Here is a 144,179-nt window from a genome sequence, read left to right on the forward strand (position 1 = left end):
ATTAGCAGACTAGTCAGTTTGTCTCTTCTACCCGTCGTTGCTTCGCTGAAATTTACTTTAGTCGTATTGCTTCCAGATTCTTGTGTTCCTATTGGTGTAGAATAACACACAATATGCAGGAAGCAAGTCAAGTCTTCACTCGGTTTCTCTCATTTTCCACACCTTTTTATTTTTTTGGTTAAATCCATTTTTTCTTCTTCTTTCTAATTCCATGACTTTTCTTTGCGTTACGATAGATTCTCAGGTCAATGCATGAAGCAAGTCAAAGTCTTCACTCGTTTGCATAATTACGCCGGTGTCTCTCTTTCACCTTGCAGCGGAGAGCAAACTAATTTCCTTCGTTTCTTCTAAGTTCTGATCCATCTGTTTTCCCTTCCTTCCACAAATCCCACATGGCGGCTTCCGTAACTCTGTTCTTGCTCTTCGCAGTGCTTTCTGCAAACCAAGTTATAGCTGAAACCAATGATACCACCGTCATCCGTTTGGGTTCTTGGCTCTCCCCAAAATCAAATTCCACTTCATGGGCGTCACCTTCTGGTCATTTCGCCTTCGGCTTTTATCCGCAAGGTAAAGGCTTTGTTGTTGGAATATGGCTGAGCCATGAACCTGAGAATATCACTGTATGGACGGCTTATCGCAACAGGCCACCATTATCATCAGATTCTGTGATCGAGTTAACTAAAGACGGCCTAGTTCTGCTTAAAGACACAGGGATAAAAGGATCCATTACTAATGCGTCATTTGCAGGGCGTGCACATTCAGCGTCTATGCTTGATTCGGGCAATTTCGTGATTTATCATAAGAATCGAAGTGTTATCTGGCAAAGCTTCGATCTCCCCACTGACACCATATTAGGAGGTCAAACTTTATCTCCTCAACAAAATCTGGTCTCTTCTTTGTCCAAATCCGACCACTCGAGTGGAAACTTCATTCTCATCGTGCAGGATGATGGGAATCCTGTGGCCCACCCTGTGAACAATCGAAGGAGAGATGATGCTTACTATGCCCCCATGGCTTCTGTGTATGTCTCGCTTACTCTTAATCTTACAGGCTTTCTTTGCTTGGTTGATGGAAGAAATACTACTTTAAGGGTTCTGGGGCATAGTAACATTACTGGGTATAACACAAGCCTAGTCTACCGTGCAACACTTGATGTGGATGGGATATTTAGATTGTATGTGCACAGACTTGAGAGGAATGCCAAATCAACTGTCTATATTGTGGCGCGTAATCTTCTTGATCAATGTGATTTCAAAAGTTTTTGTGGCTTCAACAGTTATTGTTCCTCCATCTCTGGCAAAGGTGTTTGTCATTGTTATCCTGGATTCACACCCATCAATAATGTGAATGAAAGCATGTTTTTGGACTGTGAACCAACCAGCAAATATGACTGTAAAACTAGTAAAGATACAAAGATGGTATACAATGTTAGTAATCCATTCAAACATATGGAATGGGGTCTTATTCCTTATTTGGCCATGTCCATGGAAATAGAAGCTTGTGGGAAGTCTTGCAATGAAGACTGTGATTGTGGGGCAGCGTTATATGATGAAGGAATCTGCAAAATGTTTAGCCTTCCGCTTAGATTTGGCAGAATTAATCATAATGTATCAACGACAGCCTTCTTCAAGTTGCCTTCAACGAATAAGATTCCTCTACTAAATGTAAAGAAGCCAGAGGTTCTTGTTGATGACAAGAAAAATCTGATTTTTACTCTGGTTATCATTCTAGGTACGATTTTATTCTTCTGTTTGGTCTTTGCAATATCTAGTTTCTTCATTTATATCCGTAAAGTCTATTCATACGCAAAGCTCTCCACTAGTAGCGAAAATTTGGGTTTCGTTGAGGATTGTGGTTTGCGACCTTTTGCCTTTGATGAATTGGCAAACGCAACGGGAAATTTCACAGAAGAGATTGGTAGGGGATCTTTTGGGATGGTTTACAAAGGTACAATTGGAGAAAGCAACAGAAGGATTGCAGTGAAGAAACTAGACATTGTCATTGATGGAGGAGAAAGAGAATTTCAAGCTGAAATCACTGCAATTGCTAGAACTCATCACAGAAATCTGGTTCAACTCATTGGTTATTGTATCGATGGTTCAAGAAAGCTTCTTGTTTATGAATACATGAGCAATAGATCTCTGGCAGATTTTCTGTTCAAGGCTGAGATGCATTTATCTTGGAAACAAAGAGTCAAAATTGCATTGGATATAGCAAGAGGAATCCTATATCTGCATGAAGAATGTGAAGTTTGTATTGTCCATTGCAATATCAAGCCTCAAAACATCCTCTTGGATGAAATGTGGACAGCAAAAATATCTGATTTTGGACTTGCAAGGCTATCATCAATACCAGAACATTCAAGAATCAGAAGTATCAATGAATTAACAAGTGGCTATGTGGCACCTGAACGGCAAAAAGATGCATCGACATCTATAAAAGTTGACATTTACAGCTATGGCGTGGTGCTGTTAGAGATCATATGTTGCAGAAGGAATATAGATGTGAATGTTCCTTCGGAAGAGGAAATTATGCTTTCAAGTTGGGTGTATAATTGCTTTGTGAGAGGGGAATTGAAGAAACTTGTATTAGTGGATGAAGATGTGGAATGGATGACATTAGAAAGAATGGTGAGGGTGGCGTTATGGTGTGTCCAAGAGGACTTGTCTCTACGTCCTTCCATGAAGAATGTGATACTGATGTTGGAAGGGTTGAAACATATTCCGATTCCTCCATCTCCAATCCCACTTGCTTGATAATCTTCAAAAATATGGAGAAGCTTGCTTAATAATTTGAGTGATATATGTGTGGCTCGAATTATTCATTAATCGAGTTGGAATCAATTTATGTAAAAGATTTAAGTTGCTCATTGCAAATAAGATGTGTCACTCCATAATTTGATAGATACGTAATTTCATTATGTCTAAGCTTGTGATTGATAATTGTATTTGATCTGACTCGGGACATGTCAATATGATTGTAGTTTGTCCATTATTTCACTAATTAAAATAATATAATATAACAGGGAGTTTATTTGCAGCTTAGAATTCACAGAATTTATTTACATATAATTTAAACTGAGCCTGCTATCTGAATAAAAATGAAGTTTAGAGGGATATTTAGCTATTACTAGCATATTATGTTTCATTAGTGAAATAAACCGAATAATTGCTAGCAAGAAGGATTATAAGCATAAATTAGAAAGTTTAAGGGGCCATTAATTAATATGGTAGCTGGAAAATGTACCGATGGAAAGGGCCAAAAAAATGACATATTTTCCTTTACATGGTCCATTTGATTGCACCATTTTTCAACAACAAGCCTTATCTCATTAAGTGGTATCGACTACATGAATCACACGATACTATTATATTCTATCAACAAACAAGTTTTTAGATATGTTTCGTTTAATTAATGACCTCATTGAGCGTTCTTCTCGGTCTTCCCCTACTCTTTTTTATGAGATTCCATACTATCTGATCTACTCTCCTTATCGGGGCCTTCAATAGCTTTCTCTGCACATGCCTAAATCACCTCAAATGATATTCAACCATTTTCTCTTCAATAAGCACCATATCAACTCTTGCTTTGATATTTTCATTTCGAATTTTATCTTTTCTTGTATGACCACACATCCATTTTAACATCCTCATTTCTACTACTTTAACTTTATACTCTTATTTTCCTTTTATCGCTTAACATTCATTACCGTACAACATAGCTGGTTTTATAATAGTTTGATAAAATTGTTTTTTAAGCTTCTCATATACTTTCTTATCATAAATAACTTCAATAACCTTCCTTCACTTTAACTAACTAGCTTGTATTCTAATGAGTAAATTCCGACAGCAGTAGATTTCCCTATGTTTAACGAAAAATCTGCTATCTCATGTATGGGGGTCATTTTCCTGGCTACCTAAAAAATTACCATATGGCCCCTAATTGTTTTTTTCCTTGGTTCTTGCTTCGCTCTCGCATATCTTTTACAGTATGTTTTTGGTTTGCTTCCATGGTCTTCTGCCGAACCTCTCTCTCTCTCTCTCTCTCTCTCTCTATTTTTCTTAGCTTTGTTAAACCACATCAATTTCCGACATTTTTCTGTTCGTTCTTGTTTTTGAATCGTGGATTTGATTTGGATCATTTTGATCCGATGATTTCTTGTTTTTCTTGGATTCCTAATGATTATTTTTTGGATTTATTTGGTTTGTTGGAGAGGTGCATCAGGATTTATGATATTTATTAATGATTTATAATAATAAATAAAATTATAATTAATACTTATTTTGATATATTTCTTTAATAACTATATTTATAAATAATTATTTTAACATTTCTATTTTAATAACAAGTAATTAATTATTTAGTATTATTTTAAATCGAGGGCATCAAAATCATTTGCTCCTCACTTTTTTCCAATTCCATCATCATTTTCATCCTACAAAATATAAATCATTTTTCATTTCAACTCGCACAAAACAAGTTAGCTTAGGATTTTTCTATTCCTTTCCTTTTTATTTCATTCTCTTCATTTCTACAATCAATTCTTCCTACAAAAGAGGCCCTAAGGGGTTTCTTGTCAAGTTTTAAAAACTAGGGTTATTTGCATATGACTCCATGTTCAAGGAAATTTATTATAATTTGTATTTTTATTTATAAAATATCCTGATTTTTGAAGATGGAAACCAATTTTTGAAACTCCTTTTAATACAAAATTGTATGAGTGAAATTAATTTGAAAAAAAACTTGGGGAAAAAAAAACTTTGTAGAGAAAAGTCAGGGTCATACCGTGATTGTTACTACAATAATATTAATGCATTATTGCCAGAACATATCTTTTTATTGGACAATTGGACGTCATTTGTACGTCTTCCTTGGCCATTTTCTTGTATGGACGAATTAGTCATGATGGACAATCAGTAATTGACAGATTGGCAACTTCTCAACACTTTCGGGGAAGACTTGGAAGACTTTGAGATTATGGCCACCATTTCACCAATCCTTTTTATTTATCAGCGATTCCGCAGTTCTGTGAGATTTTAGTGGCCATGGCTACCATTGCATCAAGCATCTACCTTCTGTTTTTGGTATATTTTCTATGTGAAACAGTGGTATTCGCAGAACCCATACCCCTTGGCTCGTTCCTTTCCCCTCCCAATTCATGGTCTTCACACTCTGGTCAATTTAAATTTGGGTTTTACAATCAAAGCAGCGGCTTCAAAGTTGGAATCTGGTTACTTGATGGGACTAATAAAACAATAGTCTGGACTGCAAATCGCGATGACCCTCCTGTTTTCCCAAATGCAAAGCTTGTTCTAACCAAGAGAGGTGAGCTTTCTCTACAGGCAGGTCAAGGGCAACAGAAGGTTATTGCTCACAGTAACAATGGAACTGTTTCCTCTGCTTCCATGCTTGATTCTGGAAACTTTGTTCTACGAAACAAAAGTTCACACATCCTTTGGCAGAGTTTCGATTACCCAACTGATACCCTCTTAGGGGGTCAAACTCTACCTTGTGGGAGTCAATTGGTATCGAGTTCATCAGACACCAACCAATCTTCTGGAAGGTTTCAACTCTGGATGCAGGCTGATGGAAACCTTGTTCTGTACCCACGATATTCTGGTCGTACAGCTTCTGATGCTTACTGGGCATCTGGTACTTACCATGGCAGAAGTTTCAAATATAATCTTTTCCTCAACAACACAGGTCCTCAGCCTCTATGCATTGTAAATGCTAGTAGTTCCAACTCAGCGATAGTCTGGTGCGAGGATTATAGCAGCTTCAAAGGAAACAATACTATTTATCGCGCAACTATTCATTCTGATGGAGTTTTACGACTCTATGCTCATTTTGAAGACGCACATGGGAAACACCAAGTTATAAAGTTGTGGTCACCACAAGGGTTGGACAATCAGTGCAACTTGAAGACATTTTGTGGGTTCAATAGCTATTGTACCATTAATGACATAGAGCCAGGTTGCAATTGTCTTCCCGGAACTGATTTTATAGATCCAAGTCATAAGAATCTTGGATGCAAAAGGAACTTCTTAGAAGCAGAATGTAAAGGTGGGAAAGATAATGCTACTTTTTATTACATGTCCCCAATGAAAAGTATGAAAACCGATGATCTTCCTTATACAGTGGAAGACATTCTGGAGGAGGAATGCCTATCATCTTGTTTGCAAGATTGTTACTGCGGGGCTGCCTTCTATGAAGATAATTGGTGCAAGAAAGAAAAGCTTCCATTCAGATATTTTACAAGAGAACCAGGGTCTTCCCTCACAATATACTTCAAGGTGGGCAATGTAAGCCTCAAAGGAAACAGTACGTCTTCCATCAAGAAAACCAGTAAGAGAGCAATTCTTCTTATCATTGTTGTCATCTTAGGTTTTGCTATTCTTTTATGCTTAGCTATTGCAGTCTCTAGCCGATTTATATACAAGATTGGAATTTTAAGTTACAAGAGGTTGTTGGAGATAGGAGATTTGGACTTGAATGAAGGGATTACACTGAGGGTATTTTCCTACAATGAGTTGAAAAAAGCAACGAATGGTTTCAAACAAGAGGTGGGTAAGGGTTCCTTCGGATCAGTTTATAGAGGAACTTTGCACAAAGGAAAAAAATTGATTGCAGTAAAAAGGCTACAAAAGTTAATTGAAGAAGGAGAGAGAGAATTTCAAGCTGAAATGCAGGTCATTGGAAAAACCCACCACAAAAACTTAGTTCGCTTGTTGGGATATTGTGCTGAGGGGTCCAAAAGGCTTTTAGTTTATGAGTACATGAGTAATGGCTCCCTTGAGAAGCTTATCTTTGGTCATAGCACTATACGTCCAGATTGGGATCAGAGAAGAAGAATAGCACTGGACATTGCAAGAGGCTTACTATATCTGCATGAACAATGCAGGGTTCCCATCATTCACTGTGACATAAAGCCTCAAAACATATTGATGGATGAGTTTTTGACAGCTAAAATATCAGACTTCGGGTTAGCCAAACTTCTAATGCCGGATCAAACTAGAACCTTCACTCAAGCTAGAGGGACAAGAGGTTATTTGGCTCCGGAATGGAGTAAGAACACTCCAATAACAGTAAAAGCAGATGTTTATAGCTATGGAATTATGTTACTGGAGATTGTATTTTGCAGAAGAAGCTTAGTGGTCAATATGTCGAATCCGGAGCAAATTGTTCTGTCCAACTGGGTGTACAAGTGCTTTGCTCGACGAGAGCTAAACAAGCTGGTTGTTGGGGAAGAAGTGGATAATAGTTTACTGGAGAATATGGTGAAAGTGGGGTTATGGTGTATTCAAGATGAACCTTTTCTTCGGCCATCCATGAAGAGTGTGGTGTTGATGCTTGAGGGAGTTAGGGAAGTGGCTATTCCTCCTTGTCCATCTCCTGATTCTATTTGACGTCATCACTTTGCTAGGAAACAAAAGCAAACAGGATGTTGCAATTTCATGTGGCTTTCATTTGATTTTTTTCCTTTTCTTATTGTGTTTCTGTTTAATTTTATCTTTAAGCTAGCGTCTACCTATTTGCCAGGAATAAAAAGGAATTATGAAATATATTAATTTTGATATTTTTCCCTTTGAAAAAAGATTTTCCAACTTACAGTGAGAACTCAGATTTTTAGTATTGAGTAAAATATACTCTGTAAACATGTTTCAAAATAATAGTACTACTTTCCATCTTTAATATAAAGTTCAGTTGTTAATATTATAAATTTTCCGTGTATTAAAAGATTGTGAATTTAATATCATTCATATTTATCTTATTATAATATTTGAAAGGTTTATTTATGATATTAGATTTTGCAAAATCAAAGATTTCAACTAATGTTGTTAAGAGAGAGAGTTGATGCACACTATACTGCTCTTTTTTTTTTCTTTTTTCTTTTTTTCTGGTATATGGTTTTGTCCCATTGAGTTTTTGTAACAACCCCTCCTCTCGATAATATTAACCAAAAGGAATAAGAAATATTCTTCTCTTCTTTCTGATTCTCTCCTCTCTACTTTTATAATATCATGCTTGTTCATGTGAAAATCAGATTTTTTGTAGTAGCTGAAAAATACTCTCTATCCTCTATATGTATACTATAGAATAATACTCTCTCTGCTCCTTATTACAAGGCATCTTTTAGAAGCAATTTTTTTGTCATAAGTATAAGTCATCAACTAACCCATTAATTGTTCTTTTCTAATTTTATTCCTATTATTATTAATCAAGGTTTAGTATTAATAAGTTTATCGAACTCCGTGTTTCTCTACCCACATTATTTAAGTTGGGGTAAATTTGAAAAAAAAAATTATTAATTTAAGACAGATTTAATGTTTTAGTTTGTCATTTATTGATATGTGAGAATTAGTTAAAAATGTCTTATAATAAGAAGAAAAAGGAGTATACTGCAAGGATAATTGTGTTTAATTCGCTCAATCAACGAAATGTAAAATACTATATATATATATATATATTTATTTATATGATGCTTGACTTATTCCTATACTTGGCAGATTCACTCTCATCTTATTAGCATTATGGCATGTAGAAGGTAGCTAGTCCTCAACTCACCAGCAATTGGGTCTCGATTTTTATATAACCACAATCTTTTTTTATTTTCATTCTAATTAATATTGCGGACGTTAATGATTAATCATATTTATCTATTACTGCTTTATGAGTTGATTTTTCAATTTAAGTCAATAAATAAAATATCATCAATAGAATCGATCGATATAAATATAAATATCAGTGTTGAATATAAAATTTATAATTAATTATACAAGAATATTATATCAATGATAAATATTATTTCCCAGACATTCGACCATGCAATATATGACATTCAAAATCTACCTAATTTGGCTAATGATGATGATGATGATGCTTTACCAACAAGGGTTGGGTTTGATATAAGTAGCTAATTCCTTATAACATGACAAATTAGGATTCAAATCTCCCTTAGAAGAGGTATTTATATTTAGTGTCTAGTAATGTCGTAAACAAAATTGCCTCTAACAAGATGATAGATGTCACTGTTAAAAAAAAAAAAGAAGGTAAAAGTAAAGATTTGAAGAGAAAGTCAATATACCTCCAATCCTAAATATAAGGCTGATTGGCAGTTAGGTTTGACCCTAATAATAAGACTTTAATGTACTTTATTTCCAAATTTATATGGCTTGTTCCCAAAATATCTTTATTGATTGTAAAGGGTTCCCACCAAGAGGTAATTCCAATACACATGATTAAATAGGTTAATTTAGGAAAATCAACACACATTTATTATAAATACCTAATTTAACTAATTTTTTTATTTTTTTCAAATTATTTATTTAATTAAATATTAACCGAGATAATATAAGGTAGTAATTCATGAAAGTGACAAGTGATAAAAGATTTTAGACCACATACTTTTAATTCCAACAAGCAGCTTCATGTTCCATCGTTCAAAGATGATGGCTCGACTTTTCTCCACATTATTATTTTCCATGGCCCATGTTGACCGGTTGACTCGACTAATGAACCAATATATGACATTCAAAAATCAACCTAATTTGACTGGTAATTAGTAATTTATGAATTGACAAAGGATAAATAAGAAAAAAAAGGACCCATACGTTATCATTCAAAAATGATGGCTTCTTCATCATATGTTTATTTTCCATGGACCCTCATTGACCCGTTGACTCGATGACCCAAAGTTTGGGGTATTGTTTTTCTCAATATTCATAAAACCTATGAAACTCTAATACTTTTGGTGAAAATAATTTTTTAAACTATTTTTTCCAATAAATCTTGTAAGTATTTTAAAAGCATAGTTGGTAGGTAACAATAATACAATTAATTTTTCAAATTTTATCAAATGAAAAGTCCATCTAATTTAATTCGTAAAACTTTGGGAGGTTATCAGAAAAGTTCATATATATTTGTTGGGTCAAAACTGAAAGAAAGTTCCAACGACATAGAACTGACAAGACACGAACAAACTGGGGCTTTTTTTTTTTTTAAAAAAAAAGAGATACTAATAGTGAAATAAAAGTTATAAAACACTAAAAATACTGTAAAAAGTATTTACCAAAATTCTTCATTAAAAATCATTCACTGCACGAACAAATTTGAATTTGTACAGAAATCGTTTGTGCCAAAAAACGATTTGCACCTCTTGGCTAACACACTAGATGGGACCTTTTGTGGGAAAAAAAGAAAAAACAATTCAAACCGAAATCGTTCTCATATGGAACTATTTCAATTTTTAACCAGCAATACACGCCTTGAAAATCATGAGCTTTTAGTATAAATGAGCTTTTGTACCTGGCCCTAAACAAGGAGGTTGGGCTTGGATTCGCCCATAAGTCTTTTTTAAATTGTTTTTTTAGGAAAAAATGATAGAAAAATAATTTTTGAATTTGAAAATTACTAAATCGTCACTGAAATAAGCAAAATTTCAGTTTATGCAGAGCTGACCAAATTGGGATTTCTTAATTTTCTGAAATAATCATGTTGCCTTTAATTTTTTTATGGAAAAAAAAAATCAAGCACCCTCACCGGGTGGTTGACATGCATAAAATTGCACGCAGTAGCAGTAGCTAAGACAGATAAATAAATATAAACATGCATGTGGATGTGCACAATTACATATGGATTGGTACGAATGCAAAAAGCTGCATAATTTTGAAGATTATTAAGCAAGTAGGATTGGAGATGAAGGAATTGGAGTATCTTTCAAACCTTCCAGCATCAGTATCGCGTTCTTCATGGAAGGACGTAGAGACAAGTCCTCCTGGACACACTATAAGGCTACCTTCACCACTCTTTCCAGTGTCCTCCATTCCACATCTTCATTCACTACTAGTTTGCTCAATCCCCTCTCACAAAGCAATTATATACCCAACTGGAAAGCTTTATTTGCTCGTCTGAATAAAGCAACTTTCAATTCTATATTTCTTCTGCCGCATATGATTTCCAACAACATCACACCATTGCTGTAGACGTCAACTTTTATGGATGTTGATGCATCTTTCTGTCATTCAAGTACCACATGGCCAATTGTTGATTCATTACTAGTTTTGTTTCTTGAAATTTCTGGCATTGATGATGGCCCTGCAAGTCCAAAATCAAATATTTTTGCTGTCGACATTTCATCCAAGAGAATGTTTTGAGGCTTGATATTGCCGTGAACAATACAGGTTCACATTCTTCATATAGATATAAGACTCCCCTTTGCTACATCCAATGCAATTTTGACTCTGTTTCCAAGATAGATGCATCTCAGCCTTGAGCAAAAAATTTGCTAGAGACCCGTTGCTCATATATTCATAAACGAGAAGCTTTCTTGAACGATCAAAGCAATAACCAATGAGCTGAACCAAATTTCTATGAATAGTTCGAGCGATTGCAGTGATTTCAGCTTGAAATTCCCTTTCCCCTTCGTCAACAACATCTAGTTTCTTCACAGCTATCCTTCTATTATTTCCTTGGATTGTCCCCTTGTGAACCACTCCGAAAGATGCTCTACCAATCTCTTCTGTGAAATTTCTTGTTGAATTCACCAATTCGTCATAGGCAAATGTTCGTAAACTACAATCCTCCGTGAATCCTAGATTCACACTTGCAGATAGCTTTTTGTACGAATGGACTTGACCCTTGTAGATGAAGAAAATAGACATTGCCAGGACTAAGCAAACAAATGAAATTGAACCTAGAGTGATGGCTAGCAAAGTAAAAATTAGATTTTTTTTTTTTTGTCATCAACGAGAACCGCTAGCTTTGAAGGAATGATATTTGTTGAAGGATGATGCTTGAAGAAGGCTGCGTTTGACACATTATGATTAATTCTGCCATATTTAAGCAGAAACCCATACTTCTTGCAGCTGCGGCCTTCATGTAACGCTGCCCCCACTACAAAAAATTCGACCTTCAGCGGCGACAAAAGTCGCCGCTGAAAGTCCCAAAGTCGCCGCTGAAAAGTTTCAGCGGCGACATTTTGTCGCCGCCAGGTCGTCGCCGTAGCGGCCGTGGCTGAAACTTATCAGCAGCGACAAAAATAGTCGCCGCTGAAAGTGAATTTTCAGCGGCGACTGAAAGTCATATCAGCGACGACTTTTCGTCGCCGCTGAAAGGTGAGAGTTTCCCACGGGAAAGAGTCGCCACTGAAACATAAGAATCAGTGGCGACTAATGTCGCCGCTGATTGTGGCTTCAGCGGCGACTAAAGAGTAGCCGCTAAATCTTTTTTCAGCGGCGACTCTTTAGTCGCCGCTGAAGCCACAATCAGCGGCAACAAAAGTGTCGCCGCTGAAGCTTTTTTCAGCGGCGACATTAGTGTCGCCGCTGAATCCTTTTTCAGCGGCGACATTTTGTCGCCGCTGAAGCTTGTTTTAGTGGCGACCTAAAAGTCGCCGCTGAAGCCATAATCAGTGGCGACACTTATGTCGCCGCTAAAACAAGCTTCAGCGGCGACAAATGTCGCCGCTGATTACCCTTTTTTTGTGATTTTAATTATTTTTATAATATATTAATTATGCAAGAAATTTTATTTATATTCCTGATAAATATTATCAAAAGGTTTAATAAAAATAAAGTAATTAACACACAAATATAATATATTAAATGATAAGATTTATATAACCATCAAAGTGTTTTTGTGTCTTTAACTAAAAAAAAATTGTTCAATTAAAGGATACATTACATAATGCAAAAGAAAAATTATGTAGAAGGAGGGACGCTAGAAGTAGGGGTATCTGCAGGACCATTTAACTGCATCTTTTGCATGAAAGATGTGAACTGAGCTTGTATTCTCTGTTCCATCAGTTGCTCCATCCTTTGTTCAAGTTGTGTACGCTCTGCTTCCATCTTTGCTCGCTCTGCTGCACGTTCTGCTTCCATCCTCTCTCGCTTTGCAGCAAGATTTGCTTCCATCTTTTCTCGCTCCTCCTGAAATCTTCTTTCAAACTCTTCATACAACTGTGTGCGTACAGTCTCAAGTGAATCACTAGATTGAGAGTGAAGTCTCTTCCTTCGAGGCTCTGCTCCATAACCTTTTCCTCTAACATATCCTGACCTCTCACCAAGAACAGCTGTCAATATCTCATCAGAGGTCATTCGAGCATCACTCTCTAAGGATTATAATATAAAATTTTTACAAAAAAAAAAAGATTAAAAAAATGTAAAAAACTTTCAATGTCGCCGCTGAAAGTGAGCTTCAGCGGCGACTCTTCGTGTCGCCGCTGAAAGAAGATTCAGCGGCGACAAAATGTCGCCGCTGAAAGCTATATTCAGCGGCGACAGGAAGCGTCGCCGCTGAAAGTGACATTCAGTGGCGACAGGAGGCGTCGCCGCTGAAAGAAGATTCAGCGGCGACAGTTAGTCGCCGCTAAAACCACATTCAGCGGCGACTTAAAGTGTCGCCGCGGAAAGTGTACACTTTCAGCGGCGACTTGAATTGTCGCCGCCGTAGTGCACACTTTCGGCGGCGACAAATTTTGTCGCCGCTGAAAGTTGAAGCTACAGCGGCGACAATTTAAGTCGCCGCCATAACTCTGACTTTTGGCGGCGACAACTATTGTCGCCGCTGAAAGTGGTCGCTGAAAGTCCAGATTTTTGTAGTGCCCACAATCACACTCTTCCTTGCAAGACTTCCCATGAGCTTCCATTTCAAATGGTGTGGCCGAATTAGAAGTAGCATCCATTCACTACCAAAGAAAAACTTGCGATTAGCGATGAAACTTTTGTTTAGCGACAGAATTTGTTCTATCGCCAATTTTTTTATCACTAATTAGATTAGTGACAAAATTAAAATTTCATAGCTAATTAGTTACAAATTAGCCACGAAAAAATTCTGTCGTTGATTATTGATAAAAATGTTCTATTGCTAATTAGTTATAGAAAAATTTCATCACAAATTAGTGATTAAAAATTCCTGTTTTTTAAGGAAAAAAACTTTAAAATGTCACGTGGCACTGCCACTTCATCTCTGCCTGTTTCATGTCGCCATCTCACATGCCACATTGTGTTGTCACGTGTCGCCATCACATAATTCTACCTCAAAGTGACTTCTTTATAACTTGAACCCAGGACTTTGTCTGCGTGCGTGCAAAGCTCTAACAGTTGAGCTACAACAAACCTATTAACTTATTATATATATAATATTTTTTTACACAAACAATTATATATATTACTACCTCCAGTCCTAGTTATAAGATCTTATTTGTAGTTTGTAAATGAGGTTTTAATATTAGAAACAGAGGTAGTATTGAAAACTAAAAATAAACGGTATGATAATTTTAATCATAACTATTTTAATGAAAAAATAATTTTCAAATATTTGTTTATTTATTTATTTTATAAATTTTTGTTTTTAAAAAATATTTTAAATATAATTTTAATTTCCAATGACACTTATTTTGAATTTTAAATCGTAGATATTTTTTTGTAAATATGTTTTTAAATTTAATTTTTTACTTAACATTGATAAGATATATAATTTAGTTATATATGTATTATATTATATTATCTATATGTGTTTTATATATTTGATAAAAACTATTTATAATTAGTAAAAAAAATCTTGTTATTCAAAAAATAACTACTACAACAAAAATCAAATAAATTATTCTATGTAAAAAAAATTAAATGATTTAAATATATTATGATAAACAACATTCTGCTACTTATATATGAATCCTATATATTTTATTTTCTTAAAATTTTTTGTATATGCTATTTGTTTTTGTATTGAAGACCAAAATCAATTTATATCATGGGTATTAATTATATCATGATTAAATTTGATTTTTTAATAATTAAAATTCAAAATTCACTTCATTATTAGTTTGATTTATAATCATAAATTAAGGTGTTCATATAAATTCATTTTTCAATTTTGAAGTTTTATCATATATTACATTTTTCAATATATTGTACATATGATACAATTAGTTCTTTCTTATATCAGTTTGCAGAAGAAAGTTATTAATATTCTTATTATATTTTTTAATTATTATTCATAATCAAGAGGAATTGATTTTAATGAAATATAAATAATTTTACTAAGAAATTATCTTCCTATTATCAGTATGTATTTAGTGATGACATCATGTTGATACCTTTATTAACATTAACTCCACAAATATATCATTTTATTTTACAATTGAAAATATATTTAAATCATTATATCCTCAATTATGTTATTATATAAATTGTTGTAAGATTATAATATAAAATAATGAAATTTAAAATTAATAACGAATTAGTGATGAAATTGTGACGGAATAAAATTAGCAATGGAATTAGTGATGGACTCTTTCGTAACAAAACAATTTAGGGACAAAATTAGTGACAGAATTTTTTTGTAGCTAAAAATTTTATAATTAAAATTAGCGACGAGAATTTCTAACAGAAAAATACCATCGCTAAATATTTATTAGGGGAAATTGTAATTTAGGACCTTGGAATTGTAAAAACGCAGATAGGGACCCTTGACAACTTTACTTTGGGTTTTAACAACTTCATGACATATTATTGTTGTCAAAACCTAAAGTGAAATTGTCAAGGGTCCTTATCTACGTTTTTGTCATTCCAAGATTCTAAATTGCAATTTTCCCTATTTATTAACAAATTTTTTAATGAATTAGAGACGAAATTTAGTGACGAATAAAAATTCCGTCACTAATATTAGCAATAAAAAATTCTGTGGTTGATCCGTTGATAATAAACTGTTATTTTTTAAATAATGGTTGCACGTCTTGTAAGAAAAGAACATCGTACAGCACCTTTGGATCTTCACTAGTTGTACCGCCATCGCTGATCATTTGCTCGCACTCCAATATGCTTTTATTCCCATTTATAGGCATGAATCCAAGATAACACTTACAAACAGCTTCACCGCCATTCATGGAGCAGTAACTGTGGAGACCACTAAAGCGCTTGACTTCACATTGATTAGAGATGGCTTGCCACACAGGTTAAACATTGAAGCTAGTATTCTTCTCAAATGTGGGAACATACAATCTAAAGTTACCATCCAAATCCATTGTTGCACGGTAGATTAAGCTTGTGTTCCTTCCAAGATAGTTGCTACCACTGGCCAGAACCTTAGTAGTTTTGCCATCATAGTTTAGGCAAAGAAAGCCTGTAAGATTAAGAGTAAGCCGTGTGACCTGTGATTCAAGCCAGTAAATTCCCTCTGCAGCTTGATAGTTCTCAGGAATGGCAGCAAGATTTTCATCACGATGCATTCGGAGAAGAAAACGTCCATTCGCAGAGATCAGTTGATACCCCTTAAATAAATTCTGACCTCCTAATATGGTGTCTGTGGGGTTATCAAAGCTTTGCCAAGTGAGACTATGCTCCCATTTGGTACGAAACATTGAAAATGAAGGATAGGGATTATGATTACAATTAAAAAACATCATTAAAATAGTATATAGCATGTTTAATTGCTTGTTATATGAGATTAGACAAACCCACTCTCATGGTATTTTCCAATCACATATACATGGGTTTGACTAATCTCATATAACAAATAATTTCTTATGCTAAACACTTTTTTAATATATTTTCTCAATCCCAATTCTAATTCCTATCTCTAATTTTCAATACTTCCTACCAAATGCAACCTATGGTCTTTACTATAAAGCACAAAATTCCCAGAATCAAGCATAGATGCTGAATGCGCAGACTCAGATGCATCAGCAATCGCCACTTTTATCTGTTTCTCGTTCCTAAGCATAAGACCGCCTTTCGTTAGTTCGATTGCTGAATCAGAGGAAGCAGATAGATTATTTAATTTAGGTGTCCAAACGATGGTTCATTCTTGTTCGCCCATTAGCCATATTCCAACGGCAAAGCCATTATCTTTTCGATAAAAGCAGAAGGAAAAGAGACCGATGGCGACACCCATGAAGTAGAATTCGTTCTGGGACCCGACGGTGACACCAATGAAGTAGGATTCGTTCTGGGGGAGAGAGAAGAACCCAAGTTTTGGATGTTGGGATCATTTTTTTGAGCCCTAACATCGTTTGCAGATAGTACAGCAAATAGTAAGAACAGAGTTGTAGGAGCGATGGACATGGTGTGGTGCGCGAAGGAACGAGGAGGAAGAGAAATTAATGAACAGAACTACGCAGAAACGAAGAAAAATTTAAAAAAGAAATAAAGAAAAAGAAAACACGCGTAAACAATGGGAACGAGTGAAGACTTTGACTTTGAGGACTTGCTTATTTAGTACTCCCTCCGTTCCTTATTATAAGAGACATTTGATGTTTATGGCATGTTCCTATATATAAGAGACACTTACAAGTTGTCTCTACTTTTTTGTGTTGATTTACTATTTTACCCATATTTATTATCTCCAACTCACACTCTCTCTCCCTCTCACTTCTCTTTCTTTAATAATTTAATTGTTCTCTCTCATGCTCTCTCTCTTATTAATGAGGGCATTTTTGGAAAAAAATTATATTTTTTACACATTAATTGTTCTTAACTAATTTTAACTGTTTTTTTGATTAACGTACTTCGGTTATTTGTCTCTTATAATAAGGAACGGAGGGAGTAGCAATTTACGTTTATGAAGTCAAGAAACTGCCAACAACATCAATATCTGTAACAATTACTTCAGTTTCAAATTTTTTTTTTTTTTTTTAGTGTGGCAATTTATTTGAACTTATGTGATCTCGTTGAGGTTTATTGGTCTAACCGTATTTCAACACATCATAATTAGGATGTCATACACAGTCTTGAAAACAATAACACTTCAAAAAAAACGTATTACTCCACAAGTAAATGCAATACTACTATATAAATCACACATAATTCAATAAAATAGAGTTACTTAAGCATACTTGTTGTCATGGATAATTTTACGAAAAAGATTTGGTAAACAAAATTGAAAAGGGAAAAGGATAAAAAATAATTCTTCATGAAATATCTCTTCGGTCTTTCCGAGAGACATTTTCTTTGGGATATATCTGAGAGAAAATAAACATAGAAAAAATGACAAAAAATACTTGTTAAATTTCAAAATAATAAATATGTGATTTTAGCATATTTTGACATTTCAAAACTATTACAAGAATAATCAACGTTAACTAGCTATTTGACATTTTGAAATTTAACAAGTTTTTTTTGCTATTTTCTTAAATAAATAATTTCTCTTGGATTGTTGTGATAAAAAATGCTCTTTTAAAAAGTTTTCTTGAATTTAGTCGAGAGAAAATTTCTCTTAAAATTGTTGGAGAGAAACATTGATCTTTGAGGATCACTGAAGAGAAAGTCATAATTTTCTCTTGATGTTTTTCGAGAGTTTCTCCAGAAAAGTTTTCAAATGAGGGAACTATATGGTTCGCGTATTAAAAGATTTAATGAATATGAATTGCTTAAAAAATGAATTTAAAATAAAAGACTCAGAAAGAACAAAAAGTTACTTTGGATTACAAATTGAATTTTTATATTTGAATAAACTTATACAAGGAAGGTCGAGAAACAAGGGAAAAAAAAACAGAGAATTATAATAAGGTCAAAAAAAATTACAAAATAAGTTTTAAATATTATTATTCTCCAATTTAAAATTTGTCATTACATGCTGCTCAGGTGGTTATTAGAATTTTTTAGTAATTATTTCTCTTTCTCGGGACTTGATTGTAATTCTCCCAAAAAAAGGGCTTGAAATATTTTTTATGTGGATAAATTACATTTATTATGTGCTTCGATAGTCATAAGATCTTTAGATATGAATTAAAGATCTGTTTAGACCTTAAGAAACTAATAAATAAACATTTGGTTTAGAAATACTATGTTGTTGTTATTGGAGCACTTTGTATCTAGATAGTCACAAATGACTTAATATACTATTTGCTAATTAACTTGATATAGTTCTTCATCAACACGAAGAAATTAAAATGAAATTAAACACTTTCTTTGATACTTTAATAGTACTGTGGAGATGATATTATTTTATCTAAATGTGTCCAGGGCTAATCTTATTGGCTATGTCAATATTGGATTCTTTTTTATCTTATGTGAAAGGATCATAGTATGATCTGCATGTCAGTAGACTACAAACAGACTATCCCTTGCGATCTTTAAAAGATTGTGAAATTAATATTATTCATATTTATCTCACTATAATATTTGAAAGGCATATTCATGATATTAGATTTTGCAAACTCAAAGATATCAACTGGTATTACTAAGAGAGAGAATTGATACACACTATACTGCTCTTTTTTCCTTGTACGTGGTTTTATCCCATTGAGGTTTTTCTAACAACTCCTCCTCTTGATAATATCAGTTGAAAGGAATAAGAAATATTCTTCTCTTCTTTCTAATTCTCTCCTCTTTATTTTTATAACATCATGTTTGTTTATGTGAAACTCAGATTTTTAGTAGTAACTAAAAAATACTCTCCATCCTCTATATGCATACTATAGAATAATATTGTCTCTGCTTCTTATTATAAGACATCTTCTAGAAGCAATTTTTTGTCATGAATATAAGTTATCAACTAACCCATTAATTGTTCCTCTCCAATTTTATCCCAATTATTATTAATTAAGGGTTTAGTGTTAATAAGTTCATCGAACTCCATGTTTCTCTACCCACATCATTTAAATTGGGGACAAATTTTAAAAAAAATTATTAATTGAGGATAGATTTAATGCTTTAGTTGTTATTAGGGGTGTTCAATTGTGTCCCGTCCCAATGTCCCATCTCTGTCCCAATCATTTTGGGATAAGACAATCCCGTCTCGAAAGCTTTTGGATTGGGATGAAAGCAGGACTGGACAAAATTATTTTGGAATAGAACAGGACGCGAGATGTGTAACATCCCAAATTTATTTAGGTTTTAGATACAATAAAATAAAATTAATTAATATTAAAAAAAAATTAATATTTTTTTAATATTAATTAATAAAATAAAATAAAATAAATTTATTTAGGAATAAAGGTATATTAAAAAAATTAATTGAAAAAGATAAGTTTGTTAATTGTAGATACAATAAAATACATATAATATTTTTTTAAAAAAAAATAAATCGGTTATATGTATATATAAACGGTTATTACACACACAGATATATATATATATATATATATAAATCAAACATCTTTGAATAGGAAGAATAAATAATGATATAATAATATAAGATAGATTGGAATTCAAATTTGAATCTGTTATACGAATTTTAATAAAATATATATAATTATATATACAAAAAAATAGATTTGAGTTTAATTTAAATTAAAAAAAAAAACTTTGAATGATTCTGGCAGATTTCATATCAGTCGGTTATCTACTTAAGATTAATGAAATTTCCATAATAATAGTAATTTCAATAATAATAGTAAGATAAAGTAATTAATTAATTAAATGAAGATTTATTAATTTTAAAAATATAATAACTTAACCCTAGTCCTACCCACTCATTCTTTATCTTTTAGCCGCCACTCAGTTTCTTCTTTAGCTTTTCCGCTACCGTAGACTGGTGGTTTCAGAAAGCGTTACTCCTGCTTTACTCTAAACATCCCATCTTCATAAATCAAATTAGATTCAAGGTAAACTTTTCCATTCTTGTTTCTCATCTCTTTTTATATTACCTTTTTCATAATTTCTCTTTACCTCATTCCTTTCGTCCTTTCTCCTTAGTCCACCGTAGGCCTTCTTATCACCATCATCTCCAAGACATATACATTTGTTAAGGTGTGTACCTACTTTTATGTTCCTTTTTCGTACATCTCTCCCTTGTATCATGTGTTTTTGTTTTAGATTCTGCCTCTTCGTAAGACTATGCACATATATATGCTTGATAGAAATATAAATAAATATATGCGCCTCTATATATATATATATATATATATTATCATCTTCTACCTCGTTTCGGTTTTACTCCCCTCTAGTCATAGGTGTGTACATTCATATATTGGTATCCACAAGTCATTTAGCAACATAGATAAAACAAATTTACCCCCTGTTAGCATTAAAAGATGGGATAATGGCTTAAGAAAAAGAAAACACACATATATATATAAAGGACCCATAAGTGTTAGGGATCGGTGGATTTTTTTTTTTAAATGAGTGTTCCCTTAAATCATTTATATATAAAATTATATATATATTCACATAATAGGTTAAAATAAATAAATAATGGGAAATTGTGTAAACTGAATATATGTATGAAATTCATGGTTAGTTATAAATAGGTGTGAATTTAAAAGGGTCTCTTGACAGCTTTAAAATAATATTTGAAATCAATAATATGTAAGAAATTTGTGATCCTAAAATTCAAGAAGACTTAATTAGAGGCCTGTGGCATAGATTTAAAACTTAAATGGCCTTTAGGAAAAATCTTAGAGTAGCTTTGAGATAAACTTGAATAGCTCAAATTATAATTTGACTCGGTATTTGTATAATTTTGTAGACTCTCACTGAGAGCCTTATTGCTTGGAATTTTTGTTTCACTACTGAGGAGCAAATGGAGCCAGGTAACTTGGGGTTTTTTTATGTGTGTGCAAACTTTATCCATCATGATTAAAATTGTATTGACTCTATCGACTTAATTGTTACAAATAAATAGATAGGACTAAAAAGGTGAAAGAATAAAATTGTATTATCTTCTATGTTATTTGAATTCTCCTTTAAGCATAAATGTGTCTTGGATATTTTTGTGAAAAATATATGGTAATTTGTTTTCTTTCAAGCATGCTTGCATATACTGGATTTGTTATATATTCATGACATGCATAGGCGGTTGGACTTGGGAGTTTATAATATTGATATATGCGACAACTTGTGACCATGTGGTTTGCCTCCACTTAGCGCAAAGTGGTTGGCCTTTTTAGGGCCCCGTTCCTTAATACTTACCGGGCCAAGTTTGTAGAGGGGGAACATGGGACAGTGACACCTCCTAGTTCTTTTAAGGAGTGGAGCCATAGTCTAGGCTTGGACTCTGTATCCTTGGCCAGATACATCCTAAGTACTGGAGTAGTTTTGGTCAGTCCAGTGTGTGGGCCAGACCGTTTATAAGCCTATGGTTCCAGTCAGCGGAATAAGGTTGGATGGAGCAATAAGGGTGGAAGCATCCATTGCATATGAACATGGTATATTATTGAATTAGTTACATATTTTGCTAATGATTATTTAAGCCATTGCAATATCTGTTTGCTTAGCCAATATGAAAATGTTTGGGTAATGGTTGTATCTACATGGTTGAACTCTGGGTTACTGAGACGTTTGTGCTCACTCCAATTATTTAACATTTTTCCAGGTGACAATCCTTATAGGGAGCAAGGGAAGGTACCAGAGGAGTGAGCTAGTAGCTCTTATACTTCTCAAGTACATGCTGAATTAATTTGATTCTTTACTATTTGCCATGACCCTAGAGCATCAAATTAGTATTTTGTTAATTCCTTGAATGGATAGATTTTAGCGTTTCATTTCAAGTTTTATCCACGGGTTATGTTATGTTAGACCTTGAGACTGCAAGCTTGGACATTTATGCTCGAATTATATTATGGGTTTAATTGCTCATGTTTACTTGTGGTGATTAAAAGGCTGAGTCCTTTAGTGTAAACTTTATTATTGAGACCTTAAGATCAAACTAGTTTTTACATGGTGTTTTAAGTAGCTTAGAAAATTGGGTGTTACATTTTTTGTATCAGAGCCATAACGTTCCGTGGCCTTTTCTATTTTTATTTTTATTGCTATTTTCCACTAAGATCTAGTTAGAGGTCATGGCAAGTAGATATTAGTATGTGCCCTTCCCTTCCCCTTGTATATCCTATTACTTTAATTATTTCTCTTCCTTTGGCTAACGTTAACGTGTATGGTGGCCTTACATAGGAGGGGAGAAGAATGGTGAACACTAGACGAACTAGACAGCTAACCAACACAAACCCACCTTCATCACCTCATCAAAATCATTCACAGGGCAACGATGCCATTTTGAGGGAATTAAGAGATGCAGTCCAAAACATAGGACAGATATTGAACAGGCATGAAGAACAACTAGCTGCAATGAAAGAACAGAGTAATAGCCCTGCCAAGGGAAAAAGCCCTCTTATCGAAGAACCCAGTGATTGCCATTCTGCGGGGGGCTCCAAGCATGGGTCTGGTGGTAGTACTAACAAGCTCTCCCAACCTGAACTTACTAAGATCACTCAAATTTGGGAGAGTTTCCAGAAGTTCAACCCTCCAATATTTGAAGGAAAACTCAACCTAACTGAAGCTGAGGAATGGGTGAAGCGAGTAGAAAAGATCTTCAGGATTGTCCAATGCACCTCCCATCAAAAGGTGCGACTAGCTGAGCAGTTGTTATAAAAAGCAGCCCAGCAGTGGTGGGATAGTATGAAACCAGATGATGATGTAGACACTACTTGGGAAGAATTCAAAGATAAATTAATGCAACATTATTTCTCTCCAGTTATTAGAGTTGAGAGAGAGGCTGCATTTTATGCTTTTAAACAAGAGAATCTGCACGAAGATGAGTTCATTGCTCGCTTTTTGGAACTGTCTAAATATAGTACTTACCTTCAGGAGCACCACAATCCAAAATGGATGTGTGAGCGATTGTTAGAGAAAGCTAGGCCAGAATTGAGGACAGCATTGGCACCGTTTGAGATAGAGGACTTTGAAAAGTTATGCACTAAGTTGCGCATCACTGCTAGAAGGATGAGGGAAGAAGAAGCAGAAAAGAGGAAGGAATCCCAAGGCAAGTATGCCTCTTTCATGAGACCTACTGGGGGTGTCAGTAAGAGGAACAATTATAGTGTTGGAGGATCAAGTAAGCGACCCCAACAACCTTCAAGGAGCCAGTTCAGTGGGCCTCCAAGAAACCAGTTCAATGGACCTCCAAGGAATCAGTATAGCGGACCTTCAAGGAGCCAGTTTATGGGAGGACAAAATTCTGCGAAGGGTTCTTTTGCTCCTGCCACTAGTACAGCAAATAGCCAAAGGTGTGCCAAGTGTGGGAGGATGCATTTGGGAAACAGGTGTTTAATATGCTTTAGGTGTGGAAAGCCAGGCCATGTTGCTAGATTTTGTGAGGCTGACTCATTAGGAGCTCATGAGAATCGAAACATTGTTCCAGGCAGGGTGTTTGCAATGACCCAACAAGAGGCGAATGGAGCACCAAATCTCATAAAAGGTACTCTCAAACTCCAAGGCTTTGAAATTAAAGCTCTTTTTGATTCCGGGGCAACCCATTCATTTGTATCTAATAATTGTGTGCTGTGATTGAAATTGTGTGTTTATAAAATGCCTTATGATATGATTGTCTCTACACCGGCTAGAGCTTCAATAAGAACCTCCCAGACTGCATTCAATTGTGTGCTTGAGTTTGATGGTAAGATTTCACCTATAGATCTAGTTTGTTTACCCTTACGGGGTATCAATCTCATAGTGGGAATGGACTGGTTATCCGCAAACCATGCCATCCTTGACTGTAAAAGGAAGATTGTTTCCCTACCAGCTGCTCTGAATCTTTCCAACAGACCACAACTACTGTCATCTGCACAAGTTGAGAGATGTATTCGAAAGGGGTATGAGGCTTATATGGTATTCTTCTCCATTCAAGCTGAAGTGGAAGAGGGAGTTGAAGATATAGTGAGAGTAAGTGAATTTCCTGAAGTGTTTCCTAAGGATATCATAGGTTTGTCCCCAAAAAGAGAGGTAGAATTTGCAATTGACCTTGTGCCTGGAATGGAGCCCATCTCTAAAGCTCCTTATCGGATGGCTCCAGTAGAGTTAGCAGAGGTAAAGAAGCAGATTGAAGAATTAATGGAGAAGGGTTTCATAAGGCCCAGTGTTTCCCCTTAGGGATCACCAGTACTTTTTGCGAAGAAGAAAGATGGAAGCACGAGATTATGTATCGATTATTGCCAACTAAACAAGATAACTATAAAGAATAAATATCCTCTACCACGAATTGATGATTTGCTTGACCAATTGAATGGAGCGGCTGTTTTCTCCAAAATCGACTTGAGGTCAGGTTACCACCAGTTATGAGTTCGAGCTGAAGATATCTCGAAAATTGCATTCCATACTAGATATGGGCACTATGAGTTCCTAGTCATGCCATTTGGGTTGACTAATGTCCCGGTAGTCTTCATGGATTACATGAATAGGATCTTTATGCCCTATTTGGATAAATTTGTGGTGGTCTTCATTGATGATATCCTTATATACTCTAAAGATGAAAAAGAGCATGAGGGGCACCTTAGAATGATACTGCAAGTATTAAAGGAGCATAAGCTCCATGCAAAGCTATCCAAGTGTGAATTTTGGCTCAAGGAAGTTAAGTTTTTGGGACATGTTGTGTCAGCAGAAGGGGTGTCTGTAGACCCTAACAAGGTTGAGGCAGTGTTGAATTGGGAAAGACCACAAAGTGTGACCGAGATCAGGAGTTTTCTAGGTTTGGCAGGTTACTATAGAAGATTTATTAAGGGATTCTCACAGATAGTCATGCCTTTAACAAAGTTGACAAAGAAGGATTGTGTATTTCTTTGGACCGAAAAGTGTGAGGTAGCATTCCAAGAACTGAAAACCAGATTGACTACAGCACCTGTGCTTGTGATCCCTGACCCCATGCAACCATTCACATTATACACAAACGCTTTGAAGGGTCTTGGGTGCGTGTTAATGCAAAATGGTAAGGTTATCGCTTACGCCTCAAGACAATTAAGGCCACATGAGGAGAATTATCCTACACATGACTTAGAACTGGCAGCATTGGTATTCGCTCTAAAGATTTGGAGGCACTATCTTTATGGTTCACGATTTGAAGTCTTTAGTAATCATAAAAGTTTGAAATATCTGTTTGACCAAAAGGAACTCAACATGAGACAAAGAAGGTGGATGGAATTTTGAAAGACTATGATTATGAGTTGAAGTACCATCCTGGAAAAGCTAATGTTGTCGCAGATGCTCTAAGCAGAAAGTCTATCCATGCAGCTCAAATGATGGTTCGAAAGCAGAGACTACTGGAATATGCCCAAAATGTCCCTATTGAGATCTTTGGGTTGTGTGCTGCTATGGAAGCATTAACAATAGAGAGGTTGACATGGAAAGAAGTTAAGTTTGCACAACTAGAGGATGAACTTTTGTTAAGACTTAGAGAAGAAGTTGAGGAAGGAAGGGGTAAAGACTTTGAGGTTGGCAATGATGGGCTCCTACGATACAGAGGAAGAGTATGCCTTCCTAATGATGACAGGCTGAAGACACTTATATTGGATGAGGCTCATAGGAGTAAATACACCATCCATCCTGGGGCGACTAAAATGTATCATGACTTGAAGAATGATTGGTGGTGGCCAGGAATAAAGAAGGATGTAACTGATTTTGTCACTCGCTGCTTGACTTGTCAACGGGTCAAAATTGAACATCAAAAACTCCAGGACCATTGCAAAACTTAAGCATCCCGAAGTGGAAATGGGATAGCATTACTATGGATTTCATTATGGGTTTACCTAGAACCCCTTCAGGGCATGTTGCCATTTGGGTAGTCGTGGATCATTTAACTAAATCGGCTCATTTTCTACCAATCAAGGCTAACTACCCATTGGAGAAGCTCACTCAGATTTATATGGATGAGATAGTTAGGTTGCGCGGGGTGCCAGAGAGTATTGTGTCGGATCACGACCCACATTTTACTTCACAGTTCTGGAAAACATTGCATCACTCTCTAGGTACTCGACTGAATTTTAGCACCGCTTATCACCCTCAAACTGACGGACAGTCTGAGAGAACCATCTAAACTCTTGAAGATATGTTACGAACTTGTGCAGTTGAGTTGAAAGGAAGCTGGGATAGTCATCTTACACTTGCCAAATTTGCATATAACAACAGTTTTCATTCTAGCATCCAAATGGCCTCATATGAAGCACTGTATGGAAGGAAATGTAGATCTCCCCTTTGTTGGACCGAGTTGAGTGAGAGAAGCATATTGGGACCTGACTTAGTGGATCAAACCACCCAGAAAATTGAGTTAGTTAAACAAAAACTACGCACGGTTCAAAGTAGACAGAAAAGCTATGCTGATAGGCGGAGACGACCGTTGGAGTTCATGGTAGGTGACTATGTGTTCTTAAGGGTCAAACCGATGATAGGCATTGGAAGATCAATCAGAGCCAAGAAGTTGACTCCTAGATTCATGGGTCCTTATGAAATTCTGGAAAGAGTTGGGCCGGTAGCTTACATGATTGCTTTGCCCCCTCAATTGGCCAATGTCCATAATGTATTTCATGTATCACAGTTGAAGAAATATCATCTAGACCCCTCCCACATCATTGAGCCCTAGGAGATAGAGATTTAGGAAAATATGACCTATAACGTGGAACCAGAAAAAATCGTAGATGTTAGGGATAAACAATTAAGAAACAAAACTATTCGACTTGTTAAGGTCGTATGGAGGGGAATGACCCTAGGTGATGCTACTTGGGAAACCGAAGAAAAGATGAAACAAGAATACCCCCATTTGTTTTCTTAGGTATGTATTTAAATTATATGCTTGTATTTGTTTGATATGTTGTTTTGTTTGCAATTGCTTGTCTTGGTTTGGTACTTCTAAATTTTGAGGACAACATTTCTTTTAGGAGGGTAGAATTGTAACATCCCAAATTTATTTAGGTTTTAGAGTTAGTTAGTTAATATATATATATGAATTACATATATATATATATATATATGTATAATGTTTGGAACGAGTAAATTTTCCTTTATTATTTAAAAGGTATATTAAAAAAAATTAATTGAAAAAGATAAGTTTGTTAATTGTAGATATGGTAAAATACATATAATTTTTTTTAAAAAAAAATAAATCGGTTATATGTATATATAAACGGTTTTCACACACACATATATAAATCAAACATCTTTGAATAGGAAGAATAAATAATGCTATAATAATATAAGATAGATTGGAATTCAAATTTGAATCTGTTATACGAATTTTAATAAAATATATATAATTATATATACAAAAAAACAGATTTGAGTTTAATTTAAATTAAAAAAAATTTTGAATGATTCTGGTAGATTTCATATCATTCGGTTATCTACTTAAGATTAATGAAATTTCCATAATAATAGTAATTTCAATAATAATAGTAAGATAAAGTAATTAATTAATTAAATGAAGATTTATTAATTTTAAAAATATAATAACTTAACTCTACTTCCTACCCACTCATTCTTTATCTTTTAGCCGCCACTCAGTTTCTTCTTTAGCTTTTCCGCTACTGTAGACTGGTGGTTTTCAGAAAGCGTTACTCTGCTTTTACTCTAAACATCCCATCTTCATAAATCAAATTAGATTCAAGGTAAACTTTTCCATTCTTGTTTCTCATCTCTTTTTATATTACCTTTTTCATAATTTCTCTTTACCTCATTCCTTTCGTCCTTCCTTCTTAGTCCACCGTAGGCCTTCTTATCACCATCATCTCCAAGACATATATATTTGTTAAGGTGTGTACCTACTTTTATTTTCCTTTTTTGTATATCTCTCCCTTGTATCATGTGTTTTTGTTTTAGATTCTGCCTCTTCGTAAGACTATGCACATATATATGCTTGATAGAAATATAAATAAATATATGCGCCTCTATATATATATTATCATCTTCTACCCCGTTTCGGTGTTCCTCCCCTCTAGTCATAGGTGTGTACATTCATATATTGGTATCCACAAGTCATTTAGCAACATAGATAAAACAAATTTACCCCCTGTTAGCATTAAAAGATGGGATAATGGCTTAAGGAAAAAAAATTTATATATATATTTATATATATATATAAAGGACGCATAAGTGGTAGGGATCGGTGGATTTTTTTTTTTAAATGAGTGTTCCCTTAAATCATTTATATATAAAATTATATATATTCGCATAATAGGTTAAAATAAATAAATAATGGGAAATTGTGTAAACTGAACATATGTATGAAATTCATGGTTAGTTATAAATAGGTGTGAATTTAAAAGGGTCTCTTGACAGTTTTAAAATAATATTTGAAATCAATAATATGTAAGTGATTTGTGATCCTGAAATTCAAGAAGACTTAATTAGAGGCCCGTGGCATAGATTTAAAACTTAAATGGCCTTTAGGAAAAATCTTAGAGTAGCTTTGAGATAAACTTGAATAGCTCAAATTATAATTTGACTTGGTATTTGTATATGTAGACTTTCACTGAGAGCCTTATTGCTTGGAATTTTTGTTTCACTACTGAGGAGCAAAGGGAGTCAGGTAACTTGGGATTTTTCTATGTGTGTGGAATCTTTATCCGTCATGATTAAAATTGTATTGACTCTATTGACTTAATTGTTGCAAATAAATAGATAGGACTAAAAAGGTGAAAGAATAAAATTGTATATCTTCTATGTTATTTGAATTCTCCTTTAAGCATGAATGTGTCTTGGATATTTTTGTGAAAAATTTATGGTAATTCGTTTTCTTTCAAGCATGCTTGCATATACTGGATTTGTTATATATTCATGACATGCATAGGCGGTTGGACTTGGGAGTTTATAATATTGATATATGTGACAAATTGTGACCACGTGGTTTGCCTCCACTTACCGCAAAGTGGTTGGCCTTTTTAGGGCCCCGTTCCTTAATACTTACCTGGCCAGGTTTGTAGAGGGGGAACATGGGACAGTGACACCTCCTGGTTCTTTTAAGGAGGGGAGCCATAGTCTAGGCTTAGACTCTGTATCTTTGGCCAGATACATCCTAAGTACTGGAGTAGCTTTGGTCAGTCCAGTGTGTGGGCCAGACCGTTTATAAGCCTATGGTTCCAGTCAGCGGAATAAGGTTGGATGGAGCAATAAGGGTGGAAGCATCCATTGCATATGAACATGGTATATTATTGAATTAGTTACATATTTTGCTAATGATTATTTAAGCCATTGCAATATCTGTTTGCTTAGCCAATATGAAAATGTTTGGGTAATGGTTGTATCTACATGGTTGAACTCTGGGTTACTGAGACGTTTGTGCTCACCCCAATTATTTAACATTTTTCCAGGTGACAATCCTTATAGGGAGCAAGGGAAGGTACCAGAGGAGTGAGCTAGTAGCTCTTACACTTCTCAAGTACATGCTGAATTAATTTGATTCTTTACTATTTGCCATGACCCTAGAACATCAAATCAGTATTTTGTTAATTCCTTGAATTGATAGATTTTAGCGATTCATTTCAAGTTTTATCCACGGGTTATGTTATATTAGACTTTGAGACTGCAAGCTTGGACATTTATGCTCGAATTATATTATGGGTTTAATTGCTCATGTTTACTTGTGGTGATTAAAAGGCTGAGTCCTTTAGTGTAAACTTTATTATTGAGACCTTAAAATCAAACTAGTTTTTACATGATGTTTTAAGTAGCTTAGAAAATTGGGTGTTACAGGATGGGGGTATCCCGTCCCAATATATTATTTTTATTTTTAGTTATTATATATTTATTTTATTTATCACTGTAATAGTGTTTTGGTATGATATTTATCAACTGTTATTTTTTATTTGCTTATAAGTTATTTTTGTATGGGTTCCATGATATTCTCTGTAGTGAACATTTTAGGTTTGTTTATTTTTTGTCTCTCATGATTACAAAAAATATTTTTCTTCATCATTATTTTGTCATTTTTTTCTATTTTCCTCACACAGTTTTTATTACTAATTTTTACGTTTCTTGTATAATTAGTTTTCAAATTAAAAAATAAAAAAATTATTTTTTTTAAAAAAGAGATGAGATGTATTTAGAACCGGACATAACTGGGACAAGACGGGACAAGGGATGAAAAAATAGTCACATCCCAATTATCAAGACAGGATTGGAACGAGATCGTCCCTGTCGTCTTGTCTCATAAGCATCCCTAGTTGTCATTCATTGACACGTGACAATTAGTTAAAAATGCCTCATAATAAGAAGAAGGGGGAGTGTACCGCAAGGATCATTGTCTTTAATTCGCTCAATCAACGAAATGTAAAAGACTACATATGATGCTTGACTTGACCGAGGAGATCCTATACTCAGCAGATCCACTCTCATCTTATTAGCATTATGCCACGTAGAATGTCAGTCTTCACCTCACCAGCAATTGTGTCTCGATTTTTATATAACCACGGTCTTTTTTATTTTTATTCTAATTAATATTGCGGAAGTTAATGATTAATCATATTTATCTGTTACTGCTTTATGAGTTGATTTTTTAATTTAAGTCAACAAATAAAATATCATCAATAGAATAGTTCGATATAAATATAAATATCAATGTTGAATATAAAATTTATAATTAGTTATATAAGAATATTATATCAATGATAAATATTATTTCTCAGACATTCGATGATACAATATACTATTACTAATTACTAATAATAACAACAACAACAACGTTTTACCAACAGATAGAAGTAGCTAATTTTGTACAACATGACAAGTTCAGATTCAAATTCCTCCAAAAAGAGGTACTTATATTTAGTGCCTAGTAATGTTTTAAACAAAATTGCTTCTAACAAGACAATAGATGTCTCTGTTAAAAAAGAAGAAGTTAGAAGTAAAGTTTTGAAGAGAAAGTTAGTACTATTTTTAATCCTAAATATAAGAGTTACATGGGTTTAGATTTGATCATAAACATAAGATATCAATCCATTTGGTTTTAAAATTTATATTGTTTTCTCCAAAATATCTCTATTGATTGTGAGAGGTTTCCATCAAGAGGTAGTTCAATGCACATGATTAAATAGGTTAATATATAAAAATCAACACATATTTATTACAAATACCCAACTTAACTAATTTTATTAATTTTTTTAAATTAGTTATTTAGTTTTATATTAATCGGGGTAATACAAGGTAGTAATTTATGAAAGTGACAAGTGATAAAAGATTTTGCACCACATACTTTTAATTCCCACTAGCAGCTTCATGTTCTATCGTTCAAAAATGATGGCTCTTATTCAAAAAAAAAAGAAAATGATGACTCTACTTTTCTCCCCACTATTATTTTCCAGTGACCCATGTTGACCGGTTGACTCGACTAAGGAACCAATATACTATTATGATATTAAAAAATCTGCCTAATTTGACTGGTAATTAGTAATTTATGAAGTGAGAAGTAACAAAAGAATTGGACCCATATGTTATCATTAAAAAATGATGGCTCTATTCTTCTCCATATTATTATTTTCCATGAACCCTTGTTGACCCGTTGGCTCAATGACCCAAAGTTTGGGGTATTGTTTTTCTCAATATTCATAAAAAAAATGAAACTCTAATATTTTTAGTGAAAATCATTTTTTAGCTATTTTTTCAACAAATCTTGTAAGGATTTTTAAAACCATAGTTGGTAGGTAACAATAATACAATTAATTTTTCAAATTTTATCAAATGAAAAGTCCATCTAATTTAATTCGAAAGACTTTGGGAGGGTATCAGAAAAGCTCATATATGTTTGTTGGTTCAAAACCGAAAGAAAGTTCTAACAATATAGAACTGACAAGATATGATCAAACAATGAGATACTAACAGTGAAATAAAACACTAAAAGTACTTTGTTCACCAAAAAAAAAAAACACTAAAAGTACTGTAACAAGTATTTACCAAAATTCTTCCCCAAAAATCATTTACTGCCCGAACAAATTTGGATTTGTACAGAAATCATCTATGCAAAGAACGATTTGCACTTCAAGGCAAACACACTAGATGGGACCTTTTGTGAAAAAACCAATTCAAAATGAAATCGTTCTAATATGGAACAACTTCAGTCTTTAACCAGCAATCCAGGCCTTGAAAATCACGAGCTTTTGTACCCGGCCCTAAACAAGGAGCTCGGGCTTGGATTGGCTCATAAGTCTTTTTTAAATTGTTTTTTCTGAAAAAAATGATAGAAAAATGACTTTTGAATTTGAAAATTTTCAAATGGTCACTGAAATAAGCAAAATTCTAGTTTAGGCATAGCTGATCAAATTAGGATTTTTAAATTTCCTAAAATAACCATATTGCTTTTAATTTTTACAAAAAAAAAAATCAAGTACCCTCACCGACCAGTCGATCAGTAAAGGTTTGGTGCTAATGGCGGCTATCGGAGTTTAGGTGTGTTGCCAGTTACTAGAGCTCCAGTAGCCAACCAATGACTGGTCAACACAGCTCTAGCGATCGGCAACTTTTTTTTGAAAAATTTTTCAAGTCTAATAATGTGATTAACAAGTTCTTTAACATTATTAATAAGTTTGGTATCGCCTTTAACAATGGGTTTTCTAGAAAATTTAAAAATTGAGATTTTTACAACTTCAATAACATGATTAATAAATCATGTAATGATATTACACATCTTTGATAACGTTATTAACAAAATTTTTCTATGAAGGCTGATGTTTTTAGTATCAGCTTCTTATGAAGGTTGTACGACAAAATTTTTTCATTTGTTGGGCAATCACTATAGTTATAAGAGTTATTAATACCATTACATGACTTGTTATGAGAGTTGTTAATATTATTACATGACTTGTTAACTGTATTACTTAAGTTCAGTTCACCTTAAAAGTTTATTTTAAATCGTTGCATCAACGCGTCCTTCATCTTGCGGCATTCTGAAAATACAATATAGGTTGTAATTTTGTAGATCATTTTGAGTAAGTCAAATGACTTCTTTTCACTAAACTCTCTTCATAAAAGTTATTCTATTCTTCTAGATCTATTTAATAATAGTAATTTTATGCTATTTAGAGAACATTTTTAGGTTTAAAATTTGAAGTAAGTGTTGAGTTTGATGATAAATGAATATAGTATTGTAAAGCTATTTTAATAAATCATTCCTATCGATTTAGTTTTATTTATTGATTGACTTATTATTTTTAAATTAATTATTTTATTTAAGCATATATTTATTTATGAAAATATGATATTTTTACTTTGAAACTTTTGATTAAATGATTTACTTAAGTTTATTTGATGTATATCGAATTTCTAATGGTTTATTTTTAACATTTAAACTTGACATAGGATTTTTTGAATTTTAAATCTGATAAGTTCAGGTTTTAAAAATTTGAGAAATTTTTATTAAAGCAAATATTTTGAAAGATTTAAATAAAAAATATGATTTGTTAGAATATTATAATTTTGTGCTGAAAGATTTAATTAGGGGGTATGAGAGGTTTGAAGTTTTAGCGTAGAATTAAAAACTTTAATTTATATACACACACTATCTCAAGTGATTGATTAAATGGATTATGTATTGATATGTAAATCTATTGATTGTGTAGATTAAATTATTGAATTATTACTTTGAATAAGGAGTTAATTTTGTGGTAATCTTTTTTTTTTTTTATAGGTGAGAGGTAATCACTTTTCACTTGTTATGCATGCTTATATGTTGTTTGTGATAAATTTTGAATTATATGAAATTTATAAAGTACTATTGAATTATGATATGAGTTATGAAACTATATTTTTATTGAAACGGTCTTATGAGACTTTCTTTATAATATATATGTATATGACTATGATGATCTCGTGTTATTGGGAATTGATAATTTGAATTGATTTTGGCATGCTGATGACTTATTATGAATATAATTTTTTCAGTATTGATATAAGAGGGGTGGTGAATGTTGATGATAGGAAGTATACCAAAGAGGATATAAAAAGGGTGAATCATGTACATTTGAAGATACAAGGTGGTAGAGTCATCAGGTGTACACTGGTTGGTCCTTTAATCCAATTACTCATTGTAGGGCATTGACACCCCACTACTAGACTAGAGGGAGAACCAATGGTCCAATCTTCTGCTCTATGGATTTTGGCTAATTACTAGTCACATGGATAAAAATTTAGCCCATTGGTTTAGTAAGAGGATATAAGGTGGGTGGATATATGAGAAGTGAGAGAATTATCTATTGTACTTTGTTATATGCTTCGATAATATGAAATTTGTTTAAATACTATGAATTTGCAATGGTCACTTGACACCTCATGAGCACTTACGTGTATACTTGATAAGTAGGATTGTTGATTACTGAGGCTTTTGTCTTGTCCTGTTGATTTAATACTTTTTCAGGTGATAGTTCCCATTTGGGTCTATCAAGAAAGGCTTCGAAAGTTTGAACTACTACCGTAAAATTGTAGCACTTTCACTCTTTTTATTAGGAATTGATAGACCTACTTATAAATTAGTTTAACTCTTTTCTATAATGATAAATTTTCATGTGGTTTTGGTTGTTTATATAACCATGATAAGATTTTTTTTTTAACGATTTGCAAAGTTCTTTTTTTATTATGGTTAACTCTTTAGTATTGATTAATTTAAAGGTGTAGTAGTTTTGTTGTTACAACTGGAGTTCCAAAAAGTGCCCATCTGGTGAGAGTGCTTGATTTTTTTTTAAAAAAAAGAAATTAATTACAATATGGTTATTTTAGCAAATTTAAAAATCTCAATTTGGTAAGCTTTATAAACTAAAATTTTACTTATTTGAGTGATTATTTAAGAATTTTTAAATTCAAGAATTATTTTTCTGTTATTTTCTTTGTTGCCGGATTGCAACGCGCCAAAGACAAGAGGGTGTGTTGGAAAGTGAAAATTATACGGCATGGGTTACGATAATTATGTCATTCTTCATTGGCCCAAAAGATATTGTGCTCGTTTGGATTAACGATTGGAAAAACAGTTTATAGGAAAAATAGCTTATAGAAAAGTAAAGTTGGTAAAAGTTAAATTGAATAAGCTGAATTGTGTTTGGATTGAAGTTCAGAAAAGTTAGTTTGCAAAAGTGAAATTGGTAAAAGCTTGTTTGGATTATAGTTAAGTAAAAGTAAGTTTAGCTGAAAAATTACCAAAATAGGTATGAGTTTTAATAAATAATGAAATATGAAAAAAAATTGATTTCACATAATATAATGAAATTAAAATAATTTAATATGAAGAAATCAAATTTAATGAGTGAATTAAATTTTAAAATTTTAAAGAAATCATAAAAAAATATTTTAAATATAAATTGAAACATACAAAAAAGAATTGAGATAATATTGATAACCTCCTGACATGCACAAATTGTCTCCTGACACCTACAACGGCTAAGAGAAAAAAAATTGATAAGCTCGTGAGTCTGGGAAAAGCTGGATGGGAGAGAGAAAAAAATTGATAAGCTCTTGACACGCACAACGGCTAAAATTTAGTAAAAGCTCTTCTCAAATAATTGATAAGTTCCTGCTAGGAGCTTATTTCCATTAAGCGTTCAGTAGCCTAAAAAATAAATAAGCTCAATAGGAATTAAGCTCTCCCAATCAGACCTTATTGCTCAACCCAGCTTATATTATAATTTAAGGTGCTTTTGGGTCGGCAAACGCTGACCCAAACAGACCCATTATGTCCTCCTTCTCTCTCTCTCTCCCCCTCGCATCATGTTATAATTATTATTATTTATTAATTTTTTTTACTTTTATTATTGAAATTTATTTTGTGCATTTCATGGGTTCCCAAGTAAACAGCTACCTTCTCCTCGCTTCCTATAACTGGTGCTGCCCCCATCAACGACTGTTAGTCTATTTTTCCTCTTTGATATCATTATGGATTAATTGGTTGAAAATATATATGTATTCATATTATTATCATAATGAGAAATTTAAATTAGCAAAAGTTATTCAGGCTCTTTAAGCTAGACTTGTCTAAGTATTTAGGATAGAAAGGTGTATAGGCCTAAGTTTATAGGGAAAATTGGTTAAAAAAAACCCTATTTAAAAATTTAATTAGCTAAAAAGACTTGAATTTGAGTAAGTATAACTATGATTTGTGAGTGTAACATATTTTCTATTATATGCAACATATCTTTCGCTTTGTGCTAATGATTTTCGTATTAATGATTATTACACATCATTAATGATATGTTATACACAATAAAAAATATATTACACTCACATGTCATAGTTATACTCGCTTAAATTCAAGTTCTTTTAGCTAATTAAAATTTCAAGTTCATATTGACCCAGAAAACTCATATTAGCCTATTTTGTCAACTCTCATTTTGACCGACAACTTAAACATTTTTTTTTCAAAATCAACAACACTATATTTTTCATCATAAAGTACAGCATTATCAAATGAACAAAATTGCATTACAATACTGATGACACGCCTTATATGACACGCACGCAGGTAATCAAATTCTTAACATAGCTTCGAAGATCATATGCAAAATTGAAATTAAAGCCTAAAATACATACTACATGCTTACAAACATAATAATCAGAATAAACACATCAAAAACACAGAATCGGATTCCTATTCACAAACCATAGGAGGCGTTGGAGATGGAGGAATTGGAATATGTTTCAACCCTTCCAACATCAGTATCACATTCTTCATGGAAGGACGTAGAGATGAGGCCTCTTGGACGCACCATAAGGCCACCTTCACCATTCTCTCCAATGTAATCCATTCCACATCTTCATCTACTACCAATTTATTCAATTCCCCTCTCACAAAGCAATTATATACCCAACTAGAAAGCATTATTTCCTCTTCTGAAGGAGCATTCACGTCTATATTCCTTCTGCAACATATGATCTCCAACAGCACCACGCCATAGCTGTAGATGTCAACTTTAACAGATGCCAATGCATCTTTTTGTCGTTCAGGTGCCACATAGTCACTTGTTGATTCATTGCTACTTCTGGTACTTGACTGTTTTGGCATTGATAGCCTTGCAAATCCAAAATCAGATATCTTTGCTGTCCACATTTCATCCAAGAGAATGTCATGAGGCTTGATATTGTAGTGGATGATACAAACTTCACATTCTTCGTGTAGACATAAGATACCTCTTGCGACATCCAATGCAATCTTGACTCTTTGTTTCCAAGATAGATGCATCTGAGCTTTGAACAAAAAATCCGCTAGGGACCCATTGCTCATGTATTCATAAACAAGAAGCTTTCTTGAACCATTAATGCAATAACCAATAAGCTGAACCAGATTTCTGTGATGAGTTCGAGCAATTGCAGTGATTTCAGCTTGAAATTCTCTTTCTCCTTCGTCAACAACATTGTCTAATTTCTTCACAGCTATCCTTTGATGGTTTCCGTGAATTGTTCCCTTGTAAACCACTCCAAAAGATCCTCTACTGATCTCTTCTTTGAAGTTTCTAGTTGCATTCACCAACTCATCAAAGGTAAATGTTTGTAAACTACAATCCTCAACAAACCCCAAATTGTCGCTACTAGCAGCGAGCTTTGTGTATGAATAGACTTTATGCATGTAGATGAAGAAAATAGATATTGCAAAGACTAAGCAAAGGAATAAAATCGAGCCTAGAATGATGAGCAAAGTAAAAATTAGATTTTTCTTATCATCAACAACAACCTCTGGCTTTTTTTGGATGGATGGCATTCATTGAAGGCACCTTGAAGAGGGCTGTGGTTGATACAGTATTATTAATTCTGCCAAAAGCAAGCGGAAGCTTATACTTCTTGCAGCTGCCATCTTCATGTAACACTGCCCCACAATCACAGTCTTCCTGGCATGACTTCCCACAAGCTTCCATTTCCAATTGCATGTTCCAATAAGGAACAAGGCTCCATTGCATATGTTGCAATGGGCTACTAACATTGTATAGCATCCTCGGATCTCTACTGGTGATACAATCATTTTTCATGGTCTGATCGCAAACCAAGAACATGCTGTTGTTTCCACTTATTGGCTTGAATCCGAGATAACACTTGCATTCAGCTTTGCCAGCTACGATGGAGCAATAACTATTCAAGCCACAAAAGCCCTTGACTTGACAACGATCAGAAATAGCCTCCCACAAAAGATGACTAGTGAATCCAGTATTATTCTTCTCCAATGTGTGAACATACAATCTAAATATGCCATCCAAATCCAATGTTGCACGATAGATTAAGCTTGTGGTCCTCCCGAGATAGTTGCCATTGGCCAGAACCTTGATGGTATCCCCATAATAGCTGAGGCAAAGAAAGCCTGTAAGATTAAGAGTAAGTTGTGAGGCACTTAGTTCAGAAGTATTTGAGTGCCAGTAAGCATCGTCTTCTCTTTCATTATTCCCAGGGTAGGCAACAAGATTTCCATCGCTCTGCATATTGAGAGTGAAATGTCCATTTGCAGAGGTCAGATTTTGTCCCTCAGATAAATTCTGACCTCCTAATATGGTGTCCGTGGGATAAACAAAGCTCTGCCAGAGGACACTATGATTCTTACTATAAAGCACAAAATTCCCAGAATCAAGCATAGATGCTGAAACCGCAGGCTCAGACGCGTTAGCAATGACTACTTCCTTCTGTTTCTCGTTTCTAAGCAGAAGACCCTCTTTGGTTAATTCAATTCGGGTTTGGTGTCCAAACGATGGTTCCTTCTGGTTCACCCATGAGCCATATTCCAACAGCAAAGCCATTATCTTGCGGATAAAAGCCGAAGGAAAAAAGACCCGACAGTGAAACCCATGAAGTAGAATTCGTTTTTGGGGAGAGGGAAGAACCCAAATTTATGACGTTGGAATCATTGTTTTGAGCCCTAACTTGGTTTGCAGATAGAACTACAGACAATAAGAACAGAGGAATGGGGGACATGGATGATATGGTATGGCGGGAGAATGGACGAGGAGGAAGAGAAGATTGGTTAGCAGAATTCCGAAGAAATCAAGAAGGATATGAAATTGGGAAAATGCAGGTGCTATCCAACCTGTATAAATTGGCATTTTTGGGACTGATTTTGAGTGAAATATTAAAAAACAAAAAAGCGGGTTAGGACATGAACATGAGTTATGGGAAAGTTCGAAAAGAGCGAAGACTCTTGAGTTGTTTCAATCATTTTCGTGTAATTTCCTTGAAGAAGGGCGATGGGTCGACAATCGGTAGTTAGGGAATCTCACGGAGCAGAAAATGTGAAATTTGCCCTTTGCAAAGCAAGCACAAAAATATGATGATTAAAATATTCGATTATGCGCTTGATTTTGTTGACCAAAAGGCAAATCAATATAATTGGAACGATTTATTTTAACCCACGTGGGTTAAGGATTAAACAAACTATTTTGGTTTCAACTTTCATAATTAAATGGATTAAAAATGTAAACTTGATTTATTGCTAAGTTAAATTGATTGTATAATTTTTTTTAAAAAATCTAATTATTACATATATAATATTTGACTCTTAACTTTCAAAAAATATTTGCTATCTCTATAAAAAAAAATTATATGACTTACAAATTAGCTAAATTGAGTTATTATTATTCTATCAAAATCTTGTCAAGTGATTTGTAATCTAATTCTGAAATTCAAAATATGTTTGAATTTTCTTCGCACAAAAAAAAAGGGTGAGTTTGGTTGGGAAGTTCACTTGGGCCAAATACACTGGCTCAGAAAAACCTATATAAAAATTTATAAATTACCCACTAATAAAATTCTCATATTAATAATAGAATTTAAACTCACAAATAAAATTCTCATATTAATAATAGAATTTAAACCCACAATTTTACGGACTATAAGTTATAAGTTAACTCCTTCCTATCAACCTTTTGCCATCCTTATATTTCCCAAACCCAATCGTGATCCATGATGTGCATTCAATCAAAGAAACAGCTAGTGATCTTGTGAGCCCAATACAAATTCCAAACCAAACGAAGCTCATTGAAAAAGACAAAATACACCAATCAATAAACCGACCGCGTGTTATATAAAGTGAGAATAAGAGAGATCTTTGGGAATTTACGAGGAGTTTTTTTAAGAAAAAGCAAAAGATAATTGATAATTATTTTGAAATTAATTTAAATTACAGACACATCTATTCGTTGAAACTTTATTAAAGGACTTTTGGGAAACAACCTTATCTCTCGGATGAATCATTCTCTTGGATCTTTTTATGAGATTCTAACAACCAAATTACGTAATTTAAAAAAAATTGTTAAATTGGAAAAAGTGATAAATACATAAGAAATGTATTTTTTTTGGGTCAAATATAGGTATTTTGCAATTGAAAGCAATCCTATTTGAAACACTATCAGGTACTAAAGGTAAACAGCTCTCTTAACAAGGATTCAAATGTCGATACACCAAATTGTGAAGGGTTAGCTTCCCTTATCAGACTCAACTCCTATTGCTATCAGCTTATGAATAAATGGTTCAGGGAGAGGTACAACAACCTTCTTATTAAAGTATAATTTCCTAATAAGTTTCATAAAGAGAGAACTTTTTTTCCCCAAAAATATAATAACAACAGCTATTAGATAACATAATATATACACATATAAGTTAATAGATACTAGCTTCAACCCTTAACATAATTCAATTATAAACTAAACCTCATATTAAAAATCAAAAGTATTATATATATGTATATATATTTACTTGTCTCTATCTCAACTTTATTACTTTATTATATTAAATTTATTAACCTAATTCAACCATGTCAATTGAGTTTCATAATTGGCATTGTAGAGAGAAATTAACTTAAAAAAAGAAAAAAGGAACTTCAATTATTAAAAAAAAAAGTCATGGTCATCCCATGATTGTTCCGACAATATGATGCATTTTGGATGTCCATATCCATTATGAAAGCAATTTTTTCCCCTTTTAATTCATAAAGAAGCCTTTAGTTAGAAAAGGAAACAAAAGTTAACCCATTGCATCCACTAAATCATGTTCCAGCATTGACCAAGTCTATTTGTTAAAATATTAAAATTAAATACCAAAATATAACAACTATCTATATATGAAAGAAGGAAGAATTGCTGTGAAATAGGAAGTAAGGAATATAATTACTAAAAATTTCTAATAAAAATAGAGTAGTTTATAGTGACAAGTTCGAGAATAATAAATAATAATTGCTTACTTATAATTAAGACTTGTTTATAATTATTTTCTCTCCTTGAGACCTCATTCTAATTCTCCTCTAAAGTAATAAAATCCGCATTTGTAATGCATTAAATAAAATTTATTTAAAAGGTAATTAAAATATAGATAAGTATTAATTTGGAGGTCAAATATATAAAGTAATTATTTCAAACTTAGTTTTAAGTATCAGAAATTTAAGTGGGTTAAGAATTACCATACAAGATTTTAAATTAAAAATTCATCTCTGGTCATTCTATAATTATTATAAATTTAAAAAAATTTGTAAAAATAATATTCTTAATTTGGAATTTCATGTGTAGGTTATTCTCGCAGCCTGTTTGTTACAGAGAAAATTTACGGAAGGAAAAGGAAGATGGCACATCTTTCATCCTCAGGCGCGTTTGTTATGAAGAAATTAATGTTCTTATATGAGACCCACTTTCTTTTAAAATATGAAGGGGAAAGAAATAGCTTTCTTCCACCTTAGGTGGGAACATATTTTTCCATGTGAGAGAAGAGTTAATCATTCCAATCCATGCCATTGAAGCAAATTATTACTTATGTAATTAGTGACTAAAATTGTTTCTCTTAAAAATAAATAAATTATGAGAATAAAAATTAATATAAATAAAAATCAATATATATAATTAATAAAATTATAAAGACTCAGTAAAAAAAATAATCTAGAAAGACCTAATTAAAAATGAAATGAATTATGATAAGTCTGATATCTTAAATGGCCAAAAAAAAAAAAAGAAATGGAAATTTTATATTTATTTGTGTTTAATGTGATTTATTAGTTATGTCATTAGACGCGTTTTGGGTTAATTTGTGTTTTTTTAATTTTTTTTAATTCATCATTTTTCTTTTCCTTTCCTTTGCATGCCCAATGATGTTCCAGCGGCCAGAAATTTCGTTCTCTTGCATTAAAGTTAATTGTTCCTACCAAACGCGCCTTTGCCATTTTCTTCCATCGAAGAAAGCCACGATCAATAAACAAGGAAATTTCTCATCACTTTCGGGGAGGCCATGGAAGAGAACTTTGAGATTCTGCAATATAATTTCACCCGTAGGTCTTTCATCGCACCAATCCCTTTTGTTCATTGGCGATTCCTCAATTCTGTGAGATTTTCTTGGCCATGGCTACCATTCCACCAAGCATCTACTTTCTCCTTTTGGTATATTTTCTATGTGAGACAGTGGTATTCGCAGAACCCATACCCCTTGGCTCGTCACTTTCCCCCATTGTTCCTCCCGCTTCATGGTCTTCACCTTCTAGTCGATTTAAATTTGGGTTTTACAATCAAAGCAACGGCTTCAAAGTTGGAATCAGGTTACTTGATGGGACTAATGAAACAATCGTCTGGAATGCAAATCGCGATGACCCTCCTGTTTTCTCAAATGCAACGCTTGTTCTGACCAAGAGAGTTGAGCTTTCTCTACGAACAGGTCAAGGGCAACAGAAGGTGATTGCTCATAGTGACAATGGAACTGTTTCTTCTGCTTCCATGCTTGATTCTGGCAACTTTGTTCTACAAAACAAAAGCTTCGACATCCTTTGGCAGAGTTTCGATTACCCCACTGATACCATGTTAGGGGGTCAAACTCTACCTTCCGGGAGTCAATTGGTATCGAGTTCATCAGACACCAACCAATCTTCTGGTCGGTTTCAACTCTCTATGCAGGCTGATGGAAACCTTGTTCTCTACCCACGATATTCTGGTCGTACAACTTATGATGCTTACCGGGCCTCTGACACTTATCATGGCACAAGTTTCAGATATTATCTTTTCCTCAACAACACAGATCTTCAGCCTCTGTGCATTGTAAATGCTAGTAGTTCCAACTCAGAAATACTTTGGTGGAAGGGTGATAGCAGCTTCAAAGGAAACAATACTATTTATCGCGCAACTATTGATTCTGATGGGGTTTTACGACTCTATGCTCATTTTGATGACGCGGATGGTAAACACAAAGTTATAAAATTGTGGTCGCCACCAGATTTGGACAACCTTTGTAATGTGAATTCTTTTTGTGGGTTCAACAGCTATTGTACTGTCAATGACAACCTTCCTTATTGCAATTGTCTTCCCGGGACTGATTTTACAAACCCAACTGATCATAGTCTGGGATGCAAAAGGAACTTCTCGGAAGCAGAATGCAAGGGTGGGAAAGACAATGCAACTTTTTATTCCATGTACCCCATGGAACACATGAGAGTAGGTGATCTTGATCTTCCTTATACAGAGGAAGACATTTTAGAGGAGGAATGCGCATCTTCTTGTTTGCGAGACTGTTTCTGTGGGGCTGCCTTTTATGAAAACAATCGCTGCAAGAAACAACAACTTCCATTAAGATATATTGGCAGAGAAACACAAGGGTCCTTCTCCTCCTATACAATATACTTCAAGGTGGGAAATCAAAGCCTCAGAAGTAACAATGATGCACTTTCCACAACTGAACCTTACCAAGCACCTCCCATCAAGACTACCAGTAAGAAAGCAATTAAGGTGATCATTCTCATTGTCTTGAGTTTTGTTATTCTTTTGTGTTTTGCTATTGCCATCTCTAGCCGATTTATATACAAGATTGGAGTTTTAGGTTACAAGAGGTTGCTGGAGGCTAGAGATTTAGGCTTGAGCGAAGGCACTACTCTGAGGGTATTTTCGTACAATGAGCTGAGGAAAGCAACACATGGTTTCAAACAAGAGGTGGGTAAGGGTTCTTTCGGATCAGTTTAGAGAGGAACTATACACAAAGGAAGAAAATTGATTGCCGTAAAAAGGCTACACCGGTTTATTGAAGGAGAGAGAGAATTCCAAGCTGAAATGCGAGCCATTGGGAAAACACACCACAAAAACTTGGTTCGCTTACTGGGATATTGTGTTGAGGGATCTAAAAGGCTTCTGGTTTATGAGTACATGAGTAACGGCTCTCTTGAGAAGCTCATCTTTGGTGACAGTACTGTACGTCCAGATTGGGATGAGAGAAGAAGAATAGCATTGGACATTGCAAAAGGCTTGTTGTATCTTCATGAACAATGCAAGGCTCCTATCATTCACTGTGACATAAAGCCTCAAAACATATTGATGGATGAGTTTTTCAGAGCGAAAATATCAGACTTTGGATTAGCTAAACTTCTAATGCCAGATCAAACAAGAACCTTCACTCAAGTTAGGGGCACAAGAGGCTATTTGGCTCCAGAGTGGAATAAGAACACTCCAATAACAGTGAAAGCAGATGTTTATAGCTATGGAGTAACGCTTTTGGAGATTGCGTTTTGCAGAAGAAGCCTAGTGGTGAACATGTCAAATCCAGAGCAAATTGTTCTGTCCAACTGGGTGTACAAGTGCTTTGCTCGGCGAGAGCTAAACAAGCTGGTTGTTGGGGAAGAAGTGGATAATAGTTTACTGGAGAATATGGTGAAAGTGGGACTATGGTGTATTCAAGATGAACCTTTCCTTCGGCCATCCATGAAGAGTGTGGTGTTGATGCTTGAGGGAGTTATGGAAGTGGCTATTCCTCCTCGTCCATCTCCTGATTCTATTTGACATTAATTTCTCTGCTGGGAAAAAAAAGGAGCGAATTTCGTGTTTTGATTTTCTTTGTTTTATTGTTGTGTTTGTGCAATATGATGTTCTAAGCTTTTGGCTTCTTTCTCGTCCAAAATGATATATTTGCGCTGTTCTGTAACACATATAGAGGTCGAGTGGTTATTATTGTTATATTTATCGTTTTATTTTAGAAAAATTAATTCACATGAGTGCAATCTTTTAAGTTACGGAATAAAAACTGAAAATCATTCATTAGAGAAATTATGAATCATACGGTATGAAAAGCCAAGAATATCTAATTATCTATATGATTTAATATGTATAACAGTTCCTGTAATTAATTAAATGGTTTTCATGGCACGTAAAATGTAGATAATTTTATCCTATAAAAATGGATCGAGGGAGTAACTATTTTAATACCTTTTAATATATGTTAATTTTAATTGTTTCATCAAATAAAATTAGTTACTTTAATAAAATTGTCTAAAAAATTAAGTAAATCATTTAATTTTTCAATTGTGATGATTCAAAGAAGAGTTAATATAATTTTTAGTTCTTTAAATTTTGACTCATTTTAATATTGGTGTCTGAAATTTCAGAGTTGTGGTTTTGATCCTTATTTAATCCGTTGACAAACGTTAGTCCTTAGTAAAAAAAAAACTGTCAAGTTTTGCTGACATGGTACAGACAGGTACAGACGGTGTTAGCTTGAATGACATGACTTGTAACTTGTTAACATAACCTAATTATGTGGCATGATGAGCTGACCTGGACATATAGATAAATGAACCCAAAAAAAAAAAAAAAGGGAGCTTCTTCACGTTACCGCCATCGTTATCGCTGGCATGGGCTTGTTCACGAATGAGTAGTTCTCATGGATGGAGCCATCCCTACAGTGCTGGCATTGTATCTGTGAACGATGAAGATGCTGGAGAGAGGTTGTTAAACTGCTCACATAGAGGGAAACGCAGAGCAAGCGGCTGTAGATATGGCCAGAGTTTTGGACATTGAAATCCAAGCTAAGCAAGAAAGGTTGAGTTAGAAGAAATACACTAGTGTATTTTTCAGATTTGCACCAAGTAGAATTATCTAGTTCATTGAAGAGATGAGATTTTCTCTAAGGGTATGTTTGGATTGACGTTGAGCAAAACTAACTCCTAGTCCAACTGACTTTTGTAACTGAAATTAGAGTAAAAATCAGTTAATATAATACGATTTATGTTTGGATAGGTGTTTATAAAAAATCAGTTGAAAAAGTTAAAAGTTATTTGGATGATTAATAAAAAAGTTAGTCTAGTTATAAAATGACTGAAAAGTGTGTGAATTTTATTGAATAGTAGTATTTGAAATTTTATGTTTTTAATATAGTAATAGTTTAAAAAAAATACGTAAAATTATTATGATAAAACATGAATAGTTTATTTGTGAGATTATAAAATAAAATATTTGTTACAAGAAAAATTTGAAAATACACTGTAGATAATTAATTAAATATGCATAACGGCCAAACATAAATATAAATTAAAATTCATTTGATCTCTAATTAAAGTAAATGAAATCACATAACTAATTAGATTGTAAGCTTTGCACAATTTTTTCATAAGTCAGTTAGCAAAGTTAATCCAGATTGTATTGGATAAGTCAGTTAGAAAAATTATTTTTCCCCATAAATCAGTTAGAAAAGAAGCCCCATTCAAACAGTTTTATTAGCCATAATAAGCCACTAATCTCAATTTTACACTTCCCTATGCGCTTTTAGCTTCTCCAACAGCAATCCAAACATAGACCAAGTGACTTTTTGATTTGAGTCCGCAAATTTTGTGGGTCAAGTTATTGATGACTCCTTTGTTGAAGATTTTTTGCAGTGACAAGAAAACACAGACATCAAAGCTATTCACTGGTAGTAATATTAGGACAAACTTGATCGGTGGTCGTTGGAAATTCACGGACAAAAATAATTGAGTTAATAAAGTTGTGAGATTACTAAAAGGAAGTTAATTTTAGAAAAATCATTCCACATAATTTGCAGTTAACATATTTAACCTATGCACATGGTGGAGAAGTCATAAAGCTTGGTATTAGATTCTTAACCTATATATTGCTTTCTAGTTTCCTCAGTAAAAGCATGGTGTTTACCTCTGTTTTTTGTTAAAAGAACAGAGGTAAATAGAATATTTTTGGACATTAGTTAAAATTAATATGCCTTAACAGTCAATATGTTTCCCTCTTGTTTTTGAATGTGATCCTGCATGCTCTATTGTGTTGTCTTGCATATTCTTTCATAAGTAGGGAACACATTCTTTCCATCTAGCCTATTCTCTGTAAATACTGATGACTTGTATAAATTTCTGGGCACCAGTTCTTCACTCGACGGGCCCTGGCAAGCCCATTGCTCTAGCGGCGGCCACATCAATCTTTCCAGTGATGCTGGTCCTCTTCCTCTAACCTAGCCCCTTTCCCCTTTTCCTGTCTTTCTTCAGTGTCGTTTTTATCGTCTTTCTTTCAAGCCTGTCATGTGCGTGCTTTGTGGAAAGGCTCTTCTTCTTCTGACTCAACCTTTCTTGCTCGGCTTGGATTTCAATGGTCAAAACTCTGGCCATATCTACAGACGCTTGCTTTGCGTTTCCCTCTATGTGAGCAGTTTAACAACCTGTCTCCAGCATCTTCATCATTCACAAATCACAGATACAATGCCAGCGCTGTAGGGATGGCTCCATCCATGAGAACTACTCACCCGTGAAGAAGCCCATGCCAGCGATCACGATGGCGGTAACGTGAAGAGGCTCCCTTTTTTTTTTTTTTTTGGTTCATTTATCTATATGTCCAGGTCAGCTCATCAATGCCACATAATTAGGTCATGTTAACAAGTTACAAACCATATCATTCAAACTAACACCGTCTGTGCCATGTCAGCAAAAGTTAATAACTTTTTTTTAACCAGGGGCTAATGTTTGTTAACGGATTAAATTCTAAGAATGAAAACTACAACTCTGAAATTTCAGAGACTAATATCAAAATGGATCAAAATTTAAAAGATTAAAAATTATATTAACCCTTTTGGACAATGCTCATACAGATGCTAAGAATACTGATAATTCCGATGAAACAAATAAATTAGTTTTAATATGTTATTCACAACAACAGAATTTTCAGCGACACATAATCAAAGGATCTAGTCTCTAATAAATATTATGAATTTCAAAACATATTGTATTTACAACTATAACCTTCACATTGTGTCATTCAGCACCCAAGAATAATGACCCAATGTTTGGAGGATTATTACCCATATTCAGAGAGAATATAAACCTCTCTAATTTTTAAATTGAATTTTTTTAACTATTACTTCCAAAAAATTTTTTTAACTATTTTAATACCATGTTTGACATGTAACTTTGATATAATTAATTTTCTAAAGCTTGTAAATTGAAAATTCCATCTAATTTAATTAGTAATAGGCATGTTCACGGAATGAATTTTCTAGAGGCTGAGAGATCGGAACGAAGAGTCCCATTCTATTTTCTTTTTCAAAGCTATTGCAATTATGGGTTTGGATTTTTTTTATGTTATAATTTTTTTTATTGTGCTTGTGGAGACAAAAAGACTAAAAAAAAATTATTATGTATAAAGCCCAATTATATAATATTAAAAATAGTAAAAAGAATACTGCAAAGAAATATCATAAAAAATAGGAAGAATCTCAATAAAATCCGACTGAAATACCTAAATTCAAATAAAGGCCTACACTTTTAAAAATTTTCTAATTAGGCTATGAGGCCTTATTAGGAATTTCTGAATGTTGTTAAATAACTAGAATGCCCCTCATTAATTAAAAAGAAAATTTGATTATTCTAGCCTTTCAAGTTGTCTCTCATCATTTATGATTATTTTTTAGGATTAAAAAACATATAAGTAATTTTACGGTATTTAGAATTTGTATATATAAAAAAAATTATTCTAATAAAACATTTTAAATTACAACATAAATAGCCTTGAAATAAATTTTTGTATTTTCTCTTGATAAATATTTATTTTAAAATGTTAAAATATCTTAATTACAAAAAACATTTAATGCTAAGTTATTATAAATAACCTTTTTGGGTTGAATTTGCTTAAGTAAATAAAACTAACGAAATTATGAGAACATAGTATTAAATATTTCTTGTAATTAAGATATTTTAAAATCTTAAAATAAATATTTATCAACAAAAATAAAAAATTATTTCCAGGCTATTTATGTTGTAATGTAAAATGTTTTATTAGAAAGCTTACAAATTTTAAACACTATAAAATCACTTATATTTTTTACTCTTACAAAATAATCATAAGATATGAGAGATAATTTGAAAGGGGTAAAATAATTAATTTTTATTTTTAATTAAAGGGAGGCATTTTAGTCATTTCACAATATTCAAAAATTCTAAATTAGGCCTCATAGCCTCTTTAAGAATTTGTTAAAAGTATAAGCCTTAATTTAGATTTAGATATTTCAGTCAGATTTTATTGGAATTCTCTCTAAAAAATATTGTATAATGGATTTATAAATTATTTTATTAAGGAAGGAGATTTTGTTGAAATACACTACAACTGAAGAGCCAACAATCACGGTAAAAATTATTACTAATAAGTGAATCGAATAATCTAATAATAATTATTAATAAATAAATTTTTTTAAAAAGAAATACTCAAGATGGGGATGCTTCTCATCCTATCCTGATCACTGTTTTGCCTCATAAAAACTTTTTTTTTTTCCGGTTCCCGTCGCTAATTGGTAATACTAGGAGAGGTTAGACAACCTCATATTTTATTTTTTTATAATCGGAAAAGAAATTTCCTATTTTGTTAAAGAATGATAATTAAGTACCTCATATAAGAAAGTTAATACCAAATCAAGACGTGGATCAAAACTCAGTTTCTAAACAGAGTACTCATTTTCTTATATCTCAGCACCAAAAATATTTAAGAAATTTTAATTTGGGATTAACCTTATATTTTGAGATTTTGAATCATCATTTTCCCTATTTTTTGGGTTAAAACTTAAAAATATTCATATAAGAAACTAAAACAGGTCATGAAGCGCCAAGACATTATTCGAGCGCATAGCTTGGGGAATGACAACAATCGGGTACTATAAGGTATAAACAAGAACGTTTACCTTTAAAAAAAAAAAAAAAGTATAAACCAGAATGTTTGCCCAAAAAAAAAAAAAAAGGTTATAAACAAGAACTTTATGGGTGTTTTAATATCAAAATTCCTCATTTAACTTCTATTGGTTTCAAGGAGTGGCTTAACGGCGTATTGCTGAGTCTCCAAAAGAACAGTCTTATGCATTTGGGTTACATTATTTTTTATCCTTACATTTTATTCTCATTTTGATATTGGTGTTTAAGGTTTTAAAGTGAGTTTTGGTCCTATAAGGAAATAACAAAGAGCTAATGTATTCCACTCCCCACACAGTTCCGTCCACTTCCACTTGTTCTTATATGAGATATATAACCCAGACCCAACGTGCATAAATTCATCAATTCTTGTTGTATTTCCTCAGAACTCACCCATTTTCCGTACGAGGGAATGACCACGAAAGATTATGGCCTTCTCCCACTTAAGTATGCAAGAGTTGGAGTATTTAGTTATGGCTCTGTTTATCTCTGTTTTTGGAACAAAAAAACAGAGGCAGCTCATGAAGCAGCAGTCGTGCCTATGAACACTGTCGGGGGATTGAAACTGAGTTCACCGACTCAGTAATTAATCCTTACTCATGTTCCCCCGTCCTCCCGTAATTCATTTCATTCAGTTCCCCATACAGATCTTCATTATTGATATATACACACAATCATTCATAATTCAGTTCACCAACTCCCTCCCTCCTCGTATATGTCAGCCTGTCTCCCACCCCTCACCTCTTGTTCTCAACTTTAATATCCTCTCTTCTTCTTCTTCTTTCATGGCGTTGCTTCTAACAGCCAGCTCGATCATCAACCTGTACCCCTGGCTCGTGGTCGACAACCTCTACAACATCAGGCCTCTTAGGATCCGCTGCTTCACCGAGTGGGATCAATCCCGAAAATATGGCTCTTCTCCGATGGTTCTATTTTTATTCCCTCTTTTATTATATAATACTCCTCCGTTCTTATTATAAGACTCAATTTGACTTTTTATTTGGTCCTAATTATAGGACCCAATCCATTTTGTCTCTTATATTTATACATTTTTTTCCAAGATAATCCTTCTAATAATGATAGTTTTAGCCAATATACTTAATTAGCAAGGATATTTTAGGAATGACAACACTTATTTATTATAAATAACCAACTTAACTTACTTCCTTAATCTCCTCAAATAAGTCAATTAGGTCTTATAATTAGAACCGGAGGAGTATATTTAAAAGATATCAGTTTATTATTTTTTTTCACATCAACTTCCACCTTATCGGCACACCTTAGCAAGTTTTATGGGGTTACACCGATCCAAGTCCTTTTCAAAGTTCGAGGACTAACGATACAAACAGAAAAAACTTGAACTAAAATCCACTCTTTGAAACTTCAGAGACTAGTGCCAAATATGAGGACCAAGAATAGTACATTAAAAAAAATGATTATGATCCCTTTTCCTCCAAATAATGTGCACAAGACATATCATTTGAGAAATAAAACCAATGCATAGAGTTAATACTTTTACCATGAAATTATTTGTTATAATAGTTCTCCCATGGAGGAATTTTTGTCGGAAAATAAAATAACTTCAAGAACAACTTTTCTTTCCAAATATTTTCGTGCTGTTCTTTTCTGAATTCGTAACACAGAACTCTAACCACCTCATCTTAAAAGGTCCTTGAACAACTTAATGTGTCGGAAAATTTTTTCTTCAAATTCTTCCCCAATCATCTTCAACTCTCAATGTTACTTGGCAAGAGATTTTAGTTTTACTTTTTGATTTTCCTGTTATTAACTTTAGGACATTCCAATTTCAGTTTTTTTAATTATTTCTTGGGAATTCATTTCACTTAATCGGCTATTTGCATTTGTAAACTCATATTATTTAAATATCATTTTTTTTCTTCTTATCAAACAAACTATTAAACGTTTTTGAAGTAACTTATGAAATTAACTAACCTTATTTAATACAACTAGAAATTTTAATTTTTCAAGAAGTATAACGCAGTTGCCAAGTCTTCTCAGCATAGTTTGCCAACAATATTCAAGCCAATTTAGTCAAGAAATTTTTGTTATAACGTGGTTGCACTTGCATGTGAATATTGCCAACTTTCAAAGTACCATGGTTGCCAATTTAGTCAGCAATTAACCTCGTTTAATGCAACTAGAAATTTTAATTTTTCAACAAGTATAACATGGTTGCCAACAGTATTCAGAAAACCATACTTAAATTACTAGTTATTTGTAACATGATTGCCAACTCTTATATTCACAACTCTATTAACGTCATTAACCACTTATGATAGGTTTTTGAACTTGAAAAAAATTAGTATGAGCCTAATTCTATGATATTAACAGAGCTGTGAATATTGATTGAGAGTTGTTAATCATACTACAAATGTTGAAAAAATTTAGTTTAAAAACTTAGAAAACACATGGTAAATAGCATTAAAATATCATTATAATAGTTGTTAATCAGGTTATAAATGTTAAAAAAAATTCTAATTTAAAAACCTGAAAAACACATGGTAAAACGTTGCAAATGTTGAAAAAATAAAATTTCAATTTAGTCTTTATGACTAGTTTATAATTTTGCAAATTTAGGTCACTTTTAGGATTTTAGAAATTCAACTCTCATTTTTTTTTAAAAAAATAACCCTTGTATTTTCTTTTATATATATATATATATATATATATCTCTCTTTCATATTCCTCAATATTGTTACATTAATTAGCAAGTCAACAAAGAATCATAGCAATAGGGCAAGCCACTCAATTATTGGTTTTTCTCCCAAAAGGATGCTTCTTGGAAATACAATGTGTGTATCCTCTTTTTTCATTATTATTTTTTAATTGTTTTCCCCACAATTTAAATCCTGTTAATATTGGCCCCACACAAATATATATAAATAAAATACACAATACTTTATTTCAATCAAATTGCTCTCTGACTGTACAAGTACCACTAAAGAGATAAAAGTGTATATTGTACCGCTGTGAACGTTCGTGTATACTTGTGGACCCGCATTCAATGAAGAAAGAATCAAAATTCCACTTCCATGGACATGTCTTAGTGCTCTGTCCTCAACCATCACCTGACCGACATTCGACATTAAGGTAAGAAATTTATGTTATTTTTACACTTTTATACTTGTTAAGATTTAAATTTAGTTTTAAATATAAGACTTTAATTTATTTTGTCTCATTTTTTAAAAAAAATATTCCTATTGATTGCAAGGAATTCTCACTAAGAAATAATTTCAATCATTCAATATTTCATTACACATGATTGAAGAGGATGATTTAGAAAGACCAACATACATTTATGACAAATAACTAACTCAACTAATTTTTTTTAATGTCATCAAAATTAGTTATCTAACTCTTATATTAAGGACTGAGATTAATATTTGCTAATATATGCCTCTGGTCCTATTTATAGAGTAGAAAGAAAAAACACTTTTTACTCCTGTTTATAGGGTATTGAAAAAAATTTCTTATGCTGATATATAATTTTACCTTTCATTTATTATTGTGTTGACTTTATCTATATAAGGTATGATATATATTAAATAGGGATAAAGTTAAAAGGTTATTAAGTTTTAAAAGAAACTTAATAAAGGTTTTTTTGTCTATGTGAAACATGTTAGAAGTGACTTATAAATAAGATCAGAAGAATGTATGTATGTATGTACGTACGTACGTATTGATTTTATATAATTAAACACACATCCACAAAAACGTATCAAGACCAAGGCCATGCTTGAGTCTATGGTCTCATTTAAACAAGGCAAGTGGTATTATCACTGGGACAGATATATATAGATTATATATATATTTGTATACTTGAGTTCCAAAATAATTAAGTTTCCTTAATTATATTTATATTGTGCAAGGGTATGAGGTATGTTCAATGTTCATCACATCTAAATGTTGCGCATGTATGACTTCCGTATTTGGATCTTAATTTACAGTAGTGTTTCTTTTTTTTTTTTTAATAGAATTTTAGGTGGTCACTTTCTTCTAGTTGATGATGTTACGGAACTTCACGCAAAGTTTGTACAAAAGTGATTATGGAGAATTTTAATTTGAAAATGTGAGCAAAAGCTAATGTGAACGAAATGAAAACGAATAATAAACAATTAAAGCAAGAGAGAACAAAATTATGAAAGAGAGAAAAAGAAAAACGCGTAGAGGAATAATGTTGAAAGCATCAATGATATGGATGGCAGAATCACCAAGGGATCGTAAACTGGACTCTTTATTAAATTAACCGAAATATTGGTTTAAAGATTATTGGTCGAATACGGGTTAAACCGTTTGTATGTGTGTATTTAACTATTAACTATTTATATAAAATATTGGGAAAATAAAAATTAAAAACAATATAATGGAGGAAATATAAAAGTCATAGATAATAAACAGACAGTGCATTATTGGTATATTAGTTAAAAATTTTAAAATAAAAAATTGAAAATGCGATTTAAAAAATTGCTACAAATTTTTATCATAATTTTTCATGAGTTCTCTTCTATGTTTTTTTTTTTTTTGACATCTCTTATTTTCCCTCTGTCCCTCTTATCTTCTTCTTTCTCTCCAAGTCCTCGCATTCCTTTGGGCAATTTGTCCAACTCATCGTATTGTCCAGAGTTACACCGGGTCAATTCCAAGTTCACGTAGATCACTTGTTTTCCACAATTCAATTGATTTATCGGATAGATTAAGTGACTAGATTATTAGTCCGATTACATAACTCGATCTAAGTATCTATTTATTAAAGTAAACCATTTTAACGTAAACATGACAAACATACAAACCCCGATATGAACACATGATTTTTTTTTTTGAAAAAAATCATAGACGTCTATTTTTTGAGTCAACTTATCTGCACTTATCTCTAATCTAACACCATTAAAAAAAATAAAGAATAAAATCAAAAGAAAAGAGAGCTCTTCTTTTAGTGGACGTACATCACATAGCCTTATATAAGGTAGGGGAAAGGGTTCAAATGGTGGAAGCAAGGGAAAGAGAAGAAGCAAGCAGTTCAATTAATGGAACGCATCATGTGGTGGGGTTGTGTTATGATGTTTATTACGTTGATGATGATGAGTTTGAGAGCAGAAGGACAACTCAAAGCTGGCTTTTATTCATCTTCATGTCCATCTGCAGAAGCCATAGTAAGATCAACCGTAGAATCTCACTTCAATAGAGATCCCACCGTTGCTCCTTCTCTCCTCAGGCTTCACTTCCATGACTGCTTCGTCCAGGTTTCACCATATCATTCCTATCTCTTCAGTTTATGGAGATTAACTTGTTGATTAAGAGATGATCATTATTGTTAATCATTAATTAATGTGTTTGATAATTATTATGATTAACAGGGATGTGATGGATCCATATTGATATCAGGATCATCAGCAGAGAAGAATGCCTTAGCAAACACTGGTTTAAGAGGCTTTGAAGTCATTGATGATGCCAAGTCTCAGCTTGAAGCTTCTTGCTCTGCTGTTGTATCCTGTGCGGACATTTTGGCTTTGGTTGCCCATGACGCTGTCGTTTTGGTACGCTTATCACCCCTCTGAATAAATTACACTAAATTCCCCAAACTTTTGATATATATAAATAATCTCTTTAACCTTTGAAATTTTATAACAGACCTTCCTGAACTTTTACATTTACACACACAAGTCCCATGCTTTTAGTTTTAGTTGTTATCTTTTTGCAAATGGCTCATATGTACTATGAAATTTATCTACATACAACTCAAATTTTGACAGGTTATATATATATATATATATAAAAAGGGTTAAGATGCATTTCAAAATATTTTCTTATATGCATCCAATATTTTGAAATATTTTTTCAAATGTGTTCATGAAATATTTTTTGATGCATTTAGTATTCTAAAGTAATTTTTTAGGTGCATTCAGTATCCTAAAATAATTTTTAGTACATCAAATGTCAAAAGGTGGGTTTCTTACTTAGTGCTTGTGCGCTAAGGGAACTCTTACTATTTATTAGCTTAGCTAGCATTCCAGGAGAATCTAGTCATTTAGTCAGTTCATTACAATCTCTGTAAAGCAAGGGGCAAAGCTTCTATACCTAGACAAAAATTACTTCAAAGTACTAGACGCAATTTAAAAATATTTTAAGATATTAAATATATTACAAAATATTTAAAAGTGTTAGATACACCTTAGTCACATATAAAAATTAAAGTTTCAAGGGCGTAAAAATCATGGTTTCGATTAAGGAGATTATTTTGTATATAGCTCTCAAGTTTTTCTCAACAAATATTTCTCTCCTCAAAATTTTATGGGTCTAAAATAACTCTTTGAAATATGGAAGACTGGTGGGCCCAGCTGGTCAGTACCAACGGGAAGAAGAGACGGCACCGTTTCATTGTCATCTCAAGCCTCCAACTTGCCTTCCCCACTCGACCCAGTTTCAGTCCAGAGGCAAAAGTTCTCTGCAAAAGGCCTCGACGATCACGACCTCGTCACCCTCCTCGGTATTCTCCTCCTCCAAACAATCCCTTAACACCTAATTAATCATCTTCATGAACCAATCTGTTTAATTCTTTTGCTTGTATACATACAGGGGCTCACACTATAGGCCAAACAGACTGCAGATTCTTCAGCTACCGTTTATACAACTTCACCACCGCCGGAAACTCCGATCCGACGATAAACCAAGCTTTCTTGGGGCAGCTTCAAGCTCTGTGTCCCAAGAACGGAGACGGGTTGAGGAAGGTGCCGTTGGACAGAGACAGTGCGGCGAAGTTCGACGTGAGCTTCTTCAAGAACGTGCGTGACGGTAATGTGGTTTTGGAGTCTGATCAGAGGCTGTGGGGGGACTCTGCAACACGAGGTGTGGTGCAGAAATATGCAGGGACTGTGAGAGGCTTGTTTGGGCTGAGGTTTGAGTTTGAGTTCCCCAAAGCCATGATCAAGATGAGCAGTATTGAGGTTAAGACCGGAAGTCAAGGAGAGATTAGGAAAGTGTGCTCTAAGTTTAATTGAAGATGGAAATGCGTAAATGGAAAGTTGGAAACTCACAATTGCGTTGTTGTCGGTATAAAGTACTGTGATTTTCTATTATATGTTTGGTTTGGGGGAAAATATTTGGTGGGGGGAAAAGATTTTCGTGTTTTCATGTAAAAGAATAAGAAAAGCTTTGAGCTTTCGTGACTCCAGGAACGCACGAATTAGGCAACTTTTTTGGAAAAGTTCTGAGCTTTCGTGATTCCAGGAACGTGTACGGCAATTTTTCTGTCCAGCTGGCGAAGACAAAACGAGCGTTTTATTACTTTGTATCAGAAAAGAGCCATTAAAAACCGTATTCGTCGCCTGAGAGATTCGAACTCTCGCGGGGAAACCCCATGTACTTAGCAGGCACACGCCTTAACCACTCGGCCAAAGCGACAGAGTTATTGGCGGCTTTCCTTCAAGTTATTAGGTGCTTTATTGACAGAAAATTAGAATCACTAGCATTAACCATAATATTTATTGGGTTTGATTTCAAATTTACCCTAAAAGTTTAATATTGTATTAATATTACCCTCATAGTATTCAAAATGTTAACAATTAAGATTAGTATTTGACCAGTCAATGGTAGGTGGTAATATTATTACGATTTCTTCATAACAAATTTGTACCTAAAAAACTTCTTAATATTAAGTACTTTTGAGTGAAAAATTTTAAAACAAATTTGCATCTTATTTCATGTTTAATCTAGGGAAGTTAAATATTTCTTGATGTTTGATTATTTTACTTCTTGTGAACAAAAGTTAGGAAATTAAGAAGTATAAATGTTTGAAAATCCTTTTCAATGTCTTCTTATCTCTCTAAATTTTCCATATAGAGTTACCGCATTGATATTGATATAGTGCTTTCAGTTTACAGAAACAATTAAAGATAAATAATGTATAGGTCTCAGGTAAGCAAATTAATTACTACTACCTTAGGACTTTATTATAGTTTACAAATATAGTCTTATAATTAGGGTTAAGTAGTATTAAGTTATCTGCTTTTGATTTATTACTAAGACATAACTTGTGCCAAAAGAAAAAGTGTAGAATAAGTTGTAAATTTTTAGATGTGACTCGTGAATTTTTTATTTTTTATTTTTCAAATTCTTTGGTTTGGGCTTAATGGAAAACTTTTCACGAGTCCTCACCTGGTGTTTATGAGTTAAATTGAGAAATTTACAACTGATGATGTGTATTTTTATAATCAAATCAGGTATTGCTTCAAAAATAAACGTAAGACTCATTTCCACTGCAAAATAAATTTTATATTTAAAATTATAGGAGAATATTCCTTCCAATGCCGTAGCTGACTTATTTGGTTGGCCATTTACTAACTCCTGCCAGCACCTCATCAAGTGAACAGTTTTCTTAAACAAAAAAATTAGGTCATTAAAAAATATTTTTCTAATCCTAAATATAAGATTCTTTTTATAATGTAAATTATACTATAAAATAGATCTTATATTTAGAATCGAAAGAATAGATAATACTGTTTTTGATTTGGGATCAACCAAAGCACATGGAGCAAATGGATATACAGCTTTGTTTTACTGATCGGCGTGAAATGAGGTAAAAAAAAGAGGTACATGTCTATATGATATGGTAAAGAAATTTCTTAGAAACATTAATCTTTTAGTCATTATAGTTTTTACTTATTTATCATTCAATTTTTACACTTTAACTTTATGTAACTCAATTCTTATAGTTTTAACTCGGTTGTAACTCAATCTCTTAAGTTTGTATTGCTACAACTTGGTCCCTATACTTTTAATCATTTTATAATCTAGTCCCTTCTTTTATTGGATATATAATTTTATTTTTAAAAAACATAATAACTAAATTATAAAATAGATAAAACTATAGGGATCGAGTTATAACGAGTTAGGGTATGTTTGTATTAACATTAAGTAAAACTGACTTCTAGTCCAATTTACTTTTATAACTGAAGTTAGAGTGAAAATCAGTTAGTGTAATGTGATTTATGTTTGGATAGGTGCTTATAAAAAGTTAGTTGAAAAAGTTAAAAATTATTTGCATGATTAATAAAAAAGTTAGTTTAGTTGTAAAATGATTGAAAAAGGTATGAATTTTATTGAATAGTAGTATTTGAAATTTTATGTTTTTAATATGATAATAGTTTAAAAAAATACATAAAACTATTATGATAAAAATATAAATAGTTTATTTGTGAAATTATAAAATAAAAATATTTGTTATAGAGAAAAATTTAAAAACACATTGTAGATAATTAATTAAATATATATAATAGACAAACATGAGTATAAATTAAAATTTATTTGGTCTCTAATTAAAGTAAATGAAATCACATAACTAATTAGATCGTAAGCTTTGCACAATTTTTTCATAAGCCAGTTAGAAAAGTTGATCCAGATTATATTGGATAAGTCAGTTAGAAAAGTTACTTTTTTTTTCCATAAGTTAGTTAAAAAAGAAGCTCCATCTAAAAAATCTTTCTGAGTCACAATAAGCTACAAACCTTAGTTTCCCGCTTCTCTGTGTGCTTTTACCATCTGCAATGGCAATCTAAACGAGACCTTAAACTTCAAGGACGAAGTTACAATTGAATCAAAATTATAAGGATTAAGTTGCATCAAGTCAAAGTATAAAAATTAAGTTACAAATATGTTAAAACTAAAAGAACTATTTTAATGTTCTCAAAATTTTTTTAAAAGAATTCTGACATCAACAGAATATATTCAATTCACATTGCCTTAGTACCTAGACTTGACAGACCTGGAACAGTGACTCAACTTCGTCTTATTAGTCTATGTAATGTTTCTTGTAAAATTATTTCAAAGATTATGACTGCTAGGATGAGAAATTTGATGAGTAAATATATCTCATAACAATCGCTAGCTTTTGTGGCAGGATTACGCTGAAGACTAAAAACATTTCCACAACAAAAATTAAATAAGAGAAAAATAAAAAAATAATAATAATTAAATATCCTACACGTAACTCGGACTAAAGACTAAAAATTTCTCCAAGAAGTGGCTCACATCTTTGTTTTAGATGAATTATGATGATTGAGAAAAGAGTAGGATACTGTCATGTCAATTTCTTCAATTTTGGTTTCTTTTTCACCGCGTTAGTTTATCATGTATCAGGAATTTAGAAAATATACTTATATGATCACATATATAGTTTTTTCTTTATATATTTTCTCATATAATTTATTTTCATACGTGGGTAAGAAGCAAGAGAAAAATCAAATTTAATTTATTATGATAATCATTTAAAAGGCGATCAGCACATTTATTTTGTGAAAACCATTAATATTTTGAAACTTTTTAGAAAATCATAAACGTGAAAAGAAAATTGAATCATAAACCCAAAAAAAAAAAAACAGCAGCAAACTGAATCATAAACAAATATGAAAAGTGCAACCTCCTAAATTTAATTGGGTTTCACAGTGTTAAGGGTTATTTTAAAGAGGAATGAAGAGAAGTAAATTAGTATACCTGATTTTTAATATAAGACGTAATTTGGCTTATCAGCAGAGATTAAAAAATAAAATAAATTGCCTTAAAGTATTTTATTTATCATTTTTTTACAAATTAATTTACTCATAAGTATTTTAGAAAGATCATGTAATACATGTTATAATACTTAAGTTATTTTTAAACTTTCTTGGTTTTATCAAATTAGTCAATTATATCTTATGATACCTCTTATCTTAATTATAAGACCTTATTTGTAGACATAAATTAGATTTTATAATTATGATTGGAAGTAGTATCAAGTGCCGAAAGAAATATCAACTATTCAAGTTTATCATAAAAGATTAAAGAAATCAGAGATTTAAAAGTGAATCAAATCGAAAGAAATAATCATGAATAGTTATTTTCTGTGTGTATATATTAAGTAAAAATTGCAATGAAAGATAAAACAAAATTATATACATGTGTATTCATAGTAGTAATAATATTAGCACTAATAATAATAATAATAAGACTAAACAGATTAAAATTTAAAATGTTTCAAATATCTTTCTTATATTGAAGTTAGTTTTAATAGGAATTTTTTTGGGGTAAATTTTTAATAGGAATTTAAAAGGCAAATATATACACACAAACCAATGTTAACCGTTGTATCAAAACAATATTGATGGTAATAGTGTGACAAGACAAGGCAAGTTAAATACGCTCATTTCTACTATCACTCGCTTACGCTACCACAGCACCAACCCAAGCAGCCGGCTCTCTGCATTTTGTAGGTGCCTTTCTCTTCTTCTCCTTTCTTTTCTTTTATATTCCTCTCTTATTTCACTGGTACTTTCTTGAGGTATATAGTATATAGTGATATACTGTATCTATATATTTGTATATTATTTTCTCTCTCACCCATGTGTATACATCTCTTTGGCGGTTTAGCCTCGTGTTTCAATCGTTATCCGTTGGCCAAAAACAAAAAAAAAACAAAAAAGATTTCAATCGTTTTCCGTAGTTCAAGCAAAAGGTAATAATGCAGTCAAACAGCCCCACACGAAGCCCAAGAGGTCATCCCTGTTGCCGACATTCATTTTGTCATCCAATAGTTGGAGACGCCAATCTGGTGCTTCGTGCGGCGTTTGATTTTCTGGTTTCTTGTTGGCTGAAATGCCTCATCCTACGTGGCACGTCGTCGACAAGAAATTGCCATCAATCAATAACACTTATTTCTCGTTTGGCCCACTGGGAACACAAATCCATATGCGAAGAGGCACGAGCCGCTCTCCTCGTTGTGTCTGTAGAGTTATTCAGAGCAGAGGAACTATCTTCTTTTGACAAAAAAACCATGGCAATCGTAGATTCATGAATTATGCCGTCATGGTATGGGCAAACATTCATTCCCATACTCTGTTCAGTCTCATCCGCCTATCTAATATAATATATATGTGTGTGTGCGCGTGTGTGTAATCTTTCTTGTTTTAAATTCACGATTTGGATGACATTCTAATTTAATATTGATTTTCTGTCGCTGTTTCTTCAAGATTACTATATCACACTTTCAATTGCCTGTTACAGTGTCGAGTGAGACTGGTAGATTAATTTACTTCAAAGGTTTCGTGCACGATTCGTTCATCTTGTGGGTATTTCGCTACGTTGTGCTGCCATGACTCCTCCAACCCCAGTTTCTCAATTTAAATCCCTCTTTGGTGAACCCAATATTGTAACACCTCTTCAAAATCCCATCAGTGCCTATTCAAAACTTGGCTCGCTTTTCTTGCCCAGAAGGTTATCTGTGCAATTTCAGGCTCCTCGTGGGGATTCAAGGATGCCGTTGAGGGCTATTACTGTGTCAGCAACCACGGCCGAGAAAGCCAAGAAACCGTATCCTGGTGAATCCAACGGGTTTGTGGAGGAGATGAGGTTTGTGGCGATGAAATTGCATACCAAGGTGCAGGCTAAAGAGGGAGAGAAGGAGATCAGTCAACCTGAGGAGCGATCAGTGGTCAAGTGGGAACCCACAACTGATGGGTATTTGAGATTTCTTGTGGATAGCAAATTGGTTTTTGACACACTGGAAAAGATCGTCTCTGATGCTGTTTTTCCTTATTGTGAGTTCAATTTATAAGTTGCTTTTAAAGGGTTCCTTATCTATCTGTCAATCTATCTACCTATATAGTCTGATTATTACTATATTGTTGATCATGGTTTCCTCTTTTTGAGGAACCATTGCTGTCATTTATATTAATCATGTCTGTCCTTTGTTGTTTACATGGACCATAAGTTGGTATTCCTTGAATTATCTTATAATTTCTAATGGCTAAATGCTGAAGTTCTTAGTATCTTTCTGTAGATGCTGAGTTCAGAAATACAGGATTGGAAAGGTCTGCAAGCCTGGCAAAAGATCTGGAATGGTTCAGAGAGCAAGGTCATACCATTCCTGAACCTTCTTCTCCGGGTCTTACCTATGCACAGTATCTTAAAGAGTCATCTGTGAAGCATCCCCAGGCCTTTATCTGCCATTTCTACAACATATACTTCGCCCATTTCGCTGGTGGTAGGATGGTTGGGAAGAAGGTAACTGATCATATGCATAATAATCGCTACTCAAAATTCTTGGTTTAACAGAAACTAACTGGTTTAGAAAAGTCTCACTTGTGGACTAGCATGTCAATTGTATGACTCACTTGTTGCTTTGCTTCATCTCCCATATCGTAATGGCTTCATGATCGTTACTATGATTGTTACATGTTAGATATTGTTCTATAGATGAGAGAAGAAGGTATATCCGAAAATGAAGCAAGAACGTACGTGCTTTCTCTGTTGCATAGGTTGATGCACAAAATTCTACATCTGAGGCCCATAAGGGTATTGTCTATTTGCAAATACAGTCCTCTCTAGAGTTTTGTTGTAAATTTACTCTTTATGATTTGTTTTTACCTTACTCTGTATGCATCTAGTCCAACATAATGTGAAGATCTTGAACAATGAAATCTTCAACTTTTCTCGAGTTACTGAGAAAGCTGCATGTGAATGATTTACCACCACTTCTGGGAGGATATATGTTGGTTACCAGCAATAAATGGAACTCACAATATTGTTGATCCTTCTCATAATCTTAAGACGCAGGCTCTATGGTGTTTTAAAACTTCATTTTCAGTGATTTTCTGGAGCTGAGGGAAAGATTAGTAGTAAATGTTACTTTAGTCCTATGCTCAAGGGTTAAGACATTATTTCACTTAAGTTTTCAAGGTTAACTTACAGGTGGCAGAAAAGATACTTGACAAGAAGGTGTTGGAGTTCTATAAATGGGATGGTCAGCTTGCGCAGATGTTACAGAATGTGAGGGACAAGCTGGATAAAGTTGCTGAAGTAAGCTTCTTATAACATAAATCTTTAGCTTTTTTTTCCTTCAGATTTTATGGCTATTGCAATAAGTTGGTTCTATTGCGAGTAGCTGTATATGTCGTGCGGAGAAAACTAACAGAGGGTCAACAATAAAGAAATTATGACAGATAAAATGGAGCCTATCTTATAAAATTCTGTGCGGAAAAAGTTGATTTGTTTCCGTTTTTGTTATAAATTCTGTTTATTGGTAGTTGCCTTGACGATCGACCATCTGAAGACCATCCAAGGAGCCAATCAGTAGGGTCGAATGTTTGAATACTAGTCGAGTCAATCAGAATTGATTTATTTTCTTAATATTGTTAAAAACATTTCGAAATTCAACAGGCTCATATTTTCATCACCACTTGATATCAGTAATTCTTTTTTTCTCATATTGTAACACAGTCCTTGAAAATTTTGTTCCGCACGCACTTCATTGATTCATTGATGCTAAGATTAATACTCAGCCAGAATCAATTATCAGCCTAAAACCATTGTTATTTAATAAGTTGCCAGAGGCAATAGTAGCTTATAAGATAACCATAGTTGAGTTCGTAATCGATTTCGAGTTAACTTATGAGATAATCATGGATTTCGGTTCAGAGTTGATTTTGACATAGGGTCTCAATGGATTTTATTAGGAATGGACTCGAGAAGAAAAGAATCATTGTTTGGAAGAAACTAAGAAATCATTCAAGCTTTCAGGCGAAGTTCTGCGTCTGATATTAGTGTCATGATAACAGTTGTACTGCTTGCTATTTGCGTAATTATTGTGTAAATAATGGCAAAGCTTAGAACATTGTGTGACCTGCATATTATGTTATTTTCAATTCATAAGGTTGCCTATATTTGTAATTATGCATGTTGACAGCTCTGTTTAACGAGTAAGCATTGTTTTCAACTTACTGAATTACAAAAGTTATCGCACTTCAATGGTAGATAACCCATTAAATATGTGTCATTGAAAATTTTTTCAAATTTACTCATGAATGAGGTTGCGAAATAAAGTGAAAAATATAAACACTTGGGTTTAAGTATTAATTGCAGAAATGAGATTAACAAATAATCACTAATTATTGTTTAAATGATTTATATTTTGAACTAAACAATTCTTAGGAAATAGGAGGAAAAATCTTAATGGGCTTGATTAAAAAGAAATTAGAAAACTGGGATTAGAAGTTTCGAATTAATTTTACTTACTCTTTTATCTTACCTTTTTTTTTTTTTTATAATCCAATTTCTCTAATTTTTTAAATCAAATTCATGAAATTTTTTTCTTCCCTTTATTTATTTCCTCACACCAAACAATATCAAGGAACAAAAAACCGGACCGGACACTAAACCGGTTGAGGTAGTGGTTCAAGGGTCAATGGGTCAGATCGGGGTCAAACCGGGATCAAACCGGTCACATTAAAATGATAAAATTTAATTAAAAATAACAAAGTATAGCAATATTAATAATCACTAATAACAAAATGTAAGGAAATACAACAATAATTTGATTGTAATTAAAACAAAATACAATAACATTAAGGATTTTGATCTTTATGATTTCTTAATAACTAAAATTAATAATTATTAATACCAAAATTATTATTAAAATTCATTTAAATATATAGTGATTGAAATATTAGGAGTTGAATAAGAAAAAATAAGATAAATAGCAAAATATCATTCAAACCGGTTCATTACCGGTTTATACCGGTTTATGCCGGTTTGCACCGGTTTATCCCGGTTTGACCGGGTTGATGCCGGTTCATTTTATGACCGGTTCATTGCTTTAACCGGACCGGACCACCGGTGAACCGGCCAGTTCGGTCCGGTTTTTTTTTCCACTGCAATATAGCAGAAGCAATGGGGATACACATGTATCCACCCTCAATTCATAAAAGATATTGGGTGTGGGCAAACATTGTTTAATGTTTAATGAGTAAACCAGAAAACCCACTTAGAGAGGAAAAATGAACGTCCAGGTGGCCTGGGAATGTGCGCGAGTAGGATGGGTTAGATGGTGGCCCAACAGATACATTGAGTGGACCACTTGGCCTCGAGGCCTGGGTCTAACTCGATTGGCCCAGCGTTAGAACCAGGCTTGATCTGTTGTTATCGAAATAAACCTAATTAACAAAAAAGTCTTGTAGCGAAAAAGAAGTCATGTGTGCAAAGTAGTACAAAAGTAAATAATAATACTAGTAGTTATAGTAATAATAATAAAGGTTAGTATCAGCTTCCGTCTTTAAAATTTGACTTTATTTTTATTTTCATCTTTGAAATTTGAAACTAGTGACTTTGATTTTAGAAATTTGACCTTATTTTGGACCACCTAAAGACTTTTAATCCTTGCCTTATTGTGTTTAGTCCTAAAAAAAGGTTTCACCAACCAAAACCAATAGTTTCAAATTTCAAGGATGAAAATCAAAATGAAATCAAATTTTAAAAATTGAAGATCATAAGTCAATAAATTAACTCAAACATACTTTTCGTTTATTTTTGTGAACATGTAAATTCTATTCCGAAGAATAAATTTGACCAAATTTTGAAAAAGGTTTTTGATTGTAAAATAGCTTAAAGAATTTAATTATGGTAGAAAAAGAATTAGGTTACAATATTAAAATGCTACTATAGTTACTAAGAGTTTAACTTAGTTCAAGAACAACACAAAGAACTTAGGGCACACAAACAAACCTACAAACCCACCAAGAATCATCACTACAAGACTCATGGTACAAGAAAAATAAAAGACCAAGCCCAGCCCACAAGTCATAATTACTTAAATAATCATTTAACCACAACGTGATACAAATAAACAACATCAATAAGTTTTCCAAGAAGTTAAGCGTGAATCCACAATTGGTCACGTGCAATAGAATCCTATGGTCTTTAGCTATTCTACCAGCACTAATACTCCATCAAAATATAGTAATAAAATTTTTTTAGTGAAAGTAAGTGTATAAGTGAATACAAAGACATGAACCCTAAGATGACAATATAAATACATTATAAGCCTAAGCCAGAAGAGGTCTATTAGGCTGTGTACACTTATGCCTTAAGGTGCTTTCCCTTACATCGAGTTGAATTAGAATGCTCTCATGAAAATAGTGAAGAACAGTGGTTTGAGGTATTTAAGTCCTAGTAAGTGGTTTCAAAAAATTATAAATATGAGAAATAAAATAGATTGAAGTCTTATATTTAGGACCAAATCTGATTTCCTAATTAACTATTATATGAAGTACCAAATGTAGTATTATGTTAATTATGATTTCAATTGATCTTGATTCAACTATGATTAGTCCACTAATCCTTGAATTATTGTCATAGTCAATTTAGTTATTAGTCCACTGGTCCTTGAATTATTATCACATTCAATTCAGTTAGTGGTCTAGTTTTCAATAACTTGGAAATAATATTCACCTTTTCTTTTGTGCTAAAAGTGTTAATTAAATAGATTATGCAAAAGTACACTTTAAGTTTTAACTTTAGGCAAGGTTTCTTTTAATGGAAAATTTTAATTAAGGACCGTAGTAGCTAGTTTATTTTAAACAGCCTCCAAAACATTATGAAATTTCAATGGAGGACTTAGGGACAAAGGGAAATTAATTATAGAAAATAAAAGACAATAAAGCTCTTGTTAATTGTTGCTTGAAATTTGAAAAGAAGAGGGCTGAAAATATGAGAAAATTTCATCCCACTTTTCCCTCTCACTAAAAAATATCACTCACATTCCTTACTCTTTCCTTTCACAACTCTTGCATCTCTCCCTTTCTGAAAACTCTCAAACATGCTTCAACGGTTGAGAGAGATTCTCATCATCGCCGTTGTTCTAGTGTAGCCATTGTCGTGGACAAAAGAGGAAACTTGAAAGGTCGTCGCTTTGGTGTTTGATAGTTGGTACAACAAAAAGAAGAGGAAGGAAAAACAGACATCGATTGAAAGGCCATCGACAAAAGAGGAAGGAAAAGTAGAAGAAACAAAAGCCAAATACAAGAGTGAAGTTTGGTGAAGGTAAGCCTCCTTATAAATCTTGAATATTCTATTTGTCTAATTGGATTTATTTGGAAGTGAGATAGGCTAATGGACTCCTTTTTGTGAGACTGAATCTTCCAATATTCTATTAGTATATTAAGAAAAAATCATCGATTTTTTGGGTCTATTTTAATGATGGATGCTCTGTTTTTTTACTTTTGACAATGTTGGATTATTTGTTTATCTTTATTTTGGTTTTTGTGATGAGTGGTCTGTGAATAAAAGTGTTAGTGGGAACATTATGTTTAGGATAAGGTTTGGGCTTGAGAGAAGAACTCAATTTTTGTCATTGTTTGTTGTTTAGTGGCCTAACAATTGAAGTTAGACAATTTACCTGAAGAACTAGTGCATTTACAAGTTGATTGTGGTAATTTGATATTTAGTGGCCTAACAATTGAAGTTAGGCAATTTACGAGAAGAAGTAGTGCATTTATGAGTTGATTGTGGCAACTTGACATTTAGTGGCCTAACAATTGAAATTAGGCAATTTATTAGAAGAATTAGTATATTTACAACTTGATTGTAACAACTTCATGCATCATCCTATAACAAGTAAAGTAGAGAAATTTTCAATGATAATTAGTGTACTTACAAGTTTGGAGTTTATTTAACAAATGGAGTTGCATGTAATGGATTTTACTATACTATTTAGTGTACTTATTAATGAAATAGTAATTATTATGTGAAGGCTTAAAAAGATGACAAAGAAGAATCCAGAAGTTATTGGGTGGAAGATATTTAAGGCTGAATTTTAGGGAAATAACAAAGAGGAGATATATAGGATGAAAGCAATATCAAATGCTACATCAGAAGTGTGGAAGAAAATGACAAATGTTGAGAAGGAGCTATGTAGGAAAAAAGAGGAGAATTTGACAAAAGAAAAGAAGAAGAAATATGTGACACTATTTTTGACCTGATTTTTTCCATCTATATTCAAGGAAGTGGCTAATTTTGTCCAAGGGAAAACAAATTTAAAGAATATGGTAGAAAATTTAGGGTTTGGGAAACTATTATATATCATGCTGAAGAAGATTCCAAGAGATTTATCTATGGGGGTTATATGTTCCTATGATCCTCCCACAAAAAAACTGACTATAAGAGGGAAGACATTAACTATAAAACTTAAAGTGGTAAAAGTATTAATGGGCTTATAGAATAAAGGTTTAAAAGTGAAGTTAGATGACTTAAAGGATGAAGTGAAAGAGCTGAAGTGAAAATATACGTCATTGACATATATTGAAGTTGGGGAAAAGCTAATGAGTAAGAAAGATGATGCAATGTTGGAGTCCTATTTTGTTCTCTTTACACCGGGAACTTTTTATCCTATTGAAAGTGCAAATGTTAGTGAGAAAGTGTTAAAAGTAATGGCTTGCACAGAGAATACGTGGGTAGAATTTCATTGGGCAACATTTGTGCTTGATAAAGTCAGTAATGAAATACAATGGTACAATATAGGCAGTAAAGAAGTAAAGCTTGAGGGCTTAAAAGTCATTAAAGGCTGCATCTAATTGTTACTGGTACTTATATATTTGCTTACATAATTAAATGGAAGATTTTACTAATTACATTATTCATGTATTGCTTAATTTGATTGATAACTTATTATGTTTTTTTTTCAGCTTTACTTTGCAAAGCTTCCCATTGGCAAAAGTTGTACACAAAACATGTGATGTAATTAAGTATTGGGATGATAAGGTTGTAAAGAAGAGAACTCAAGTAGAAAAGAAAAGTCCATGTGGCCTCTTGTTCAGTCACACTATTGGTGAAGTAAAGTCATCAACACAACCAGAAGGGACAAGCTTCCAAGACCCGGTAAGTAGTATTAATGTAGTATTCTCATTCGGTGAGAGTATCAAGATGACAGACTCACTCTCTGTACTATCAATAGGATTAATTATAACAAGTTAGACACTCATATGTATGTTTTCTGACATACTTTTAAATGCATAGGACATTAAAGAATTTTGGTTAAAATTCAATAAAAAATTAAATAGCGAGATGGAAAAGCTTCGAAGTTATGTTTTTAAAGAATTGATGAAGTTAGAAAGTAAAGGACCTAATAGTGTAAGAGATAAAGGAATGAATGCTACAGAGGTAGGAGAACATGAAAATAAAGATAAAGAAAAAGAAGAAGATCATGATGAAGATGAAGAAAAAGAAAAAAGGATGATGAAGATGAAGAAGAAGAAGAAGATGGTAATGAAGAAAAAGAAGAAGAAGAACAACTAGAAGAAGATGAAGATGAAAATGAAGGAAAAGAAAATGATGTTGAACCTAAAAACGAAAAATAAATTGAATCAGGCAAGAGAAAACAAAAAGTAGTGCAAGGTCTAACAGACATATTGTACCGGCAATAAAGTCACCATATCAAGCTATGTATGTGAGAAAAGTTAAATTCAGTGAGAATGAAGCATTTTATAAAATTTATACTGATTAGTGTTTGCAAAACAAGGGAGAAGAGTAAGTGTAAAGAGTGCTTTAGGTTACGATCGCATGTTAATAATAACATCATAATATTTTAATTTGCATGTTTGTTGTGTAGGGTTTTGGTAGATATGTTTGGCCATTTTGCAACATGAAAAGACTTATAGGTCCTTGGTCCAAGGCGGTGGATAAGCAACTAAGTATGTGCAATGTTGGATTGAAATTGCACTGGCATATATTGTGAATGATTTTAAATTTTGATGTTGCACTAATGTGCAAATTATGTTATTGATTGCTCATGCTCTGAATAGTGAACATAAGAAAAATGCTTTTATGGTTCAAAGGCATATATTTGATACTGATTTCATGGTTAATGCTATCTCTTTTTGAATACTTTTATATGTGTTGCTGATAATGCACTAATTTTACTAATTACATTATTATGTGTTGCTGATAATGGGGGTAAGGATGTAACCAACAAAAAGAAAAAGCAAAGGAAGAGGAAAAATGATCTAGTAGACAAAGGGCAGCAGATGATGGCTCAATTCTATGTTAGTTCAATCGTCCTTCTTGTAATTTTCTCACCGATGATGATATCCCTTGTTTAATAGTTATTTTTTGTTGTTTAGAGGATACACTTCATTGACATACTAAAAATAGTGAAGCCTAACTTAGAGTTATTGAGCAACCCAGATGCAAACAATGTCATATTATACCCTACAGTTTATGTCTAAGAAAACATGTGAGTTTTTATTAAGGTTTTTGTGTTGCATTTTCAATTATTAATATAATATAATAGTATGGTATGTTAATTTTATAGTGACAATTGTGGGATTTATGTCATCATATATTTAGAAGAGCGGCCCCATGTACAAGAGAAAGATGGAATTGAATGTATCATTCCTTATTATATAACAATATGAGTTGGATTATATGTTTATTTGTCAATGTATTATTTTTAGATTTTATTCTTACACTTGTGTTAATGTTATAATGGTATGTTATGCAATAGAAAGAACTCACTTCTTAAGGTCAGTCTTGTTATAGTGGCTCGTTACTTATGCAATAAATACAAAGTTGGCTGTTGTTTTGCAGCTACTTGCAAGGATACAAACACAACCAAAAAGAAAGTGATAATGGATCAATTGTTTTATGTCAACTCAAGATGTCATTTATACTAGTTTAGAATGTGTCAAAATTTGTATATAAGGATTATCCAAAATTTTAATTTTAGTGCAACGAATTATTTATTATGAGTATATTACATTTCCAGTAATTGCAATATATTTTCCCCCATAAATTTTGTACTTTAAGTACAAATATTGACAACTAGAGTTAGAAAATTTGAAACAAGAATAGTGGGGGTTAACAACAAGAATTCGTCATTTCACAAGTAGTCTTTTTGGAATAAAACTATCAAACATGATTATGCCTTAGTCTATAGAGAGTATTGACAACTGAAATTAGAGAATTTGCAACAAGAATACATGCGCTAACAAGAAGAACTCATCCATTCGCATGTGGTCTTTTTGGAATAAAACTGTTAAACATGATGTCAAAGTTTGTAGAGTGTATTCACAATTAGAATTAGAGAATTTGCAACAAGAATACATGCATTGATAATAGGAACTTATCCATTCGTTAGTGGACTTTTTAAAATAAAACTGTTAAAAATGATGCCAAAGTTTATAGAGTATATTCACAACTAGAATCAGAAAATTTGCAATAAAAATATGGGTGTTAACCACAACAAGTGAGGTACTTGAATTGACAAATTGATCAAATTAAAAAGTTCATGCGCAAGTTTGGATGTTTCATTCACAACTAGAATTAGGTAAATTGCAATATGGATACATGAAGTAACAACAAAAAATACATCTATTAACAAATGGACCAAGTATTTTATAATGTTACTAGCCAATTTTAGTGCAATACTTAGGTAGCTTATCATCAAGTACTATTATGAAATTTTTCAACTATCAATTCACTATGCAAAATAGATTCCAACTTATGACCAAAATTACTAAATAGGTTGTCACAGCTACTTCCCTAATCAATCCAAAAATACATATTAGGGTTCATTCATGTACAAAATTAGCTGTATACTAAACTAAAAAAAATACTATTGTCAGCAATAAAGTCACACAGGGTTCAAGTTACTAAAGTCTTTCTACAATGACCAGCTTCACTATATCTTGAGCAATGATGCACTTTCTAGTCTTGAAATTGTGATCCAATCCTCGTCACTCTAGGCCTTTCAGGATGGCGAGTAATCAATAGTGGTTGTAGGAAGATAATTGACAAGTAATCTTCATATCTAAGGGAATCTGGCCTAGAATGTCATGTGTCTCAACTAGGATCATGAGTCTACCATAAATTTTTTCTTGAGCAAAGAGTAAAGTCAATCCTCTGTGTGTGTGTGTGTGTGTTACCATGTATCTTCTTCATTACACCACATGTATGTGGGCACAGTGGTCTTAATATCTGCCAACCTTTACAAGTACATTCACGTCATTTAAGATTTACTCACATATCTAGGTTTTTCCTTCTAACCCTAAAAGTGTCCATTTTATGGTTTTTAAAGCTAGACCGGGCCGGATTGGACAGTTTAACGGGTTAGACCATTGACTGGTCTAGGCAATGGCTTGTATAGAGGCATTAGGCCACTTGAGTGGTCTAGCCATTTTAGGCTATCATTTATCCGTTTTTAGACCATCAATTCTGGCTGGAAACCATTCCAAATTTGTGAAAACTGAACGGGCTAAAGGACATCAATAAAAAATTAAAAAAAAGGCCTAAATCCTGTAATCTTGTATTATTAATTTATTATATTTCAAAAATATATTAAAAAGAAAAGACCCTTTTCATGTTTTGTTGCGAGTGCCTTAAGTCCCTACTATTTGAACCCAAACTTCTCCTTCTCTCTGTCTTCTTCCTTTGTTCACCATGCTCCACCATGCTCTGTTGTGCTCTGTCTGTATACGCTGTTGTCTACCATCATCTATAGACTGGTTTTATTTTTTGATTTTGTCTCTCATCTTTATCCATTATGTTGCTATTGTGAAGCCTTCAAGGTGTTGGAAAAAGCCAAGTTAGAGAAGTAGAGACTTGAAGACAGAAGTGATCATAAATTTAAAATTATCAAAGTCCAAATCTATTGCATTTTAAATAGGTAAATGATTCTCTTCTCATTGGTATTTATGAAGTCTTTGCTTAAATATTCTTTAAAGCTTTGTTCTGGGTTGTTTCTTTTGTGAATCTCTATGCTCTGTTTTTTTTTGGTACTCAAATATCTCTAAATATGCAATTTATAAGTTAAAAATTGAAGCTTTTTTCCTTTAGTTGTATAGTATCGATATATTGGACCTAAAAGATGCATAATGTTATGGTATTGGATGTTTGTGATACTTGGCATTTGAAATAATTCTGCCAAAACCAGAGTCAATTACCAGAGATGATGGAAAAGATAACATTTAAGTAAAGGCTAACATATAAGCTTCTATATATATATATTGAGTGAGTTGTAACTATCTGATGTACAAGCTTATATACATCGAGTGAGCTGTAACTATCATATCTATATAGATATATATCTGTTTCCGTTTGTAACCAAGAGGATTCCGTTGAAGTACTTTAGAATGAAATTAGAGAGAAATATAAAAATAAATAGTAGGACCTAGCTATATGTGCAGAGTCAGAGACTTAATATTTAGCTATCTTCTTGGCTTGTTATTTTTTATTTGTTAGACTATACTTGTATATTTATTACCACTTTGATAGTGCTCGTTTAGTGTATATCACTATATCTAATAATTTGCAAGTTTATGCCTTATGGAATAATGATAATTGATTCATTATTCTTTAACTTAAAGAAGCTTTATGGGTTAAAGAAGGCTATTAAGGGCTCTAATTTGACCAAAAACTAAATCTACATGATCTATAAATTATAACTAATTTTTACTATTTCCATAAATTATAATTAATTGTTTAAATAATTGACTGCTTAAATTCAAAATCCTTTTCTCAAGTAACATGTTCTCTAAATATGTTTGCTAGTTATTATTAATTTATGCTATTGTATTGTAGAAATTAGAAGATGTCATCCCAATCCCAACAAGTATCCGCTAATGCTCGCTCTACACAATCTGTGAGATTGAAGGCTGATCTTGCATGGGAGCATTTTGTTTAAGTGGCTAATAAAAATCCAGGTGGCAAACCTCGCTTAAGATATACATGTTGTGCAAAGGAATTTTATTCATATTGAAACTCAGTTGACAAGTTAGAGTACTCTAAATGATATCTCATTATGATCCCATTAAGAAATAAAAATACATCACAGAGTGTCAATCTATATAGGCACAATTGATAAATGAAAAAGTTGGAATTAACAATAGAGGATTGTGAGGCAAAGATAATTGATTCACTTTTACAATATCTCAATCATAAGCCCCTTAAGATTTAAGATTAGCTCGAATATTTTTAGGGACCTTGAAATAATAAAATCTCTGAATCGGGACTTGAGTGTAATTTTCCTGAAAAGCAAACACTACCTCTCGTGTTTAACCGCTATAAATATACTAGCATGGGCAAAGCCATCCTCACATTTATCTTCTTCTTCCTTGAGGATCTGAGGAAAAAACAAATTGGGAAAGTGGGTCCATTGGCTACTTCAAAGAAGCCTCACGCTGTGTGTATCCCCTTCCTAACATAACGCAATGTCAATCCCATACTCAAACTTGCAAAGCCTCTTCACTTTCATTAACATCGAGTTCAACCATAAACACCTCCTCAAATCTCAAGGTACAGATTCTTTCAATGGCCTCTCTTCCTTTCGTTTCAAAACCATCCCTAAAGGAATTCCCAGCTCCAACTCTGACGATGTCATTGACACCACACAAGACATCCCTTCTCTCTATGAATCCACATGTAGAACCTGCCCAGTTCCCTTTAGAAACCTCCTTAACAAACTCAGCAATTCCCCTTATATCCCTCCCATCGCTTGCATAGTTTCTGATGGTATCATGAGCTTTGCCGTCAACGCTACCAAAGAACTCAGAATCCCAAATGTCCTTTTCTGGACTACTAATGCCTATGACTTTCTCTACTATGTTCATTTTCACCGACTCATTGAGAAAGGCTTGATATCTCTCAAAGTTATATATAAATATGTAGGCTAACTTCCATGGTACATGCTAGCTAGCTTCATGCATTTATTACAAGTTGTTTGGTATACACTTAGATGCATTATGTTAAGTCAGAAGTGTTTGGCATATAGATTCGAGCGATTTAACAAATGGGTATTTGGAGAATATTGTAATAGATTGGATTCCAGTAATTAAGGAATTGTGTTTAAGAGACATGCCAAAGTTTTGGAGAACAACAAACCCAAAAGAATTTGTGTTAGATTTTTGGCTGGGCGAGTATGAGAGAGCCAAGAAAGCTAGCGCAATAATTTTGAACACATTTGATGATCTAGAATATGATGCTTTATAAGGACTATCCTCTAATTTTCCTCCTGTTTACGCCATCGGTCCCATAAATCTGCTAACAAATGTTCGGAATGGCTAGATGAAAAAAAACCAAACTCTGTGGTTTATGTAAACTTTGAGAGCATCACAGTGATGACGAAAGAGCAAATGATAGAGTTTGCTTGGGGACTGGCTAATAGTTAAAAAACCTTCTTATGGGTAATCTGACCCGATCTTGTTAACATAAAAAACACAGTTCTTCCTGCCAAGTTTATTAAAGAGATGAGAAATAGAGGGCCGTTATCAAGTTGGTGTCCACAAAAACAAGTTTCGACTCATTGTTCAATAGGAGGATTCTTAAAACCTTATGGGTAGAACTCAACAATTGAAAATATTTGTGGCGGAGTAGCTATGATCTATTGGCCGTTCTTCGTAGAGCAGCAAATGAATTGCAAATTTGCATATGAAGAATGGGAAATTGGGTTAGAGATAGAGAGTGATGTGAAGTGTAAAAACCCTTATCCTCAAAACATTATAAACTCGTCATCAAATCACTACTATGGTAGAAAAAGAAAGCTGTTACAACAAACTACCATAGTAGAAAGAAATTGCATAATTTTTGAAATTAACACTTAAACTCGGTCCAAACTCAAACTCCGTTGCATGCAACTGAAATCATCCAATAACATTCACTGGGCCTCCAAGCCTCCGGCCCGGGTAATAAAAGGCATCAATCAGCCTATCCAATTGGTTTCCAATAATGTATATCAAGTTTCACAAAGCACTAGAAATGGCCTCCGGCCAACCAAAATAAGGAGATAACATTTTCTCCAGTTTACAATAAGATCAACAATAAAAATATTTCAAAAGGACCCTAAATGTGGCAATATATATACTAGCCATATATATACAAAGGCTGGAGGCCTAACGCTAATCAAGCTCAAGTCTCTGCGTCTCTTCCCAACGGCACTCGCCTAGAACCTTCACCTGAAAACATTATAAACCACGGGGTGAGACAAACGTCCCAGTAACCAACCTTTCCAATTCAAGGTACAAACTAAATAGGTGCTCGTGAGGTGTCAGGTGGGGCAGTTCACAAGTAATATTATACATGATAGCCATAACAAGTAATGCAAGTGCACTGATACAATTCCCATCAACTATATCCCTTACTTTGGGGGATTTTCAAGAGCCAAAGCTGGCCTATCCCTCACTATGGGGGATGTAAGGAGCCATAAAAGGCCTATCCCTTACTCTGAGGGACGCAGGGAGCCAAAAGGCCTATCCCTCACTATGGGGGACGTAAAGAGCCAACCATCATGCATTAATAGAGGCCTTACCACATGGTAGTAACAATCAAAACTCTCACCAATTCCCAATTTATGCATCATGCTCAAACTGTAATCAAGAGTAAATGATCATTTCACAAATCACTTCTTTCAGCGGCATATCTTTCACAAATTCAAGATTCATTCATCATCAATCAAGACCCCACAAGACGGTTTTCCTTTTTAATATACAACATACCATCTAAACACAATTGTTACTCGGAGCACAAAACATAAATTCACTCACAGTACCACAAAAGCATGTACAAAGGATTGGAAAGTGGTTACCTCTCACCTGAGCAAGGAATAACAAACCAATAAGACGGCCTCGTGCACCAACAAGGCTCACAACCGGTCTACACAAGCACACAAACACACAACCATCATGTATTAGCTTTCAAACTAATAATGTGGCCAAAATAACATTTGGGGACACAAAATTCCTAGCTCCAACCATAACTCTACCCAACTAAAAATGGTATAACCATCAAGGCACCACTCCAAGGTCAAGAAAATCCATTAAAACCTTAAATCCCCTTCCAAGCATCAATTAGGGTTCAAACCTCAAGGATCCACTATAGGAATTCAACCTCCAAACATCCCATTTGAACAATTGAAGTTCTAACAACAATCTAAACCGATTAAACATCTAATTTAACCCCCTTGACATAACTCAATTCACAAAACTCAAAATTAACCTCTACATTATCATCCTCAATCACAAACCTCCCATTTCCATAAACCCTAACTTCAAAAACTCAAAGTTTTTCAAATCCAAGAAAACTACACCGATTAAATACTTAAACTAACCCAAAGTAATCAATTAAACTCAAAACAATCGGTCAAAAACCTCAATTCCATCATAACCTAGAAAATTCTAGGGTTTCACCACAAATCCTTAGAAATTCCAAGTAAGAAAGTAGATTAGAGGTTAAAATCACTTACTTGAGGTAATGGATCCTTAGAAATGCCCCCTCCAAGCCAAAACATCGAAACCCTAGCAGAGCCTCTCTCTACCTCAGATTTTTCAAATTTTCGCTCAACTGAACCCCTCCCGTGACTATATAGATTCGGACTCCTTCGTCGCGGCGAACCCATAACTTTGCTGTGCCAAACTAATCTCGAGAGGGATTACTTGCCTAAAAACTCGACTTCGTCGCGGCGAAAGCTTCCCGAGAGGAAACTCTCGCTCGCCCAGAAAACCTTTGCCGCGGCAAAACCTTCCCGAGAGGGAAGCCTCGCTCACCTGACCAACTTCGCCGTGGCGTCCCCAAGAGTTCGCCGCGGCCAAACCTTCCCGAAAGACAAACACCCCTGGAACTCCTAGTTCGCCGCGGCGAACATACCTTGAGAGGGATATGTTTACCTATTCCTCCAACATACCTCAAATCTAACCCAAACTCTAAAATCAACATTAAATCACTAATCTATCCTCAAAATCAACCAAAAAGAGGCTATTAAAACCCGATAAAACTCAGGATGTTACATGAAGAGGGAAGGAGTTGAGAAGCTAGTGAGAGAGTTAATGGAGGGAGAAAAAGGAGCAGAGATGAAGAAGGCACTTGAATAGAAGAAAATGGTGGGGGAAGCTACTGGTAGACCAAATGGATCTTCATTTCAGAATTTTGAGAGCATGGTTCGACAAGTTCTTCTGCCAAAAACTGTTACCAACTAGCTAGATATAGTTTACCATAGTGGTTGGATTTCCATAATTTCCATTAGTATTTAATGTCAGTTTCATTGTTTTTGTATTGTGTATGTTATCAGCCTGGTATATACATCATTATCATAGTAGTCACCTCTATGATCACTTTGATTAGAAATAATTTCATATAATGATGGAAATGAGTTTTAGTGTTAAGGAGAGGTATGATTTACAACTTCCCATACTTAATATGAAGACTCAATTGAATAACTTAAAGATATTAGTAAATTTAAAAAATTACTTAATTATGGTATATGTTACCTGATCTTTCTAAAATACTCTCTCTAGTTCCTAATATAAATTATCAAGAGAAAATTCATGTAACATCAACCTTTAGGATTTTGAACCATTAAAATCCACTAAAACCAAGTTTAAAACTATCAATCCATAGGAAATCAAACACTAGAGAGTTTAACTATGCTTTTACTTTGATTAGTGGCTCAGAATCACTTGAATTCACCTTGTTCTTTCTCTCCTCCTTTGTAACATCCCAAATTTTAGGCCTACAAGTAACAGAATTAGCCTGAAATAGGTAGGCTACCAGACCTTTTTTTGACAGAGATCCCAAAGGTTCCCTAAAGATCACAAGGATTTCTAGAGACTAAATCGCAAAGTGAAAGTCTTTTAGGACTGAGAAAAGAGAAAGTTAGAAACTCTAGTAAAGTTTCAGGGCCCAAAAATAAGAAATAGAGATGAATATAGACCAAAAGTTATGTTAAAGGCCTTAATGCGGTGAATTATGTGTTAAGAACTAGGGGCAAAATCGTATTTTTGTAAAGTTTCAAGCCAGTAAAGGCAAAAATGAAAATTATGCTAAAAAATTCCAAAAAATCTTAGAAAATAGGAAATGACATGTTAAGGCCTATATTGAAGTCCCGGGGTCCAGTATAAGGAGTTAAGTAATTAAGGGCCAAAAATTGTGCTAGGAACCTGAGTAAGAGGATTCCTGAAACTAAACCCGAGTACAGACCTAAAATGTAAATTTAGAAAATTTCATGTTGAAAAGGGATAGTGATGGAAAGTAGACTTGAATATTTCAAAAATTTTTTAGAAAAATTAGAATGAGGTCTAGAGGCCTGTATGAGGCTAAAAGTGACAAAAATATCCCTGGAAGGAATTTGTGGAATTTCGAGGGTTTCGGGTAATTTTGAATATTAGTGAAAATGAAATTATTTAAAATATAGGATGACCTCAGATAATTGGACAAAAATGAGAAAAAGTACTTGATAAATTATCACATGTTTTAAAAATAGTTTTGCCCCAGAAAGCAAAGATGTTAGCTTTAATAAAATTTAAAGCTTATATATACACTATCTGGGAAAAGTCAAAGTAAACTGTTTAGAGGTTAATTTTTGACTTAAGAAAAATTTAAAAAGTTTCCCATAATAAATAAATAGTATTGATACCTAATGACATATTCTCAGAATCGTGGACCGATAGAAAGAATTCAATCAAGTTTATTCTAAAATAAATATTATTAATTATTTTAATGGAAGAACAAGGAAGAGCATCACTTTCTCTTTATACATGTTATATAATGCCATGTGGACCTATTTGAGATGAGAAAATGGTGCCAGAACATGTTCTAGTGGTACTGGGTAAGTTAGGACCTAAAAAAGTACCCGATATGGTGCAAAATAACAAGATGGGTGGAGGAATACCTAAGGGCTGCATTTTAAGTGAATTTCTTACCGATTTCCTCCCTATTTTACTGCCAAAATGATAAAGGGACATGCAAGAGACAAGTGTACGGTCAAATGTAAGATGCGTGTACGGTCAGATGCAAGACGCGCGTACGGTTAGATTAAAGACATGGGGCTTCATGATGTAAACAAGATGAGGTAAGCATGATCTCATAAGGACATTTGTCGCTACAAGACAAAGATGTAAGATTGATGGTTAAGATTAAGCCACCTATTTATAAGATCAAGGGCTAAGATTCAAGCTTGTTTTCTATAAATATCCCTCCTCTCCCCTCATTTTCATTCTAAGCCTATGAAAACTATGGGAAAACTCTTGCAAAACAAATTCTAGAGAGAAAAGGAAAAATGGAAGAGAAAGACTAAGTGATCCCATACAAGATCAAGTTCTAAAACAAGATATGTTTATAGTTGTTGATATAGTTTTCACTACCCTTATTGTTGTTGAGCTTGATTATCGATTTTAATAGTTTTTGGGAGCTTGAAACCCTTGAGAGGTATGGTGCACAAAATTTCTAAGTATAAGGGAAGATGAAATTGATCTTAGAATAATACTTAAAGGCTTGAAAGGAACACAAATCAAGTAGTTTTATGTTGAAATTGGTTGAATTTCATGATTATGTAACTTAAGTAAGATTTCGGCTAGAGCTGGTTTTTGGAGCAAGGGTTGGATTTTGATAATTTTGATGCTTCCAATGTATTTAAAATGAAAAATTATGTAGGGTATAAGTGAGAAAATAAGTTTGGAAACATTGGAATTGAAAAATAGAATTTTGGGTGCTAAGACCCTATGTTCAGCCAAATCAGTTTGAGTAAGAAAGAGTTTGATTTTGATAATTTTGAGGTTTCAAATGGATTCTAATGCAAAATTGTGGGGGGAATAGCATGTGAAATTAATTTTAGAAAGGTTGGAAATCAAGCTCAAAAAGTTAGAAGTTAATATAGCTCAAAGAAAATAAAGTATTGATGTTGTTGATTACTATCACTCTAATGAATGAATGGTAATGATGTGTTAATGCATTTAGGGCCATGAGACATCAAGGAAAAGGAATGGTAAAGGTTAGGCAAGCAACCTTAATGGTTGGAAGCAAAAAGGAGAAAGAAGAAAGTTTAAGGATAAAAGGTAGTGAACTTACCTTTTTTGTGTGCTTGATATGCATGCTTACATGTTGATGTATATCATGTTATTTAAAATGATATAAGATGCAAATGCTAGTAAGATACTGTCACACCTTACTTATATAATACCTTAGCATTCTTTTAGAGCCATTTCAGACCACTTTGGATGGTCTAAAAGTTAAAAATTTCAATTTAAACGTTAATTTTCAGAAAATTACTGTTCACTATCCAGTTTTCAGATTACAGATCCAATTTTGAAAAATCATAACTAATTCTAGAAAAATTGTATGGAGGTGTTCCAAAATTCTACAGAAAGCTCTTTCAATTCTCTTTGAGGGAAAAATATTCAACTGAACTCATCCTCACTGAAAACATACAGTTTATTGGATTAAAATTACTATTCATTTGGTAAAATCTGGACTTTCCAGATTCTGCGCCTTAACTTTGAAAATTCATATCTCTTCGTATACACATCCAAATGAGGTGATTCATCACTCATTTTAAAGCTTGGGATGTGCACTATAAGTATGCCAAATATTGTGACTTAAACCATTCATTTGATAGGTCAAACTGAAGCTCAAAGCTAACTACTTCAGGACCTACGTTTTATCGCTTAACATCTCCTTACTTTAATTCTTTTTATTACTTTGACATACATAACATGGGCTTAATCTTTCTCATTCATACTCATATAATTTCATTCATGCCATAAAAATTCTAAGCATATACATTGAATTGATGGCATTCATAACTTAATTTACAGCATAGGAGAATTATACATTGAATATTCATATCAATCATTTGCATTAATAATTCTCCACTTCTTCTCCTTGCTTCTCATGCCATTAGTGCCCATCATTGATTGACCTAAATGGTTGGTTAGGGAGGGGGTGAGATTCGGGGGAATCTCAATAGCAAACAATACCGTATTAATCATGCTAGATGGATGCTCATGCACTACACGCAACTTGTTTATTCTCTTGTTAATTAGTGACATACTAGCATGCTCAAAGCTAACTTCTTGATGCATGGCCATGGAGACATAATCTACTCATCATGAATAGCAATTACAGCAGCTAAAACATGTCACAACAACATGCAAATAACATGTACACGGCAACACACAAGCATACCATATCAAGCAATGACAATAGGTAAGTTCACTACCTTGCACCTCAAGCTTTCCTCTTACTTTTCCTTTGACTCCCTTGACTTTCCAACCATGTGGGCATTCGATCAACATTATCAAATATCCTCTTGGATGTTTCAAAGGTCCTAAACATAGTCATAATGATCATACAATCTATTAGGACCACTTGATTACATAAAGTTTAAGACTAGCTCTCTTGAACCTCAACCCCTTTCTCTTACTCTTAGGTTTTCTTTCTAGCTTTTCTAATATAAATCTCATTATTTCCATCCTTAAGATCCATTTCCTATCAATTAGGACCACTTTAGATGGCTTTAAATTCAAGAACATCAAATCTAGAAATTTTGGTTCACGGGTACTGTTCACGCAGAATCTCCAGAATTTTTTTCTCAACTTTGAAAATTCATAATTAAATCTATAAAACTCCAAATTGAGTGCTTCCAAGTCTCACTGAAATATAATTAAGTTAAATTTAAAGGAAAAATAGTTTCAGGAACCACTTCTACGCCGAATAGTACCAGAATTGTACGGAACTCGACAATCTCCTAAAAGTTCAACACTGTTTCCAGATTTCAAACCCTAATTTTGAAAAATCACCATAAATCGTACACATATCCAAATGGAGTGTTCTACCCATGGATTTAAAGCTCACAGAGTGTAATACAAGCATACAAATTTTAGAATCAGATATGAACAGTAACTAATTTGAAATAGGCATCAAATCAGCACGTAATTCTTCCAATTTCCACATAGATCCACTTGGATCTACCATACTTTGAGGTGTTCTAGCAAGATCTAACAACCAAACTCCCTTTCCCACTCATCAACCATTTCGACCAGCCATCAAAAGGGAGAGAAGACAGATTTTTCAACCTTAAAAGAGAAGAAAACAAGACAAGAACACATCTAGAACCAAGATCTCACCTTGAATCCTTGATTGATGACCAAAGTTGATAGCTTTCCTTGGTTATCCTTCCAAAACCCTCTCTTTTCCTCTCCTCTTTGCCTTGGACGAAATTCTCATCTGATTTAGGGGAGAGATGAGCTCCTTAGTGCTCTCAAAATATTGCATCTACCACATTTAATGAAAGTCCAAGTGTCAAATGCCTAAGCCTTCTTGAAACTTTTCTCTTAATTAACTTAAATCATAATGTAATTAAATTCCAAAGTCAAGATCCTCTCCATTAGTAGCTTGACACTTGGAAAGCTTTAATTGCCATCCATTAAAGGCTTGACAAGTGGTGACTTGTGGGCCAAGTAAAGTGCAAGACTCTGATTAACACTTCATCGGTGCACTTTTACTCCGGGTTTAACTTCTTTTCTATAATTACAGTGCTCTGGCCTCTGTAATTATTTTCTGTTAGATCCATAAATTCCCTTTAATTCTAGAGAGTATCTATGAATTTTCTTAGGCCATAACACTTCCTTTAAGCCTTGCATAAAATTCATTTACTAAAATACCCTTTTATCGGCAAAACCGGCTCTTTAATTTATTAAAGCCACTCCATTGGCCTTTTGGTTGTGGGACTAATTTTATAAATTAGTACAGCCTTTCAACCATTTAACCTCATTTTTGTATACATTTTTGAGGTCTCTTGCTATTTTAAATAATTACCTCAAATGGTACACTTTTTACCGGTCACAACCTCATAAATTCCATTTAAGCTGCCTCAGGGGTATTTTCACCTTTTCTATTCACAGAAGAGCCTTAGAATATTATTTCCCATTTTTGGGATTTTTCTTAGAAATTTCTGTATACTCTTTCATTTTTTATCCCTGTTGGTCATAACTTTCGGAATTTACAGTTTAGTCCTTAGTTGGACTTAACTTCATATAATCCTCTCTTTGAGGCTTCTAGCTTAACCCTTGGCCTGTTTCTACTCTCTTTTCTCTTTCTAGGCCCTCGAGACTTTACTGGAGTCTCTGACCTTGATTATACTGAAGCCCCTGAAAAACTTTTACTTTGCAGTTTAGTCCCTGAAACTGCTTGACTTCCTTTATCATCTTTGGGACTTCTGTTCACAGGGGTCTGGTAGCCTATTTAATTTAGGCCATCTCTGGAACTTCTAGTCCCAAAAGTTTGGATGTTACAGATACTCTATTTCTTTAATGTTTTTCATGGCCATGCATGTTAATGTAAAACATTGAGCATGAGAACATATTATAAGTAAGCATGAGCTAGATCAAGTAAATATGGTATACACTTGCATCCATCTTGCATGTATAATGTCAGGAATTGGAAGACACGCAGCAGAAAAATAACTTTAAAATTTTCCAATCCCTTGCCTGGATCTACTGATTGTGTTTAAGTCAAGTAGTAAGAGGTGTTACCTGCGATATTCGAATCGTTGGTGGCTCGGGGATTCCGACATTCGGGATGCCTATGCTCTCTTTTCGATCGTGAGAAGTCAACAACTCAGATCGGCTTCCTCTACCGGTATCCACACGAGCAGCGTTCCAATCACGAACAACGTGCTAGCGCCTCTTGTCCTTCTAGGTTTTGAGAATCCGTCCTCACCGTCTCTATTTTGGCTATTTCTTATCTGTAAACCCTTTGTACTCCCACACACAAAAACCCTAGCTCCTATTATCAAATATATATAAGACGCTAAGGATATTGGATTTCGGAATTAATCCTAAATTAATTCCGAAATTAATACAATATCACATATTGTGTAATCTGATAAGAAATCAATTAAATAAATACAGTTTATATTAAATCCGTCTCACAGATTTAATTCACCTATTCATTTAATTCAAAATAAAGATATGACGGAATTATATTTGATTTATTCTAATAAATCAAATTTGAGATATTATATTATACCATATCAATCTAAAACTGATATAGATTTAATTTATCCTTATAAATCAAATCTTATAAATATCTCTTATATCATATAATATATATACACGCGAATTTATATATATATACACGTCCACCCTAGATTATTCATTAAATCTGGACATATCTTAGATTCAATGAATCTGGACATCATAGCTCGTGTTGGGCTATTTTGTGTGTGACCCTGTAGGCCCATATGAAGTTGGCAATGGGCCATTTACTATAATGACTCACAAGTTGTAAGCGGTCTCTAGCAAGACATCACGACTACCCAAATCATATGAGGATCGAGGAGCGATGTAACCTTTCATACAACCATATCACATCCCTTTTGTCACACGACATTTTAGTCATGGATGAGGCATGGAGAATGTCATCCTCCTATTCCTGACCGTTACTCTCTCGATCCCTGAGTAGTCTGAGTATAGAAATGGAACTACCTTTCCATTATAGTATGGCCATACATTTCTCAGACTCACTCATCGAGGGGCCCAGTAGTGTCTCTCTACGAATGTGAGGGACAAATTCCATCTTGACCATTCACGTTCCTCCATATGAAAAACCAGTAAGCCTGAACATAGTCTTTATGATCACTCAGTCAAAAGTGACTTTTGGCTAGGTCAAAGCTGAGCATTTCTCATGTAGGAATATGATGATCTCAGGTCAAAGGGCATAGTGACATGGTTTGTATATGAGAGAAGCTTATGACTTAACCCATGCAGCTCTCTCATAGCGGGTCAGTCCAACATCTAGCACTCTTACATGTGCCTATGACTTTGATTTATATCTCTATACATTTTCAAAGTCATACTGGTCTTATTTCATCTCTGCTCCCACATAGATGACCGACCAAGGTCATTTAGGATAAGATCATGAGTTATCCAATGATAGTCATCACAGTAAACATGCAAATAATATGATAACATAATTAAGAAATTCATAAATCAACAATGTTCATAACACAATGATTGGCCCCTAGGGCACAATTTCCAACATATAAATGGTAATGTTTACTACTAAGATTCTTCCGAATCTCATCTTCCTTAATCAACCATAATAGGTGATAATGATCAAGCAAAAGATACATGAAGTGGAAGCATAGAAAGAGGAAAAGAATTGAAGCAATTCACTATATTAAATTGTATAACTTGTATGTTAATGTATGATATAAACATGCCATTAATGTTATGTGATGATAAATAATGATGATGGCATGTATAATTGACCATGATAAAGCATTCCTAAAGGAGCCATGAAATAGTAACAGAGTGGAAGTGAGGCAAATGATTGATTCTACCTGTGAAATTTGACATGATTAAAATACACATCTTGAGCTTTAAAATAAATAGTAGACTGCTTAAAATAGATGTGTATGCTAAGAGTTATGCATGATCAAACTTGGGCAGGGAAACTGAAAAGTATAGTTTTGACCAAATGAACAGTAAAATTTAACGAATAAACTGTATAAATTGGTAAGGGTTAAGTTCATTTTTATATTTTTTCTTTGTAGAGAACTGAAATATCTTCAAATAGAATTTTGAACAACCTCAATACAATTTTTCTATAATTAGTTATAATTTTTTAAAGTTGGACCAAAAATCTAGAATTTAACCAATGAATAGTACCTGACAACTAATTGTAAATTTTCAATCTATGGTCTTGTTTCATGAATTTTTTGAATAGTAACACTTCCGAATATGTATTCTAAGGGGCTAAAGGAAGGATGTTTCATCCTTCTCTTCTCCCTTTGGCCGAAACCACTCTGCCTCTCAAGCTCTCAAACTAGCCGAAAAGAGTGGCTTGTGAGGGAAGGAGATGATGTTTATAAAACTACCCTAAGTCTTGATTATGTGGTAACTTAATTTACCATTGATTTTTTATCATAGGACACTTGGCTCCATCTCTTCTCTTCTTCCTCTTCAAGCACGCTACATGCACCCCTTAAGTGGCCTCCCAATTGAATGAAGGTGCTATCTCATGAGACAAATAAGCTCCCATGTATAAAAATCCACATATTTTATTCAAAATTTCAATCTTCTAATTTTATCCTTCAACAAATTGTATTATTCCATCTAAATCCTCCCCCTCCTCAAATGGCGTCATATAGGTTAGAAGAATGGGGGGAAATTTGGCCCCACTAAGCTCATGGTATTGCACTATATAATTTCATGTTATTGATTAACTTTTTCTCGGATCCTATTGAATTCACTGCCTCCAAAAACTCATTGTCTTATGCCAATAACTTCCTTTTGATGAGGAGACGTTCTCCTAATTTTTTTTCAATTTTATTTTGCCCTACAACTCCTTCAATTGAATTTTTTTTCCCTGAAATCAGGCCCTTTATCGATATAATTCCAACTTTAAATAATTTAAAACTAACATCTATATGTGTAGAGGTTGGGAATAATTTTAAAATTCATAATAACCTTTCAAATAATTTTTTAAATTTTTTCATGAATTATTGAGGCCCCTATAGATTTTAAATAATTCAATTTACTTAATTTTTTCTTAATTTGCCAAAATTCTAAGAAAATACAAAAAATTTCAAAATAAATTATTTTTTTATCTTATTTTCATCTTTCAGTCTCAAATACTATTATATACCTTTTATTCTATTTCCCATGATTTTTTTGGAAATTTTCTAGAATTTTGATTATGTATTCCCACTCTATTCAATATTGACAAGATATTTTAAAAATGATAGTTTGGTCCCGCTCTAGTTTCAGTTCAAAAGTTATACTGTCTATCTGTTGGTTACCCTACTTAACCCATGATTTATTTTATATTTCTTATTTCTAAGGTTAAAATTAACGGGATGTGATATTCAATCCCTTTAGTGGTATGATCTATACGGTTCACCTTACAGTTTTTGGCTTCTTAATTTTCATATTAACAAATCTACTCGTGGTTGTCTTTAGATTCTCATGCAAGCTTGTCTAAATTTTGACATTCTCTATGCTTGGTGGATTTCTCCTCCAATGAGCCTTGGACCTTAGCAACTTCAATTGTTGGCTCTACGATCTGCACTTACTTTCTTATTCATTTAGAATGTTTTCTTACACCCTATGTCATTTCCTTTGATTTATAATTTAACTAAATTTTTGCATATTCAAATTTTACTAAAACATTTAATTAAAAACTAACAACCAAACAAATTTATTTTGAAAAAAAAATACATAAAGAATCTCAAAATTGCTAAATCTCATAATGAATATATGAATTTTCCTAATTCTTATGAGGGAAACCAATCACACAAAGGAATTTTAAAATTCTAGTAAAGGCAAAAAAATACCCCCACTTATAAAAAAGAAAAGTTAAGACCCCTTGCTGAAGAACTCGTTGGCAACTTACCCCTGTGGGCACCATAACGACCTCGAGCCAGAGGAATATTTTGACTGCTAGAGGGAAGAGTGTTTTTGGGAAGTGGTTACTAAGTAATAAATTGTAGTTAATATCTACAAAAGAGTTGTAAATGACTTGCTAAATAAAAATTGTTAATATTTGATGAATTAAAGTTAAAAGGAAAAATGACAAATAAAGACCCTTAAATATATGAAATGATGAAATAGGTTCCTGAATTAACATAATTATTGTCAGAGACCAGGTCTTAAATTGCAACTATGAAATGAAGTCCAAATGACTAAAATGCCCTTCTTTTTCTCTTTCTCCCATCTCTCTTTCTCTTTCCTTATTTTCTTCCTCTCTCTCTTTGTCCTTCTCTCCCTCTCCCTCTCCCTTCTATAAAAAATTTCCATCACTTCCTTTCTCTTTCGCTCTCTCTCTTCTCTTCTTCCTTCTCTTTTCTTCTACTCTCCTTCGACTTCATTCTTCTTCTCCAGAACTGTGACTTTCTTTTATGTTTTTCCTAACCCATTGATTTATAATAGGAGAAATGAAAACATGTTAACCGTGGAGCTTCCATATTTATTTTTCTACAAAACATGTAATGGAAATATAGTAGTCTTCATATAAAAGCTCTCATTATCCACAATCTCTCTTTATTTCACAATCTCATCTCATGCTAATAATATATCTATGACTTATAGAACAAAAGCTCCACTCAGGCTTGGAAGACCAACTTCATGCTTATCAAAAACTACAATTCATGACAAGTTTAGTAAAGCGAATGATAACTTCTGATAAGCAATTCATAGGAATTTAATATTCTGTGTTAAAATGACAATCTGCACAATTCCTTGATGAATGACAAGTTTAGTAAGGTGAATGACAACTTCTGATAAGAAATTAATAAGAATTTAAGTTTTTATGTTAAAATGATAGAATTTTCAGATTATTTTAGTAGATGACAAGTTCTGATAAGTAATTTATGACAAGTTTAGTAAGGTTAATGATAAGTTTACTAAGACAAATGACAACTTCTTATAAGCAACTCATAGAAATTTAAGTTTCCGTGTTAAAATGATAGAATTTCCACAATTTCCTAGCGAATGACAAGTTTAGCAAGGCGAATGATAACTTCTAATGAGCAATTCATAGGAATTTAAGTTTTTGTGTAAAAATGACAGAATTTCTAGATTTCTTTAGCAGATATCAAGTTCTGATAAGCAATTCATGACAAGTTCAATAGGGCGAATGACAAGTTTAGTAAGGTAAATGAGATAAGCAATTCATAGGAATTTAAGATTCTGTGTTAAAGTGACAACAACCATTTTTTGCAATTAGCCATTTGAATTCAAAAAGTGGTAGAAAATAATGTTTGAAAAATATTATGAAGCTACCAACAAAAGATAGGAAAATCACGTTTGCATTCAATATAATTTTATTCTATCAGCTCAATCATTTACATATGAAAATTAAAACTAACAACCTCTTTAATTACCAAGTAGCAACAGCAAGCTCAAAATTCTTATCCATTTCAGTGGCAGCTTCAACATTTATAAGGAACTTACACTAAAATCCACCTTTTCCAAAACTTTCATGATGATTGTTGCATTACTACTTGGACCCAACCCCTTCTCATACTTACCATTGACATCATCACCTTCTACCCCCACCGTAAACACCGCCTCTCCTTCTCCTCTGATCCCTATTCCCAACTCCTCATAGATCCCTCAAATCCCAAAAACCTCCTCTATAATCCTTAAAACCCTCTTCCAATCCTGTCCTAATGCACCATCACAATTCCAAGTACTATAAACCTGTCAAAGATGGTGTTATTACATTGGACGGTAAAACCACTAGCAAAGAGAAGAACGAAGAGAGAGAGGAAAAGAAGATGGAAAGGGAAGGAGATTTACAGAGGAAGAAAGAGAAAAAGAAGGGCATTTTGGACATTTCACTATTATTTCATATTTGTAATATAGGACCGGGTCTCTTGAAGCGATTTTTATATTGAGGAACCCATTTAGTAATTTCACATATTGGGGATTTTTATTTGCTATTTTTCCTAGTTAAAATCTGTACAAAATTTGTGAATGATGTTGCTAACAAAAAATTATTTATATCCAATAAAGTGTTGTCAAAACTAGTGCAAATGTTCTAGTGCAAATGTTGCGAGTGACTTCAAAGAGTAACTTTGTCTCCATTCCCAAACTTCAAACAGTAATGCCAATTTTTGAATGAGAAAACATCATGTTTTTTTGACAAAAAAAAATCATGTTTTTAGAAAATGCTTAGTTCCTAAAGATGTAGCAAAGGTATAAATATGGAAAAATGCCCACTAATTAGAGAGAAGTCTAAAAAAAGTGTAATAGAGATTTTCAAGACATATTTGAGGCTTAGAGACGTTATTTAAAGTTTAAGTCCACAAAAAATGAATTATTGGCAAAAAAAAAAAAGCCTATTTTGGGATAAAATTTTAAGAAAATAAAAATAAGTATTAAAATTATTTAGTGGCTTAGAGTGATTGAGCAAATATTATGATATGTTATTTGGAGGATTTTGAAAATTTTTGAAGAGGTTTAATTCCCAAAAGTGGCTTGAATAATTTTAAAGCAAAATTTGAGAATTAAGGGCTTATTTTTCCCCAAAAAAAATAAGAAAAATAATCAGAAGTAGTCCTTCACAATATGGCGAATCAATGTTCAAATCCTTATTGGAAGAAATACTTATATTTAGTGTCCAACAATACTTTGAACATGATTGCCTTCAATAAAAAAATACTTATGCCTAGGAAAAAAAAAGTGTTAAAGGTAAATTTTTGGTCCAAGGATTTTAGAGAAATTTGAAAAATCAATAAGTTAATTAAGGAAGAAAAATTAAGTTATTAAGAATTAATTTATTGGATTTACTTGTTAATTAAGCATAGAAAAAGAAGGGATGAAATAGTAAATTTAATATCCCAATTGCAAAAATGGAATTGGGCCACATTTAGGCCCAAATTTGGAGCCCAAGACATGCCACGAAAGACCGAGCGATGAGTTTTGATTTTAAAGATCTTTTGGCCCATGCAACAAAGATAAGTTTGTAAGATAAGTTTAGTTGTGCGCGTGCCCGATGGAATTAAATAATATGAGACTCTGACAAAAAGAAAATTGAAATTATCAAATCTCAAATTAGGTTGGAGAACAACATTTTAACAGGTTTTGATAACATTAGACTTACAAATAATAACATATTTTTGTTATGATTTCTTATTTAAGATTTAGTAATTTTAAACCTTTTTTTAATGAGATTCTCCCATATTACTATCCTCTACTTTATTAAACCACCCCCTCAGTTTGCCCCTCTTCATTGATGATAATAAGAAAGAAAGAAAAAAAAAAAAAAGAAGAACAATGTAATATAGAGGAGATGAAAGAGGAGGAGGAGGAAAGGGAGGAGCTTGTCAATTTTATTATGCATCCAGAAGTTCTAGGGTTTATTCAAATCATTAATTAAAGCTTATGAATTAAAATTTACATTCTGACTCGAGTTACTATTTATTTAGAATTCCTATTTTTGTCAAACTTTTAAAAAAATTATAACTAAATTTGGAAAACTTGTATAAAGGTAAACTAAAATTCTTTTTAAAAGCTCTCAAAGTCCTTTATATGAGAAAAAGATCTTTCTAGTGTAATCCAATTCATATTGATACAACTTATTCATTTTCTAAACTTCCTCTCTTTTCAAACTGAAACTATGCCTTAAATTCAAAAATTCATAATCAACTAAGTATAGAGATCTGATTAACTTGACGTAGAACTTGTAGGAAAGCTCTACATGTTCACTTTAAACATACCAACATTTATAAACATTAGATATCATGTAGGAGTTTCAAGCCTAGAAAAAGCTAGGTAGGTTAGGACCCCTACTTGATGACTTTTTAAGTCCTAACCAGTTAGGTCTAGATAAGGTAGGCTTTCCTATCCAAGTGATAACTCTCCCCATAACATATATGAAAAAATCTCAAATTATATTTAAAAAGCACATTCCATACTTTTAAGTCTTGAAATATTCCATAGTAAGTCTACAATTTGAGTTTTAAAATTTAAAATACTATTATATTTCTTAACCAATATCCATATTAAGAATTAAATAACATCCATAATATATTAATATATCAGAAAGTAGACATAAATTGCCCAACCTGTGCTAAATAATTATAACAAACATCCATACTCATTTAAATGATTCTTGCCCATCCTCAATTCTAACAAGACAATCTTCTTCATCACATTAAAAAAAAAAATTGAAGTTGTCGCAAATCATTTCGGGTTACAGCATTCACACTTATGCGACGAGTTATAATTTTAATGTAGTTACCCCAACACGAAAAAATAAATCAAATTTCACCTTGCACAGGTGCGAATGATTTGTTTGGAAGCATTTTTTAATTGGTTCACTTAAAATATGCACGACCACAATTTCCAGAAACATGGACTAAAAACTAAAGAAATGGCGATCCCAAAAGCACAACTAAAGCGTTCATTACTCCACCAGTCACTATGCAAGGACAAGCCGATTGTTTTCAGACGTGGGGAAGATAATTTATTTCTAAAACTATTATGGCTGAAATATATTTGTTGGCAAAAAATATAATTATATATAATAGTGATTGAAGATTATTTTAATGACAATTAAAAGAACAGTTTATAAAAAATTAATTAATGGTGAATTAATGTCATTAAAACATTTTCACATCATTAAATTTGATTAATAAAGGAATAAAATCAACTAATTAAAATACATAAATATTTTAACCACCATCTCTAAAAGTCAATTCAAGACTCCCATTCTTAGCCCTTTTATTAGCTCTAGCTTACATATTAATAAAACAAGGTTTTTTCAATCTTAAACAGTATGAAACCTCTTTTGACACCCTCATAATTGTGGTGATCATAGTAAACTTTGGGATTAAGATTTTGGAATAAGTGTTCAGTTTAACAATAAATGACCATAGGATTGTAAAGCTAAATTATTAAATTATTTCTATCAGGTCAGATTTATGGGTTAAGGTTCGATTTTGTCCTCAAGTTTTTGCTAAACAGCTATAAGTATTTGAATTTTTTTTTTAAGGAACAAGTTGTCCCAGAAATTTACAAAACGCAGCACCATCGCTTGGCGGTTATCCTAAGCTAAGTTTGGTTGATTGATAGAATGCCACCTCATCTCCACTTCATCCGTCACCCCGTTATCTAACTCATGCATACTAATTTCTTTTGACTGTCCCATCTTGCCTCTTTTCTTTGACCAGCTCCCTCCCCTTTTTCTACTAAAAAATCATCAGAATCTCTGCAAAAAATCGAACAAGACATTGAAGAACTGAGAAATTTAATTTGCAACAATGTTTTAATAGATAAATAAGTTTATTGCGACCACCAGTTAAAGTTGTCACATCTTATTAATTTTAACATGAAAATGGGAAATATAAAATAGATCGAGAGTCAAATAGGGTAGTAAAAATATAGACGGTACAACTTTTAAATTGAAACCAGATCAGGAATTAGATTGTCATTTTCAAAATATTCGGTCAAAATTAAACGAAATGGAAAAGTATACCTGAAATTCTAGAAAATTTTCAAAAAATATGAAAAATAGAATAAAGGGTATAGAATGATATTTGATGCCTGAAAGATGAAAATAGTATGAAAATAATTTATTTTAGAAATTTTTTGTATTTTCTTAGAATTTTGGCTAATTAAAAAAATTCATCAAATGAAAATATTTAAAATATATAGGAGCCTCAATAATTTTGAAAAAATTAAAAGAAAATATTTGAGAGGTTATTATAAATTTTAAAATTGTTCTCACCCTCTAGAGGGCAGAGGTTAGTTTTGAATTATCTAAAGCCAAATTATATAGGTAAAAGGTCCATCTCGGAAAAAATTTAATTGAAGGAGTTATAAGGTAAAATAAAGTCTAAAAAATTAGGAGAATCTCTCCTAATCAAAAGGAACCTCTTGGCACAAGAAAATGAATTTTTGGGGACAATGGATTTAACATGATCCAAGAAAAATTTAACCGATATTGTGAGATTATACATTATAATAATCATAAGCTTGGTGAAGCCAAATTTTTCCCCATTCTTCTAATCAAAATTGCACCGTTTGAGGAGGAGGAGGACCTAAGTGAAATAATATAATTTGTTAAGAGATAGAATTGGAAGATTGGAATTATAAATAAAAAATGAAGATTTTCGTGCATGGGTGCTTATGTGTCCTTTGAGATGGTATTTTTATTCAATTTGAGAGACACCTAAAGGGGGCATTGGGCATGATCTTGAGGGAGAAGGGAGAGGATGAAGCCATATGTGATGCGGTAAAAATGAATGGTAATCTAAGTGACCAAATAGTAAGGGTTAATGACAAGTTTATATATACACTACTTCCTCTCCTCCTTAGTCACTCTTTTCGGTCACTCTTGGGACTTGGAGAAGCAAAAGCATTCGGCCAAGAGAGAGAGAAGAAGGAGAAGAGAAAGAACAAGGAAAATTAAGGTGATTTCAAGTCCCTAATCAAGGTAAAAGCATGATTATTTTCTCTAGCATATGATATCTTATTGATGGTTTTAACCATGGCTTTGATAGTGTTTGTAGGTTAAAACTCTTATGGAAGGATGCTGTTTAAATGGTTTTATGATGAAAAATGATTGATTCAAAGTTGATATATGGATTAGAGGATAAAAAATAGTTGTTTGATGATGATTAAATTGTTATTTGAAAAATTTCAACTTGTGTAACCTTGTGACACTATTTGGCCAGAGTTGGTTCATTATACTAGAGTTTGATTTTTCTTATTTTGAAGCTTCCAATAAATTTAAAAGGTGAATCTGTGTAGTGTTACATGAATACCATGTGTTTGGAAGCATTAAAATTAAAAATACAAACTAATTCAGCGATACTGCTCAAGAGCTGTAAATAGGAACACTGACCCTTCCTAGCGCAAAATACTGCTTTCAGCATTTGTTAAAAATAACTTTTCGCCACTGCAGAAGGGGTGTAGTGGAAAGAAGAGAAGCGAAAGCAGGACCTATGGAACTGAGGCCATACGCATGGTGTCTGTCACATGAGAACAGACACCTAGGTCATGACTTATGTCCGGTGATGCAGTGCCCAACAGACGTTGTAAGTCATGACTTATGGCTTCTGTTGTGTCGTGCAACTGAAGCCATAAGTCATATTTCTTAAAAATTAAAAAAAAAAAGTTAACCCATCAATTGAGGACCTATATATGTACAATATACCCTACTACATTATATATAGCAACCAATACAGAATTTCAATTGAAGAGTTAGCAAATAAATAATTAAAAAAGTACGCACCCAAAACTAGCAAATATACAAAGGAAACTCGTGTACATTTGTTCCGTTAAAAGCAATCTTAATAAATATGGAAAACGGAAGCAAAGGAAATATCACTTGGCCTCCAGCTTCTAGTGGAGTTGGTCCCTTCTTTAATTGCTCTTGTAGCCATGCCCTTGTTGATCACTGAAACCATTGTAGAAGTGGTGCTTGAACGCCAAGCTCTTGACTGGAGAATGCCAATACAAAACCTATGATTTCACATCAAGAAAAGAAAAGAAAAATAAATGAGAGCAAGCCAAAGATTTATTTGTAATTTATAGGATATAGCTGATTTAATAATTGAGCAGAAAAATTACTTAATTATGATTGAATATGATAGAAACATTTTGAACAGCATAACTGATAAATCAATAGCATTAAGAATTTTCTAAGAAATTGATAAAGCCTCTCAATCAATGAGTAACCAATCGATGGTTTATCTTAGTTTCCACTTTCCAGCAATGAAAAAGAAGAATAAACATTTTTTCCTCTTCCAACAAGCATTTACCCCAAGGTTCAATTGAAAAGAAAATGAAATACTAATCATCTTAGACACTGATGTAATGCTAATTCACTTTCATGCTACATCATATAACCAACTGCGGAGAGATTCTCAATAACAAATAAGCAACCAATACTTACCCAGGGTAAGCAATGTTAAAACATGTTAATATATGAAGGATCAAACTGGGTTATAGGTTTCGTTATGATCGATTAGCCATCTATCTGACAATGTTTACATGGTACCCAAAGCGCCAACTTACTCCTTAGGGCCATCATAGAACAAAAGAGAAAATGACATTTTCCATCATAGAATCGTTGGTCTCTTTGAGAAGATTTTGCTTAGGAAAGGCTCTCACTTTGTGATATGGCAAAGTCCTATCGCTGAGTTCAAAAACTAAGCAACAACATCCAAATCACAAAATTATGAAGACAGGTTATAGAAGATTTAATTTGCAGTTTTGTCCAGTGAAAGTTTAACTTGGGTTCATAAAGGAATCACACAAGTATCTCAATCTCGAATAGACAAGAATATACTGAAATAAACGAACTTGGACTTTAGTGCACAAGGTTCTTACTCATTATATAGAGACGGGGATGGGATGTGATGAACAGGGAATTTCAGTCTCTATTTAGTTTGATGTGCAAGTATTAATCTTATAAAATAATTTATCAGCAATGATTAATCTTATAAAAATATCAAACAGCAAGTCCTCATCGGTCTTGAGCTTTAAAATGTCAAATTTAATGCACACGACTCATTCATTTCCAAATATCTGAACAATACTACATCATATAACTTCATTGGCGTACAAATATTTTTTTCCCCATAATTCTATGGGGACACAACAGCAATGCCTCACATTTTGCAATTTCCATATTCAGAAATACACTTCTCAAAGTTTGAATAACATCAAGCAATAATATTAAAACATATACAACAGTTTTTTTATTCATTCTTTGACAAAGAAACCGAACAAACACTTCTTGACAGCATCATTCAAGGGTTTTAAAAATTTCAGATTCACTAGTGCATAACCATGTGTATCCATGTATCCCAATAAAAAACAGAAACGTTCTAAAATATTCAACTGAACTTTTTTGGCAGCAAATTGCAGGGTATTCACAAACAAATTCCTCAGTCAGTTTGAATTAACACATTTCTCAGTTTAAAAACTTCTATAACACAATTATATCTTATATGGTTCGAAATTTCTCAACGACAATCTATTAAACAATTCAATTCACACTACTAAATGCATTGAGCATAAACAATTTTAACCACTATTGTGCAGGAACTCAAAAAATATCTACTCCAACCTCTATCAGCCAGCCAAAACTAAAACAACTTCTGATAATGAATAATAGCAATTAAAAAGAAGAGCTAAAAGCATAGGGACAGGGAACTAGGAACTTACAGCGCAAAGGGTAACGAACTTAGAGGTGATTTGGGGAGGAGACAGGGGTGACCAACAAGACGGCGATGAGTGACTGAAGAGTAGCAGACGACGAGGACAGTGAAGTGCGATGCAAGATGAGCAGAGACAACAAAGAGAGAAAGAGAGAGAGAGAAATGGGACAACGCCGGGAATCACCAAGTTATAGTGGGGAATCAGAGAGAAAGAGAAGACGACGAGAGAGCACGATTGAGGGCATCGGGGCTGATCGCTGGTCGCTGAAAGAGGTGTCGCCGGGGGTGAAGAAGGTCGCAGCAGGGAATGACGGTGGAGGCTAGCTGAGAGAGGCTGAGAGCAGGGATGAGGAGGCAGGCGGTAAAAGGTACTGCGGCTGAGCGGGGGAAAACGGTAAGGAAAAAAAATTGGATAAAAGACAGAAAAAAATATAAATGAACTTCATAATGTGAAAAAAAATCTGGTAAATTTGAGAAATCCTAATTTAGTTTTAAGATACTAATTTGGTATTTATAAATTTGTTAAAATGATTATATTACTCTTTATTTTATTTATTGTTTTTAAAATGTCAAAGCTCTTACTGGCTAGCTGGTCGCTGGAGCTCCAGTGTCGGCAGTCGTTGGAACTCTGGTGACTGGCTAACAATTGGTCACCGGAACTCATCGGTCAGAAATAATTTTTTTGAAAATTTTTACAATTTTAGTATAATGATTAACAACTTTTGTATCATTATTAATACCTTAAGTATAGCAGTTAACAATAAAATTTTTGGGAAATTCAGCAAGTTTTGGCGGCTAGAAACAATTTTTTAAAATTTTTTTACAATTTCAATATAATAGTTAACAACTTTTGTAAAGCTATTAACAATTTCAGTATAGCAGTTAACAACAGGTTTTTTAGAAAATTCAACAATTGGTCGTTGGAGTTTCGGCCGCGGAAAACAATTTTTTAAAAATTTTTTACAATTTCAGTATAACAGTTAACAACTTTTGTAATGCTATTAACAACTTTAGTATAGGGGTTAACAGCAGGGTTTTGAGTTTGTTAATAGCATTACTAAAATTGTAAAAATACTACTTTTTGAATTTTCTGAAAAACCCGTTGTTAACTACTATATCGAAGTTGTTAATGGTGTTATAAAAGTTGTTAACCATTATACTAAAATTGTAAAATTGTTCTTTTTAAGAAGTAGTTGTTAAAGTTATAAAAATGCCATTTTTTTAATTTTTAAGAAAACTTGTGGTTAAATACTATACCAAAATTGTTAATAGAGTTATGAAACTTGTTAACGACACTACTGAAATTGTAAAAATATTACTTTTTGAATTTTTAAGAAAACTTGTTGTTAACTGCTATACTAAAATTTTTAATAACATTACAAAAGTTGTTAACCATTATATTGATGTTGTAAAAATTTTCAAAAAAAGAAAAAGAGTAGTTGCTAAAGTTATAAAAATGCCTTTTTTTTTTAATTTTTAAGAAAACATGTTGTTAAACATTATACCGAAGTTGTTAATAGGGTTACAAAACTTGTTAACGGTATTATTGAAGTTGTAAAAGTACTACTTTTTGGATTTCCCGAAAATCGTATTGTTAATAGTATTACAAAAGTTGTTAACCATTATATTGAAGTTGTACAAATTTTCAAAAAAATTGTTTCCAGCCGCTGGAGCTTTGGCGATTAATTATTGAATTTTCCGAAAAACCTGTTGTTAATTGTTATACTGAAATTGTTAATAGCATTACAAAAGTTGTTAATTGTTATATTGAAGTTGTAAAAATTTTCAAAAAGAATTGTTTCTGGCCGTCGGAGCTTGTTGAATTTCCCAGAAAACCTGTTGCTAACTGCTATACTGAAGTTGTTAATAGCGTTACAAAAGTTGTTAACTGTTATACTGAAGTTGTAAAAATTTTTAAAAAAATTATTTCCGACCAGCGGAGCTTTGGTGATCAACTGTCGACCAGTCGCTAGAGCTTCGGTGACTGCTGCTGACGGAGCTCCTACAACCGGCCGCTAATGGAGGCTTTGGTATTTTAAAAACAATAAATAAAATGAAGGGTAATATGGTTATTTGAGCAAACTTATAAATGCCAAATTATTCTCTTGACACTAAATTGTGATTTCTCAAATTCAGCAGACTTTTTTGGTATTATAAAGTTTATTTGTTATTTTTCTATCTTTTTCCCAAAAAAAAATTAGGGCTGAGTGGTCTTTTTCATATTTTTTAATATTGAAAAGACTTCGAAAAAATATCGCACAATACCATATAAAAATCAAAGAGATAAAACAGGCATAAATTTGTTTTTAAAATATGATTTTGTATGGATTGTTTAAATTGAGTAAATAATAAACAAGAAATTCTATAAAAAAAATTAATAGCTTTCATATGTAGATATTCAATGAATATATGGGTTTAATGTTCATTTATAATTAAATATTAATAATTAAATACTCTTGAAATTGATGACATCAATTTTCTCCATAAAACCAACAATCGGAATTGATTGAATAATATTTTTTCTGATTAGGAGCAAAATCAAAACAAGATCCCAGCGGCATTGCGCAGTGCAAAGAATACAGAAACGAACAATAAATTATGCAAACGATGAAAACAGAAAGTTTGACAATTGAATTTCAAAACACTGGTATTCAAATTTTCTAAATTCATTTCATAATGTAACATATAATTAGTACATTAGAAAGTTAAAAAAAATGCACATATAATATTTTAAACTTCATATAAATTTCCGTTGTAATCCTTTAATTTCATAGGTTGTCTTTTTAGTCACCTAATCCTAACACCTTTAGTTTTATACCTTTATTAACAAAAAAATGTTAACATAAATTTTACATTTTGATGAATATATTCACAAATACTTAAATATTATTGACACACCAAAAATAATCATTTGAAACCAACAGTGTTTAAGGTTAGAGGACTAAAATATTTTATAAAATTAAGAAACCAGGCTAATATATTGTATAAAGTTAAATTATGAAAATTGCACTTTTGGATACATTAATGTCGTGTTTTAAAAATAATTTCATATATAAGAAGGCTAGGTCAGTGGATATTATAAAATCACAGTCATCGGCTTATTTGTGATCTTCATTTTCCAGAGAATCCCAATGACGACGATGAAGCTGCTTCCTGGTGAAATAGTTTTCCCTCTTTTTATGTTCATGCTTTTCTGCCAATGTTTCTGGGTTGGCGTCGCAGAAGATTGTGGAGGGAAGGCAATTTCATATACAATTGCTGTTGGCCAATCTGGTCAGTTCAAATCAGTCCAGGCAGCAATTGATTCAATAAAAGGCAACAATGCTCGGTGGGTGAAAATTCACATTCATCCAGGCAAATACATGTACGTTGTTACCTATATGCTCAAACAAAATTATATCATTGTTTCGTCCTTTTAAGTTGGTTTTCATAAATTTCTTTTTCATATAACCAATGTTAGAGGAAAGGTGAACATTGGCGGGAGTCAGAACTCTTCCAAAGTTTTCAATTTGTTCTTAGTGTTATATACTTCCTCCAATCCTAATTATAAGACATCGTTTATAGTTTACAAATAAGATCTTATAAATAGGACCAGATGTAATACTTTTGATACATTTCTGCCTCCTATAGATATACACACACATTACCTTCGATCCTTATTATAATATCTAGTTTGTAGTGCCATCTGAACTGTCTTAGCCTCCTTGTATTCAAATTCTGGCTCCAGCTGTAAATAGAAACTATCTAGCATTCTGGTGTATAGAGACAGAAGAGAAATTTTTGTTTCGCAGAGAAAAGGTGGAGATTCCAAGAGATAAACCGTGCATCATTTTGGAAGGTGAAGGCCGACAGGTTACCAAAATTACGTACAGTGACCACCAACAAACAGATACTAGCGCCACCTTCTCTTCCTTTCCAAACAATATAGTTGCAGCTGGAATCAGCTTCGAGGTTGGTACATAAAACAGTATATCATGTTAAAATATGGAGCCAAAATAAATAAATGGATTATGATTCCCATTGTTATAATTTAGATTTGTGAAAACTATTTTGCAGGTACCTATCTTTTTTCTCAATTTTTGATTTAATATCCATGTTTTTCCCTTAATTAAATATTTTAATTTTGTTCTTTTAACACTGTTAAATAGTACTAACAGAGTAACAGAACAAAACATTTAATTAAAAAATAAACTAATTGGCACCGAATTAAAAAAAATATAGGCAGTTTTAAAATGATTTTTATTATATATAAAATTTTGCACATTTTCAGGGCTGTCTGCTCTTGCTTATTCTTTTTAATTTTTCTTTTTCTTTTTCAAATGTTTCATTCAAAAGATGGTGCATGTCCTTGACAGTAGCCGTATAATTAAATAGAGATTTCTTGCCCTTTTTTTCACGATATTAATTGATTGACGACAATATGTGACGGTAAGAGCGAAATGATCTGGTCAAACCTTCCGCAATTGAATGTCAATTTTTGTTATAAATATGTTGGGAAAAAATCAAAATGTTCTGGACATTAATCCTCCTATGTAAGAGGAAGGAACGGAGATCAAAGAAATCAATCAGGACCATAAACGTATTGAAATCCGTGTAAAATTATTGTCGTATGTAGAACTCGCTTGATCTCCGCCGATCAGGATTGGACAAAATCACAAAGGGAAAAGGAGCGAGAGTACCAGCATTGGCAGCAAGAATATATGGCGACAAATCTGCATTTTTCGATTGTGGCTTCGTGGGTTTTCAAGATACGCTTTGGGATGTTCAAGGCCGTCACTACTATAAAAATTGCTATATTCAGGGTGCTGTAGACTTCATCTTTGGCAACGGTCAGTCCTATTTTGAGGTATACTCTCCGCTAAAGAAACATTGTCTTATTGTTTTTTAAGTTATTTTGTAAATTTGAAAAATGATAAATTATATAAAATTTTCTTGAACTTAAAACTATTCACAAATAACCTTATTAACATTTAAAATTCAATGATAAACCCCTAACTTTTTAAATTATGCAAATAATAATCCCAAACTATTAATTAAGTTTATACTCAAACTCTTTTTTTTTTGTTTTGATGCTGATACAACCTTCTCAAATTTTGAGTTGTATACAAAGAAACCTCTTAAAATTTAAGCTATTGTAAATGATAATGAGAAAAAATTAATAGTATATATGAGAGTTATTTGTTTTTTCCCCCCCCAACGTGAGAGTTATTTGTATAAATGTAGTAGTCCAGGAAGGTTTATCATAATATTCCAAAAGACGGGGAGGCTATTTATACATGAAATAAAAGTTAAGGGGTTTTGTAAAACTTAGCATTTTGCAAAATATATGAAGCAATTGATATGTTTTTTTTTTACAGAATTACTATGAGATCCTAAGAAAAGAAAATAATTACGAAAATTTCCCACTGATAAATGAGAAATAATATCATTTCCTACACCAGAATTTGTTACTATAGACTATTATGTTATCATTTCTATATTTTTAGTAATTATATTCCTTTCTTAGAACTTTATAGCAATTCTCCTTAATTATTTTTTCTCTTAATAGTGCCTTTAGTATGGGTAGAGTTTAAAGGTAAAGATCATATGAGGAAGATTATGTTAAAGCCCATTATATTTGATTAACTATATTTTTAAGAATGTATAAACTAATTCTAGCTTTCTTAATTGACTTATGTAAATCAGTAATATATATAGATGACTTATACTAGTAAGTAATGATGGAGGGAATATACATTATATAGCATCTAAAACTGGTCCCCCCCCCACACACACACAATATTCTATTTCAAGCTTAATGAATGATATAGCATTGAGTAGTGATTGTGTTTTGGCAATAGAACTGTTACATGAATGTGGCGTTAAGTACGTCGAAGGCTCAAGTTCCTTATGGTTATGTAACGGCACAAGGGCGAAGTTCAGGGGATGAGGCAAGTGGTTTTGTATTCAGAGGCGGGAAAGTTGTGGGAAGCGGACCAGTTTTTCTAGGGAGAGCTTATGGCAGTTATTCCAGAGTTATATTTCATGGAACATTTCTGGATTCGGTGGTGTCTCCTCAAGGATGGGACGCATGGCATTACAGACAAAATGTGTAAGTATACCTTTTTCACATATCCTAATTTTAATACTAACAACCAACTTTTGGATACTTGTGATGTCCCATCCTTACAATTTTTTTGTTGGTTTTTTTTTTCCCCTTTGATCATTAGCTTGTAAATAAAATAAGAAGCATTTTGGGATCTTATAATTATAAAATACCTTTTCTAGTCCTAAATATAGAAGCTAGATAATTAATTTATATATATTAAAAAATTAGTTACGTTAGTTAATTATCAACAAAAATATGCATTGGTTTTCTAAATTGGTTTAAAAGATGAAACTTCCCTCATTCATGACTATAAAATACCACGATGTCTCTCATTTTATTTGAAAACTAATGATAGAAGCCAAAAATTAATTTAAAAGGCGGAGCAATAGAGGCCCAAATTCAATGCCACCAACAACATTTGTTAGAAATATATATTGATGAGTTGTTTTAATATATTTGCAGGGGTAACTTGATGTATGTTGAAGTTAATTGTATTGGCCCGGGGGCAAATCGGGGAAAACGAGTGCCGTGGGAGATGAACCTCTCTCCTCGTCAGCTAAATCAGTTTTCAATATCATCGTTCATTGACCAAGATCAATGGCTTGCGAATATACCCCAGTAACCTACTAGTAGTTTAACTTTCCAGATTAGCAATGGACCCCTTGCCGTGCAAAGGACGCATTTGCAATTGCTTATAAATAAATTTAAATAATTGTGGACAATGCGTATGAATATACTGCTCCAGTGTTGAATATAGGAATTAAATAATTAATTTGATGATGTTAAAAAAATAGTGAAATAATTAGTTATTAACAGATGTGTATGTGTTAATTTTCCTAAATTACTTTATTTAATCATGTGTGTTGGAACTATCCCTTGATAAAAATAATTTACAATTAAGATATAGGAATGTTTTAGAGAGAAAAATATAGTTTTGAGAGACCAAGTGAATTGATATCTTATATCTAGAATCAAATTCAACCCTGATTAACTCTTATATCAAAGACTTGAGATGGTATATTATTTTTGTTGGCCAATGTAATATCTTGTTTTTCTTTGTTTTTTGTTTTTTTTTTTGGCAAAGGAGGTATACTTCGTCTAGTCTTTTATGTAAGAGTTACTCAGAAATTCAATTTAGTTCTAAATATAAAATACCAATCTATATTGCCTTTCATATTTATTTAGTTTTCCCAAAATAGTTTCTACAGTGATTGTACATGATAAAATGTTTTCATTCTAATACATACGATTAACAAAGATATCTTCAGAAAGACAACATTCATTTATTACAAAATAACTAACTAAATTAATTTTCTTAATATTCACAAATTAGTTATATCTAACTCTCATATATTAAGAACTGGAAGTAATATTATCTTATGAGTCTAGCTTTTTTTTTTTGATGTCAGATTTAGTCTAGCTAGTTATGCATATACAAAAGAATACCATCCCTAGCCTACACAATTTTATATAACTTGATTTTTTTTGTTTCTCAAGTTGAAACGTGCACAGCATATAGTACATATATAATTATTGGGATAAGGTGAATATGATTAAAAAAAAAAAAAACCAACGAGCACTGGGATTAATTGACGGTGTGTTTTTCTAACTTAACCAGTCGTCTCATGTTAACATATAGCCGTAATGATTACTCAATGGTAGTGAGGTTCGGACTAGTCAATGGTGGGAGAAATCCAAAAAAACACACATACATCAAGATCAAGGTAAATCCTTCTCAGTTCTCACAGAAGGTGAGAAAACTATTATATAAATAATTACTACCTTTATCAACCACGCAATTTTAGCTCTTTCTTTCTTTGTATTTTTCTTTGGTAAAGTATAAAAACTATCGTCATTTGCTTTTGATAATATTTATTTAATCAAACCCATGGACGAATTAAAGTTGTTCATGTTTGGGTATTTCTACTTCAGTTCCTTGTACTGTTTTAGATATATACTTTCGCCTAACTGGTTCCACGTCCTTTGTAAATCTTCTGATGATAATGAAATCTTTATTACTTTTGTTCATGGTTTTCCATCTCTTTTAAACAGGCATATTTTGTGGGTTTGGCTTCAAAATCTTATGCAAACAATTAATAAGCCGTGGTTAATAATTGGTGATTTTAATCAAATCAGTGGCTATGATGACAAATTTGGTAGCTCCTCTTCTAATTTAGGTGTAACAGAATTTTGTCATTTGATGGATGCATGCAATTTTATTGACATTATCCCCAAGGGTGGCTTGTACACTTGGTCTAATAACTAGAAAGGTAACGCTTAGTTCTTGGAAAGATTAGATAGAGCGGCTTGTAATACATCTTGGATTCAAGACTTTCCTTGTTCTTTCTTGCAAGTTTTTCCTACTGCTACTTCAAATCATGCTCCTTTAATCTGTTTCGCTCATCCAATAAATGTGGGTCCCAAGCCTGTTCGCTTTGAGAATTTTTCTTGTCCTTTTTCGAGTGTGGTAAGATTGTCACTAAGGAATGATAGAGAACTATAGTGGGATTAAAGGCTTATCAAAATGCTTATCGGTTAAAAGGTATCAAGTGGGCTCTTTTTGATAGAGGGTAACAAGGGTAACAAAAAAAAAAGGGTAGTATTTTGTTAAAGTGGTTAATTTTTAATCATTTTATTATGCCTCTATGTATATATATACAAGACAAGTGTAATTCAACAAAACAACTCAGTTTTCCTCAATCACTCTCTCTCTCCCCCTTCCCGACTCTTCTTTCTTTCTTCCCTCTTGGCTAGCTTATCGGTGGCTTCGTGGATTACCGTCTCTGGTACATCATCCGGTCCCAGTCAAAGCCCTTTTAATCCTAGTTACCTCCACCCTAATCAGAACCCAGGGTTAGTTCTAGTCACTCCTACCCTAACCAAAACAAACTATCATACATGATGGAGGGCTACGAAAATGGCCCTTCAATCCAAGAATAAGCTTCAATTTGTTGATCGCACAATTCTTGCTCCGTCAACCTTGGATCCTTTATACTCTTCTTGGTTGTATTGCAATAAGATGGTTTGTACCTGGATTACTCGGTCTCTTTCTCCTATATATTATTGCTCAAAGCATACTATGGCTGGGTAAAACGCATAATATTTGATTAGATCTGAAGGAACATTTTGCTCAAAGTGACATATTTCGTGTTACTAAGTTACATGAAGAAAATTTTTTTTTTCCAAGCAGGGTGATCTATCTGTGAGTGACTACTTTACTAAACTCAAAATTCTTTGGGATGATTTTGCAGTTCTTCAACTTATTACACGTTGTGGCTGTATTACTACCTGTTCTTGTATTGTTTAGTGAGAACAAGATTATGTTCTTCTGTTCTTGAAAGGCATTAATGGTCAATTTTCCATGTTCAAGTCTCAGATTATGATGATCGATCCTTTGCCTTCTATGAACAAGGTTTTTTTCTATGGTCCTACAGTAAGATCGAGAATTAATGCATTTAGGTTTTTAGCCAACCATGTTGCTTAATAGAGGATCGCCTTGTCCTTTTTCTGGACTTGAATCAAATAATCCTTCTGTTACTAAATCTGGAAATATATAGTAAGTTCTGCGCCTGTTGTAATTGTCCTCATCATACTGTAAACATGGATTTCCACTAGGTTTTAAATTTCAAAATGGAATAAAATTCAGTTAGTAGAATCTCTACTTCTTATCTAGAAAAGGAACTTCAACATTTGCATGCGACAATAAGTACCTCCATGGCTTCTAATAACTGATCTTAAAGCACAATTGGAGTTTTGGTATGATTGTGAGGAGATGATATAGTCACAAAAAATGAGGCAGAATTGGAGATTAAAAGGGGATTGAAATACAAAATTCTTGCATGCTTATGCTAGTCAAAAGCAAATCAGCAAACAAATCATCCAAGTCCAGAATTTGGAAGGTATATGGCTTGAGGATCCATCTTCCATCCAACAGAATCTCATAGATACATCTCCAACATCTTTCAATTGACGACCACTATAGATTTTGAGAAAGTAGACCAGACTCTAAGCTTTATCAACTTGCCATATTTTTTTGGTCACCACTTTGAGATTCTTAACAAACTGTTATCTTGTGAAGAGATTGAAAATGCAGTGTTGCAAATGAAAGCTGATAGTGCTTTGGGCCCAGATGGATTTAATGCAAAATCCTTTCAAATTTATCGGTCTATCCTCCAGGATGATATCCTGACCATGGTCTTTCGGGTTCTTCAACGTGGTTTTTACTTTGAGAACTCAATAAATCTTTCGTAGTTCTTGTCCCCAAATGTGATAATCCAAACTCCTTGAAAGACTTCAAACTAATCAGCCTTTGCAATGTCATCTACAAAATAATCTCTAAGGTGTTATGCACTAGACTGAAAAGTCATTCTGCATGATCTTATAACACCTAATTAGAATGCATTTTTACCAGGATGTCTAATATCAAATAATATTCTCTTAGCATCTGAATGCATGGCTAAATTCTCAACAACCATATGAATAAGCAAGGTTGGTGTGCTTTTAAGTTGGACATAGTGAAAGCTTATGACAAAGTTTCCCGACAGTTCCTCCAATGTGTTTTAGAAAAAATGGGTTTTCCTACTTGGTGGATACATTTGGTTATTCAATGTATCACTTCAGTATCTTATCAAGCTATTATTAATGGATCACTTGGACCCGGTTTTCAATCTCGACAAAGCTTGCATCAAGCTAACCTACTTTTACTTAACTTATTTATGTTAGTTTCTAACATTCTTTCTTGCATGATCAATCAACCTTTGGATGGTGGAAAGGAATCAAAATTTCTAACAGTAGTGACCCTCTCATTCATTCAATGTATACGGGTAATATTCTTCTGTTCTATTAAGCCACGACAGATGATTGTAGTATCGTGAACAAGTTACTAAAAAGATATAGTTTCATCTCGAGTTAGCAAATCAATTACCAAAATTCAATACTAGTATGCAAATCATCAGTGCCTCATTTCCTTTAAAAAAAAAAACGCCTTGGCTAAGCCTTTAGGGGTTAAATTTCATTCCCAGCTAGGTAAATATCTAGGGATCTACATTGATGAATAGCAAAGAGAACAGCGAAGAATTGAGGAAGTTATGGATTGAATAGATAGATGTTCCTTTTACCTGGAAAAGTAAGTTGCTCTCTCAAGTAGGTTGTATGATGCTAATTAAGAATTCTCTTTCTTTACTCCTAGTTTATCCACTTTCATGCTTGAAATTACCGAAGCAAATTTGCAATATAATTGAAATGCGAATGGCAAATGTTTTTTTGGGTATACCCTCAGGATAAATCTTTCCTCTACTCTTTAAGCTGGTTTACTCTTTTCTTTAAGCTAGTTTACTCTTTATCTGCCTTTTGAGAAAGTAGGTCTTCACTTTCATAGGGTTGACCTTTTCAATATTACTCTATTGGCAAAACATCTATGGTTATTGATGGAAAAGACACTTTGGTTGGATGACTCATGTCCTCTAAGTATCCAAATGTTTACTATAGTTTTCAATTCCATATTAAATACAATAGTTTTGCTATATAGAAACAAGTTATCAGAGTGAGTGATATTATTTTAGAGCACCTATCCTGGCAAATTGGTGACGGTACTTCTAGTTCCCTTAGTAACAGGCTCTAGTAGCCTTTGAAATAGTTAAGTCCTTGATATCATTCTTTGAAGGTTTTTGACCTTATACTCTCCCCCTGATGTTAATGAATTTGCCTTTATGAGAAATCTATACCCTCTAAATATCATGTATGAATGAACTAAGTATTTGGTCACTTCACAGCCTGTAAGTTGTTTGAGATGGAATGGAAACACTTTGGCTGCTTATGTTGTTTGACGTGGTCACCGTATGCTACTAGCAAATTCATCTATTGTTAACAACTCCATGCTCTAATTTTCTTTGGATATGTTATGCTCCACAATTTGGAAATTGGCTATTATGCCAAGAATCAAACTTTTGCTTTGGAAGATTGTCACCGGATTCTACCAACCACTGCCTTCCTCAAGAAATTGCCATCTCACCAATTTGGAGGTTTGTTATTTCTGCTCTAATGCAAATGAATCTCTTGAACATCTTTTTCTTCACTGCCCCTTTCTAGAGCTTGTTAGTTTGGTAATGCTTTGGGTTTTTAAGCTGATTTCCTAGGTAACTCTGATTTATCTCAATGGCTATGGTTTTGGATGACTTATAACTTGGAGGTAGCTTCTTCCCACTTTAGATTGCCTTTTCTTGTTTTAGATATATTATGGCTTGTACACAATTAGATTTGCCATGTAGGGAAAAGATATTCTCCTCAACAGGTAATTTCTATGGCACTATCCAAAGCACAAGCTTCTGTTCTCTATCCTTAGCAATCTTGCCCTACCAATAAGTGCCAATATACAAGAAATGTTCAATATAAAATCTTAATTTATCACCCAATTTTATGTTAAGCAGAAATAGTTGGAACCATGTATTTGCTCCTTAAGTTTAAAAAAATTTGAATTTTTAAATTTCCTTTCTCAGGTTACTATTCATTATAGCTCTAAATTTGACTCAATTTTAAAAAATCATAACTAATTCTAAAAAAATTGAAATGATATATTTTCAAGTCTTACTTGAAACTTTCAATAAGATACTTAAAGAAAAAATACTTCTAAAATGTGATCTTAGCTCATGTGTGCTATCATACCTTACTTTTATATCACATATTATCTCAATTGGAACCATTTTGGATCATTTGTTATGGTCTTAAATTAGAAAAAGTTGAACTTTAAAATTTCTTAAATTCTGGTTACTATTTATTATAACCCTTACATAAGCCAAACTTCAAAAATTCACAATGAATTCTTAAAAAATCAAAATAAGATGGTTCCAAGTTGTATAAAAAGCAGACATGCTCTTTAAAGGTAAAAAACTTGTTGGCATCGAGAACTCATGCATTAATCCTAGATTTTGTTCAAAGTGGTACTACTCATTTGATCATTTTTCAATTTTCTAGGATTTATGCCCAACTTTAGAGGGGTATAACTTTCTGTCGAAAACTCCAAATTTAATAAAACGCCACTTATTTTAAAGATAAAAACATAATCTATAAGGTTGCAAAATTCCAAATTAAGACTCAACCAATTGTACAAAATTTTGTTGATCAAACTTGACCCTTAAAAAGTCAACTTTTATCCTTTTTTTTTTTTTGCAATTCTTGCTTTTTTTCTCTTCTTTTTTCTTTCACATAACCTTGCCAATCACAAAACACATATTTAATTCTTAATCAATTGCTCATATGTAAAGTATCTTTAATCATTGATACAATATTCCAATATAGTTCACAAATATACATAACAATACATAACAATATGTAATAATTACATAACATAACTCCAATAACATTAAGTTCAATCATCCTCCAAAATGAATCCTTTTCCTTTCTCTTTACTTGATCCAATCCCTAGTTAGTGAATATTTGAATATAAAGGAATGACATTTTATAGAAATCTCAGTAACAATGAATCATACGCATCATGTTAATCAAGTTTTACATAATGTATTATTTTACAATACTCCAATACATCCTCAAACCACATGTCATGCATTATGCCATGAAATAAAACAAACTCATGATCATGTTGGGATACCATTATGTATTTGACCAAAACATATCAAGTATCATAAAATTAACCATTATCATAACATAATTCAATCATCACAAAATAAGCAACATAAACATGTTAAGCAAGCAAAAAAAAAAAAAATCAAGTTATAAGTTTAATGCTATCTCTTATACTTGAAGTAATTCTGCCTCCTCAAGAGTTTAAGATTCTCTTTGATTCTTCTTTATAAAACCTATCAATTCAAGTATAATTACAAGCTACATTAATGACCATTCAAGCTTGAACATAAACACTTAGCCTTAAACCTTATTAAATCTCCCTTTTCTTTGATTTTTAACATAATCATCCCTCTTTTAGTTCCATCCATCTCTTAGCTTATTTTTACATAATTTTTTTATGTAGGATTCAAATATCAATTCAGATTTATCAAAATCACACTCCTTCCCTCTCATTTAAGTTTGGTCGAATAGTAGTATATTTTTCAAAAATTTTATTTTTAATTCCAATGATTTAAAACACTTTTTCTTGGTATTTTCCTACACAAAAATACCTTTTAAACTCATTGAGATCATCAAATTATAGTAAAACGAACTCTACCCCATAAACACACCTTGGCCTAATTTTATATATGAAATTCCTAACTTGGTTTTCTTCCAAAAATTAATCCTTCCCTAATTCATACTCATTCTAACTCAAAATGGACAGCACTTTCACTTTGGATTATAGTTCAATTTTCCAAACAAAACAAGCTTGAATCTTAAGCGTAATAAAGCATAAACATACCTTAATGAATCCTTGACCAAAACTTGATAATTTCTGCTTCAAATACACTTACTATAACTCACTTTCAGGTTCAAGAAATTAGTTTGGCAGCACCTCCCCAAGGTTTTCCAATTTAACCAAATTTTGAGTATTTTCGGGGAGGGGTTATTCATAGAGCAAAAAAATCTGACCTTCCCCTCTCCATTTAGGTGTGATATTTGGCCACCTAAGAGGCCACTTGGCTGCCATCAAATGCTCTATAAATTCAGATTATGCCATGTGTAAAATTTCAAGAATATTCCATTGATTTTTATGTGAAAATTAGGCTTAATTCCATTTAAATGTCTGAGCTAGGTTTTACACAAATTTTTGGGATTTATTGGCCCAATTTGGGACCCACTTTTGATCTGGAATGGCCCAAAAATGAGGCTCCCAATTTAGATATCAATTCCAAATAATATTGAGGTTTATCGGTTACTATTCACTTGTAACTTTATATAATTTTTCTAGGCCACCAAAATCACATTTTTCTCCAAAAAAAAATCCTATCTTAATATAATAAAGTATTATGGAAAATTTTAGAATTTTTTTCCACCTCTAACTATTTATTTTGAATTTCTTATGAATAGGGCTTTATTAGTAAGACTTTTGAAAATAAATTCCTTGAAATTAATTCTCATAATTCCAGGGCATGAAATCAATTTTATAAATTCTCAAAAATATTTAGATAATTATTTCATATTTCTTTAGAATTATTGAGGCCTCTAAATAATTATAATAATTATTTTTACTTAATTTCTACTCTTTTTTAAGAAAAATCTCCGTTTTCAAGAAATTTTATAAATACCTGTTTTCATACGATTTTCACCTTCAAGGCCTCCATTGAGGTTTCAAAAATTCTAATTTCTCTTTTATCATTTTTTGGAATTTTTTGGAAATTTTTAAAAAATTTTCCATTTTGCTCTTCCTGAACTGATAATTCTAAAAATATCAGTCCATATCCTATCTGGATTTTATGTCATGCTTGGCTTTGTTAGCCATTCTCCCTTTCATATTGGCCCTTGACTCAATTTTTCATATCCATTGCCAGGGTTTTTTTTTGCAGGATGTGACGTGCTTAATTCCATCGTTAACTTGTATTATTCATTTGGTCAATCTTTTAATTTTTAAGAATTTATGCTTAACTTTAGAAAGACAGAACTTTTTGCACAAAAATCTAATTTTTATGAATTACTACTTATTTTCAAGCTCAAAATATGATCTATTGATTTGCCAAATTTCATGAATGGATTCTTTCATTTGCTCAAAATATTAGGTGGATAAACTTATGGCTCATTTTGAGTCATCTTTTGTCCCTTTAGTGTTCAACCTACCATAACTCAATTTTAAAACCTCAAGCACATTTGAGCCATAATTCATAGCATGCGTCAAGTATATTCTCATAGGTTACAAGTCTCAAATAGACAACCATACATCATCTCATAACTATTACAACATTATCATATAAAGTTCATCAAAGTGCCATCAAAATATTCCTTAAGAAGTGATCACCTCTTTACCTTTTCCACGACCACTTGTAGCCGTTACTGGTGTTGTTTTGGACATAGAAAAGAGTGAGATTTTATAGAAATCTCAATAGCAAAGAATTACAATTATAATGTTAATCAAGCAATGCATGTTACCCATAATTTCAAAGTATCAATTAACTTCCATGCCATGAAAGAGGGGTATAAAACCATTCTAAAAATCAATACACTAATGCATTTTATCAAGGCATATAATGCAACAAATCAAGCACATTATCATCAATCAAGTTCAACCATAACATGACATATAATCAAAAAATTATACAAAGTAACAACCGAGCAAGATGGCATTAAATTGTAAGTTCTAAGTTACCTGTTGTGAGCACCCAATTTTGTCAGGGCCTTATAAGAAATATTAAATGTAAATGAAACAAATAAAAAATGAATAATAAAATATTAATATCCTCCTTGATTTTTTCTTGAAAATTAAGCTTGAGAAATCAACCATGTGGCAAATAAAAAAATTAAATAGGAATATCCCTCTTACAATAAATTTCAATAAAATAAAATATAAGAATTAAAAGCTAATTGACCTCCAAATTAGGAAATACGGGGTAGAGTCTTTAAAAAGAAGAAAATAAGAAAATTCAAAAATAAAAATAAAAATTCCTCATTTAGAATGATTGACTCCTCAATTTAGAAATGTATTTTGGGGTCATAATTGTGAAAATTTTAAAAAATAAAAATAAAAATCAAAAATCAAAAATTGATGACGATTTGGTGCTTAAATAAAAGTTATATTATGAGTTTTAATTGAGAGAAATTAAAAAAATCAAAGAAAAATTAGAAAACCCTAGATGGACCTATAAAAAGATACTCGAAATTTTTTTTGTGAAAAAAGAGGCAAGCTAGAGAGCTCTTTTATCATTTTATTTTATGACAATGATTTGGGTTGAGGAAAGGGAGAGGAGGCCTAACTAGAGAAAAGTCTATTATTCATTTTCTTCTTTCTTCTACCCAAAGAAAACTTATACTCTTGTGGTTATTATCACATTTGTGAGCTTAAATATTGATGACTAGAAGGTTGAATCAAATATGATTTGAGTTAATTCTAACTACTCCCCATCTCTTTCATTTGTTTGAAATATGCCCTCATTTATTATCCCCATTTGTACTCACTTTAATACTTACTTTCTTCCTTTTTAATTTTTATTTTGTTTTATTTATTTTATTTTTGTCCATGTCATTTTGCTAATATGTGTAAATAGTTTTTTAATTATTGGCTTATTATATAATGTCTTCTCTTCTTTTTTCAGCCAATTAATAAGTGGAGCATCAAATATGAATTTTGGTTCTTGTCTACTATGTTTAAAATTTCATGATGAATTATTTTTTGGTGTTCTTTCTTTTTATTTTTTAAAGCTTTTCCTTTTTAAAAATTTGTACCGTGTAAGGTTTTTAGAACCTCCGCAAATATCTAGATTCATCGGTAAACTGTGTGAGACTATGGGAGTTTTCATAGGACTACCAATATGGTTACGTAAGTTTTCTGTTTGAGATAAAAAGGGAGAAAACAATTTTTGCCTAATGTTTATAAATGAATAATAAAATAAGAAGTCTTTTTTAGATATGTGTGTGTGTGTACACAATCTTAAATGTTTTTAAGAGTCATGTGAGGCTTTTAGAACCTCCATAGCTCGAACGATTATTCTTTCATGTGAGGTTATGGGAACCTCTGTAGGGAGGGTAACCTAAAATTTCTTTCAAAAAATTATTTCTAAATAAAAATACAAAAATTGTTTTACTATATTAAAAAATATCAACCCACAAAAAACATCCTTTTTAATTGAATAAATATTTTTAAAAAAAATACTAACCAAGTGAAATGCATTTTTACCCCAAATTACGTGGGCTTTGATCCCTCTAAAGGGTACATAGGCCCTAGGTTTTTATCCTAGGTCAAGTCTACCATTGTAAACAATTTTTTTTTTTGCAAATAAAAAGTTTTCTTTGTTTCTATCTTTATTTTTTTAGGGTAATTAAAACATAATAAAAGGATCATATTAATTTTAAGTAGTTAACTTAGGATAACCGTTCTCTTGAATGGGTGTTGTGGGGTACCTAATATCTTCCCCATACATAATTAACTCCCGAACCCAATCTAGTTTTTATAGACCATAGTTTTTTAGGTTTCTAAAATTAACCTTTTAAAATTTTGGTAGCGACTCCTTTTTCTTTCTCGGATTAAGTCAAACCAGAGGCAAATTTATAATTTTATAAAGTTTTGGGTTAGCGGGGGCAAAAATGGAAAGTATGCCTAAAAACTCCAAAAAATCTCAAGAAATGGGAAATGGAATGTTAAGACCTATATGTGGAGTTCAAGAGTCCACTATACAGAGTTGAGGTAATTAAGGGCTAAAAGTTGTGCTAGAAATCTCAGAAAAAGGATTCTTGAGGCTAAACTCGAGCAGGAGCCTAAAACACAAATTTGAAAAATCTCAGGCCGAAAATGGGCAATGATGGAAAGTAAGCTTGAATATTTTTAAAATTTTGTTAGAAAAATAGGAATGAGGTCCAGAGGTCGGTATGGGGCTAAAAATGACAAAAATACCTTGAAAGGAATTAGAATTCTTAAGGTTTCGGCTAATTTTGAATATTAGTGAAAATAAAATTATTTAAAATATAGGGAGGCCTTAGATAATTGGGAAAAAATGGAAAAAAAATACTTGAGGAATTATCACAACTTTTAAAAATAGTTTTATCCTCAGAAAATAAAGAGGTTGGCTTTAATAGAATTTATAGCCTATTTATATAATATCCGAGAAAAGTCAAAATAAATTATTTAGAGGTTGACTTTTGACTTAATAAAAATTAGAGAAATTACCCATGATGAATAAATATATTGGTACACAAAGACAGATGCTCAAAATCGTGGATCAGTAGAAAGAATTCGATCAAGTTTACTTTGAAATAATTATTTTTAATTGTTTTAATAGAAGAACAAGGGAGGAGCATCACTTTCTCTTTAGACATGTTATATAATGCCATGTGGATCTATTTGAGATGAGAAAAAGGTACCAGAACATGTCCTAATGGTGCTGGGTAAGTCAAGACCTCAAAACATACCCGATACAGTGCAAAATAGCAAGATAGGTGGAGGAATATCTAAGGGCTACGTTTTACACGAATTTCTTACTAATTTCCTCCCTATTTTAATGCCAAAATGATAAAATACATGCAAGAGACAATTATATGGTTGGATGAACAACATGTGTATGGTCAAATGCAAGACGCATGTCCAGTTGGATTAGAGACATGTGGCTTCATGATGTAAGCAAGATGAGGTGAGCATGATGTCATGAGGACACTTGTCACTACAAAACAAAGAGGCCAAATAGATGGTTAAAATTACGCCACCTATTTATAAGATCAAGGGCCAAGATTCAATCTTATTTTCTATAAATACCCGTCTTCTCCTCTCCCCTTATTTTCGTCTAACCCTATGAAAACCATGAGAAAACTCTTGTAAAATGAATTTTAGAGAGAAAAGGAAGGAAAGAGAAAGACCAAGTGATCCCATGCAAGATTAACCTCTAAAACAAGGTATGTTCATGGTTTTTGATATAGTTTTCACTATCCTTATTGTTGTTGAGCTTGGTTATGGATTTTAATGGTTTTTGGGAACTTGAAACCCTTGGAGGGTATGCTACACAAAGTTCCTAAGTATAGGGGAAGATTAAATTGATGTGAGAGTAATGTTTAAAAGCATGAAAGGAACAAAAATCAAGTGGTTTTATATTGAAATTGGTTGAATTTCATGACTATGTAACTTAAGGAATATTTTGGCCAGAGCTAGTCCTTGGGGGCTAGGATTGGAATTTGATGATTTTGATACTTTCAATGTGTTTAAAATGAAAAATTGTGTAGGCTACAAGTAAGGAAACAAGTTTGAAAGCGTTGGAATTGAAAACTAGAATTTTGGGCTCTAAGACCCTATATTTAGCCAGATCAGTTTAAGTAGGGAGGGGTTTGATTTTGATAATTTTGAGCTTTGAAATAGATTTTACATGAAAAATTGTGTGGGAATAGCATATAGAATTAATTTTATGAAGGTTAGAAATTGAGTTCAAAAACTAGAAGTTAATATAGCTCAAAGAAAACAAAGTGTTGATATTATTGATTACCATGGCTTTAATGAATGAATGACAATGATGTGTTGATATATTTAGGGCCATAAGACATGAAGGAAAGGGAATGAAAAATGTTAAGCAAGCAACCTTAATAGTTGGAAGAAAAAGAAAGCGAGAGAAAGTTTAAAGATAAAAGATATTGAACTTATCTTTCTTGTGTGCTTGATTTGCATGTTTGTGTGTTGATGTACATTATGTTGTTTAAAATCATATGAGTTGCAAATGCTAGTAAGATGCTCTATTTCTTTGATATTTTCCATGGTCATGTATGTTAATGTGAAACATTGAGCATGAGAAAATATTATAAGTGAGCATGAGCTAGATCAAGTAAGCATGTCATACACTTGCATTCATCTTGCACAATAAATGGTAATGTTGGCTCTACGATTTGCACTTACTTGCTTATTTATTTAGAATGTTTTCCTGCGCCTTATGTCATTTCTTTGATTTGTAATTTAACTAAATTTTTGCATATTCGAATTTTACTAAGTGAGAGTGTCGTCCCCTGGACTCTTTCATACCTCTTGCTAGATATAAGGGACATGCTCTCTGAGTTTGCATCCTTCACTTTTGTCCATTAATACGTAGTTTGATTTTATTTTAAAAAAAAAACTCTTTTTAACACAAAGCAATTAACTTTGAATGAAAAATTGAAAGTTGACATTCAAGTTCAAATCGACAATGCAATACATAACTTGAATTTAAGCAGTCAATCTATAAAATATTTCAATCAATATTAATTGCTATTGAATGAATATATTCTTTGTCAACTATTAATTAATGATGTGATATTTGATTAACAATAAGGTATAAAATAAAAATTAATAATTAGGATAAATCTGATTGATATCATATTATTTTTTGCGAAGACAAGGCAACCTAAACGGGGCTTGAAATAAGTGTACAAAAATAGAAGCAACAAGGTTATAGCTAGTGAAGAAAATTCACACGTCCACTGAGGCTTTACGCTTTAGGAATAAGAATGGTTTTTGGTCTAGCTCCATGATCTTCTTCCTTAGCCAAGAAATCAGAAGTGCAAAACTAAACTATTCTATCGGAATATAATGAATCTCCACCTCAATGTCAACCACGGTTCTCCAAGGATGATTAGGGCATTTTTTTTGTTTTTGTTTTTTGTTTCTATGTTTTTAAATAGTTTTATAAAATCATTTTTAAAACAAGTTTTGGAAAGATAAAAACAAAAAATATGTTTGAATAATTGCATTTGAAAAGAAAAAAACATGTTTAGAATAATTTTTTTAAATTCAACTTGGAGAACTAATAGAATGAGGGAGATAAAGTAAGAAGTGCAACGACAACAGATAGGAGGGTTGAGAAGCAATGTAGATGAGTGCTAGAGACAAAGGAAGGAATGCGGCCATGAGTGAATAGAAGAATTAGGAAAAATAATAAAATATAACAGAAAAAGATAACATGTAAAAGTTATTGGGCTCTTCTTTTGGTCTTAAAACCATTTTTCTATTTTCTAGAAAACATTTAATTAAAAATTAACAACCAAACAAGTTTATTTTGAAAAAAATAATACATAGAGAATCTCAAAATTGCTAAATCTCAGAATGAATATATGAATTTTACTAATTCCTAGGAGGGAAACCAATCACATAAAGGAATTTTAAAATTATAATAAAAAGACAAAAATACCTCCACTTATAATAAATAAAAGTTAAGACCCGTTGCTGAAGAACTCGTTGGCTACTTGCCACTGTGGGCACCACAGCAACCTTGAGCCAGAGGAATATTTTGACTGCCGGGGGGATGAGTGTTTTTGGGAAGTGGTCGTTACTATGTAATAAATTATAGTTAATACCTATATAAGAGTTGTAAATGACTTGCTAATTAAAAATTGTTAATATTTGATGAATTGTAGTTAAAATGTCACACCTCCTTTATTATCATGTTATACGTCAATTTGGAACCATCATGATATATTTTCTAGTGAAAAATTTTAATTTCAAAACTTTGTATTCAAGTCTATCCGTACACTGTTTATCCAAATTCAGATTAATTTTGAAAATTCATAACTAACTCTAGAAAAATCAAAATAAGGTGATTATAATTTTCCACATGAAGCTTGCTAAGATTTCTTTAAAGGAAAAATACCCATAAGCCTTAGTTCTATCCAAGGCAACACCAAAAAAATCGACAAAGTGCACTGTTCATATGTCAATTTTCAAATTTTTAGTATTTTAGCCTAATTTTGGAAGGTCATAACTCTTAGCACAAAACTCCAAATTCGATGGTTTACTACTTTTTTTTAAGCTAAAAATGAGCTCTACAAGATTGCCAGGTTTCAGATCAAAATTAGTCTATTTGCTCATTGTTTTATGTGACATAAGATTGGAACTGTTTAGGGAGATTTTATCCCCTAATCTCATTTTTCTTGAATTTTAATTCCTTTTTCCTTGTATTACCTCACATTAGCAATCCATGATCCATAGTTCTAGCAACAAAGCACATTATACAAATATGGACATAACATAATATCATACATAATCCATTACAATGTCACTATATAGTTTAGCAAAATGTTACATATCATTCTAAGATATTATAACATTTGCAAAGCTCTTTTATCCCAACACCAATTCCTTACCTTGATCCATGGATGAGCTACTATCTATTTGAGACATAATTTGACATAGGAGGAATGAGGTTTCATAGACATCTTAGTAGCAATTGAATTATAATTATCATGTAATCAAGCAAGATAAAATGTGACATGTTATAAAACTTTAAGACATCCTGAAGCCACATAAAATCATACTTAACATCATGCTAGGAGAGGAACATCAACACTTCCACATTGACATAATTCCATGTATTTGGCCAAAACACAAACCAAATTAATCCAATCAACAATAACCACAACAAAAGTTCCTCAATTCAAAAAAACAACATAATCAAAACATCAAGCAAGATAAACAATCAAATTATAATTCAATGCTACCTTTCAAACTTAATAGGTTTGGCCTTCTTGAAGTAATTATCCCCCCCTTTTATCCTCCTCCCAAAACCTATTAACTCAAGCATAAATACAAGCTACATTAACAACCAAACAATTTAGACACAACACTTTAACTTAACATTTTCTCCCTTTTCCTTTGATTTTTAACAAAATTGTTTCTCCTTTAAAATCAATGATCTCATGGCTCAATCCTTAACAATTTTTCATGAGGAATTCAAATATCTGATCAGTTTTTCAAAAATCAAACTCATTTCCTATGAAACTGATTTGGTCGAATAGGGGTATATAACTTCCAAAAATTCTATTTTTGATTCTAATGATTTTATGTACTTCCCTTTAGCACATCCCTACACAATAACACATTTTAAACCTATTGGAATCATCAAATCAAGGTGAATCAAGCTCCTGCCCCATGAATAGTGCTTGGCGGAAATGAAGCATAGAAAACCCTAACTTGGTTTTCTTCAAAAAAACAATCCATACACCACTTAACCATACTTATTCCACTTGATATTTAAGGTTTTTATCCTTTCCTAAACATTACATGATCAGACCAAAAATTGGACACCATCACCACCTGATTTTTCAAGCCAAAACCCTAACTAAACTAGCTTGAAACTTAGGGATAGGAAGGCTTGAACATAGCTTGATGCTTCCTTAATAAAAACTAAATGATTCTTTGCTCAAATTCCCTCTCAAATTTGGTCTCCTTGGTCTGGAATAAAAGTGGCAGCACCTTTCCCCTCTCTTTCTAATTTTCTAACATTTTTCTTGTATTTTAGGGAGAACTATTTATAGACAAACCAATCTACCCTTCCCCCCATGATCGAAGACCGAATGACACAAAATGGGGGTACTTGGCAGCTATCAACAGCAAGAAAGGTTCATATCCATCCAAGTGGCTATTTTCTAGAGTTTTCTAACAATTATCCCTTAATTTTAGAATTTATTTTAATTAAAATGGTAGGGTCCAGAAGCTGTATGAAATTAGGCCTTAATTGGACTCAATATGAGTCCCACAAATGTTCTAGGTTGGCTCAAAAAGATGACTCACGAACCAAATCACAATCCCAAACTATTTTGAAACTTTATCTGTTACTATTCACTAGTAACATTTTGTCATTATAGGAAAATAAATTTTCTAAAATTAATTCTGGAGCTTCCAAGGCTTGAAACCAATTTTATAAATTCAAAAAAAATATTTAGATGATTCATCCATGTTTTTCCTATAATTATTGAGGCCTCTAACTAATTAAAATAATTATTTTCTTATGATTTTCTAATATTTTTTTTTGAAAAACCTTCGTTTACAAGAAATTCTATAATAATTTATTTTCACAATAATTTCACCTTTCATGCTTCAACCAAGTCTCCAAAACTTCTAATTTGTATTTTTCTCATTTTTTGAAATTTTTTTAGAATTTTCTCAGAATTTTTTGTTTTGTCCTTTCTAGATCAATAATTATAAGAATGCTAGCTCGAACCCCATCGGGATTTCATATCAAAAGTTATTTCATCTTTCCGTCTAGTTTCTACATTGACTCTCATTCTAATTTTTAACTTCCTATGTCCATGTGAGATTTCTCAGGATGTGACATAAAATCTGTACAAAATTTGTGAATGATATTGCTACGAAAAATTATTTATGTCCCATGAAGTGTTGTCAAAACTACCGCAAATATTCTAGTGCAAATGTTGTGAATGACTTCAAAGAGTGACTTTGTCTCAATTCCCAAACTTCGAACAGTGATAACAATTTTTGAATGCATTTTACCCATTTCAAAGTAGGAATTAAAAAGTTGCGATTTTAATATAAAAACTTGATGAGAAAAAAATCATGTTTTCCTGACAAAAATAATCATGTTTCTAGAAAATGCTTAGTTCCTAAAGATGTAGCAAAGGTATAATTATGGAAAAATGGCCACTAATTAGAGAGAAGTCTCAAAAAGTATAAGAGATTTTCAAGGCATATTTGAGTCTCAGAGACGTTATTTAAAGTCTAAGTGTTCAAAAAATGAATTATTGGCCAAAAAAAGAGAGCCTATTATGGGATAAAATTTTAAAAAAAATAAAAATAAAAATAAGTATTAAAATTATTTAGTGCCTTAGAGTGATTGAGGAAATATTATGATATGTTATTTGGGGGATTCTAGAAAATTTTTGAAGAGGTTTAATTCCCAAAAGTGGCCTAAATAATTTTAAAGCAAATTTTGAGAATTAAGGGCTTATTTTTCCAAAAACAATTAAGAAAAATAATTAGAAGTAGTCCCTCATAATATGGCGTATTAATGTTTAAATCCTTGTTGGAAAAAGTGCCTATATTTAGTGTCCAACAATATTTTGAACATGATTGTTTCCAATAAGAGAATACTTATGACTAGAAAAAAAAAGTGTTAGAGGTAAATTTTTGGTCCAAAGATTTTAGAGAAATTTGAAAAAGTAAAGAAGTTAATTAAGGACAAGAATTAAGTTATTAGGAATTAATTTATTGGATTTACTTGTTAATTAAACACAGAAAAAAAAGAAGGGGTGAAATAGTAAATTCAATATCCCAAGTCCAAAAATGGAATTGGGCCACATTTAGATCCAAAATTTGGAGCCCAAGACATGCCGTGAAAGACCGAACGATGAGTTTTAGTTTTAAAGATATTTTGGCCCATACAACAAAGATAAGCTCCTAAGATTAGTTGTGCGCGCGCCCAATGAAATTAAATAATATGAGAGAACCTCACAAAAAGAAATTTGAAATTATCAAATCCTAAATTAGGTTGGGAAACAACATTTTAACACGTTTTGATAACATTGAACCTACAAATAATAACACATTTTTGTTATGATTTCTTATTTAAGATTTAGTAATTTTAAACCTTTTTTTATGAGATTCTCCCATATTACTATCCTCTACTTTATTAAACCACCCCCGGGTTTGCCCCTCTTCACTGATGATAATAAGAAAGAAAGAAAAATAAAATGGAAGAGCAAAGTAATATAGAGGAGATGAAAGAGAAGGAGGAGGAAAGGGACGAGCTTGTCAATTTTATTATGCATCGAGAAGCTATGGGGTTCAACCAAATCATTAGTTAAGCTTATGAATAAAATTTACATTCTGACTCAAGCTACTATTATTTAGAATTCCTATTTTTTGTCAAACTTTTAAAAAAATTATAACTACATTTGGAAAACTTGTATAAAGGTGATCTGAAACTCTTTTTAAAAGCTCTCAAAGTCCTTCATATAAGAAAAATATCTTTCTAGTGTAATCCAATTCATCTTGATACAACTTATTCATTTTCTAAAGTTCTCTTTTTTCAAACTAAAACTATTGTTAAATTTAAGGTTTTGATGATAACAAATTAAGTAATTTCTGGCTTAGAGTTGATCGATCACCTAATTGATCAAAGGTTAATTGATCACCTAACAGATAAAATATCTTCATATAAAAGTAACTTAGCCGCAAAGGTTATCGATAACTTGCTAGATAAATATGTTTTTATGTGTTGATTGATCAATTTATCGATCAAAGTTAACACTGTTTAGTATATAAGTAAGTAGAGAATTCTCGATTAATTGATCAATAATGTAATGATCAAACAACTGACAGATAAAGGGACACAATTGTGATAAGTATTTATTGATCATTTGATCAATAAATGAGTTATTGATGAGAAGACAGATAAATGGTAAAGTTTCCTACTCATGTTGTATTCTGTTCTATTCACCATTTATTGATCACTTTTTTTATTAGAGATTTATTGATAACTTGTTCTATCATTGCATTATAACTTAATGGATTATTGATATTTTGTCCAAGTGTGTTGTCGGGTTCTTTAATCGATCACTTGATCGATCAATGCTTTATCGATCAATTGATCGATCAATGCTTTATCGATCAATTGATCGATCATCACTATCTCACTACATAAACTGTATTAAGTCTCTTTTGGATCACCTGATCGATCATTGATTTGTCAATAAAATGGTCCATCATCCAATCTTCTGAAACTTCTGTTTTAACATAACATGATCAATCAAACTCTTTCCTAGCCTTTTGAACTAAGTTTTTCCAATGCTATTTTATCGATCACCTGATCGATCAATCTTTAATCGATCAACTACTTGACCATTATACACTCTATGATTTTGATGTAAAAACTTTTCTTGACCTTTTATCGATTAGTTTTCCTATCATTCATTTATCGATAAGGTATTTGATAAATGGTCTTTGAAAAACTGTTACGCTCATATCAATAACATGATTGATCATTATACAAGTTCATTTGATAACAAGCTTTTCACAATGATTTCAAAATCTCTCATATTTTTATCTTTAAGCCTTTTCAGCCTTTCTTTTACACATAATTCTCTTTGAAAGGATTCAGAGGCATACATGATCTTAAAACTTTATTCTTACAAAATCCTTTTCATAGGTCATTGCAATCATATCTCACTAGTTATCGATCACATGCTTGATCATCTGTTGATCCACAATTTAATTGATAAATATACATGATTGTTTCAAGCTTTTTCTCTCTGTTTAATTGATAACTTGATCAATCAATTGTTCATCGATCAAGAATGTAAAAGTTATATTTAAAGTATCTAATAAATGATTCTTTGTACTTCTAAATGTTATATGAGTATCAATAATTATCATTTGTTATGTTAGCTTTACAAATTTCTTTTTGAAAGAAGAGTTACTTGTTTTTGAGGTTGTTATAGATTATGAAGCTCAACGGTTATTTAGTGGCCTTCAACCTACTGTGTCAGAAACATTAATGGTGAACTACTATTACAACTGTTGAACACACGCAACTGAACTTACAACGGCTAGAAGCTCTTTAGTCTAACAGTTGATCAAATCTCCCCAATTATAAAAGGCGCGAAGGGTGTTGAATGAAGTGTTGAATACGTGAGCTACCTTCTATTGAAATATTTATTGTTACATTCAATGCTCTGTTTTCACTAAGCATCAGTATTTATTACTCATTTACTCTGTGAGAGAGTTTGATACATCTACTTTACTCACTTTTTGAAGAGCAACTCAAGAGTGTGGACTCTTAATAAGGATTGTAACCTTACGGGTAGTAAAAGGGAGTGATTGAGAAAATCAATTACTCTATTGAGGTACCAAGAGCCCGTTTATTCTTGGGATCATAGTGGAAATCTCAAAGGTGTTATGAGGACTAGACATAGGTCAAGTCGTTAAGCCCGAACTAGTATAAATTCTACATCTTCCCTTTATGGTGAAATCCTTCTAACTCAGCTTTCTCTATTTTATTTACTTCATTGTTTTCAATATGTTAAAATTTTTATAACTCACCCAATTCACCCCCTCTTGGGTGAAGCTGCCACTAACATTTGATATCAAAGTAGGTCTCTTTAGTAAAGATTTAACAGTCTGAAGAGAGATTCTATGACAGGTTTCGGAGATAGTGTGCTACCTGAAGGATGTTCAATATCAAAGCCACTTGGCTTCAACAAAGAGAACTACACCTTCTGGAAGATGAGGGTGAAGATCTTCATCAAGGCTGCTAAATATGGATTATGGGACGTGATTGAGCATGGCAACTATATTCCAATGAAAATCGTAAACAGTCAACAAGTTCGTAAGAGTCCCAGGGAGTTTGATGAAGAAGACAAAAGGCTGGTGACGTTAAATGATAAAGCTATCAACATACTGACATGTGCCCCAAGCCAAAAGGAATATTTTTGAGTTTCTAGTCTGGAAAATGCAAAGGAAATGTGGGAGGCACTCAAGATTGCCCACGAAGGAACAACTAGTGTGAAACAAAGCGGAATCAACATTCTTACCACAGAATTCAAATTGTTTATAATGAAGGATGGAGAGAGCATCTGAGACATGGAAGTTAGATTCTCACATCTCATCAATCACCTCACTACACTCGGTAAGAAGTACAGCCAAGAAGATCAAGTGAGGAAAATCTTAAGCAGTCTCACGAAGGAATGGGAGCTGAAAGTAATAGCCATTGAGGAAATAAAAGAAGAATCAATTGGCTCTGTTGCAGCACAATTCAAAAGCCTAGTAGAGTACGAGAGCAAACAAAAATACAAGAAGGAGATGAATGAGAAAAGTCATAAAGGCATCGCTCTTAAAACTAAAAAAAGTAAAGATGATGACGAAGAAGATCTAGAGGATGATGAAATGGGCTTTATAGTCAGAAGTTCAAGAAATTCTATGGAAACAAAGCCCAAAGGAGGTTTCAATCAAAACGTAAAGCCTCCACGTCTCAAAACGAGCCCAAGGATCCAATCATCTGTGTTGAATGCAAAAAGCCAAGACACATCAAAGCTGAGTGTCCTCAACTGTCCAAGACAAAGGATAAAGAGAAGAAAAAAGAAAAGTTCAAAATAAAGAAGGCCATTATGACATCAATCTAGGAGACAATTCTTTAGAGGAAGAAGAGAGTGACGATCAAGAAACAGCTAACATCTATCTCGTGACTCAAGAAGACAAAGATTCAGAGACAGATGAGATAATCACTTCTGAACCCTCTTATGATGAATTACAATCTGAATACAATGCATTACATTCAGAATTAGTAAGAATTGTAAAGGAGTTGGTAAGCTCCAAGAAAAAGATAAAACTTCTAGAGGAATAGCAAACGAAGCAAACAGACACCACACTTTTAGTATGCATAGAACATGAGCAAAGTAAAAAGAAAGCAGAGGAGTTCACAAAAACCCTGGAAAAATTCACTAGGGGTAGTGAAATGCTCAAAGTAATTTAGGGAGTCCAACAGTGATCAATGGATAAAACAAGAATAGGATATGATCCTACTCAAGATAAGAGAAAAGCAAAGAAGAAAAGTGGTGATCGGTTGTATCTTACATTTTTTAGAAATATTGTTCATTCTTCTAATCCCTTTGCATTATGTTCTTATTGCAACCGTAAAGGTCATACATTCTCTTCTTGTTATCACAAGAAGAAAGAGACTTACAGGACATTAAAGCGGGTGCCTAAAGGTACTTATGTACCTAGGACAAATCATACTAACCAAAGAGGACCCAAGAAGGTATGGGTACCTAAAGCGTGATTGTTCTGTTGCAGGTATGTCTCAAAGCATCCAGGACAAACAAGTGGTACATCGACAGTGGATGCTCTAGACACATGATGGGTAAACACTGAGAAGTTCTCGTCACTCAGACTAGAAGAAGGAGGCAAAGTAAGCTTTGGTGGAAATCAATCCGAGAGAATAGCTGGAATTGGAGAAATAGGAAGTGACAAAGGAATGGAAGTTGAAGGTGTCTACTATGTAGAAGGCTTATGTCATAACCTACTTAGTATGAGTCAAAGTACCGATAAAAACAACTGGGTGATCTTCGATTCAAAGGAATTCTTAGTCATAAACAAAAATGACTTGCCACTGAAGAAGGAAGAATTAAACATAAAACCGAGAGCTCCAAGGGACGGTAACTGCTATACTATTCAAATTGATTCAAAACTTTTTGAAAACTGTCTTGTTAGAGAAAATGAGGAAAGTTGGCTTTGGCATAAACATCTTGCTCATGTCAATATGAATCAACTTTCAAAATTAACAAAAAGGGACTTAGTAATTAGCTTGCCTAAGATTCAATTTGAACATGATATTGTTTGTGATGCTTGTTAGAAGGGTAAATAAACAAAGTCTTCGTTTAAATCAAAAAAGACAGTCTCAACTGAAAGACTACTCCAAATGCTCCACATGGATTTTGCTGGTCTGTCTAGAGTCAAAAGTTTCGGTGGAAACTTACATACTCTTGTCATAGTTGATGACTATTCGAGATTCACCTAGACTTTGTTTCTTTCTTCTAAAGATGAGACATTTAGTGTATTTATCATTTTTGCCAAAAAGGTCCAAAATGAGAAAGGTATCTCTATTATGTCAATTAAGACTGATCATGGAGGAGAATTCGAGAATAACGAATTCACGAACTACTATGACAAGCATAAGATTGACCATAATTTCTCAGCCCTAGAACTCCCTAACAGAATGGAGTTGTGGAAAGAAAGAACAGAGTGCTCACAGAAATAGCAAGAGCAATGTTGAATGAAAAAGGGATTTCACAAGTGTTCTGGGCTGAAGCAATGACCACGGCCTACTATATTTCTAACAGAGCTCACATCAGAACATTGCTCGAGTGTCACACCTTACTTATATAATGCCTTAGAATTCATTTAGAACCATTCCAGACCACTTTGGATGGTCTTAAGCTTAAAAATTTCAATTTGGACATTAATTTTCGGAAAATTACTGTTCACTGTCCAGTTTTCAGATTACAGGTCCAACTTTAAAAAATCATAACTAATTCTAGAAATATCGTATGGAGGTGTTCCAAAATTATACGGAAAGCTCTTTCAATGCTCTTTAAGGGAAAAATATTCAACTGAACTCATCCTCACTGAAAACGTACAGTTTATTGGATTAAAATTACTATTCATTTGGTAAAATCTAGACTTTCCAGATTCTGCGCCTTAACTTTGAAAATTCATATCTCATTGTATACACATCCAAATGATGTGATTTACCACTCATTTTAAAGCTTGGGATATGCATTATAAGTGTACCAAATTCCGTAGCTTAACTCATTCATATGATAGGTCGAACTGAAGCTTGGAATTAACTGCTTCAGGACCTACGTTTTATCCCTTAATATCTCTTTACTTTAATTCTTTTTATTTCTTTGGCATACCTAACATGGGCTTACTTTTTCCCATTCATGCTCATATACTTTCATTCATGCCATAAACATCCTAAGCACATACATTGAATTGATGGCATTCATAACATAACTTACAACATAGGAGAATTATACATTGAATAATAACATCAATCATTAGCATTAATAATTCTCCACTTCTTCTCCTTGCTTCTCATGCCCTTAGTGCCCATCATTGATTTGACCTAAATGGTTGGTTAGGAAGGGGGTGAGATTCGGGGGAATCTCAGTAGCAAACACTACCACATACATGCACAAGATGGATGCTAGTGTATGGTATGTAGTTTTTCATAAATTTAAGTTAACTAGTGACATGCCATCATGCTTTATGCTTGGTATAAAAATGCATGGCCATGGGAACATATTAAAAACAGCATTTCCAGCAACAATCATCATGTCACAACATCATTCAAACAACAAATACAAACCAACACATAAGCATACCATGTCAAGCACATAAAGGGTAAGTTCACTACCTTGCACCTCAAGCTTTCCTCTTACTTTTCCTTTGACTCCCTTGACTTTCCAACCATGTGGGCATTTGGTCAACATCACTAAACATCCTCTTGGATGTTTCAAAGGTCCTAAACATAACCATAATGATGACACAATCCATTAGGACCATTAGATTACATAAAGTTCAAGACTAGCTTTCTTGAACCTCAACCCCTTTCTCTTAGTCTTAGGGTTTTCTTTCTAACTTTTCTAATATAAATCTTATCATTTTACATCCTTATGATCTATTTCCTATCAATTAGGACCACTTTAGATGGCTTTAGATTCAAGAATATCAAATCTGGAAATTTTGGTTCGCGGGTACTGTTCACGCAGAATCTCCAGAATTTTTGCTCAACTTTGAAAATTCATAATTAAATCTAGAAAACTCCAAATTGAGTGATTCCAAGTCTCACTGAAAGATAATTAAGTTATATTTAAAGGAAAAATATTTTCAGGAACCAATTCTACTCAGAACAGTACCAGAATTGTACGGAACTCGAGAATCTCCCAAAAGTTCAACACTGTTTCCAGATTTCAAACCCTAACTTTGAAAAATCACCATAAATCGTACACATATCCAAATAAAGTGTTCTACCCATGGATTTAAAGCTCATAGAGTGTACTTTAAGCATGCCAAATTTCAGAACCAGATATGAACAGTAAATAATTCGAAAAAGCCATCAAATCAGCACGTAATTCTTCCAATTTTCACATAGATCCACTTGGACCTATCATACTTTGAGGTGTTCTAGCAAGATCTAACAACCAAACTCCCTTCCCACTCATCAACCATTTCGACCAGCCATCAAAAGGGAGAGAAGACATATTTTCAACCATAAAAGAGAAAGAAACCAAGGCAAGAACACATCTAGAGCCAAGAACTCACCTTGAACCTTGATTGTATGACCAAAGTTGATGCCTTTCTCTTGGTTTTCCCTCAAAACTCTCTCTTTTTCCCTCTCTTCATGCCTTGCACGAAATTCCCATCTGATTTAGGGGAGAGATGAGCTCATTAATGTGTACAAAATATCCCACCAACCATCATTAATGTTATGCCAAGTGTCATTAGCCTACTTAATCTTAATCCTCTCTCTTAATTAACTTAAATCATAATGTAATTAAATTCCAAAGTCAAGATCCTCTCCATTGGTAGCTTGACACTTGGAAAGCTTTAATTACCATCCATTAAAGGCTTGACAAGTGGCGACTTGTGGCCCAAGTAAAGTGCAAGACTCTGATTAATACTTTATCGGTGCACTTTTACTCCGGGTTTAACTTCTTTTCTCTAATTACAGTGCTCTGGCCTCTGTAATTATTTTCTGTCAGATCCATAAATTCTCTTTAATTTTAGAGAGTATCTATGAATTTTCTTAGCCCATAACACTTCCTTTAAGCCTTGCATAAAATTCATTTACTAAAATACCCTTTTATCGGCAAAAACCGGCTCTTTAATTTCTTAAAGCCACTCTACTAGCCTTTTGGTTGCGGGACTAATTTTATAAATTAGTACAACCTTTCAACCCTTTAACCACATTTTTGTATACACTTTTGAGGTCTCTTGCTATTTCAAATAATTACCTCAAACGGTATACTTTTTACCGGTCACAACCTCATAAATTCCATTTAAGCTGCCTCAGGGGTATTTTCATCTTTTCTCTTCATAGAAGAGTCTTAGAATATTATTTCCCATTTTTTGGGATTTTCTTGGAATTTTCTGTACACTCTTCCATTTTTGCCCTTGCTGGTCATAACTTTTTGAATTTACGGTTTTACCCCTGCTTAAGCCTAACCTCATATAACCATCTCTTTGAGGTTTCTAACTTACCCATTGGCCTGTATCTAGCCTCTTTTCTCTTTTTGGGCCTTCGAGACTTTACTGGAGCCTCTAACCTTAATTACACTCGAGCCCCTGAAATCTTTTACTTTGCAGTTTAGTCCCTGAAACTGCTTTAACTTCCTTTCTCATCTTTGGGACTTCTGCTCACAGGGGTCTGGTAACCTATTTAATTTAGGCTATTTTTGGAACTTCTAGGCCTAAAAGTCTAGATGTTACATCGAGAAAACTCCATCTGAGCTGTACAAAGAAAGGAAGCCTAACCTAGTTCATCTAAAGATCTTCGGAAGCAAGCGCTACATTCACAACAACAATAAAGAAAATCTCAGTAAATTCAATCTTAAAGCCAATAAAGGTTTATTTCTCGGTTACTCTAATCGTAATAAAGCCCATAGAGTTTTCAACAAACATACGTTCACTATTAAAGAGTCAATACATATTGTGTTTGCTGAACTAAGTTGATTTCAAAACCTCTAGATGATGACATTGAGATTGTTCAAAATTTTGAATAACTAAATTTGAACAAATCTTCAAACAAAGTACCTTGAGAAGAGTGTTTAGAGAACAAGGATGATTCAAATGAACCTCTTTCTCAAGAAAATTTAGAACAGCCTAAAGCTTGGAGACATAATGGAAATCATCCTCTGGAACAAGTCATTAGTGAAGTCAATGAAGGGGTCAAAACTCGGAGACAAGTGTTCAATAAAGTGCATTTCTTAGTATTTATTTTACACATTAAACCAACCAATATTGACGAAGCTCTATCTGATGAATTCTGGATAGTAGCAATGCAGGAAGAGTTGAACCAATTTGAGGGAAATTAGGTTTGGGAGTTGGTACCCAGACCTAATAACTATCCAGTCATAGGCACCAAATGGATATTCAAAAATAAGCTTGATGAATCTGCACAAATCATCAGGAACAAAGCAAGATTGGTAGCTAAGGGCTATAATCAGGAAGAAGGTATTGATTATGAGGAAACACATGCTCCAGTAGCTAGATTGGAAGTCATACGAGTACTCTTAGCCTTTGCTTACATAAAAGATTTTAAATTATATCAAATAGATATTAAAAGTGCATTTTTGAATAGTTATATTTTGGAAGAAGTTTTCATCAAACAACCACCTGGTTTCAAAGATCCAAATTTCCTAATCATGTTTACAAATTGAAAAGGGCCTTGTATGGTTTAAAACAAGCTCCTAGAGCTTGGTATGAAAGGCTTAACAATTTCCTAATAGAAAAAGGTTTTGGAAGAGGCAAAGTGGACACTGCACTTTTCATTAAAAGAAGTAGAAAGGAACTGTTAATTGTTCAAATTTATGGGGATGATATTATATTTAGAGCTACTAATGAGGATCTCTATCGAGAGTTTGCCAAGTTAATACAGGGTGAATTTGAGATGTCAATGATAGGAGAATTGAACTTCTTCCTAGGATTGCAAATCAAGCAGAAGAGATATAGTATATTCATACCCCAGAAAAGTATCTCAAGAGTATTAAAGAAATATGGATTAGAAAATGCTAAAGTGTGAAGGCTCCAATGAGCTCAACTATCTCACTGGATGCAGACGAGAAGGGTAGGTAGAAACGTGAATCTGACCAAGTATAGAGGAATGATTGGATAACTATACTATCTCACGGCAAGCAAACCAGATATCCAATTCAGTGTGGGAATGTGTGTAAGATACCAATTATCTCCTAAGGAATCACCTGAAGAATCCGTAAGAGAATCCTCAGATATCTTGTTGGAACACAAATTTAGGAATCCGATACCAAAAGAAAGGAGCAGAATATCTAATGGGATACTCAGATGCTGATCATAGAAGCTATAAGACAGATAGGAAAAAGTATACAGGTGGACAATGTCAGTTTCTGGGAGGATGCCTTGTCGTTTGTGTGCGAGCAAAGGCAGAATACTGTGGCAATATCCTTACAGAATTAGAATATGTTGCCATTACCAGCTGTTGTGCCTAGATTTTATTGTGTTTTAAAGCAGCAACTACAAGATTTGGTTAATCAACTTGAAGGAAATACCAATCCTGCTGTGAAACACGAGTACAATAAGCTTATCCAAGAATCCTGTTCATTATGCCCGAACCAAGCATATTGATGTTCAACATCATTTCATTCGAAACCATGTTCAAAAGAAAAATGTGAAAGTAGAATTCATTTCCACTAAATATCACATAGCAGATATATTCACAAAGCCTCTCGATCAACAAAAATTCAATATTTTAGAAGAGAATTGGGAATGGTAAATCCCAATGAGCTATAAGAAATCTTATACTACTTCTCTAATTTGAGTACTTAGACTTCAAGTTTTGATGATTAAAAAAACTAACTTAAGCATCGGAGTGTATAGAAAATTTTTTGTAGAAAACTCTATTTTGTCGTAGAAAAATAGAGGTGAATAGAGTATGGTATAATTGATGAACACATCAATAATTAGATATTGAATAGGCATTAATTATCAATCAACTGATCGATAAATAAGGCATATGGAGCTGATTAGAAATAAGACAGAACCTTCAATCTCACCCATGCCAAGCTGAATGAACTTCTAGGGACTCAAGAATATGTGAGGGGAGGTGATATGAATGAGGTAAAAGCTTATAAAGTTCTGATGCAGAATGACAACTATCCTGGTGAACTGAACTTTCCCCCAAAGCAAATGTATGATTATTACTGAATAATCCACTATATCTACTCAAGGAGTATGGTCAATAAATCTGGCAGTTTCTTACATCTGAACCAAGATGATTACCTTTTGTTGGCCAAAATAATCAGCGGAGAAAAGATCAACATAGGGGATTTGATTTTTAATGAAATGAAGGACTTTGTTCTCAATAAGTCCAAGTCTACACCAGTCCCATATCCTCAACTAGCCACCTGTCTCCTTCAAGTGCATAACATTGCACCCCTTGAGCTAGGAGAACTTAAAGTGAAGTTTCCTGCATTTAGCATAAATCAACTCAACAAGATGAGAATACCAGCACCATTCAGACCATCACAAAAATTGTCACCCAAAGAAAAAGGTCAACAACCAGTGGCTAGCACCTCTAGACTCCAAGATGAGGCAGAATCCACTCAATCCCCCTCACATCCACTAGACTAGACTTCTTTTGTGGAGAGATCAATCAAGGAGATGTTCCAGTCAGAGCTCCAAGATTTTGAAAGGAGATTTTATGATACAGCCAAGGAATATAGGCAGATATCTGATAGCAAGTTTGAGGGTCTTTATACAGTCCTAGATCTCTATCGTCAGGCAATGGCTATCTTAGAAAAGGAGGTTTCCCAAAGGTTTGATTTTGTTGAAAAAGAAATCAGAGAGTTAAAAGGAATGGTAGCCTCTCTTTGTAATAATTTCTCTACATCTAGTATCTCCTTCACTTTTGAAGACCTTATATCTCATCCACCCTCTCCTCCTCACCCAGATCCTAAACCACCTACTTCACCTATATCCACTTCTCCTACTTCTACTTCACCTTCTGTCCCTTCCACGTTATCTCCTACTCCTCCTCCTACTACCTTAGCCATTATCACAGTTCCTCAACCTACTCCCTCTCTAACTCTTCCACCTATTTCTCAAGCCCTTTCTTTAATTTCCCAGCTCCCCCCTTTCCCTATTGCCATCAGCTTGGCTACCATCTCTTCTCCTTTCCCAATTTCTAATGCTAACAAAAAGGGGGAAAAGAAATCTGCTTAGTCCTTCTGTCTTTTCACTATGCTTCTGTTACGTTTTCATGTATTTCTGTTATGTTTTCATGTATTTGTGTTATTTAAATCCTAAGTTTTATGCTTTCTGTTATGCTGACAATACTTAAATGATTCAGTTGTGCATTTCTGATAGTTTGATGTTTCTTGATGAATATTTTTTTTCTGTCGTAAGTTCTTGTTTAAATCTGGATCTAGCTTAAGTGTTTTATCTAATAAAACTTTATTAATCTTACACCTATGTTTTGTCATCATCAAAAAGGGAGAGAATGTTATATTTAAGGTTTTAATGATAACAAATTAAGTAATTTCTGGCTTAGTAAGTTGATCGATCACCTGATCGATCAAAGGTTAATCAATCACCTAACAGATAAAGTATCTTAGTATAAAAGTAACTTAGCCATAAAGGTTATCGATAACTTGCTAGATAAATCTATTTTTATGTGTTGATCGATCAATTTATTGATGAAGGTTAACACTGTTTAGTATACAAGTATGCAGAGAATTATCGATCAATTAATCAATAATGTAATGATTGAACAACTGACAGATAAATGGACACAATTCTAATAACCATTTATCGATCATTTGATTGATAAATGAGTTATTGATGAGAAGACAGATAAATGGTAAAGTTTCCTAATCACATTGTATTCTGTTCTATTCACTATTTATCGATCACTTTATCGATCAAAGATTTATCAATAACCTATTCTATCATTGCATTATAACATAATGGATTATTGATATTCTGTCCAAGTGTGTTGTCAGGTTCTTTAATCGATCACTTGATTGATCAATGCTTTATCGATCAACTGATCGATCATCACTATCTCATTGCACTAAACTGTATTAAGTCTCTTTTGGATCACCTAATTGATCATTGATTTATCAATGAAATGATCGATCATCCAATCTTCTGAAACTTCTGTTTTCACATAACATGATCGATTAAACTCTTTCCTGGCCTTTTGAACTAAGTTTTTCCAATGCTATTTTATCGATCACTTGATCGATCAATCTTTAGTCGATCAACTACTTGAACATTATACACTCTGTGATTTCAATGTAAAAACTTTTCTTGACCTTTTATCAATCAGCTTTCCTATTATTCATTTATCGATAACGTATTCGATCAATGGTCTTTAAAAACTATTATGCGCATACTTAACTTTATCAATACATGATCGATCAAGAAATTTTTATTACTTATTTGATCATTGTACAAGTTCATTTCATAATAAGCTTTTCACGATGATTTCAAAATCTCTCATATTTTTATCTTTCAGCTTTTTTCTCAGTCTTCTTTTTACACATAATTCTCTTTGAAAGGATTCAGAGGCATATATGATCTTAAAACTTTATTCTTGCATAATCCTTTTCATAGGTCATTGCAGTCATATCTCACTAGTTATCAATCACACGTTTGATCATCTATTGATCCACAAATTGAACGATAAATATACATGGCTGTTTCAAGCTTTTTCTCTGTGTTCAATCGATAACTTGATTGATCAATTGTTCATCAATCAAGAATGTATAGGTTATATTTAAAGTATCTGATGAATGATTCTTTGTACTTCCAAATGTTATATGAATATCAATAATCATCATTTGTTCAGTTAGCTTTACAAATTTCCTTTTAAAAGAAGACTTACTTGTTTATGAGGTTGTTACAAATTACAAAGCTCAACGGTTATTTAGTAGCCTTCAACCTACTGTGTCAAGAACATTAATGGCAAGCTACAGTTGCAATTGCCGAACACACGCAACTGAACTTACAATGACTAGAAGCTCTTTGAAAAGGCCTCTTCTTAATACATAATTATAAAACCATTTTTAAAATGATAACCATGGTAGATAAAAGAACTGAGTTAGAGTGTTAAAATACTACTATGGTTATAAAGAGTCTGACTTATCTCGAAAACATCCCAAGTGCCTCAGGATACATAAAACACCCATGGGTTTAACAACACGTAGAACCAAGCCTCAGGGCACAGTAACCACCCACAAGTCCAACATAACATTCATCCCACAAAGACTTAGGGCACAAGAAACATAGAGTGCTCAACCCAGTCCACAAGTCATGCACATAAGAGTATCACATACAGCTGAGTCTTATGGCCTTTAGCCATTTTAATAGCATTCCATCAAATATAGTTATCCAAGCAAAAGAAAGTATACGTCAACACAGTCGTGGGCCCTAAGATGGCAATATACATAACATTACATGCCTAAACCAGAAGAGGATTGCTAGGCTATGCTCACCTATGCCTCTGGTTGCTTCCCTTCACACCGAGCCAAACTAGATGGCTCTCCTGAAAAGCATTGAGGAATAGCGGGGTGAGACGTAAAGTCCTAGTAACCAAGTATTAATTTATGACATATACAAGTAGGATGACAAGTTGGTGAAATAGTGCTTAAATATAGTTTAAGAAATAAATGATACTTTAATAGATACAATCATATAAAAAGAGTATATCTCTCCATCCACAACACAACTCATATAAAAGTACATATATGCAACAACACAATGAAATATGCCTTCCCATCACCTTGCTCCTCCTTATGACTCCTTGACAAGGACTCGGGTTTTCTGTGTTGAGTAACCCAGCCAAAGGTCACCCCACTCACATCAAGCAACGGGCCCCCTCCTGTACCTACATTGCCCAAGAATGGACTATGGTGCAAGAAGTATCTACCCAAGAGTTCATTCTCAATTCCGGGCCAAGAAAAAAGAAGAACTACAAGAGTCTAACAAAAAGGCCAAACACTAGGATCAATGGTGTAGGCATGCCATGTGGGCTTCAAGAACAATTATCCTCCACATAACAAATCCCAACCTCCACATATGACCCCATGCATAGTCACAATATATATTAAAAATCTCATAATTTTCAAAGTAAGATGATATAATTTCAAACAAAGTATGATACATTTTTATTTTTTTAATAACATAATATTAGTATATTAAATTCAGCACCACAAGAAAACAAAATTTATAATAAAGCACAACTCAAGCATACTTAAATCAACATACTTCCCACTTCACCAAAATTTGTCATATAAGAAAATATACACTTTATTCATAGGCATAATTTCACAAATTAACTTGAGAAATAAAAACACAATAAACACTTTACAATCTAAAGCATATAAAAATAAATTAACCTCGGTTACCTCTACTCCAAGCTTAACCTCACAGCTTGAGAAATAAGAGCACAAATTATAAATTCCGAAGTACAAGATAATCTACAAATAATATAGATACATTTAATATACTACAAATAATTAACTTAAATTACATAGAATTTATTATTATTAATATTTATACATATACTTACTATCCAAATTCTTACTTTAAATAACAATTTTTCTCTACCCAAATAACTCATTTAATTATAAATATTTATAAAATATTGTTTTTATCTAATATTGTAAGAATCTCAATTTATAACTTAAGTTTCTTGTTTCAAATTTTCTAATAATATAGTCTTAACCTGTTTTACATTTTAAACCGATTAAAATATCAATAATATATTAGTAACCCAAATAAGTTATTGAACTTAAATTTAATCGGTAAAAACATTCTATATACCTTGAATAATACATTGTCCAACCAAAATCTTAGTTTAAAATTCTCAAAACAATCAATAAACATAAAACCGATTAAAATTTCAATAATATATCAAACACCCAAATAAATTATTTAACTTAATTTTAATTGGTATAAATATGACTCTACCCAAATAACTCATTTAATTATAAATATTTATAAAATATTGTTTTTATCTAATATTGTAAGAATCTCAATTTATAACTTAAGTTTCTTGTTTCAAATTTTTCTAATAATATATAGTCTTAACCTTTTTACATTTTTAAACCGATTAAATATCAATAATATATTAAGTAACCCAAATAAGTTATTGAACTTAAATTTAATCGGTAAAAACATTCTATATACCTTGAATAATACATTGTCCAACCAAAATCTTAGTTTAAAATTCTCAAAACAATCAAAACAATATAAACCGTTAAAATTTCAATAATATATCAAACAACCCAAATAAATTATTTAACTTAATTTTAATTGGTATAAATATGATATATATATATCATAAATGATAGATTTTTCAACAAAATAAATTGATTTTAAATACCAGGTAATAAATGGACAAATCTAAACCGATTAAAATTTCTTAATAATAAACCTTTAAATTTCTATAGTCAAATATTTTTAAAACTCAATATTTACTCTATCCCCAGATCACAAAATTTTCTCTAAACATTATATAATACTACTAATAATATAAGCTCTAAATATATAGGAAATATTCATAGAGAAAATTATAGAAAGAAGTGTTTAATGTACCTATATAATCCCCAAAGCTTATATGACTCTTCAAATTGCTAACACTTCTCTTCTTTTCTCTAAGTCTCTCCTTTTGCGTATCTCACTCTTTCTTTCCATTCTTTGCGATCACTCTCTCTTTATCATTCAAATTCACCGTCCTTCCTCAATTTTTCTTCATTCATTAATGCTCCCTCCATATTTTTCTTCCTTTAGTCAAAAGCTTTCCCCCAAATTCCTCTTCCTCTTAAATACGTTCAGCTTTCAGTAGAAAGCTAAACATGTTATCCCTTCCCCCCCCTTTTTTTTTGAAATATTAATAAAATAAAATATAATATCTATATTTTTTGAAATAATAACTTTTTTTAAGGATGTTCCATTCTAATGGTTGATCAAATCTCTCCAACCAAAAAAGGCACGAAGAGCATTGAATAAAGTGTTGAATACGCAAGCAACCTTCAGTTGAAATATTTACTGTTGTATTCAATACTCTGTTTTCACCGAGCTTCAATGTTTATTAGTTATTTACTCTATCAGAGAGTTTGATACATCTACTTTACTCACTGTCTGAAGAGTAACTCAAAGTGTGGACTCTTGAGAGGAGAGGTTGTAACCTTACAAGTAGCAAAAGGGAGTGATTGAGAAAATCAATTACTGTACTGAGGTGCTAAGAGCTCGTTAATCTTAGGATCATAGTTAAAATCTTAGAGGTGTTCTGAGGACTAGACGTAGGGCAAGTGGTTAAGACCGAACCAATATAAATTCTGTATCTTCACTCTACGGTGAAATCCTTCTAACTCAGCTTTCTCTGTTTTATTTACTTCACTGTTTTCAATATGTTAAAATTTTTATAACTCACCCAATTCACCTCCCTCTTGGATGAAGCTGTCACTAACAACTATGCCTTATATTTAAAAATTCATGATCAACTAAGTATAGAGCACTAATTTACTTGATTCAGAACTTGTTGGAAAGCTCTAGATGTTCACTTTAAACATACCAACGTTTACAAGGATTGGGTATCATATAGGAGTGTTTAAGCCTAGGCAAGGCTGGATAGGTTAGGGGCCCTACTTGACCCCTTAAAAGCCCTAACAGTTAGGTTTAGATAAGGCAGGCTTCCCTATCTGAGTGATAATCCTACCTATAAAATATATGAAAAAATCTCAAATTATACTTAAAAAATACATTCCATACTTTTAAGCCTTGTAATATTCCATAGTAAGTTTGCAATTTGAGTTTTAAAATTTAAGATACTATTATATTTCTTAACAAATATCCATACTTTAAGAATTAAATAACATCCATAATATATTAATATATCATAAAGCAGACATAAAGTGCCCAACCTCTGTTAAATAATTATAACAAACATCCACACTCATTAATGAATATGAAAATGAAAAGGCTAAGAATTCTAAAGTTGACACGAGGTATTAAGCAAGGTCTAAAATGACAATATTGGTGTCTGTGATCAATCTTGGGGAATGATCTATCAAGTTATCCATAGAGTGGAGGTGACTTATTTTGTTACTCAGTCCCGTGGTCTAAGACCTCCTAAAGATCTTAATATGGCAAATGGGTGATGATAACGAGACTGACAAGGATGATATTCCAGGATCACAGTAGATCCTGAAAGAGGCTACAATAGAGCACAGTAACTCCAAGGTCATATTAGACCAGCCTAAAAAAGAAGATACTAAGCCGAGAGGGTGATGCCTCTTGAGGTATGAGCATGAGATGACATACTAAGCCGTGAGGATAATTCCTCTTGGGGCTTGATAACGAGATGACTAAGGATGAGTTTAAGATATATAAGCCCCTTCCAGTGGCTAACTAGTACAAAGAAAGTACCCTTAACTTTTTCACAGATATCACTATTATCGATTGGGCCAAGAGCTATAAGTCTTGAACAATATGCATTCAAGCAAGCTAATTATGCAATGAAAAGGTAAGAGAAGGAACATAAACCTTTAAGGTAAAGAGAAGGATGGCTAAATGTGCCAACACGCCTGTTAAAGGCAGACATTGCCTATGAGAATGGTTACTATTCCACCATACAAATGGCTTTGTGTGAAGCCTTATATTGTAGAAAGTGTCAATCATCACTATGTTCGATTGAACTAAGGATAAGAAGAGTTTACAGTGCAAATATGATAAATCAAGTTTGAGGGTAAATAAGGATGATTGTCAATGGCACAAAAGAGGTGAAAAAGCTATGTAGACCTAAGAAGAAAGCCGTTAGAGGTTGTAGTTGAAGATATTAACCATAAGAATGGGTCAAGCCCTTAAGGCAAAATAGTTAACATCAAAGACCCTTCCAAATTTTGTTAAAAGTTAAGTCGATAGCTCATAAGTTGGCCTTATCCCATAATCTTGTTCAGATACATGACGTCTTCTATGTTTCTTAACTGAAGAAAGTACCAACCAAATCCCTCTCACATCTTGGAATATGAAGATATAAAGCTAAGTAAGATAACCTCACTTTCGAGATAAAACCAATGAAGATCGTGGATCAACGAACTAAGCAGCTACGAAATAAGACCATTTCAACAATCGAAGGTGATCTAGATAGGTCTACCTCAAGGAGAGGCTACATGGGAAAAGAAAAACAACATGAAGGTTAAACATCCAGAGTTATTGTGTAAGGTATGTATTAAATTTCAAGGACAAAATTTATTTAACAGGGAGGAAATGTTAGATTCTAAAAAATTAGCCTTGACAATGAATATAAAAAATTAGGTCAAGGGCCAATATGGAAGGTAGATACTGATAAAGCCAGGTAATTAATGACATAAATCAGGATAGGGTCTGGACTAATATTTTGAAATTATCGGCCAGAAGGGGCAAAATGAAAACATTTGAAAAAAAATTCTAGAAAATTCTCAAAAAATAGTAAAAAAAAAAATTAGAGGTTCTAGAACCTCAATTGAGGCCCCGAACGTAGGAAATAGTATGAAAATAACCTATTATTGAATTTCTTAAAAATCTAGAACCTCAATTGAGGCCCCGAAGGTAGAAATAGTATGAAAGTAACCTATTATTGAAATTCCTAAAAACAAAGGTTTTTGAAAAAAAAATAGTAGAAATTGAGAAAATAATTATTTTAATATTTTGATGCCTTAATAATTCTGAAAAAATATAGA

At 32.8% G+C, this 144,179-nt stretch overlaps 8 protein-coding genes, 1 long non-coding RNA gene, 1 other non-coding gene and 3 pseudogenes across 11 annotated transcripts; 8 read left to right on the forward strand and 5 right to left on the reverse strand.

The window, feature by feature from the left end:
- The first annotated feature begins 392 nt into the window (after positions 1-392).
- Positions 393-2,958, forward strand: LOC114756460 (G-type lectin S-receptor-like serine/threonine-protein kinase LECRK1). Its single transcript, XM_028945406.1, has one exon. The coding sequence runs from the start codon at positions 393-395 to the stop codon at positions 2,754-2,756; it is 2,364 nt and encodes a 787-aa protein (XP_028801239.1). The 3' UTR covers positions 2,757-2,958.
- Positions 2,959-5,045: 2,087 nt separating this feature from the next.
- Positions 5,046-7,455, forward strand: LOC114756461 (G-type lectin S-receptor-like serine/threonine-protein kinase LECRK3). The gene has a single exon (XM_028945407.1). The coding sequence runs from the start codon at positions 5,046-5,048 to the stop codon at positions 7,404-7,406; it is 2,361 nt and encodes a 786-aa protein (XP_028801240.1). The 3' UTR covers positions 7,407-7,455.
- Positions 7,456-10,675: 3,220 nt separating this feature from the next.
- Positions 10,676-16,228, reverse strand: LOC114756462 (G-type lectin S-receptor-like serine/threonine-protein kinase RLK1; annotated as a pseudogene).
- Positions 16,229-23,333: 7,105 nt separating this feature from the next.
- Positions 23,334-24,221, forward strand: LOC114756463 (uncharacterized). Its single transcript, XM_028945408.1, has one exon. The coding sequence runs from the start codon at positions 23,334-23,336 to the stop codon at positions 24,219-24,221; it is 888 nt and encodes a 295-aa protein (XP_028801241.1).
- Positions 24,222-37,025: 12,804 nt separating this feature from the next.
- LOC114756464 (G-type lectin S-receptor-like serine/threonine-protein kinase RLK1) lies at positions 37,026-38,229 on the reverse strand. The gene has a single exon (XM_028945409.1). It carries the CDS (start codon positions 38,227-38,229, stop codon positions 37,255-37,257), a length of 975 nt encoding a protein of 324 aa, XP_028801242.1. The 3' UTR covers positions 37,026-37,254.
- Positions 38,230-38,323: 94 nt separating this feature from the next.
- Positions 38,324-39,382, reverse strand: LOC114756465 (G-type lectin S-receptor-like serine/threonine-protein kinase LECRK1). Its single transcript, XM_028945411.1, has one exon. It carries the CDS (start codon positions 39,380-39,382, stop codon positions 38,324-38,326), a length of 1,059 nt encoding a protein of 352 aa, XP_028801244.1.
- Positions 39,383-42,953: 3,571 nt separating this feature from the next.
- On the forward strand, positions 42,954-45,468 carry LOC114756450 (G-type lectin S-receptor-like serine/threonine-protein kinase LECRK1; annotated as a pseudogene).
- Positions 45,469-55,553: 10,085 nt separating this feature from the next.
- On the forward strand, positions 55,554-57,729 carry LOC114756452 (peroxidase 25-like). The gene is made up of 4 exons (XM_028945397.1): positions 55,554-55,793; positions 55,908-56,087; positions 56,875-57,037; positions 57,127-57,729. Exons 1-4 carry the CDS (start codon positions 55,578-55,580, stop codon positions 57,546-57,548), a joined length of 981 nt encoding a protein of 326 aa, XP_028801230.1. The 5' UTR covers positions 55,554-55,577; the 3' UTR covers positions 57,549-57,729.
- Positions 57,730-57,869: 140 nt separating this feature from the next.
- On the reverse strand, positions 57,870-57,951 carry TRNAS-GCU (transfer RNA serine (anticodon GCU)). Its single transcript has one exon. It is a non-coding gene; the product is annotated as a tRNA-Ser (tRNA).
- Positions 57,952-62,053: 4,102 nt separating this feature from the next.
- LOC114756470 (heme oxygenase 1, chloroplastic-like) lies at positions 62,054-70,126 on the forward strand. 2 transcript variants are annotated; one of them, XM_028945420.1, is made up of 5 exons: positions 62,054-62,388; positions 62,584-63,116; positions 63,359-63,582; positions 64,270-64,377; positions 70,035-70,126. In XM_028945420.1, the coding sequence occupies exons 2-5, from the start codon at positions 62,672-62,674 to the stop codon at positions 70,083-70,085; spliced, it is 828 nt and encodes a 275-aa protein (XP_028801253.1). In that variant the 5' UTR covers positions 62,054-62,388; positions 62,584-62,671; the 3' UTR covers positions 70,086-70,126. The 2 variants fall into 2 exon arrangements, with proteins under 2 accessions (XP_028801253.1, XP_028801254.1); XM_028945421.1 differs by lacking the exon at positions 70,035-70,126 and adding an exon at positions 65,034-65,293 and having other exon boundaries at positions 62,065-62,388.
- Positions 70,127-75,554: 5,428 nt separating this feature from the next.
- LOC114756453 (7-deoxyloganetin glucosyltransferase-like) lies at positions 75,555-79,205 on the forward strand. The gene is made up of 3 exons (XM_028945398.1): positions 75,555-75,991; positions 76,113-76,152; positions 79,167-79,205. The coding sequence occupies exons 1-3, from the start codon at positions 75,555-75,557 to the stop codon at positions 79,203-79,205; spliced, it is 516 nt and encodes a 171-aa protein (XP_028801231.1).
- Positions 79,206-96,766: 17,561 nt separating this feature from the next.
- On the reverse strand, positions 96,767-99,095 carry LOC114756448 (uncharacterized). The gene is made up of 2 exons (XR_003741457.1): positions 98,796-99,095; positions 96,767-97,085 (listed from the first exon to the last, which is right to left on the reverse strand). It is a non-coding gene; the product is annotated as an uncharacterized LOC114756448 (long non-coding RNA).
- A 2,824-nt stretch (positions 99,096-101,919) lies between these two features.
- LOC114756466 (putative pectinesterase 52) lies at positions 101,920-105,498 on the forward strand (annotated as a pseudogene).
- Positions 105,499-144,179: the final 38,681 nt, after the last annotated feature.

Source organism: Neltuma alba, unplaced genomic scaffold (genome assembly GCF_004799145.2).
Source record: "Neltuma alba isolate B1F8T4 unplaced genomic scaffold, ASM479914v2 tig00010413_pilon, whole genome shotgun sequence".
NCBI lineage: Eukaryota > Viridiplantae > Streptophyta > Magnoliopsida > Fabales > Fabaceae > Neltuma > Neltuma alba.

What these genes read in the sequence shown, in the direction of transcription:
- LOC114756460 (XM_028945406.1), top strand. Translation starts at nt 393, where the DNA reads ATGGCGGCTTCCGTAACTCTGTTCTTGCTCTTCGCAGTGCTTTCTGCA.
- LOC114756461 (XM_028945407.1), top strand. Translation starts at nt 5,046, where the DNA reads ATGGCTACCATTGCATCAAGCATCTACCTTCTGTTTTTGGTATATTTT.
- LOC114756463 (XM_028945408.1), top strand. Translation starts at nt 23,334, where the DNA reads ATGAAACCAGATGATGATGTAGACACTACTTGGGAAGAATTCAAAGAT.
- LOC114756464 (XM_028945409.1), bottom strand. Translation starts at nt 38,229, where the DNA reads ATGCATAAAGTCTATTCATACACAAAGCTCGCTGCTAGTAGCGACAAT.
- LOC114756465 (XM_028945411.1), bottom strand. Translation starts at nt 39,382, where the DNA reads ATGGCTTTGCTGTTGGAATATGGCTCATGGGTGAACCAGAAGGAACCA.
- LOC114756452 (XM_028945397.1), top strand. Translation starts at nt 55,578, where the DNA reads ATGGAACGCATCATGTGGTGGGGTTGTGTTATGATGTTTATTACGTTG. An exon ending in TCCATGACTGCTTCGTCCAG is followed by an intron (nt 55,794 to 55,907) that starts GTTTCACCATAT and finishes TATGATTAACAG; the next exon opens with GGATGTGATGGATCCATATT. An exon ending in CGACCTCGTCACCCTCCTCG is followed by an intron (nt 57,038 to 57,126) that starts GTATTCTCCTCC and finishes GTATACATACAG; the next exon opens with GGGCTCACACTATAGGCCAA.
- LOC114756470 (XM_028945421.1), top strand. Translation starts at nt 62,672, where the DNA reads ATGACTCCTCCAACCCCAGTTTCTCAATTTAAATCCCTCTTTGGTGAA. An exon ending in TGATGCTGTTTTTCCTTATT is followed by an intron (nt 63,117 to 63,358) that starts GTGAGTTCAATT and finishes ATCTTTCTGTAG; the next exon opens with ATGCTGAGTTCAGAAATACA. An exon ending in AGCTGGATAAAGTTGCTGAA is followed by an intron (nt 64,378 to 65,033) that starts GTAAGCTTCTTA and finishes GGATTTTATTAG; the next exon opens with GAATGGACTCGAGAAGAAAA.
- LOC114756453 (XM_028945398.1), top strand. Translation starts at nt 75,555, where the DNA reads ATGTCAATCCCATACTCAAACTTGCAAAGCCTCTTCACTTTCATTAAC. An exon ending in AAAGGCTTGATATCTCTCAA is followed by an intron (nt 75,992 to 76,112) that starts AGTTATATATAA and finishes TGTTTGGCATAT; the next exon opens with AGATTCGAGCGATTTAACAA. An exon ending in ATGGGTATTTGGAGAATATT is followed by an intron (nt 76,153 to 79,166) that starts GTAATAGATTGG and finishes GAGTTAATGGAG; the next exon opens with GGAGAAAAAGGAGCAGAGAT.